The sequence below is a fragment of the Oncorhynchus nerka genome, linkage group LG23 (genome assembly GCF_034236695.1).
Source record: "Oncorhynchus nerka isolate Pitt River linkage group LG23, Oner_Uvic_2.0, whole genome shotgun sequence".
Classification (NCBI taxonomy): Eukaryota; Metazoa; Chordata; class Actinopteri; order Salmoniformes; family Salmonidae; genus Oncorhynchus; species Oncorhynchus nerka.
This window is the reverse complement of record NC_088418.1, coordinates 58826656-58948551: the sequence shown is the minus strand read 5'-3', so window position 1 is coordinate 58948551 and position 121896 is coordinate 58826656. Positions and strand designations below refer to the sequence as shown.

The following is a 121896-nucleotide window of genomic DNA, read 5'->3' as shown; positions in this document are numbered from 1 at the left end:
CTAGACCTCTCCTGTTAATCTGTTAACATTGTAGTATCTAGACCTCTCCTGTTAATCTGTTAACATTGTAGTATCTAGACCTCTCCTGTTAACCTGTTAACATTGTAGTATCTAGACCTCTCCTGTTAATCTGTTAACATTGTAGTATCTAGACCTCTCCTGTTAATCTGTTAACATTGTAGTATCTAGACCTCTCCTGTTAATCTGTTAACATTGTAGTATCTAGACCTCTCCTGTATCTAGACCTCTCCTGTTAATCTGTTAACATTGTAGTATCTAGACCTCTCCTGTTAATCTGTTAACATTGTAGTATCTAGACCTCTCCTGTTAATCTGTTAACATTGTAGTATCTAGACCTCTCCTGTTAATCTGTTAACCTCTCCTGTTAATCTGTTAACATCTAGACCTCTCCTGTTAATCTGTTAACATTGTAGTATCTAGACCTCTCCTGTTAATCTGTTAACATTGTAGTATCTAGACCTCTCCTGTTAATCTGTTAACATTGTAGTATCTAGACCTCTCCTGTTAATCTGTTAACATTGTAGTATCTAGACCTCTCCTGTTAATCTGTTAACATTGTAGTATCTAGACCTCTCCTGTTAATCTGTTAACTGTTAACCTCTCCTGTTCTGTTAACATTGTAGTATCTAGACCTCTCCTGTTAATCTGTTAACATTGTAGTATCTAGACCTCTCCTGTTAATCTGTTAACTGTTAACTGTTAATTGTTAACATTGTATCTAGACCTCCTGTTAATCTGTTAACATTGTAGTATCTAGACCTCTCCTGTTAATCTGTTAACATTGTAGTATCTAGACCTCTCCTGTTAATCTGTTAACATTGTAGTATCTAGACCTCTCCTGTTAATCTGTTAACATTGTGTTAACATTGTTAACATTGTAGTATCTAGACCTCTCCTGTTAATCTGTTAACATTGTAGTATCTAGACCTCTCCTGTTAATCTGTTAACATTGTAGTATCTAGACCTCTCCTGTTAATCTGTTAACATTGTAGTCTAGACCTCTCCTGTTAATCTGTTAACATTGTAGTATCTAGACCTCTCCTGTTAACCTGTTAACATTGTAGTATCTAGACCTCTCCTGTTAACTGTTAACTGTTAACTGTTAATCTGTTAACATTGTATCTAGACCTCCTGTTAATCTGTTAACATTGTGTCTAGACCTCTCCTGTTAATCTGTTAACATTGTAGTATCTAGACCTCTCCTGTTAACCTGTTAACATTGTAGTATCTAGACCTCTCCTGTTAACCTGTTAACATTGTAGTATCTAGACCTCTCCTGTTAATCTGTTAACATTGTAGTATCTAGACCTCTGTTAATCCTGTATCTAATCTGTTAACATTGTAGTATCTAGACCTCTCCTGTTAATCTGTTAACATTGTAGTATCTAGACCTCTCCTGTTAATCTGTTAACATTGTAGTATCTAGACCTCTCCTGTTAATCTGTTAACATTGTAGTATCTAGACCTCTCCTGTTAATCTGTTAACATTGTAGTATCTAGACCTCTCCTGTAATCTGTTAACATTGTAGTATCTAGACCTCTCCTGTTAATCTGTTAACATTGTAGTATCTAGACCTCTCCTGTTAATCTGTTAACATTGTAGTATCTAGACCTCTCCTGTAATCTGTTAACTATCTAGACCTCTCCTGGTAATCTGTTAACATTGTAGTATCTAGACCTCTCCTGTTAATCTGTTAACATTGTAGTATCTAGACCTCTCCTGTTAATCTGTTAACATTGTAACAGTATCTAGACCTCTCCTGTTAATCTGTTAACATTGTAGTATCTAGACCTCTCCTGTTAATCTGTTAACATTGTAGTATCTAGACCTCTCCTGTTAATCTGTTAACATTGTAGTATCTAGACCTCTCCTGTTAATCTGTTAACATTGTAGTATCTAGACCTCTCCTGTTAATCTGTTAACATTGTTAACATTGTTAATCTGTTAACATTGTAGATCTAGACCTCTCCTGTTAATCTGTTAACATTGTAGTATCTAGACCTCTCCTGTTAATCTGTTAACATTGTAGTATCTAGACCTCTCCTGTTAATCTGTTAACATTGTAGTATCTAGACCTCTCCTGTTAATCTGTTAACATTGTAGTATCTAGACCTCTCCTGTTAATCTGTTAACATTGTAGTCTCTAGACCTCTCCTGTTAATCTGTTAACATTGTAGTATCTAGACCTCTCCTGTTAATCTGTTAACATTGTAGTATCTACCTCTCCTGTTAATCTGTTAACTCTCCTGTTAATCTGTTAACATTGTAGTATCTAGACCTCTCCTGTTAATCTGTTAACATTGTAGTATCTAGACCTCTCCTGTTAATCTGTTAACATTGTAGTATCTAGACCTCTCCTGTTAATCTGTTAACCTGTTAACATTGTAGTATCTAGACCTCTCCTGTTAACCTGTTAACATTGTAGTATCTAGACCTCTCCTGTTAATCTGTTAACATTGTAGTATCTAGACCTCTCCTGTTAACCTGTTAACATTGTAGTATCTAGACCTCTCCTGTTAATCTGTTAACATTGTAGTATCTAGACCTCTCCTGTTAACCTGTTAACATTGTAGTATCTAGACCTCTCCTGTTAATCTGTTAACATTGTAGTCTCTAGACCTCTCCTGTTAATCTGTTAACATTGTAGTCTCTAGACCTCTCCTGGTAATCTGTTAACATTGTAGTATCTAGACCTCTCCTGTTAATCTGTTAACATTGTAGTATCTAGACCTCTCCTGTTAACCTGTTAACATTGTAGTATCTAGACCTGTTCCTGTTAATCTGTTAACATTGTAGTCTCTAGACCTCTCCTGTTAATCTGTTAACATTGTAGTATCTAGACCTCTCCTGTTAATCTGTTAACATTGTAGTCTCTAGACCTCTCCTGTTAATCTGTTAACATTGTAGTATCTAGACCTCTCCTGTTAATCTGTTAACATTGTAGTATCTAGACCTCTCCTGTTAATCTGTTAACATTGTAGTATCTAGACCTCTCCTGTTAACCTGTTAACATTGTAGTATCTAGACCTCTCCTGTTAATCTGTTAACATTGTAGTCTCTAGACCTCTCCTGTTAATCTGTTAACATTGTAGTATCTAGACCTCTCCTGTTAATCTGTTAACATTGTAGTCTCTAGACCTCTCCTGTTAATCTGTTAACATTGTAGTATCTAGACCTCTCCTGTTAATCTGTTAACATTGTAGTCTCTAGACCTCTCCTGTTAATCTGTTAACATTGTAGTCTCTAGACCTCTCCTGTTAATCTGTTAACATTGTAGTATCTAGACCTCTCCTGTTAACCTGTTAACATTGTAGTCTCTAGACCTCTCCTGTTAACCTGTTAACATTGTAGTATCTAGACCTCTCCTGTTAATCTGTTAACATTGTAGTATCTAGACCTCTCCTGTTAATCTGTTAACATTGTAGTATCTAGACCTCTCCTGTTAATCTGTTAACATTGTAGTATCTAGACCTCTCCTGTTAATCTGTTAACATTGTAGTCTCTAGACCTCTCCTGTTAATCTGTTAACATTGTAGTATCTAGACCTCTCCTGTTAATCTGTTAACATTGTAGTATCTAGACCTCTCCTGTTAATCTGTTAACATTGTAGTATCTAGACCTCTCCTGTTAATCTGTTAACATTGTAGTCTCTAGACCTCTCCTGTTAATCTGTTAACATTGTAGTATCTAGACCTCTCCTGTTAATCTGTTAACATTGTAGTCTCTAGACCTCTCCTGTTAATCTGTTAACATTGTAGTATCTAGACCTAGACCTCTCCTGTTAATCTGTTAACATTGTAGTCTCTAGACCTCTCCTGTTAATCTGTTAACATTGTAGTATCTAGACCTCTCCTGTTAACATTTAATCTGTTAACATTGTAGTATCTAGACCTCTCCTGGTAATCTGTTAACATTGTAGTATCTAGACCTCTCCTGGTAATCTGTTAACATTGTAGTCTCTAGACCTCTCCTGTTAATCTGTTAACATTGTAGTATCTAGACCTCTCCTGTTAATCTGTTAACATTGTAGTATCTAGACCTCTCCTGTTAATCTGTTAACATTGTAGTATCTAGACCTCTCCTGTTAATCTGTTAACATTGTAGTATCTAGACCTCTCCTGTTAATCTGTTAACATTGTAGTATCTAGACCTCTCCTGTTCCTAGTATCTAGACCTCTCCTGTTAATCTGTTAACATTGTAGTATCTAGACCTCTCCTGTTAATCTTAACATTGTAGTTAGACCTCTCCTGTTAACATTGTAGTATCTAGACCTCTCCTGTTAATCTGTTAACATTGTAGTCTCTAGACCTCTCCTGTTAATCTGTTAACATTGTAGTATCTAGACCTCTCCTGGTAATCTGTTAACATTGTAGTATCTAGACCTCTCCTGTTAACCTGTTAACATTGTAGTCTCTAGACCTCTCCTGTTAATCTGTTAACATTGTAGTATCTAGACCTCTCCTGGTAATCTGTTAACATTGTAGTATCTAGACCTCTCCTGTTAATCTGTTAACATTGTAGTATCTAGACCTCTCCTGTTAATCTGTTAACATTGTAGTCTCTAGACCTCTCCTGTTAATCTGTTAACATTGTAGTATCTAGCCCTCTCCTATTAATCTGTTAACATTGTAGTATCTAGACCTCTCCTGTTAATCTGTTAACATTGTAGTATCTAGATCTCTCCTGTTAATCTGTTAACATTGTAGTATCTAGACCTCTCCTGTTAATCTGTTAACATTGTAGTATCTAGACCTCTCCTGTTAATCTGTTAACATTGTAGTATCTAGACCTCTCCTGTTAACCTGTTAATCTGTTAACATTGTAGTATCTAGACCTCTCCTGTTAACCTGTTAACATTGTAGTATCTAGACCTCTCCTGTTAACCTGTTAACATTGTAGTATCTAGACCTCTCCTGTTAATCTGTTAACATTGTAGTATCTAGACCTCTCCTGTTAATCTGTTAACATTGTAGTATCTAGACCTCTCCTGTTAATCTGTTAACATTGTAGTATCTAGACCTCTCCTGTTAACCTGTTAACATTGTAGTATCTAGACCTCTCCTGTTAACCTGTTAACATTGTAGTATCTAGACCTCTCCTGTTAACCTGTTAACATTGTAGTATCTAGACCTCTCCTGTTAACCTGTTAACATTGTAGTATCTAGACCTCTCCTGTTAACCTGTTAACATTGTAGTATCTAGACCTCTCCTGTTAACCTGTTAACATTGTAGTCTCTAGACCTCTCCTGTTAATCTGTTAACATTGTAGTATCTAGACCTCTCCTGGTAATCTGTTAACATTGTAGTATCTAGACCTCTCCTGTTAATCTGTTAACATTGTAGTATCTAGACCTCTCCTGTTAATCTGTTAACATTGTAGTATCTAGACCTCGCCTGTTAATCTGTTAACATTGTAGTATCTAGACCTCTCCTGGTAATCTGTTAACATTGTAGTATCTAGACCTCTCCTGTTAATCTGTTAACATTGTAGTATCTAGACCTCTCCTGTTAATCTGTTAACATTGTAGTATCTAGACCTCTCCTGTTAATCTGTTAACATTGTAGTATCTAGACCTCTCCTGTTAATCTGTTAACATTGTAGTATCTAGACCTCTCCTGTTAACCTGTTAACATTGTAGTCTCTAGACCTCTCCTGTTAATCTGTTAACATTGTAGTATCTAGACCTCTCCTGGTAATCTGTTAACATTGTAGTATCTAGACCTCTCCTGGTAATCTGTTAACATTGTAGTATCTAGACCTCTCCTGGTAATCTGTTAACATTGTAGTATCTAGATCTCTCCTGGTAATCTGTTAACATTGTAGTATCTAGACCTCTCCTGGTAATCTGTTAACATTGTAGTATCTAGATCTCTCCTGTTAATCTGTTAACATTGTAGTCTCTAGACCTCTCCTGGTAATCTGTTAACATTGTAGTATCTAGACCTCTCCTGGTAATCTGTTAACATTGTAGTATCTAGACCTCTCCTGTTAATCTGTTAACATTGTAGTATCTAGACCTCTCCTGTTAATCTGTTAACATTGTAGTATCTAGACCTCTCCTGTTAATCTGTTAACATCGTAGTATCTAGACCTCTCCTGGTAATCTGTTAACATTGTAGCATCGTGTTAATATGAACTACTGGTTGATGACAATGCAGTGAGAACATAAATAACTAAGCATTGACCTTTAGGTCTGATAGTTTTAAAGAAACTGTCCACCAGGCATTATGAATATATTTCTATATCATTCAACATTTAAGATTGAAACAACATTTTTAAAAGCAAACGTTCCTACACTATCTAATAGTAATTAAGCAGAGCACATCTTACACTGATACAACCTCAGTCTATAGACAGGATTGTGTAATGCAGCCTAGTTTTATTTACACCATCTCAGCTGCTATCTTAGAAATATAACTTTGCTCTGTGCTTCTCTGAGCATGCACTTTGTAGCCTATAACCTCTAGGCTATGGATCATTTGATTGAGACCACACTAAATAGCCTATAGGCACACTTGATTATGAGGGGCGGCATCCTGACACACATCGATATACTGTATAGCCTAATAAGCAACTCATTCTAAAACACTGAGACATACACACATTCCATGAAATGCAAATTACATGACACTCCCCTGGACTACATTGAGTCTGGGATTTCTACTGGGCTTCAGAGGTCACCTCTCCTGCCTTGGTCCACTCCTGGGCAGTGAGAGTCAGAGTGCTGTTCCAGCTGTACAGGCCATGCTTCTCCAGGACCCCGGTGTGGCTGGAGGGGGCAGGACAGTGAGGGTGGACACAGAGGACTGACAACAAAGGACAGAATACAAAGGACCGGCAACACTACCAGAGGAATCATACCAGCTTTAGTTTAGAGAAGTGTTCACTAACTGATTAGAGGAACTCACATGAGAGACCAACCATGAGTGAACAGACAGTTAATTATATCTGATCATCATCAGAATAACAATACAATGGTGGTGTGTCAATAAAACGTCATACATGAATGATATGAGTAAAAATGTGTGGTTTGATGTTATGCAGGATAAATAAAATAAAATAAAATGTATTTATATAGCCCTTCTTACATCAGCTGATATCTCAAAGTGCTGTACAGAAACCCAGCCTAAAACCCCAAACAGCAAGCAATGCAGGTGTAGAAGCACGGTGGCTAGGAAAAACTCCCTAGAAAGGCCAAAACCTAGGAAGAAACCAAGAGAGGAACCAGGCTATGAGGGGTGGCCAGTCCTCTTCTGGCTGTGCCGGGTGGAGATTATAACAGAACATGGCCAAGATGTTCAAATGTTCATAAATGACCAGCATGGTCAAATAATAATAATCACAGTAGTTGTCGAGGGTGTTGCAAGTCAGCACCTCAGGAGTAAATGTCAGTTGGCTTTTCATAGCTGATCATTAAGAGTATCTTTACCGCTCCTGCTGTCTCTAGAGAGTTGAAAACAGCAGGTCTGGGACAGGTAGCACGTCCGGTGAACAGGTCAGGGTTCCATAGCCACAGGCAAAACAGTTGAAACTGAAGCAGCAGCACGGCCAGGTGGACTGGGGACAGCAAGGAGTCATCATGCCAGGTAGTCCTGAGGCATGGTCCTAGGGCTCAGGTCCTCCAAGAGAGAGAAAGAAAGAAAGAATTAGAGAGAGCATACTTAAATTCACACAGGACACCAGATAAGACAGGAGAAGTACTCCAGATATAACAGACTGACCCAAGCCCCCCGACACATAAACTACTGCAGCATAAAAACTGCAGGATAAAATAAATTCTAAAGATGTGAGCCTTCTTGGAAACTGAAATAGATTTGAAACATAATTTGCATAATGCATCTCCCTGCTGCTCTAAGAGCATTTATATCCCTGTGAGTTGAACACTTCATGACTGAGAGCTGTCCTTCATGACAACAGAACCCACAACAACCATGACTTTTATCACCATCTTCATCTGGACACTTGTCTTCTACATCAAGGGTAAAACAAACAAAGAAGAGTTATGTGTTTGTATAATGAAAAGTAATACATTTGAGTGAACCGAATGATTGTTTTATTAATTCCTGGTGATGTACAATTATTAGTGTTTTCTATGTTTCAGAATCAAGAGGACAGATCACTATGACTCAGACTCCTACAATGAAAGCTGTTCTCTCAGGACAGCCAGTCTCTCTGAACTGTAGAATCAGTAGTAATGTGTATGGTAATTGTTACAATGGTCAGTCATGGAACCATCAGTGTCTATCCTGGTACCAACAGAAACCAGGAGAAAAACCCAAACTCATAATGCTTCCAGGGAACACACTCCATTCTGGGACTCCATCTAGATTCAGTGGTAGTGGATCAGGGAGTGACTTCACTCTGACCATCAGTGGAGTCCAGGCTGAAGATGCAGGAGATTACTACTGTCAGAGTTTACACTACCCCAACAGTGTCTGGGTGTTCACACAGTGATACAGAGCCGTACAAAAACCTCCCTCAGTCAGACTGCACAGTGACTGTACTGCTACAGCTGGGACCTACTGCAGGTGCTGAGGGGAGGAGAGGATCCAGTATAACGACACATGGTGTAGTAGAGCTGAACAACAATAGAGTCAAACTAGAGCTACTGTATGTCTAGAAGACCTTAAATCATAACTGATCACCTAATATTTCTCCTGACCATTAACTACATGTTGACTCTGCTGAGTAACTCAAGGAAAACCATCAACCAAACTCAAATCAAACTAGAGATGATGTGCAATGATCCAAACCCCCAAAGATGACCTGTGTTTTGAATAGCTCAAATTTAATCAACATGAATCAAACACATAAAATAAAGCCTCCAAACACTCCTGGACAGTGAGAGTCAAGATGCTGCTCGAGCTGCAGGATGGTCAGGGTAGGGGAACTGTTACCTGGAAGAAACACATCAACTACATCAAAACAAAGCACTTTGGAAATGACTTCTTTAACTGTAAATTAATATCAAAGTTAGATTGCTAAAAGATGTGAAGAAAACTCAAACAGTAATATGATATAAAGCAGATTACAAGTATAAAGTACACAAGCAAGAAGGATACAAGTATGACGTGTTTAACTTTAGCATTACTTTGTCATACAGATATATTTTTAGGAACGTATCTGATCAGAATACTCATATTTATAATATTTGCAGAATCCAAGTGGTTTGATACAAACATAACAGAAACCCTTTATTTTCACATTAACAATGTGGCTATCATAAACTCAATGCAATGATAACTATGGTATCTGTTATTGTAGTCATCTCGTTAAATAAAGATGTGGAACTCTACACACGCTGCGCCTTGGTCTGACCTTCATCAGCAACGTGACAGGTTGGGTGATTGTGGAGGCCAGGTCATCTGATGAAACAACACTCCAGGTTGCCTGGGATGCAATTTCTGAGGTTTGTAGTTCTAATGAACTTATCCTCTGCAGCAGAGGGGACTCTGGGTCTTCCATTCCTGTGGCGGTCCTCATGAGAGCCAGTTTCATCATAGCGCTTGATGATTTTTGCACTTGAAGAAACACTTGAAGAAACCTTACATTTTCCCTATTGACTGACCTTCATGTCTTAAAGTAATGACGGACTGTTGTTTCTCTCTGCTTATTTGAGCTGTTCTTGCCATAATATGGACTTGGTCTTTTAACAAATAGGGCTATCTTCTGTATACCCCCCTACATTGTCACAACACAACTGATTGATTCAAGCGCATTAAGAAATAAATAAATTCCACAAATTAACTATCAACAAGGCATACCTGTTAATTGAAATGCATTCCAGGTGACTGCCTCATGAAGCTGGACGAGAGAATGCCAAGAGTGTGCAAAGCTGTTGTCAAGGCAAAGGGTGGCTATTTGAATAATCTCAAATATAAAATATATTTTGATTTATTTAACACTTTTTTGGTTACTACATGGTTCCATATGTATTATTTCATAGTTTTGACGTCTTCAATGTTATTCTATAAAGTAGAAAATAAGTGAAAAAAATAAAGAAAAACCCTTGAATGAGTAGGTGTTCTAAACCTTTTGTGTATATATACAGTACCAGTCAAAAGATTGGACACACCTACTCATTCAATGTTTTTTTTCTTCTTTTCTACATTGTAGAATAATAGTGAAGACATCAAAACTATGATATAACACATATGGAATCATGTAGTTACCAAAAAAGTGTGGCATTCAGATGGTTATCCACCAGGGGGAGACTCATTGAGGCCTGGTGACAGGTGAATGTGCCAGGTCCCGACTGGCTCTCTAGCCAGGACTAATTGGGTCTGATTGTGGTTCGTGAGTAATCAATGGGCTGATTGCTCACCAGCTGGACTAGTCCCATAAAGCTGCCAGAAGGGCAGCACACAAGAGAGGGGACTGGGGGAAGGGAGGTTACTCTCTTTATAGTCGTGCTCAGTCCCAGGGATATAACGGAGGGAGCTCAGTTTTGTTCCCCCCAGGATACAGCAAGACCCGGGACCCAGAAGACGGTGTCCCGGAGAAAGTCTCCTGGGGGAGACCTATTATGCTAGTATGCTGATTCAATTACAGATTATTATCCCTATATTGTCATGACACCTAAGTGCAAATATAAAAAGTAAGTCAAAACATTACCAAATTAAAATGAGAAACATTTCAGCCCCCACTTCCCCTGTATGAAAATAAAAATATGTGGAGCTCAGACATTAGACACGTCAGTAACTGTCAATACCCGTCTTTAGTAATACCCATCTGATATGTCATCTATTACATGCTGGTTTATTCATTGTAAGAAAGTCCCCCTACTTGAACCCACCATAGAGGTTACAGTAAAACTAGCCCACCCACTCACATCTGGCCCAGACCAGGCAGTGAAACTGTGACACTAGACTTGTAACAGTGGAGTGAAATAGATTTGCATAGACAGGGCTGGGTGGTTCTGCTTGTCCCAGAATAGAGCAACACTGTCACCAGATGTTCACTCTGTTCCCAGGAGGTTGGAGGTAGAGAAGACCAGGGTAAATGTAATGAAGAAGTGTAGACTACACAGTTGAAAACCATTACTAAAACATCTAATTTAATAACATAATATTAGGAATGAAACATTATAAATATATATGTTATGGGAAGCAGTGTGAGATCTGAGAGCAGTTTTTAGAGGTTTATTATCAAATATCATAAATTATTATCACTGGTATTGATGCTACAGTATAACAGGATCATACAGTTGTAGAAATGATTACAGAGTATTTGTTGGATCAGATGCCCCTTTAATTCTGTTTGAAAACATGAGATTAGCTATAAGCTACAATGCTAAATAATGAAAGAAGCTGATTGATACAAATGATTAGGAAATGTTCTGCCTATTCATGTCATAGTGATCACTGGAATCATGATTAAATCAACTGCTCGTCAAACGTCTTGTACCAAAATCATAGGCATTAATATGGAGTTGGTTCCCCTTTTGCTAATATTACAGCCTCCACTCTTCTGGGAAGGCTGCCCACTAGATGTTGGAACATTGCTGTGGGGACTTGCTTCCATTCAGCCACAGAGCATTAGTGAGGTCGGGCACAAATGTTTGGCGGTTAGGACTGGCTCACAGTCATTATTCCAATGAATCCCAAAGCTGTTCGATAGGGTTGAGGTGAGGGCTCTGTGCAGGCCAGTCAAGTTCTTCCACACTGATCTTGACAAGCCATTTCTGTATGGACCTCATGTCACGCCCTGATCTGTTTCACCTGTCTTTGTGATTGTCTCCACCCAACATCAGGTGTCACCCGTTTTCCCCATTAGTCCCCGGGTATTTTTTCCGGTGTTCCCTCTTTGTCTGTTGCCAGTTCGTCTTGTCAAGTCAACCAGCATGTTTTCTAGTTCGCCTGCTTTTTCTTATCTCTCTTTTGCTAGTCCTCCCGGTTTTGACCATTGCATGCCTTGACTCTGAACCCGACTGCCTGACCATGCTGATCACCCTGACCTCGAGTCTGCCTGCCACTCTGTACCTCCTGGACTCTGACTGTATTTATGATATTTTGCCTGTCCACGACTATTCTCTTGCCTACCTCTTTGACTATAATACATTTCAGAGACTCAAACCATCTTCCTCCTGTGTCTGCATCTGAGTCTCTCCCTGTTCCCTTATACCTCCCTTTGTGCATGGGGGCATTTGTGGCAACAGTTTTGCCTTCTAGAACGTCATTGTATTCTGTAGCGTGAAGATTTCCCTTCACACTAAATGGGCCTAGTCCGAACATGAGAGTGCTCGGGCGGTGCTCGGCGGTCGTCGTCGCCGGTCTACTAGCCGCCACCGATCCCTTTTTCCTGTTCTGTTAGTTTAGTCTTATTAGTTGCACCTGTTCCTTTTGTGTTTCTTGATTTTTGGTCTATTTAAGCCTGTTAGGCCCGCTTAGGTTTGTGCGGGATTATTTGTGTTCTCTGTCGGTTGTGGATGTGTTTTCATTGTTCTCCAGATCGTTTGCCCTGTGTTTGGGCTGGTCAGTGTTTATGCGCCCTCTATTTGGCATGACCGTTTTGTGCCGGGGAAATAAATCTACAAATCACTGAACCCTCTGCTCGCTGCGCCTGTCTCCTACCCACCACTCCAAGTAACCTGTGACACTACAATGCTAAATTATGAAAGAAGCTGGTTGATATAAATTATTATGAAATGATCTGCCTATTCATGAGACGGTGGTCACTGAAATCAATATTAAATGAACTCTAATGGTTATTTTCTCATCAAAACAAGATGTATTTCAACTCAGAGGCAAGAAGACATGGACGACTTAATCTCAAAATAGTTAATTTAGCACACAGCACTACTGATATTATAGACTACTATACTGTAACAAAATACTAATGTTACCAGAACTAGCACCATGTAGAGACTCTCTAGACCCCTGCAATGGCTTCTCCTGTCTCTAGATGCTACACTGACTTTTCCGGAAGGTGGCCGAATCACCTGTCTTGTCGTGGGTGACCCTGCAGGTGTACACCTCCCCCTCTTCCCAGCATGCCTTGCTCAGGGTCAGGGTGCTGCTGCGGCTGTAGCGGCCGTCCTTCTCTTCTTCTGTGGTGGTCAGGACCCCCTCCTTCTCCTCCTCCCCGTCTACCTCCCCGCTCACCATCGCCCCCTGAGGGGAGTAGCAGCTCAGCAGGCAGGCCAGTCTGGCCGAGCCCCCAGAGAGCAGCTCAGAGGACGGGGGGAGCAGAGACACTGTGGGCCTGACAGAGGGACCAGCTGGAGAGGAGGTTCAGCTGCCACTACTCTATAATGGAATATATTAGGAGAGGGTCAGCTACTACGACTACTACTACTACTACTACTACTACTACTACTACTACTACTACTCTATATTTTTAGGAGAGGGTCAGCTAATCTACTGCTACTACTAATCTATAACATTAGGAGAGGAGAGGGTCAGTTACTACTACTACTATTACTCTAACATGAGGAGAGGGGAGAAAAACTGCCCAGAGGAGCAGGGAGAAAAGACACTGGCCATGTCTGAATCCCCATACTACCTCACTAAATAGTATGCAAAAAATAGTGTTTTATAGTTTATGAAATGTCATACACTGTACTTTGAATGCTCCATCTAATGCACAATTGTGTTGACGCCAGATATTTGGTACAGCCTCTCAATCTATCTGATTATCAGCTGTTCTCAAACACGTGAGTCAGAAAAGATTAATGAAATCTACTACATCGAAGGCCAAAATGATTATGCAGTTTAAGCATATAGTAGGCTAATATGAGTATTCGGACATGGCCACTATGTTATCAGTGAACAAAAATATTTCAGATCAACAGTACACAGTATAAACAACTAGCTACAGTACAGAGAACAACCAAGAACACTTCATCTATAAATAAATAGGCAAACGAAAAAAGTCTAGACAGTTTTTTTTATAAATGTAAGGTACAATTATGCTGTACAGTTTAGCCCATGAAGAACAACAAAACTTTGAGGGGTGGTTTTGCGGACACAGGTTAAGCCTAGTCCTAAACTCAAAAGCACTTTCAATAGAGATTCTCCATTGACTTGGTGCCGAAGAACATGGCTGACGTATTACATTCTCCCAATCAATTGTGCTTTTTTGTTAGTTCTTTTGTGTTTTGTGTAACTTATTTTTTAACTTATTGTGTACGGAATGTTGCTGCTATCATCTCTTATGACCGAAAATAATTTCTGGACATCAGAAAAGCGATTACTCACTGTGGACTGGAAGAAACGTTTTACTTTAACCTCTTGAAGCTAGGGGGCACTATTTTTATGTTTGGAAAAATAACGTTCCCAAAGTAAATGGCCTATTTCTCAGGACCAGATGCTAGAATATGCATATAATTGACAGATTAGGATAGAAAACACTCTAAAGTTTCAAAAACTGTCAACATTTTGTCTGTGAGTTAAACAGAACTGATATTGCAGGCTAAAACCTGAGGAAAATCCAATCAGGAAGTGCCCCTGTTTTTGAAAGCTCTCTGTTTTTATGCATCCCTATTGCCCATTTAAAGGGATATCAAGCAGATTCCTTTTTCTGTGGCTTCCTAAGGTGTCAACAGTCTTTAGACATAGTTTCAGGCTTTTATTTTGAAAAATGAGCATGAAGGATCACATTGTGTAAGTGGATAGGTGGGGGCTCTTAGAGTGAGTTGGTGCGCAATTGAGTAAAATGGCCATTGTTCCTCCCGCTGTTATGGAAAAAGCTACACACTCGGTTGATATATTATCGAATATATATTTTAACAACTACCTGAGGAAGGATTATAAAAACGTTTGACATGTTTCTGTGGACATTATGAAGACTATTTGGAATTTCTGTCTGCATTGTCGTGACTGCTCTTTCCTGTGGATTTCTGAACATAATGCGACAAACAAACGTTGGTATTTTGGGTATAAAAATATTCTTTATGGAACAAAAGGAACATTTGCTGTGTAACTGGGAGTCTCGTGAGTGAAAACATCCGAAGATCATCAAAGGTAAACGGTTAATTTGATTGCTTTTCTGATTTTTGTGACCAAGCTTCCTGATGCTAAGTGTACATAATGCTATGCTAGGCTATCGATAAACTTACACAAACGCTTGGATTGCTTTCGCTGTAAAGCATAATTTCAGAATCTGAGACAACAGGGTGATTAACAAAAGGCTAAGCTGTGTTTCAAAATATTGCACTTGTGATTTCATGAATATTAATATTTTCTAGTAATATTATTTGACTGTTGCGCTATGCTATTCAACATTGCTGATGACAATTATCCCGGATCCGGGATGGGTGGTTCAGAAGTTAAGAACAAATTCTTACTTTCAATAACAGCCTAGGAACAGTCGGTTAACTGCCTTGTTCAGGGAAAGAACATCAGATTTATACCTTGTCAGCTCAGGGATTGGAACTTGCAACCATTCGGTTACTAGCCCAACGCTCTAACCACAAGGCTACCCTACCCCGCCTCTTACTTTCTTACTGTTATTATACTTAATCTCGCTTACTTTTGACTATCTATGTGTGTGTTCTCACATTTACTATACTTACTGACATTAGTCCTAGACTAACGTAACATACTTTACTTTATTTCGCCTTCTATATTACGTTTTCCGGCTACTGTATATCAACCAGTTTTGCTTTTAGGTCTTACTGTTAGATAGTTTACATTGGTAGTGGCCACAGATACCTTGGGTCATTACAGACCCAAACTTACTTACTTCGAAATGTCTTACTGCGATCTGTGACCCTTGTGCCGCCAACACTAAAATAGATATTTTTGTCTTAAACTTTCTCTACATTAGATTATATGGACGGTATACCCAATACAAATCTTACTTACTGTTAGTTTAACAGTTGAAATCCTCCCTCACATTTATCTTGACCAATGCTTTTTAGGAATTTAATCCAGTCCATTCTAAGTAAATTTTTAGTAAATTTAGAATTTATCCCCAAACTAATGAATACAGATTACTGGCCTTACCTTGCAGCTGATAATTCAATGTAGGTTGGATCTCGTCACCGTTTCTGTCACGTACCAGTTCGCCACCGGCCTGTAAAGAACCCTCAGAATGGGGCCAGGTCTTTAATCTACTGATATTTCATCAGCCCGTGCACAGTTTCGGTGTCCCATGGCACGACAGAAAAAGGTATTGAGATCCGGCTCAAAAGGACCAAGCTGTCACGAGAATTTTCAATCCCAATGATGATAACAGTCACAATAGCTTTGACCAATTCCCCCTAGGTTGTAAAGCTAGGGTTAATAAGATTTAGGCAAAGAGTCTGCAAAAGGTCCATTGTAGTTAATTCATGAGAGCTTTAAAGTCCAAAATGCAAACACAGACATTTTATAACTCTCACTCTCACTCCCACCTACGCACACACCCACGCACACACAGACACAGTAGGTGGGCTGTATCTTTCCCCACGGTCCACATTCCTCGTTTATCAATATTCGACCAAGCTGGCAGTTCCCTGCCTTTCCCTGCCTCCCTAGATTAGAGGGACCTTGACAGGCCCTTCTTCCTGTCGTACATTTTTCAGAGTTCCAACCAGGTCAGGTCATGTATAGTTAAATTGTTCTCTGTGTTTTCTGTTCTCACACCACTACACAGCAACACAATGATTTCAGGCTACTAACACATTTCATACAATTATATGATTTCAGGGTGGAATCCTTCAGTCATTACTTTAAACATATAAATTCCCTTATCACTTACCTTTGATGATCTTCATATTGGTGCACTCACAAGTCTCCCATTTACTCAATAAATGTTTGTTTTGTTCGATAAAGTCCCTGTTTATATCCAAAAACCTCCGTTTTGTTCAGTAATCCACAGGCTCAAACGCAGTCACAACAGGCAGACGAAAAATCCAAATAGTATCCAAAAAGTTCATAGAAACATGTCAAACAATGTTTATAATCAATCATATGGTTGATTTTAGCCTAAATAATCGATAATATTTCAACCGGACAATAACGTCGTCGATATAGAAGGTAAACAATAAAGGCATGCTCTCAGTCTCGCGCATGAAAAATCTCTAGGCCACTTCGGTGTCCACTCATTCAGAGTGCTCTTACTCCCTCATTTTTCAGAATACAAGCCTGAAACAATTTCTAAAGACTGTTGACATCTAGTGGAAGGCATACGATGTGCCATTTGAGTGCTAAGTCAATAGATACTGTAAAGGCATTGAATAGAAAACTACAACAACAACAAAAATCCTACTTCCTGGATGGATTTTTCTCAATTTTTCACCTGGCAAATCAGTTCTGTTATACTCACAGACATTATTGTAACAGTTTTGGAAACTTCAGAGTGTTTTCTATCCAAATCTATTCATTATATGCATATCCTAGCTTCTGGGCCTGAGTAGCAGGCAGTTTACTTTGGGCATGCTTTTCATCAGGAGGTGAAAATAGTGCCCCCTACCCTAGAGAAGTTAAAGATTTTGTTCCCATCTCCTACCGAGAGCGGTATCACACAGTCGTTCCGAACAGCTGGTGCATGCTTCAGTGTTAAAAGGCATTTATCTCGTCTGGTAGGCTCGCGACTCACTGGGCAGTTCGCATCTGGGTTTCCCTTTGTACTACGTAATAGTTTTCAAGCCCTGCCACAACCGACGAGTGTCAGAGCCAGTGTAGTAGGATTCAATCTTAATCATGTATTAATGCTTTGCTTGTTTGAGGGTTTGTCTGAGGACATAGCGGGGATTTCTTTTAAGTGTCCGGATTAGTCAGCTCTAGCCTTTAGCTCGATGCGGATGTTGCCTGTAATCCATGGCTTCTGGTTGGGATATGTACGTACAGTCACTGTGGGGACGATGTTGTCAATGAACTTATTGATGATGCCGATGACTGACATGGTGTACTCCTCAATGCCATTGTATGAATCCCGGAACATATTCCAGTCTGTGCTAGCAAAACAATCCTTTAGTGTAGCATCCGAGTCACTGGTACTTCCTGCTTTAGTTTTTGCTTGAAAGCAGGAATCAGGAGGATAGACTTATGGTCAGATTTGCCAAATGGAGGGCGGGGTAGAGCTTTGTATGCATCTCTGTCTGTGGAGTAAAGGTGGTCTAGGATTTGTGACATGCTGGTAAAAATTTGGTAAAACTGATTTAAGTTTGCCTGCATTAAAGTCCCAGGCCACTAGGAGCGCCGCTTCTGGGTGAGCATTTTCTTCTTTGCTTATGGCCTTACAGAGTTGGTTGAGAGCGGTCTTAGTGCCAGCTTCGTTCTGTGGTGGTAAATAGACGGCTATAAAGAATATAGATGAGAACTCTTGGTTCACCTTCCAGCAGGACAATGACCTTGAGCATACTGCTAAAGCAACACTCAAGTGGTTTAACGGGAACATTTACATGTCTTGGAATGGCCTAGTCAAAGACCAGACCTCAATCCAATTGAGAATCTGTGGTATGACTTAAAGACTGCTGTACATCAGTGGAACCCATCCAACTTGAAGGAGCTGGAGCACGTTTTGTCTTGAAGAATGGGCAAAAATCCCAGTGGATAGATGTGCCAAGTTTATAGAGACATTCACCAAGAGACTTGCAGCTGTAATTGCTGCAAAAGGTGGCTCTACAAGTATTGACATTGGGGTGGTGAATAGTTACGCACGCTCAAGTTTTAAACTAAACATTATAGTATCTACACCTCTCCTGTTAATATGTTAACATTGTAGTATCTAGGCCTCTCCTGTTAATCTGTTAACATTGTAGTATCTAAACCTCTCCTGTTCATCTGTTAACATTGTAAACTCAGCAAAAAAAGAAACCTCCCTTTTTCAGGACCCTGTCTTTCAAAGATAATTCATAAAAATCCAAATAACTTCACAGATCATTGTTGTAAACGGTTTAAACACTTTTTTCCCATGCTTGTTCAATGAACCATAAACAATTAATGAACATGCACCTGTGGAACACTTACGGCTTACAGACGGTAGGCAATTAAGGTCACTGTTATGAAAACTTAGGACTCTAAAGAGGCCTTTCTACTGACTCTGAAAAACACCAAAAGAAAGATGCCCAGGGTCCCTGCTCATCTGCGTTAACGTATCTTAGGCATGCTGCAAGGTGGCATGAGGACTGCAGATATGGCCAGGGCAATAAATTGCAATGTCCATACTTTGAGATGCCTAAGACAGCACTACAGGGAGACAGGATGGACAGCTGATCATCCTCGCAGTGGCAGACCATGTGTAACAACACCTGCAAAGGATCGGTACATCCGAACATCACACCTGCGGGACAGGTACAGGATGGCAACAACAACTGCCCGAGTTACACCAGGAACGCCCAATCCCTCCATCAGTGCTCAGACTGTCCGCAATAGGCTGAGAGAGGCTGGACTGAGGGCTTGTAGGCCTGTTGTAAGGCAGGTCCTCACCAGACATCACCGGCAACATTGTAGCCTATGGGCGCAAACCCACCTCGCTGGACCATACAAGCCTGGCAAAAAGTTATCTTCACTGATGAGTCGCGGTTTTGTCTCACCAGGGGTGATGTTCAGATTCGCGTTTATCATCGAAGGAATGAGCGTTACTCCGAGGCCTGTGCACTGGAGGGGGATCGATTTGGAGGTGGAGGTTCCATCATGGTCTGGGGCGGTGTGTCACAGCATCATCGGACTGAGCTTGTTGTCATTGCAGGCAATCTCAACGCTGTGCGTTACAGGGAAGACATCCTCTTCCCTCATGTGGTACCCTTCCTGCAGGCTCATCCTGACATGACCCTCACGCATGACAATGCCAACAGACATACTGATCGTTCTGTACGTGATTTCCTGCAAGACAGGAATGTCAGTGTTCTGCCATGGCCAGTGAAGAGCCCGGACCTCAATCCCATTGAGCACATCTGGGACCTGTTGGATCAAAAGGTGAGGGCTAGGGCAGGTGCCTTGGTGGAAGAGTGGGGTAACATCTCACAGCAAATCTGGTGCAGTCCACGAGGAGGAGATGCACTGCAGTACTTAATGCAGCTGGTGGCCACAACAGATACTGAATGTAACTTTTGATTTTGACCCCCACCTTTGTTCAGGGACACATTATTCCGTTTCTGTTAGTCACAAGTCTGTGGAACTTGCTCAGTTTATGTCTCAGTTGTTGAATTGTGTTATGTTCATACTAATATTTACACATGTTATGTTTGCTGAAAATAAACGCAGTTGACAGTGAGAGGATGAGTTTAGTATCCAGACCTCTGCTGTTAATCAATTAACATTGTAGTAACTACACCACTCCTGTTAATCTGTTAACGTTGTAGGATCTAGACCTCTCTTGTTAATCTGTTAACATTGTAGCATCTTGTGTTAATATGAACTGTGTTTTTTTGTGTGTGTGTTGTTTGTAACCTGTATTTTTACTTATGTAATGTACATAATGTTGCCACTACCGTCTCTTAAAACCGAAAATAACTGTGATTACCACGGACTAGCAGAATCCTTCATTTCCTTTCACGACTCTGACGAATCCGACTGTTTCCTCGGGAACAGGCCCCGATCCCCGGGATCTGCGTGAAGAGGAGGCAGAGAAAGAGGGGCCGAAAGGGCGGGCTGGCTTCTGAGAATTCGTAGGCGATCGAATAAACCCCCACTTCCCTCCATTCTGATAGCAAACGTGCAATCTTTGGAGAATAAAATTGATGAGTTACGCGGAAGATTAAACTACCAACGGGACATTAAAAACTATAACATCTTATGCTTCTCAGAGTCGTGGCTGAGCAACGACAATATCAACATACAGCTGGCTGGTTATATGATGTACCGGGAGGATAGAACAGCAGCGTCTGGTAAGACAAGGTGCGGCGGACTATATATTTTTGTAAATAACAGCTGGTGCACGATATCTAAGGAAGTCTCGAGCTATTGCTCACCTGCGGTAGAGTATCTCATGATAAACTGTAGACCACACTACTTACCTAGAGAGTTCCCATCTGTATTCTTTGTAGCTGTTTACATACCACCACAGTCAGAGGCTGGCACTAAGACAGCATTGAATGAGCTCTATTCCGCCATAAGCAAACAAGAAAACGTTCACCCAGAGGCGACGCTCCTAGTGCAGGGAAACTTAAATTTGTTTTACCAAATTTCTATCAGCATGTTAAATGTGCAACCAGAGGAAAAATAACTCTGGACCACCTATACTCCACACACAGAGACGCATACAAAGCTCTCCCTCACCCTCAATTTGGCAAATCTGACCATAATTCTATCCTCCTGATTCCTGCCTACAAGCTAAAATTAAAGCAGGAAGCACCCGTGACTAGATCAATAAAAAAAGTGGTCAGATGAAGCAGATGCTAAACTACAGGACTGTTTTGCTAGCATAGACTGGAATATGTTCCAGAATTCCTCCGATGGCATTGAGGAGTACACCACATCAGTCATTGGCTTCATCAATAAGTGTATTGATGATTTTGTCCCCACAGTGACCGTATGTACATACCCCAACCAGAAGCCATGGATTACAGGCAGCATCCGCACTAAGCTAAAGGCTAGAGCTGCCGCTTTCAAGGAGTGGGCCTCTAACCCGGAAGCTTATAATAAATCCCACTATGCCCTCCAACGAATCGTCAAACAGGCAAAGCATCAATACAGGATTAAGATCGAATCACACTACACCAGCTTTGACGCTAGTTGGATGTGGCAGGTCTTGCAAACCATTACAGACTAGAAAGGGAAGCACAGCCAAGAGCTGCACAGTGACACGAGCCTATCAGACGAGCTAAACTACTTCAATGCTAGCTTCGAGGCAAATAACATTTAAACATGCATGAGAGCACCAACTGTCATGGAAGACGGAGTGATCACGCTCTCCGCAGCCAATGTGAGCAAGACCTTTAAACAGGTCAACATTCGCAAGGCCGCAGGGCCAGACGGATTACAAGAATGTGTACTCCGAGCATGGGCTGATCAACTGGCAAGTGTCTTCAATTACATTTTCAATCTCTCCCTGTCCGAGTCTGTAATACCAACACATTTCAAGCAGACCACCATAGTGCCTGTGCCCAAGAATACTAAAGTAACCTGCCTAAATTACTACCTGTAGACATGAAGTGCTTTGAAAGGCTGGTCATGGCTCACATCTCCACCATCATCCCAGCAATTCTAGACCCACTCCAATTTGCATACTGCCCCAACAGATCCACAGATGATGCAATCTCTATTGCACTCCACACTGCCCTTTCCCACCTGGACAAAAGGAACACCTATGTGAGAATGCTATTCGTTGACTACAGCTAAGATTTCAACACCATAGTATCCTCAAAGCTCATCAATAATGTAAGGACCCTGGGACTAAACACCTCCCTTTGCAACTGGATCCTGGACTTCCTGACGGGCAGCCCCAGGTGGTAAGGGTAGGTTTCAACACGTCTGCCACGCTGATCCTCAACACGGGGGCCCTTCAGGGGTGCGTGCTAAAACCCCTCCTGTACTCCCTGTTCACCCATGATTGCATGGCCAAGCATGACTCCAACACCATAAATTAAGTTTGTCGATGACACAACAGTGGTAGGCTTGATCACCGACAACGACGAGACAGCCTATAGGGAGGAGGTCAGAGACCTGGCCATGTGTTGCCAGCAACAACCTCTCCCTCAATGTGATCAAGACAAAGGAGATGATTGTGGACTACAGGAAAAAGAGGACCGAGCACGCCCCCATTCTCATCAACGGGGCTGCAGTGGAGCAGGTTGAGAGCTTCAAGTTCCTTGGTGTCCCCATCAACAAACTAACATAGTCCAAGCACACCAAGACAGTCGTGAAGAGGGCCCGACAAAACCTATTTCTCTTCAGGAGACTGAAAAGATTTAGTATGGGTCCTCAGATCCTCAAAATGTTCTACAACTGAACCATCGAGAGCTGGTTGCTTCACTGACTGGTATGGCAACTGCTCGGCCTCCAACCGCAAGGCACTATAGATGGTAGTGCGAACGGCCCAGTACATCACTGGGGCAAGCTTCATGCCATCCAGGACCTCTATACCAGGCGGTGTCAGAGGAAGGCCCTAAAAATGGTCAAAGACTCCAGCCACCCTAGTCATAGACTGTTCTCTCTGCTCCCGCATGGCAAGCGGTACCAGAGCGCCATGTCTAGTTCAAAGAGGCTTCTAATCAGCTTCCTTCCCCATGCCATAAGACTCCTGAACATCTAATCAAATGGCTACCCAGACTATTTGCATTGCCCCCCCTCCCCTCTTTACACCACTTCTACTCTCTGTTGTCATCTATGCATAGTCACTTTAATAACACTACCTACATGTACATACTACCTCAACTAACTGGTGGCCCCGCACATTGACTTTGTATCAGTATTGTCTTGCTACTGTTATTTTACTGCTGCTCATTAATTACTTGTCACTTTAATCTCTTCTTCTTATCCATATTTTTTTTCTAACTGTGTTGTTGGTTAGGGGCTCGTAAGTAAGCATTTCTCAGTAAGGTCTACATCTGATGTATTCAGCACATGTGACTAGTAACATTTGATTTGATTTGCTGGTTGAAGATGTGGTTTGTGAGAACATACATAACTAAGCAATGACATTTAGGTCTGAAACTGTGAACCAGGCTTTTTTGATATACTGTATGTCTACACCATTCAACAACATTTAAGACTGCAGTCTAATTATTAAAAGAGACAACAGAAATATGTGTTCCAAAGGAAATCTTTATTTTCATCTATTCATTAAAGCATCAAAGCAAACATTCCTACAGTATCTAGTAGTAATAAAACAGAACACATCAAATCTAACACTGATTCAACCTCAGTCTACAGAGAGGTTTGACACATGAACTCAAGCAAAGCCCTCTGTTAGTCTACATGTCAGTGATCAATAAGGCAGAGAAAATCTGATCTCAGAACAGAGTCAAAGCAGAGGAACCAGCAACCTCTCTGAACAGGGGTGTGTGTCTGAGGGGTCCTATCCAGAACAGTCAGCCTTCCTCAAGGTCTTGGTCACTGGATTCTGGGATTTCTGCTGGGCTTCACAGGTCACCTCTCCTGCCTTGGTCCACTCCTGGGCAGTGAGAGTCAGGGTGCTGCTCCAGCTGTACAGACCATCCTTCTCCAGGACCCCGGGATTGGCCTCCTGGTTCCTGTTGGTCCCGTCCACTTTCCATCTTATGGTCCAGTCTGAGGGGAAGCCCTTGTTGGCCAGACACGTCAGTGTGGCTGTTGTTGTACTGGACAGCTCCTCACTAGAGGGGGGCAGGACGGTGAGGGTGGGGGCACTGTTACCTGGATCAAACAGAACACATCAACTAAGTAACTACATCAAGTACAGCTACAGTAAGATATTATCTTCAGCAAAGGACACAACAAAATAAAGTAAAATAGAAATGCCCTCTAAATATGAATGTAGGAGTCAGATTGATTAGAAGATGTGGAGAAAACACTAAAGTAATATGATACAAAGCAGATTTATGAACCAAACAAGTATAAATTGGTTAACTATAGTTACTAGTCATACGGTGTCAGATATACATGTCATACAGATATTGTTTAGTATTGGATCTGATCAGAATAGCCTAGTCATATTCATAGTATTTTCATAACATATCATCCATGTTAGATTATGAAATCAGTTACAACCATAACTGAGACCCTTTGTCTTCTCCCTATCAGTGAAGTCTACCATGAACACAATGCAACAATGATGAAAACTATATACAGTACTATTAGTTATTATACCAGAATTAGGAATGATATACTGCAATTATATGAATCAGACATACAAATAAACCTACAAATTATCTTTTTGATTTAATAAATATTTACTTGAAAGAAGGCTCAGTCAAAAGCTACATTTAACCAAAATATTTGAGATAAAGATTTTTTTTTAAATCACACACAAACAGTAATACACAATGCAACAGCTATATTCCATATTATTAAATAGTTATCATACTGGAACTATCCTCTGAAATTCATCAAATCACACATTTAACTAAACACCTACATTTGAACATGTTGGTTGTTAGTCAAAAGAAATATAAAAAGTTATTTTTTTAGAAAGTAAAGTATGTAGAATCACAATATTTTCATGGAGACAGAGTTTCACAGAGTAAAATACCCCCCAAAATAATCAGAAAGAAATATCAAAGAGCGTGTTACTTACTTCCAACATCAAGTCTGGTGCCGCTACCAAAAGTCCACCACAGTGATACAATCACTATTACTGCTGGTACAAAAACCTCTGTGTGTTGTGATGCTGCAGCTGTTACAGTGAAGATCACTTATACAGAATCATAATCAACACAGATACACTTTAACATCTTCCAGGTAGAACAAACACTTCATATTAGCTGTTTCTGGGTAATATAAATATGAATTGTATCTTAAATCCAGATATGAGTATTTGTTCCTTCCTCTGTGTATCAGGTTCTCCTAGTCTGTAGATACAGTCCAGCATTAGATCAGTGTTGCTAGTATTCCTCCATATTGTCCATATGAAAGACAACAGCAGCAGCAGTAGTGATAGTGATCCATGTTGTATATTCCTTTATTAAACATGTTGATCTCACATTTAACAGTGGAGGTAAAGTCACAGAGGACAGACAACACTACCAGAGGAATCCTACCAGCTTTAGTTTAGAGAAGTGTTCACTAACTGATTAGAGGAACTTACATGAGAGACCAAGCATGAGCGAACAGACAGTTCATTATATCTGATCATCATCAGAATAACAATATGAAGCTGGTGTGACATAAAAGGTACCATATATTAGTTATCTGAGTAAACAGTTGCTGTTTGATGTTATAAAAGGGGCAGCAGGTAGCTAGCGGTTAGAGTGTTGTGCTAGTAAATGAAAGGTCATGATTTCAAATATCCGGGTCGACAAGGTGAGAAATATGTTGATGTACCTTTGAGCAAGGCCCGGCAGACCCTGTTCTTGACCCTACTCTACAAGGATGACTCAAGGGGAGTTGGGAAATGAAAAAAAAAAACGTTTACAATTCACACATGGGCATAAAACACACGTGTACATGTGTGAAATAGGACACATTTAATCACCCACCTAATTATTATAAAAGAAAGCTCAACCAGGACAAAATATATTCTGATGGGAGCCTACTTGGAAACTGAAATAGATTTGAAACATTCATTTGCATAATGCATCTGCTCCACTGCTCTAAGAGCATTTATATCCCTGTGAGGTGAACACTTCATGACTGAGAGCTGTTCTTCATGACAACAGAACTACAACTATGACTTTTATCGTGAGCTTTTTGTGGATATTGGTTTTCTTAATTCAGAGTAAGATTTTACAATTTATTGCTCCTAAAATGACTTCCTTACAAGTAATATGTAATATAAATATGTAATATTTCATTGAAATATGTGAACTGAATAATACGTCTGCCTAAAATGAGACAAAACAAACACAGATCAATTAAAAGTTATTGAATGTCTCTGTTTCAGAATCCAGAGGACAGGTCACTGTGACTCAGACTCCTGCAGTGAAAACTGTTCTCCCAGAACAGACAGTTATTATAAACTGTAAAACCAGTGCAGATGTAGCAGATGCTTGTTCTGGGGATCACACCTGTATGGCCTGGTACCAACAGAAACCTGGAGGAGCTCCTAAACTCCTTATTTATTATGCTGAAGAACTTGAGTCTGGGACTCCATCTAGATTCAGTGGCAGTGGGTCTCATAGTGACTTCACTCTGACCATCAGTGGAGTCCAGGCTGAAGATGCAGGAGATTACTACTGTCAGAGTTTACACATCCCCAATAGTAAATATGTGTTCACACAGTGATACAGAGCCGTACAAAAACCTCCCTCAGTCAGACTGCACAGTGACTGTACTGCTACAGTTGGGACCTACTGCAGGTGCTGAGGGGGAAGAGACAGAGACATGGAACACTGACTGAACTAAAATACACTGAGATAAATATATCAGTGATGCCGACTATAATGTAAACTTATCCACCTTCATGTTAAATCATTCCTGAACTGACAACACCCGTAGGTCCAGACTACATAAATATGCCTTCCCTTTTGCTGTGGCTAACAAACCTTTTATTAACATTTCAGACAATAAGTTGAATGGACTCTATCTATGTGAAATAATAATGTCTCCCATGAGTTCAGAATAAATATCCCCGTCTCTGTTATGTCCCTCTATTGGGTAACGGGTTTCAAGCTAAGATTGAACCATATTTACTCAGATCATATAACATGATTTATAACCCACTTAAACAACCTGAGGTACTCTCATACTAGAGACAGTGACATGGAACACTGGTTTGTGAAGTCAACTTTGAATATGTTTAGAACGCATCATTCAGATCTTATGTTGCCCATCATCATCATCATCATCATTGTGCTGGACCTCCAAAAGTTATTTGAAGTTCTGAAAAACCCACAATACCAGTCCAACATGTAAAATAAGATGTAGAGAAGTAAAGAAAAAGAAGGTGATGTGACATCAGCATCAGCCCCCCTAGATACAATCCCTGTCAGAGTTACCACAGTGGTACCACAGTGGTGATGTGTTCACACAGTGACACACAGAGCCGTACAAAAACCTCCCTTAGTCAGATTGCACAGTAACTGCACTAGTCGGCTATGACTGCAGGTGCTGAGGAGGAAGAGACAGTGACATGGAACACTCACGGAACTAAAATACACTGAGCTAAATATATCAGGTGACGGTGACTGTAATGTAAACTTATCCCCGCTCGTGTTAAATCACTCCTTAAGCGATAACAACCGTGTGTCTGGATTGCATTAGTATTCCTCCCATGTTGCTGTAGTTCATATGTAAACATTGCCTTTACATGTGACATAATACGTTGAACGGACTCTGTGCAACAATAGTAATGTCTCACATCATTTCAGAATAAAAACCCTCGGTCTCTGTAAGATCGCTCTGGCCGGTAGTGAATTTCAAACAAAGATTCAACCACATTTACAGCTGGGACCTACTGCAGATGCTCAGGGGGAAGAGACAGTGACATGGAACACTAGGAGAATGAAGTCAGCTTTGAATATTTTTAGAAAGCATCACTAAGATCACACGTTCCCCATCATCATCATCATTGTAGTGCACCTACAAAAGTTATTTGAAGTTCTGAAATACCCACAATACCAGTCCAACATGTAAAATAAGATGAAGTAAAGAAAAAGAAGGTGATGTTACATCAGCATCAGCCTCCCTAGATACAATCCCCATATGAACCTCACAACCAGATATTCATCATCTAGCATTATATGAACTATTTTGATGAGCAGGTTACTGACTGTTACATCTGTGAAGGAGACATGATGCTGGGATCAAACATTTGACACATTCGTGTAGAGACCTACACTATCTACATAAAGTATAATAGAAATGTCATCTGTCATTATTTATATGATGGTATATGTGTTATGTCTCCTTCACTGAATCCACCATAAAGGTTCAAACCAGTCACTACCTCACATCTGGCCTAGTCCAGGGTATTTCAGGCAGTGAAACTGTTCAACTTCTAGACTGGTAGCTGTGGGAGTGAAATTGAGATTTACATAGACAGGGCTGGGTGGTTCTGCTTGTCCCAGAATAGAGCAACACTGTCACCAGATGTTCACTCTGTTCCCAGAGTGTTGGAGGTAGAGAAGACCAGGGTAAATATAATGAAGTGTAGACTACACTTTGAAGAAAACCATTGCTAAAACATCTCATTTAATAAAATCATATTTGGAATTAAACATGATAAATATATCCAGTATGTCATGGAAAGTAACGGTTTAGCAGTGTGATTTCTGAGAGCAAACCTTCAAAGTTTATTATCAAATTAGCAGTTGTAGAAATTATTGCAGAGTATTTGTTGGATCAGATGCCCTTTTAATTCTGTTTGAAAACATGAGAGTAAATTTACAGTTGAAGTCGGAAGTTTACATACACTTAGGTTGGAGTCATTAAAACTCGTTTTTGAACCACTCCACACATTTCTTGTTAACAAACTATAGTTTGGCAAGTCGGTTATGACATCTACTTTGTGCATGACACAAGTAATTTTTCCAACAATTGTTTACAGACAGATTATTTAACTTATAATTCACTGTGTCACAATTCCAGTGGGTCAGAAGTTTACATACACTAAGTTGACTGTGACATTAAACAGCTTGGAAAATTCTAGAAAACGATGTCATAGCTTTAAAAGAATATGATAGGCTAATTGACATGATTTGAGTCAATTGGAGGTGCACCTGTGGATGTATTTCAAGGCCTTCTGCCAAACTCAGTGCCTTTTTGCTTGACATCATGGGAAAATCAAAAGAAATCAGCCAAAACCTCAGAAAAAATTGTAGACCTCCACAAGTCTGGTTCATCTTTGGGAGCAATTTCCAAACGCCTGAAGGTTCCACGTTCATGTACAAACAATAGTATGCAAGGATAAACACCATGGGACCACGCAGCCGTCAAACCGCTCAGGAAGGAGACGTGTTCTGTCTCCTAGAGATGAGCGCTCTTTGGTGCGAAAAGTGCATATCAATCCCAGAACAACAGAAAAGGACCTTGTGAATATGCTGGAGGAAACAGGTACGAAAGTATCTATATATACAGTAAAACGAGTCCTATATCGACATAACCTGAAAAGAAGAGATTTTGGAGAAGACTGCTCCAAAAAAAACGCCATAAAAAAGCCAGACTACGGTTTGCAACTGCACAATGGGACAAAGATCATACTTTTTGGAGAAATGTCCTCTGGTCTGATGAAAGAAAAATAGAACTGCGTCCAGAGCCAGAGCCGGAGCCGCCACCGAGGGTTTTGTTATTTTGTTAGTTTGTTCAGTGTTCATTCTTTAAATAAAAAATAATGTACACATACCAAGCTGCGCCTTGGTCCTACCCTTATAATGAACGTGACAAACCACAACTAAATCTTTTATACAATCTCAAGGTTCAATCCCTATACTCATCATTTAACCTTGTACCTTGTATACTAAAGGTTGAGTGCTCTCAACAACAACAAAAATCCTACTAATAACATATTACCATTCACATACTGTCAACACTCATTAAGTTTACATCAATTCTCCTTATCAATGTCTTCTTCACTGTCACCCATCGTAAGGTTAAGAAAATAAGATACCAAATCATGATTATTCCCTCCTTACTAGAAAAATTAAATGTTTACATGTAGTCTACCCTAACAATATTACTCTATATGTTTAATACCAATACATTTGTGACAAATACATTTGATTTGATTTCTATTAGTGTCTTTATGGCTTTGCTATATTTTATTTCTATGAATTTATTTCCACCACTCTCTCCTCGCGGTTTTAATATATGCCAATCTCCCAGATCCTGTAGACAGTCATATAATGTTTTAACCTTATCTCTAACAAATGACCCATGAAGAGACCGCTCTGAACCTACGTACGTCTACGTAGGGGTTGTTTAAGTTGCATCTCATTATATTCCCAGTATTACTTTATCAAATCTCAAATCTTATCAATTATCAAATTTGCCGGACGCTACCCGATTGGAATAATACTCCACATGTATCCTCAACAATCAATTAGACTTCCAGAAAGTACAGACTTGCCATTATTGTTATAAAATAACATCCCACACTCAATACCACCCGTGGTATTCTATGATGGGTAATGTTGAACGGAACCCCAAGATAACGCTACATTTCAAACCTTATTATCCAAATGTCAATCTTCTTATTTAGCAAAGAACTATATCGTATTATCCAAATGTAAGATTAACACTTATTTCAACCCTCACACACTCTTGTATCACATTCACATAAAACACAAACAAAAGACACAGAGGGGAATGAGACAGACAAAATGAAAAACCGGTTAGCGCTGTTGTTGTTACGTCTGCTCCTGCCACACCCTCACTGCTCATCCTGTGTCTCCTTGACCTGCCGCCACTCCCCCAGTACTCTCTCCCTCTTGGTGTGTGTGATTGCATGGGCGGAGACAGGTGTGCTGGAGTCAGAGCAGATCCCCACCAGCTGCAACCTGTTCCATAATCAAGACCTCTACAAATACTCAGCCCTGCCACTTCCACTCTGCTAGATTGTAATCTCTGCTCAGTGAGTCTACGCTTCTAGCCGTTTGTTACTGTTAGAGCCTGTTAAACTGGCACAACAGGTTTCCTTGCCTGACGCTGTTTTCCTCTCCGCTACAGTTCCTCCAGTTCCACGTCTTGTCATCCTGCTACTCTGTCCTCGATTCCCCACTCTACTACTCCATTGGATTACCTTCCGGACCTGCTTACCCTGTCCCAATCCCTCTCGTTCCAGCCTCAGCCTCCGCATCTGGTTTCCTGCAACCCACCCGAGCTTCCCCTGGCCTGCAATCCATCTTCCCCCTGTGTTTCAATAAATACCTTGGTTACTTCATCCCAGTCTCCTCGTCTGAGTCTGCTCTTGGGTTCCCCTGTTCCACTCCGCGTAACAGTTGTTTAACTTAAAACCTTGTCTATATGAACAGGGAAACTCATACCATTATCAAAATATTGCCTAATCAGTGGTCCCAAAACCGGACGTTGTATCCACACTGGGATATCGCTACTGCGTTTACTATGGTATAGATGATCCTCTCTGAGGTAAGTGGGATGCTAATGTCCCACCTGGCCAACATCCGGGGAAATTGCGGAGCGCCATAGTCATAATGAACTTTCATAAAAATACAAGTGTTATACATCGGCTTAAAGATTAACTTCGTTAACCTCTTCAGTCGACCCTCTACTTTTTTGAACATTTTGTTAAAAATCGCGCAACATTTCAGCGCCCTGCTACTCATGCCAGGAATATAGTACGTTCATATGGTTAGAATGTGTGTATAGGAAACCCTCAGACGTTTTTTAAAACTGGTTAAATCACGACTGTGGCTATTACATAACGTGCGTTACATCGGAAAGCGCAGGAAAACCTGATCACAGAAAATGGAAATAAATATCCTTGCGAAACTACCGCAATTGTTAACAGTGAGCCGAATTAGATAAGACCGAGCATTCAACTCCCACAGCATCCCCATGTTGTCGAGTATCTTGTGAATTTAATCATCTTTGATTCTTGGTTGAACCGAAAGAGGGGCACCGCTTACCTCCGGTCTCCGCCCAGATCATTCCGGAAGAGCTCTCTCCTGAAATTTTTTCCAAGACGACAGCTAATGATATCTACATCGCCTACGGATGATTTTTATCGCTTATTAACGTTTACTAATACCTAAAGTAGCATTACAAACGTATTTCGAAGTGTTTTGTGAAAGTTTATCGTCTACTTTTTGAATTTTAAAAAATGACGTTACGTTGTGAAATCGCTGTTTTTTTCGTTTATCACACAGTCTACATATAACGATATCTTGGCTTTATATGGCCCGATTTAATCGAAATAAAGACCCAATAGTGTTATGGGACATCTAGGAGTGCCAACAAAGAAGATGGTGAAAGGTAATGACTGTTTTCTATTTTATTGTGCGGTTTGTGTAACGCCGAAATGCTAATTATTTTGTTTACGTCCCCTGCTGTGCTTTTCTGTTGTAGTGTATTGGTGCATGCTATCAGATAATAGCTTCTCATGCTGTCGCCGAAAAGCATTTTAAAAATCTGACTTGGATTCACAACGAGTGTAGCTTTAATTTGATACCCTGCATGTGTATTTTAATGAACTTTTGAGTTTTAACTAATACTATTAGCATTTAGCGTAGCGCATTTGCATTTCCAGAGCTCTAGTTGGGACGCAAGCGTCCCAGGTAGAGGTAAGAGGTTAATCCAGTCGCTTTGTCAGATTTCAAAAAGACTTTCCCGCGAAAGCATACCATGTGATTATCTGAGGACAGCACCCCGCTTACAAAGCATACAAACATTTTACAACCAAGTAAAGGAATTACAAAAATCAGAAATATCGATAAAATGAATCACTTACTGTAACGATTGTCGTCGGGAGAAGGAGAAGAGGACCAAGTTGCAGCGTGGTAAGTATTCATAATGTGTTTAATAAATACGAACACTTGAACAAAAACAACAAATGAACAGTTCTGCGAGGTGCAATACACAAAACAGAAAACAACTACCCACAAACACAGGTGGAAACAGGCTACCTAAGTATGGTTCTCAATCAGAGACAACGATAGACAGCTGCTCTGATTGGGAACCATACCAGGCCAAACACAGAAATACAAAACATAGAACAAAACAGAATGCCCACCCCAACTCACGCCCTGACAAAACCAAAATAGAGACATAAAAAAGGAACAAAGGTCAGGACGTGACACTTACCTTTGAAGATCTTCTTCTGGTTGTAGTCACAAGAGTCCCAGCTACACAATAAATGTTAGTTTTGTTCAATAAAGTCCCTCTTTATATCCATGAAACTCTGTTGTGTTGGCGCGTTTTGTTCAGTAATCCACTGGCTCAAAGGCGGTCAAAACATGCAGACGGAATACATCCTAATAGTACCGGTAAAGTTCGTCGAAACATGTCAAACGATGTTTATAATTAATCCTCAGGTTGTCTATTGTCTAAATAATCAATATTTCAACCGGACAATAGTGGCTTCATTAAAAAGGAAAAACAACGAAGGGTGCGCAATCGGTCACGCGTGCAAACCAGCTCTGCTTGATTCTACAGTCCACTTACAAAATGGTCTCATTCTTCTTAATTTTTCAGAAAACAAGCCTGAAACAATGTCTAAATACTGTTGACATCTGGTGGAAGCCATAGGAATTGCATTCTGGGTCCTAACCATTTAGATACTCTATTGGCATTCAATTGAAAACTCCCAACATTAAAAAATCCCACTTCCTGGATGGATTTTCCTCAGGTTTTCGCCTGCCATATCAGTTCTGTTATACTCACAGACATTATTTTAACAGTTTTTAAAAACTTTAGAGTGTTTTCTATCCAATACTACCATGCATATGCATATCCTAGCTTCTGGGCCTGAGTAACATACAGTTTCCTTTGAGAACGTTTGTCATCCAAACGTCAAAATACTGCCCCCTACCCAAGAGAGATTAAGTTACATCTATCCAAACGGGCAAAACTACCTACAGAGTACCCATGTCTCCTACCTAACTTTGTAACACGGTCCCAAAAATCCAATCTTACTTCATATTTTCTAAGTACCAGGAATATCAAAACACCCTATCAAAACCCCGTTCCACTAGCGGAAGCCCTTGCCAACAGCCAATGAAATTGCAGGGCGCCAAATACAAATCACCAGAAATATCATAAATCAAATTTCTCAAAATTACAAGTATTAGGCACCATTTTAAAGATATAATTCTTGTTAATCCAGCCACAGTGTCTGATTTCAAAAATGCTTTACAGCGAAAGCTCCACAAACGATTATGTTAGGTCACCACCAACTCACAGAAAAACCCAGCCATTTTTCCAGCCAAAGAGAGGAGTGACAAAAAGCACAAATAGAGATAACATTAATCACTAACCTTTGATGATCTTCATCAGATGACACTCATAGGACTTCATGTTACACAATACATGTATGTTTTGTTTGGTAAAGTTCATATTTATATCCAAAAATCTTATTTTACATTGGCGTGTTATGTTCAGTAGTTCCAAAACATGCAGTGATATTGCTGAGAGCCACATTAATTTACAGAAATACTCATTATAAATGTTGATGAAAATACAAATAGCTTCTTTTGTTGGGGCGTTAGGTAAACAAATCCAAACGCGCGTTCAGGTCCAGTCAGACGAAAAGTTCAAAAGGTTGTATTACAGGTTGTATTACAGGTCAAAGAAATAAGTATATAATCAATCTTTAGGATGTTTTTATCATAAATGTTCAATAATGTTCCAACCGGAGAATTCCATTGTCTGTAGAAAAGCAATGGAACGAGAGATACCTCTCATGTGATTGCGCATGACTGAGAAAGAGGCTGCTGCCAGAACCCTTAGTCAAACAGCTCTCATTCGCTCCCACTTCTAGTGGAAGCCTTAGGAAGTGCAAAATAACCCATATCCCACTGTGAATTCGATAGGGCTGAGTTCAAAAACTACAAACCTCAGATTTCCTACTTCCTGTTTGGATTTTTTCTCAGGTTTTTGCCTGCCATATGAGTTCTGTTATACTCACAGACATCATTCAAACAGTTTTAGAAACTTCAGAGTGTTTTCTATCCAATACCAATAATAACATGCATATATTAGCATCTGGGTCTAAGTAGGAGGCAGTTTACTCTGGGCACGCTATTCATCCAAAAGTGAAAATGCTGCCCCCTATCTCAAAGAAGTTCAAGGAAGACCTCGCTCTGAGTGTACCCTCAACAGAGGCTTTTATTTTTTTGACATTTTTTTCCTTCATAATTTCATACATGTATTGATAGATTGTCCAAGCCTACCTCTCTCAGTACTATGTCCGAGCTCTGGTATTCACTCATGCCCGCACCTCTCAGATCATAGGAGGGTCCAGCTGCTCAATAATGAGTGTGGTTTTTCCCTTAGACCCCAATTCCTGATCCCCTGTGCACAGTTTACCCAGATCTTCAGGAGTGGTCAACAGGTGAAGTTGCAGAGATCCCCCTCGTTATCAAAAATGTTGTGGAAATTCAGTACTGAGAGAGACTTGGTAATTTCTTCAAACAATCATCTTAATTCAATATTGATTCATTATTGCAATAGTGAAACCGTCGACCCAACAGTCTTGACTGTTGGTCCGAGTGCCTAACTGATAATGATAAAAGAGACCTTATATAGGACTTAAAAATGCTAAGTCAGACTGGGTCCAACTTCCATAAGCCATCTTGTTTATCTACACAGGATGGTGTTTTACCCCCAACTCAGCTTAGTTTCCCAGATGCCAGGAAGATGAGACAATGAGGCATTGTTCTAAACTCTTCCAGGCTATCTCTATCTTGGGTCACACACACCACATCTTGTCTATATAATGACAGATTTAAGTAATTATCACCAAGCCATTGTCAGCCCAAGCTATCTAGCAAAACCCATTTCCTTGACCCTACGCCCAGACTAACTGCAGGAAGCTAGAGTGGAAACCATCTCTTTACACAAACACAGAATTAAACAGGACAGAAATATCCTCCTTTTTGTTAAGTATTAATTAATTAATTAATTGCTAACTATTAATATCAAACAAACCAGGTAAATATGTCATTTTTCTATCACATGACTCTGTTGAGTAACTCAAGGAAAACCATCAACCAATCTGAATAGAGATGATGTGCAATGATCAAAACCCCTAAAGTTGACCTCAATCAATCAATCAATTAATTAATCAATCAATCAATCAAATATATTTATAAAGCCCTTCTTACATCAGCCAATGTCACAAAGTACTATACAGAAACACAGCCTAAAACCCCAAACAGCAAGCAATGCAGATGTAAAAGCACGGTGGCTGGGCATAACTCCCTAGATATGCCGGAACCTAGGAAGAAACCTAGAGAGGAACCAGGCTCTGAGGGGTGGCCAGTCCTCTTCTGGCTGTGCCGGGTGGAGATTATAACAGAACATGGCCGAGATGTTCAAACGTTAATAAATGACCAGCAGGGGCAAATAATAATAATCACAGTGGTTGTAGAGGGTGCAGCAGGTCAGCACCTCAGGAGTAAATGTCAGTTGGCTTTTCATAGCCGAGCATTCAGAGTTAGAGACAGCAGGTGCGGTAAAGAGAGAGTCGAAAACAGAAAGTCTGGGGCAAGGTAGTACGTCCGGTGAACAGGTCAGAGTTCCATAGCCGCAGGCAGAACAGTTGAAACTGGAGCAGTAGCACGACCAGGGGACAGGATAGAGTTATCAGGCCAGGTAATCCTGAGGCATGGACCCAGGGCTCAGATCCTCCGGGAGTGGAGGGAGAATGAGAGAGAGAAAATTAGAGGGAGCATTCACACAGGACACCGGATAAGAACGGAGAAATACTCAAGATATAACAGACTGACCTTAGCCGCCCAACACAAACTATTGCAGCATAAATACTAGAGGCTGAGACAGGAGAGGTCTGGAGACACAATGGCCCTGTCTGACGATACCCTCGGACAGGCCCAACCAGGCAGGATATAACCCCACCCACTTTGACAAAGCACAGCCCCCACACCACTAGAGGGATATCTTCAAACCACCAACTTACTATCTTGAGACAATGCTGAGTATAGCCCACGAAGATCTTCCCCATGGCACGAACCCGAGGGGGGGCGCCAAACCGGACAGGAAGATCACATCAGTGACTCAAACCCATTCAAGTGACGCACCCATGCTAGGGACTTCATGGAAGAGCACCAGTAAGCCAGTGACTCAGCCCCCGTAATAAGTTTAGAGGCAGAGAATCCCAGTGGAGAGAGGGGAACCGGCCAGAGAGAGACAGCAAGGGCGGTTCAACTCTCCGTTGTCTTTCCGTCACCTTCACTTCCCTGTCCAGACTACACTCAATCATAGGACCTACTGAAGAGATGAGTCTTCAATAAAGATATAAAGGTCGAGAACTGAGTCTGCGTCTCTCACATGGATAAAATGGAGTACTATAGGAGAAAGCCCCGCCTCCAGCTGTTTGCTTAGAAATTCGAGTGTCAATAAGTCTTGTGACCGTAGCGTACTTCTAGGTATGTAGGCAGGACCAAATCGGAGAGATAGGTAGGAGCAAGCCCATGCAATGCTTTGTAGGTTAGCAGTAAAACCTTGAAATTACCCCTAGCCTTAACAGGAAGCCAGTGTAGAGGCTAGCATTGTTTGGTTCTAGTTAAGATTCTAGCAGCCGTGTTTAGCACTAACTGAAGTTTGTTTAGTGCTTTATCCGGGTAGCCAGAAAGTAGAGCATTGCAGTATTCTAATCTAGAAGTGAAAAAGCATGGATTTTCTGCATCATTTTTGGACAGAAAGTTCTTGATTTTTGCAATGTTACGTAGATGGAAAAAACTTGTCCTTGAAACAGTCTTGATATGTTCGTCAAAAGAGAGATCAGCGTCCAGAGTAACGCCGAGGTCCTTCAGAGTTTTATTTGAGATGACTGTACAACCATCAAGAATAATTGTCAGATCCAACAGAAGATCTCTTTGTTTCTTGGTACCTAGAACTAGCATCTCTGTTTTGTCCGAGTTTAAAAGTAAAACTATTTGCCGCCATCCTCTTAAATTAGAAACACAGGTTTCCAGGGAGGGCAATTTTGGGGCTTTGCTTTGTGTCATCGAAATGTACAGCTGTGTATGGTCCGCATAGCAGTGAAAGTTAGCATTATGTTTCCGAATGACATCACCAAGAGGTAAAATATAAAATATATAGTGACCTGCACTTTGAATAGCTAGAATTTCATCAACATGATTCAAACACATACAATAAAGCCCCTAAACATTACCCAGACATCCTCCCTCACACCACTGTGGTAGTTCCAGAGAGCAGCAGGTGAAGCAGGAGACTGGAGACGTCAGAGCTCTGGAGATCTCCCTTTCAGATCAATCACACAGTCCACACTAAGACTGCAGTTACTAATCCTGACCCCTGGAGGGAGACAGAAATAAGATACTGTCTGATCTAATACACAGTAGTAACAACATGCTTCAATTGTAGATGTCTAAAATCAATATATCACTCCCAATTCAGGAGTTCTCTCAGAAACCATGTCAGTGATTAAATAGTTACCATGTTTCTACATCACATCACACAACATGTACTGATAAAATTTGACTGTCCAGGAAGACTATTTACATACAGTATAAGACAATTTGCATTGGCGGCACACGCTTCAGTGGTCTGGGAGTGTTTATATCCCTGTGAGTTGAACACTTTATGACTGAGAGCTGTCCTGACAATAGAATTTCAACAATGACTTTTATAATGAGCTGTGTGTGGATATTGATGTTCCTAATTCAAGGTATGATTTATACTTTGTTGGTCTAAAATGACTTTCTTCAAATATTGTATCTTCATTTTGCCTCAAATTGAGAAAATGAGACATTAGAGATTTAGACAACATGGTCAAATGTTATCACATATATAATGAGTTCTTAAATGTCTCTTTTTCAGAATCCAGAGGTCAGTACACTGTGTCTCAGACTCCTACAGTGGAAACTGTTCTTCTAGGAAAAGCAGTCTCTCTGAACTGTAAAACCAGCAGTAATGTGTATAGAGCAGGTTACTCTGATGCCCGTCTTGCCTGGTATCAACAGACAGCTGGAGGAACTCATAAACTCCTTATTTACCATGCTAAAACGCTTCAGTCTGGGACTCCATCTAGATTCAGTGGTAGTGGATCTCATAGTGACTTCACTCTGACCATCAGTGGAGTCCAGGCTGAAGATGCAGGATATTACTACTGTCAGAGTTACAACAGTGGTCCAGTGTTCACACAGTGATACAGAGCCGTACAAAAACCTCTCAGTCAGATTGCACAGTGACTGTACTGCTACAGCTGGGACCTACTGCAGCTGCTGAGGGGAGGAGATGATCCAGTACAATGACACAGTGTGTAGTAGAGCTGAACAACAATATCTGTCTGATAACTCTAAGCTGTTAGATCATATTCAGTCACTATCCCATGTGTTCCTTACTGCATTTTAACTCATTATTATTGAGTATCTCATGGAGAACCATGAACCCACCTATCTACAAAAAGGTTCAAATCTGGTATCTTCCAAAACAGACTTCCTTACTTCAGACCATTTGGATATTGTATTCTTAAGTTGTAGAAGAGATTCTAGGTTTCACGTACTGTAATTATTGTCTACAAAGTCCCAGTGTGTCTGATCAGAGACACAGGAAAGGAGGGAGGAGCTGAACTCAGTCAGGAACAGAGTAGCAGTCCTGCACAGTGGAGCCCCTCCTCAGTCTACACAGTTCACTGTCCTAACACTACTCTGCCTGCAGGGGTGACACATGACCAATGATCACTGGGAGGTGATCCATAGATATCAATACAGTATGTTCCCATACCATATTAAATAATTAGGTGGGTGCTTAAATGTGTCATATTTCACACATGTAGAAGTGTGGATTATACACAGGCTTCCAGGGAGGGCAATTTTGGGGCTTTGCTTTGTATCTCATACCAGGCCAAGGAGAAAGAGATGAGGTATCGGGGACGGAGGTCTGGGTGTCATGTCAGGATCCGTCGCCGAGAAGGTAATCGACCTTTACCATTGGTCCTATTAGCCAACGTACAATCAATCGAAAATAGAATAGACAAACCACGATCACGTATGTATCTTATGTTTCACCGAGTCGTGGCTGAACGACGACATGAATAACATACAGCTGGTGGGTATTAAGCTTTTTCGGCAGGATAGAACAGTGGTCTGGTGGTACAAGGGGTGGCGGTCTATGTATATTTGTAAACAACAGCTGGTGCACGAAATCTAAGGAAGTCTCAAGGTTTTGCTCGCCTGAGGTAGAGTGTCTCATAATAAGCTGTAGATCACATTATTTACCAAGATAATTTTCATCTGTATTTTTCATAGCTGTCTATATATCACCACAAACCAATGCTGGCACTAAGACCGCACTCAATGAGCTGTATACGGCCATAAGCAAACATGAATCAAATCAAATGTTATTTGTCACATACACATGGTTAGCAGATGTTAATGCGAGTGTAGCGAAATGCTTGTGCTTCTAGTTCCGACAATGCAGTAATAACCAACAAGTAATCTAACTAACAATTCCAAAACTACTGTCTTATACACAGTGTAAGGGGATAAAGAATATGTACATAAAGATATATGAATGAGTGATGGTACAGATCAGCATAGGCAAGATACAGTAGATGGTATCGAGTACAGTATATACATATGAGATGAGTATGTAAACAAAGTGGCATAGTTAAAGTGGCTAGTGATACATGTATTACGTAAGGATGCAGTAGATGATATAGAGTACAGTATATACGTATGCATATGAGATGAATAATGTAGGGTATGTAACACTATATTAGGTAGCATTGTTTAAAGTGGCTAGTGATATATTTTACATCATTTCCCATCAATTCCCATTATTGAAGTTGCTGGAGTTGAGTCAGTGTCAGTGTGTTGGCAGCAGCCACTCAATGTTAGTGGTGGCTGTTTAACAGTCTGATGGCCTTGAGATAGAAGCTGTTTTTCAGTCTCTCGGTCCCAGCTTTGATGCACCTGTACTGACCTCGCCTTGTGGATGATAGCGGGGTGAACAGGCAGTGGCTCGGGTGGTTGTTGTCCTTGATGATCTTTATGGCCTTCCTGTAACATCGGGTGGTGTAGGTGTCCTGGAGGGCAGGTAGTTTGCCCCCGGTGATGCGTTGTGCAGACCTCACTACCCTCTGGAGAGCCTTACGGTTGTGGGCGGAGCAGTTTCCGTACCAGGCGGTGATACAGCCCGCCAGGATGCTCTCGATTGTGCATCTGTAGAAGTTTGTGAGTGCTTTTGGTGACAAGCCGAATTTCTTCAGCCTCCTGAGGTTGAAGAGGCGCTGCTGCGCCTTCTTCACGATGCTGTCTGTGTGAGTGGACCAATTCAGTTTGTCTGTGATGTGTATGCCGAGGAACTTAAAACTTACTACCCTCTCCACTACTGTTCCATCGATGTGGATAGGGGGGTGTTCCCTCTGCTGTTTCCTGAAGTCCACAATCATTTCCTTAGTTTTGTTGACGTTGAGTGTGAGGTTATTTTCCTGACACCACACTCCGAGGGCCCTCACCTCCTCCCTGTAGGCCGTCTCGTCGTTGTTGGTAATCAAGCCTACCACTGTTGCGTCGTCCGCAAACTTGATGATTGAGTTGGAGGCGTGCGTGGCCACGCAGTCGTGGGTGAACAGGGAGTACAGGAGAGGGCTCAGAACGCACCCTTGTGGGGCCCCAGTGTTGAGGATCAGCGGGGTGGAAATGTTGTTGCCTACCCTCACCACCTGGGGGCGGCCCGTCAGGAAGTCCAGTACCCAGTGGCACAGGGCGGGGTCGAGACCCAGGGTCTTGAGCTTGATGACGAGCTTGGAGGGTACTATGGTGTTGAATGAGCCGAGCTGTAGTCGATGAACAGCATTCTCACATAGGTATTCCTCTTGTCCAGATGGGTTAGGGCAGTGTGCAGTGTGGTTGAGAATGCATCGTCTGTGGACCTATTTGGGCGGTAAGCAAATTGGAGTGGGTCTACGGTGTCAGGTAGGGTGGAGGTGATATGGTCCTTGACTAGTCTCTCAAAGCATTTCATAATGACGGAAGTGAGTGCTACGGGGCGGTAGTCGTTTAGCTCAGTTACTTTAGCTTTCTTGGGAACAGGAACAATGGTGGCCCTCTTGAAGCATGTGGGAACAGCAGACTGGTATAGGGATTGATTGAATATGTCCGTAAACACACCGGCCAGCTGGTCTGCGCATGCTCTGAGGGCGCGGCTGGGGATGCCGTCTGGGCCTGCAGCCTTGCGAGGGTTAACACGTTTAAATGTCTTACTCACCTCGGCTGCAGTGAAGGAGAGTCCGCATGTTTTCGTTGCATGCCGTGTCAGTGGCACTGTATTGTCCTCAAAGCGGGCAAAAAAGTGATTTAGTCTGCCTGGGAGCAAGACATCCTGTTCCGGAAAACGCTCATCCAGAGGTGGTGCTCCTAGTGGCCGGTGACTTTAATGCAGGGATACTTAAATCCATTTTACCTCATTTTACCTCATTTCTACCAGCATGTTAAATGTGCAACCAAAGGGAAAAAACACTCTGGACCACCTTTACTCCAAACACAGAGACGCGTACAAAGTTCTCCCCTGCCCTCCATTTGGTTTTCAAGCAAAAACTTAAGGAGGAAGCACCAGTGAACTGTTTTGCGAGCACAGACTGGAATATGTTCCAGGATTCTTCCGATGACATTGAGGAGTACACCACATCAGTCACTGCAGTCAGATGTGAGGGAGTTGGTTGATCACCACAGTAGTGGCCCTCTAGGATTATTGCTGGGCTGGTGTTAACCATTCCAGCTTGCTCGTGGGGGAGTGTCAATTGTATCCAGAAATATACCTTCTGCGCCTTGTAGTCCATTGTATCACGTTCAAACTTTTTCCACTTGTTTGTCTTTGTCTCCTCCGCAAGTTTATCACAAATGTTTTCCACATTGGTCAGAATGTTCTCTCTTTTGTCCTTATCAGTGATCTTGGTTTTTAGATCAACATTTAACTGTGTCACTTGATCTCTGGTTGCTCCCAATTGTTCTGTCACTTATTGTATGGTAAGCGCCATTAAATCAAAAGAAAGTATTTATTAAGAATCTCGCACCATCGGTCACAAAAAGAGGGATTGTTCGAACTAAGAGCAGGTGCTTTCTGTATCTGTAATCCTCGTGGAATGATTTTATTCCTTAGATAATCACTTAAGGTGACTGCATGATAATATTGTTTTGTCTCACGGATCCGTAGATTCTTGAGAGACGTGATAACTAAGTCTGCATTGCAGTCTGTCGTTGGGCCAGTTTCATCAAAAAGCGAGTCCTTCATTATGATCCGGGAATAATCATCCTCTGAGAACTCAAATGACCTACTTGGCCTGCCATTTGAGAGTCTGCTATTTCAGCCATAACGTCAAAAGACAGCTAGACTTGTGAAAAGAGAGTCTCAAAAAGGAGTGCTGTATGGTAGAGAGTTCATGTTCAAAAGCTGAAGAACATACGCACATCCAGCTACTTTCCGCAGGTGCTGGATTGGTAGCAAACTGCTGCTCATGCTCCCAGCTGATATTTATTTACAACAAAGTTTGGATCCTTAGGTATCCATATCCCAGGTGGAGGTGGAAGGTCCTAAATAGGGGCAGTACTCAGTGACATCACTTCCTGAAAAAGGTAAAAATGTATAACATAGTTTCACAATATTATCATTCAATGTATCAAAATATATGATCATACACAGAGAATGTGTTCAATATTTACAGTAATACACATAAAATATTCAATTAGGATTTTTTTTTTTAACAATTTAGAATTTATAAAAACAGTTTCAAGCCAAGATGACGCAGTGTGTTGAGCCTGTGGATCCAGAAAGATTCCCTTTGAAGAATAATGAGTTGGCTGGACATGCCAAGAGATGAGTTTCAGATTGGTCTGGGGTGTAGCATCTTGTGTCTATAAAATGAGCTGCTCGTTATGCGTAGATGTTGGGAAAATTATGATTAAATGACTGAACAAATCATTTTAAGTGGAACTGTAATGAAGTAAAACTTATACTCTGTTTTATTATATCTGATTAACAATATGAGTTCATAAGAAGGGATTGTGAGACATGGACAAGGAGTAATTAAAGTTAATGAACACCATTCCAACTAGGAAGAAACAAATGGGTTGTGGACTGTGTAAATACATAAGGTCGTTAACCTATGGTTGAACCTACAGAACGGGGCTCTGGGGGTTTTAGATAAGACAGTGAGTGCATTCTTAGGTTTTCTGTTAATTAGAACTGTCAGCTCAATGTTGATCGATAATGTTTAGGGGTCAAAAGTTACCTGGGAGTGTGTTAGTAAGTTAGAATTAACTTTTCACCTCACTTTGTCCCGGTCGAGAGGAGGGGATTCTGTTAACTCTTGGGGATAGTGAGACGCTAGCGTCTCAAGTGGCCAATAGCCTCGGGAAATGCAGAGCGCCAAATTCAAATAAAACGCTATAAAACTCAAACTTTCATTAAATCACACATGCAGGATATTCAATTAAAGCTACACTCGTTGTGAATCCAGCCAACATGTCAGATTTTAAAAATGCTTTTCGGCGAAAGCATGAGAAGCTATTATCTGATAGCATGCACCCACCTGAACCAGTTGTAAACAAAAGAACTATAGCGTAGCAGGCGCTAGACAAAACGCTGAAATAAAATATAAAACATGCATTACCTTTTGACGAGCTTCTTTGTTGGCACTACAATATGTCCCATAAACATCACAATTGGTCCTTTTTTTCCATTAATTCCGTCCATGTATACCCAAAATGTCCATTTATAAAGCAGGTTTGATCCGGAAAAAAACAGCTTGCCAAAACACAACGTCACTACAAAACATTTCAAAAGTTGCCTACAAACTTTGCCAAAATATTTCAAACTACTTTTGTAATACAACTTTAGGTATTTTTAAACGTTAATAATTGATCAAATTGTAGACGGGGCAATCTGTATTCAATAGAGCAAGTAAACAAAACATGCACCATTTTCCCTCTTGCGTAACTCTCAACAGTGTAACGTTGTTCCAGGATGTGCCTCTTCTTCGTTGCACCAATGATTAACTTAAACCCAATTCCAAAGACTAGTGACATCCTATGGAAGTCACAGGAACTGTAAAATGGTCGCTATCAAATATCCCTTGGCAAAGACAACTGAGGGAACCGTCAGAGGAAAAAAAAAAAAAAAATTCTGAACAGTTTTTCCTCTGGGTTTTGCCTGCTACATAAGTTATGTTATAGTCACAGACATGATTGAACCAGTTTTAGAAACTTCAGAGTGTTTTCTATCCACACCTACTAATCATATGCCTATAATATATTCCTGGCATTAGTAGCAGGAAGTTGAAATTGTGCACGCTATTTATCCAAAAGTGGAAATGCTGCCCCCTATCCTTAAAAGGTTAAAGCAATGAAATGACGTCATGATTTCTATATAAACTGTTGCTCGTGGTGAAATGGGAGCGCGCTCCAAGAATAAATTCTGTTACCTATTATTAAAAAGACTGGTCTCCGTTTTCAATTAATGAAAGCACATTGGCATAATTAAATTACAGTAACAGTAGATGTTAAAGGAATTTAACAATTCCTATATGTGTTCATTAACCAAATCAATTTAAATCACTCTGTCTGTTTCTAAGAATTTGTAAGATCCTTATTTGCATAAAATAGACAAAGACCAGTCTACCAAAATGAGCCAATTGCGTTTAGTCTCGAGAGCGCTGGTCATAATACCATGTACATTGGTTTATATACCTCACATTTCGTCATAGCGTTTTAGATGTCCCTCCTCTTCTCCGACAAAGACAAAGCAGAAAAAAAGTCAATTCCAACCCACTAACTCACATACATTACACACTATATCTGGATTATCTCCTGAAGTCTCACCACAGTTTATTACCACTTAGCTGACAGTTCCAGTCCCCCCCCAGATACGGAAAACCTGGAGGGGCTCTCGCTGTCTTATAATATGTCCACAGTTATAGCCGGGTCGGTTCAAACATAGGTTAAGGATCCTCTTTGTTTTCGTTAAGCACACACATGCATTCCTCTCTTCCCCCCTCCAACCTAGTTGGAGCTGTGTTTATTATTTTTAATTACTCCTTGTTCATGCTACATAACCTCCAATTCTAATGGTTAAGTTTCTGGGTAGAATTATTTAATCATTTATCTTAAACCTTGATAAAATATCTTAACAGTAGATAATCCTTTCTACTGCAGTTTTTTTCTGAAAGATATAACGTTAGCCACAGAGAACTACAAATATGTTGCTACTGCTCTCAATAACATTGCTGCCCTGAATTTAACAGGAGCTATTGACAAAGGCCAGTGGTAAAATGTTGTGATGGACTACTGATAGGTGAGAATTGTCTGTTAATTGAATGATTAGAATATTCCGTCCTGAAACATATAATTGTATGGAATTGATTAGAATGTATAAAATCATAATCAATAAATGTGTAGTCCTAGTCAGAATTAGGGTAAAACAATATGTCTTTATGGTATTTTAAACACAGACTGTCTGAGCTCGGTGCCGACCTGACTAGAGATTTGGGAGAGAACGGGGAGTATGTCTCAAGGACAAGGTCACTATCTCTGTCGGCTGGATAGTGAGAAAGACAGTGTGTGTGTAGCAGGACATATGTGTGCGTCTGTTTGTGTGTGCGTGTGTGCGTGTGTGCGTGTGTGCGTGTGTGTGTGTGTGTGTGTGTGTGTGTGTGTGTGTGCGTATGGCTGTGTATGTGTGGACGTGAGAAGTCAGTATAAAATGAATTGATTTGTATTCGTTCTTGACTTCAGAACGTTCCTGTGAATAAACATTTAACTGTGGTAGACTAGGCCTCTGTCTGTTTTCATTCGACCAGGAACTAGTGTTACTACTTCCGGGTTGGAGCGAGCCGGTCGCATCCGCGCTTCGGTCTGCAGGTTGTATAACTTTTTCATTACATTTCATTACATTTCATTATAGTACAACGGTCTGATTTGTCTAATCTTAGCAATTTCTTCTTAGCTAGCTACATAGTCGTCGTTGTATCAAAGATAATTGCGTAATTATCGTATTTCGTCGTCTCCTATCTGCCCAACACGTTCACCGTCTACCGTAGCACTGTAGTAACTATCACACTCAACTGAACGACTTGATTAGTGTAGTGTTAGCTAGCTACATAGTTGTCTTTGCTGTCTTCGTATCCAAGATAATTGTGTAGTTTAGAGTGTGGAGTCTTAGAGTGATAATTGCGTTATTATCGTATTTCGTCGTCCTCCTATCTGCCTAGCAGCTAGCCAGCTAGCATACGTTCACCGGCTACCGTAGCACTGTAGTAACTATCACACTCAACTGAACGACTTGATTAGTGTAGTATTAGCTAGCTACATAGTTGTCTTTGCTGTCTTCGTATCCAAGATAATTGTGTAGTTAGAGTGTGTAGTCTTAGAGTGATTATCTTAATTTACCGAGGTTAGCTAGCCAGCTATTTTGTCGTCCTTAACGTAGGAGACACTCCTAGCTAGCCAATAGCCAGCCAACGTCTACTGAATAGAACTTTCGCATTCCGGTCGCATTCCGCTTCGCTCCACAGGTAGTATCACATTTTCATTTCATTTCATTACAGTCCCAACGGTGTGATTTGTTTGATCGTAGCTAGCTACATAGCTAGCTACATAGCCGTCTTTGTTTCAAAGATAATTGTGTAGTCTAGAGCGATTTTCTAGGTTAGCTAGCCAGCTATTGTCGTTCTCCTAACGCAACGTAACGTAACCAACACTGCTAGCTAGCCAGCTAGCCCCGAAAAGCAGCATTGTAGAAACTTCACACTCAACGGAACGACTTGATTAGGGTAGTGTCAACAACGCAGCTAGCCTACCTCAGCAGTACTGTATCATTTTAATCATTTTAGTCAATTAGATTCTTGCTACGTAAGCTTAACTTTCTGAACATTCGAGACGTGTAGTCCACTTGTCATTCCAATCTCCTCTGCATTAGCGTAGCCTCTTCTCTAGCCTGTCAACTATGTGTCTGTCTATCCCTGTTCTCTCTCTCCTCTCTGCACAGACCATACAAACGCTCCACACCGCATGGCAGCGGCCACCCTAATCTGGTGGTCCCAGCGCGCACGACCCACGTGGAGTTCCAGGTCTCCGGTAGCCTCTGGAACTGCCGATCTGCGGCCAACAAGGCAGAGTTCATCTCAGCCTATGCCTCCCTCCAGTCCCTCGACTTCTTGGCTCTGACGGAAACATGGATCACCACAGACAACACCGCTACTCCTACTGCTCTCTCTTCGTCCGCCCACGTGCTCTCGCACACCCCGAGAGCTTCTGGTCAGCGGGGTGGTGGCACCGGGATCCTCATCTCTCCCAAGTGGTCATTCTCTCTTTCTCCCCTTACCCATCTGTCTATCGCCTCCTTTGAATTCCATGCTGTCACAGTTACCAGCCCTTTCAAGCTTAACATCCTTATCATTTATCGCCCTCCAGGTTCCCTCGGAGAGTTCATCAATGAGCTTGATGCCTTGATAAGCTCCTTTCCTGAGGACGGCTCACCTCTCACAGTTCTGGGCGACTTTAACCTCCCCACGTCTACCTTTGACTCATTCCTCTCTGCCTCCTTCTTTCCACTCCTCTCCTCTTTTGACCTCACCCTCTCACCTTCCCCCTACTCACAAGGCAGGCAATACGCTCGACCTCATCTTTACTAGATGCTGTTCTTCCACTAACCTCACTGCAACTCCCCTCCAAGTCTCCGACCACTACCTTGTATCCTTTTCCCTCTCGCTCTCATCCAACACTTCCCACACTGCCCCTACTCGGATGGTATCGCGCCGTCCCAACCTTCGCTCTCTCTCCCCGCTACTCTCTCCTCTTCCATCCTATCATCTCTTCCCTCTGCTCAAACCTTCTCCAACCTATCTCCTGATTCTGCCTCCTCAACCCTCCTCTCCTCCCTTTCTGCATCCTTTGACTCTCTATGTCCCCTATCCTCCAGGCCGGCTCGGTCCTCCCCTCCCGCTCCGTGGCTCGACGACTCATTGCGAGCTCACAGAACAGGGCTCCGGGCAGCCGAGCGGAAATGGAGGAAAACTCGCCTCCCTGCGGACCTGGCATCCTTTCACTCCCTCCTCTCTACATTTTCCTCCTCTGTCTCTGCTGCTAAAGCCACTTTCTACCACTCTAAATTCCAAGCATCTGCCTCTAACCCTAGGAAGCTCTTTGCCACCTTCTCCTCCCTCTTGAATCCTCCTCCCCCCCCCCCCCCTCCTCCCTCTCTGCAGATGACTTCGTCAACCATTTTGAAAAGAAGGTCGACGACATCCGATCCTCGTTTGCTAAGTCAAACGACACCGCTGGTTCTGCTCACACTGCCCTACCCTGTGCTCTGACCTCTTTCTCCCCTCTCTCCAGATGACATCTCGCGTCTTGTGACGGCCGGCCGCCCAACAACCTGCCCGCTTGACCCTATCCCCTCCTCTCTTCTCCAGACCATCTCCGGTGACCTTCTCCCTTACCTCACCTCGCTCATCAACTCATCCCTGACCGCTGGCTACGTCCCTCCCGTCTTCAAGAGAGCGAGAGTTGCACCCCTTCTGAAAAAACCTACACTCGATCCCTCCGATGTCAACAACTACAGACCAGTATCCCTTCTTTCTTTTCTCTCCAAAACTCTTGAACGTGCCGTTCCTGGCCAGCTCTCCCGCTATCTCTCTCAGAATGACCTTCTTGATCCAAATCAGTCAGGTTTCAAGACTAGTCATTCAACTGAGACTGCTCTTCTCTGTATCACGGAGGCGCTCCGCACTGCTAAAGCTAACTCTCTCTCCTCTGCTCTCATCCTTCTAGACCTATCGGCTGCCTTCGATACTGTGAACCATCAGATCCTCCTCTCCACCCTCTCCGAGTTGGGCATCTCCGGCGCGGCCCACGCTTGGATTGCGTCCTACCTGACAGGTCGCTCCTACCAGGTGGCGTGGCGAGAATCCGTCTCCTCACCACGTGCTCTCACCACTGGTGTCCCCCAGGGCTCTGTTCTAGGCCCTCTCCTATTCTCGCTATACACCAAGTCACTTGGCTCTGTCATAACCTCACATGGTCTCTCCTATCATTGCTATGCAGACGACACACAATTAATCTTCTCCTTTCCCCTTCTGACGACCAGGTGGCGAATCGCATCTCTGCATGTCTGGCAGACATATCAGTGTGGATGACGGATCATCACCTCAAGCTGAACCTCGGCAAGACGGAGCTGCTCTTCCTCCCGGGGAAGGACTGCCCGTTCCATGATCTCGCCATCACGGTTGACAACTCCATTGTGTCCTCGTCCCAGAGCGCTAAGAACCTTGGCGTGATCCTGGACAACACCCTGTCATTCTCAAATAACATCAAGGCGGTGGCCCGTTCCTGTAGGTTCATGCTCTACAACATCCGCAGAGTACGACCCTGCCTCACACAGGAAGCGGCGCAGGTCCTAATCCAGGCACTTGTCATCTCCCGTCTGGATTACTGCAACTCGCTGTTGGCTGGGCTCCCTGCCTGTGCCATTAAACCCCTACAACTCATCCAGAACGCCGCAGCCCGTCTGGTGTTCAACCTTCCCAAGTTCTCTCACGTCACCCCGCTCCTCCGCTCTCTCCACTGGCTTCCAGTTGAAGCTCGCATCCTCTACAAGACCATGGTGCTTGCCTACGGAGCTGTGAGGGGAACGGCACCTCAGTACCTCCAGGCTCTGATCAGGCCCTACACCCAAACAAGGGCACTGCGTTCATCCACCTCTGGCCTGCTCGCCTCCCTACCACTGAGGAAGTACAGTTCCCGCTCAGCCCAGTCAAAACTGTTCGCTGCTCTGGCCCCCCAATGGTGGAACAAACTCCCTCACGACGCCAGGACAGCGGAGTCAATCACCACCTTCCGGAGACACCTGAAACCCCACCTCTTTAAGGAATACCTAGGATAGGATAAAGTAATCCTTCTCACCCCCCCCCCCCTTAAAAGACCTAGATGCACTATTGTAAAGTGGCTGTTCCACTGGATGTCATAAGGTGAAAGCACCAATTTGTAAGTCGCTCTGGATAAGAGCGTCTGCTAAATGACTTAAATGTAATGTAAAATGTCTTAAATGTTACAAATTCTGGTTTGCAGACTGAGAGTAATATAATTCAATTGGGTGATGTACCTGGAGAACATAATTCTCTTATCAACTACTTCCTGGAGGACATTCCTGCCATGCTGACTTTCTCTGACTCTGAAAATGAATCAGACGATGAGGAAATCCCTGATTTAGGTCAAAACATTTTCATTGAAGACATTGTAGATTCATTTACATGTATGAAGTGTGTGTAACGTTAGTGATGTTTTTTCAGAGTGTCATTTCGCATTGCTAGTTATTACATTATTACGTGTATGAACTGTGTGTAATGATATCTCAGAATGCCATTTTGCATCTATTGTATAATAATGTTTAAATATTAGTATCTGGAACTTGTCGTTCAGCATCAGTAGAACATGCCTGACTCTCCTCCACCAGTCATACAAGGAGAATGGTCTAATGTCTCCCATCAAAAAGAGAGCTGGCCCAAGCAAGCACAGACTACACCTGAAGCATGAGGACTTGCAGCGAGTGGTGAACTTCATCAACAACAACGCAGAGGATAATGCAATAGTGTTACCAGGATGCCACCCAGGACACAAACTCTTTAGTGGAAAGTTGCTGCCATCCCATGTGACAAAAGCAGCAGTGTGGCGTCTCTACAAGGAATTGATGGCAACACTTGGTATGTAAAACCTAAACACGTGTTGATTATTTAATTGACCTCCAACATGATTGGTACTACTTTTATTGATCTCACATCATACAGCTGGTTGGACTGGAGGATGGTATGGTGCTGGTGGAAAGCTATGTGTAACGGGTTCGTCTGTTGAAAGAAGAGAGTCGGACCGAAATGCAGCGTGTAGGTTACTCATGACTTTAATGAATGAAAACGTACATGAAATAACTATGAATACAAAACAACAAACGGAACGTGAAACTAATTACAGCCTATCTGGTAAACACTACACAGAGACAGGGACAAACACCCACGAAATACAAAGCGAACTCAAGCTGCCTAAATACGGTTCCCAATCAGAGACAACGATAAGCACCTGACTAATTGAGAATCGCCTCAGGCAGCCAAACCTAACAACACCCCTAATCAGCCGCGATCCCAAAATATTACAAACCCCAATACGAAACATAACATATAAACCCATGTCACACCCTGGCCTACCCAAACATATAACAAAAACACAAAACATATTGACCAAGGTGTGACACTATGGTTGGCAGCAACACCCTACTCAGTACTTCAGGTCATTGCCACAGATCAAGCAGTACAATCACTTCAGGTGAATATCATTTTCATTGCATGATATTATTTTTATCTAAACTTAGTGGAATGGGGTTTGTCATTATGGGGTATTTAATCAATTTTAGAATAAGACTGTAACCTAACAAAAGGTCAAAGGGACTGACTACTTTCCGAAGGCATTGTATTTACCACTATTTCATAAAATAAAAATCACCACCCTATTAACTCGTCTGCAGTAAAATCTAGTACTCCCAGGTACTTCTCTTCAGCTACCACCTACACATTAAAACCCACTACCCGGGACTCGCTGCCACTAATTGTGAAAGGAGATGAAACTGGCGTCATTAAGGGCCGTGAAGTCATGCAACAATGTCAGGCGGCTTCTTAATGTAATTCAAGCCTACCAACAAAGTGCTATGGATGGTCTTGTGCTCTCCCTAGATGCTGAGAAAGCATTTGATCGTGTGGAGTGGTCTCTCCTATTATTTGCTCTAAGTAAATTCAGTCTAGGGGACAACTTTATAAAATAGGTGAAAGTTTTATATGATGATCCTCAGGCTGCTGTCCTTACTAATGGGCTACGGTCAAATAGCTTCTCTTTATACAGAGGTACCAGACAGGGCTGTCCTTACTAATGGGCTACGGTCAAATAGCTTCTCTATACACAGAGGTACCAGACAGGGCTGTCCTTACTAATGGGCTACGGTCAAATAGCTTCTCTATACACAGAGGTACCAGACAGGGCTGTCCTTACTAATGGGCTACGGTCAAATAGCTTCTCTATACACAGAGGTACCAGACAGGGCTGTCCTTACTAATGGGCTACGGTCAAATAGCTTCTCTATACACAGAGGTACCAGACAGGGCTGTCCTTACTAATGGGCTACGGTCAAATAGCTTCTCTATACACAGAGGTACCAGACAGGGCTGTCCTTACTAATGGGCTACGGTCAAATAGCTTCTCTATACACAGAGGTACCAGACAGGGCTGTCCTTACTAATGGGCTACGGTCAAATAGCTTCTCTATATACAGAGGTACCAGACAGGGCTGTCCTTACTAATGGGCTACGGTCAAATAGCTTCTCTATACACAGAGGTACCAGACAGGGCTGTCCTTACTAATGGGCTACGGTCAAATAGCTTCTCTATACACAGAGGTACCATACAGGGCTGTCCTTACTAATGGGCTACGGTCAAATAGCTTCTCTATACACAGAGGTACCAGACAGGGCTGTCCTTACTAATGGGCTACGGTCAAATAGCTTCTCTTTATACAGAGGTACCAGACAGGGCTGTCCTTACTAATGGGCTACGGTCAAATAGCTTCTCTATACACAGAGGTACCAGACAGGGCTGTCCTTACTAATGGGCTACGGTCAAATAGCTTCTCTATACACAGAGGTACCAGACAGGGCTGTCCTTACTAATGGGCTACGGTCAAATAGCTTCTCTTTATACAGAGGTACCAGACAGGGCTGTCCTTACTAATGGGCTACGGTCAAATAGCTTCTCTATACACAGAGGTACCAGACAGGGCTGTCCTTACTAATGGGCTACGGTCAAATAGCTTCTCTATACACAGAGGTACCAGACAGGGCTGTCCTTACTAATGGGCTACGGTCAAATAGCTTCTCTATACACAGAGGTACCAGACAGGGCTGTCCTTACTAATGGGCTACGGTCAAATAGCTTCTCTTTATACAGAGGTACCAGACAGGGCTGTCCTTACTAATGGGCTACGGTCAAATAGCTTCTCTATACACAGAGGTACCAGACAGGGCTGGCCTTACTAATGGGCTACGGTCAAATAGCTTCTCTATACACAGAGGTACCAGACAGGGCTGGCCTTTGTCCCCTCTCCTCTTTGCACTCGTTATGGAACCAATGGCCGAGGCCATCAGGGCAACGCCTGCTATACAGGGGCTGCTCATTGGTGATGTTCACCATAAAATAAGCTTGTATGCTGATGATGTCCTGATATTTATCTCTAGTCCCGAGACTTCAATTACATCTCTTATAAATATTATTGAATTATTCAGCGAATTCTCAGGCTACAAGTTTAACCTAACTAAGTCAGAGGCTATGCCACTTGGTAGCCTACACTCTGTACCTAATACTTCTCCCCCCTTCCCTTTTAAATGGTCTCCCTCAGGTTTCATGTATCTGGGTATATTTGTAATTCCTAAAGTCCAGCAAATGTACAAAGCCAATTTTGTTCCCTTGTTTGATACAATAAGACAGGATCTGGAGCGCTGGAACTCTCTCCCGATTTCTTGGTTGGGTAGAATATCCCTCTTGAAAATTAACATTTTACCTAGACTACTTTACCCAATCCAAATGATCCCAGTATTACTCTCCAATAAGGTAATAAAGGATGTAAATGGATGGTTAAGTTCCTTTATATGGAGTAAACACAAGCCAAGACTTAAGATGGCAATATTGCAGCTGCCAAGTTCTATGGGCGGCTTGGACCTGCCCAATATCAGGTTCTACCAATGGTGTGGCCACCTTTGTTATATTTCTGACTGGATCATAAATGATGACTCCTCTATTTGGTTAGACATTGCGACTTCTCTTTCAAAATACCCCTTACAGGATCTTTTATTTTTCAGAAGTTTCAAGTCTGTAGAAGATCACTGCAATAATCCAGTTACACTTAACACACTCAAAGTATGGAGGTCAGTTCAACGCTTCCTGGGAAGGTCCAAACTAACCTCTGCTCTTACCCCAATTCTTAACAACCCAGATTTCAGTCCAGGATTGCTGGATGCTGGCTTTAACTTTTGGCTTAATAAGGGCATACGCAGACTAAATGACTTATTTGCTGATACGATTTTATTGTCATTTGAGCAGATGGTCGAGAAATATCGACTCACAAAGCAGGACTTTTTCCGCTTCCTACAAGTAAGACATTATATTCTGAAGAGCACCACCTTAATTGGTAACCCTGATGTGTCTGTCATCGAAAGAATGCTTTATGATACTTATGATACTTTAAGGTCCTTTTCTGCTGTCAACACACAGAGGGTGAAACAAGTGTGGGACAAAGAATTGTCTGTTACTATTGACGAAGAGATGTGGGAGGACATTTGGAGATATGCAAAAACAATATCTATATGTAATCGTACTAGAGCAATCCAATTAAGAATAATTCACAGATTGCATATATCCCCAAATCGCAGACATGATTTTAGCCCCACTTCCTCTTCCCCTCAGTGTCTTAAATGCAAAACTGATACAGGCACCCTAACACATTGTTTATGGTCATGTACCAAAAGATACTGGTCTGGTGTTCTGCAAGAAATTGAAAAGATCCTAGGGGTTGATCTAGAATTGGACCCAGTTTCTTTACTGTTAGGTCTCCCTAGTAGGCATGTTACATCTGTGGGTAAAAGGAGGCTTTACAACATCCTTACCTTCGCAGCGAGGAAAAACATCCTTTTACAGTGGATTAGTGATAAGGTTCCTTCTATTAAAGATTGGCATAAGATACTATTTGAATGGGTGCCTCTGGAATATCTGACATGTACATTGCATTCTAAAACAGACCAGTTCTACAAAGTATGGGAACCTTAACTAAATTACCTAGAACCTGAGGTATCAGCTATTATGCTGCAAGGATTCTCTTAGAATGGCGGAGATCTATGTATTTCAGAACTACACTGTACGTTCCATGTGTGGAACCTAACTTCTTGGTTTAAACTGAGGTTTTTGGTTAATTTCTGTTTGTAAGTTTGTTTAAAATGTATGTATTGAGAGACGCAATGATGGGGATGGGGTGAGAGAAGCACCGAGCGGGAAGAGGAAAATGGTGTACGTATGTGTGTGTATGTGTGTATGTATGTATGAGTGTATATATATATATGTGTATATGCATGTATATATGTATACGTAGGTATGTGTAAGTGAGTGCTGTTTTTGTTCTGTGTGCTTTGTCTCTGTTGTTGTATCTCTTAATATGGGTGAAAATGGTGAAATTCCAATAAAAAATACTGTTACAAAAAAAAAAACACTCCCCCATTCCACTACTTTGACCCTATCTGCTCCTGCACCATGCCAACGACCTGGGAGGACGGGACACCTCCCCTAAACACACCCTGTAACTCTTCTGAAGTCAAATCTCCTTTACTTAAATACTTCTCTGCAGCTGCCGCCACTACAGCCATTCTCTGTAGTTTATATTCCATTTCTGTGGTACAGTTGATAACCATTGCTATGATCGCTAAGAAGACAACCTTACTGAAGCATAACTCACTCGCTGGCCTATCCCTCTGTGCTGGCACAAATCTACTACTCACTGGGATCCTCTCAGTATCACTCACCCTTCACCCATCCTCCTCCTCTTTCTTTGCTGCCGCAGCATGTGACAGACACCCTCTGCGCTACTCTGACCACTTCAACCTGCCTCTCTCACACCGGACACCGCTGATCTCCAGCAATAGGAGAACCCCTACTGTTTACACAACTTTATCCAGCCAAACTACACAAACCTCTGTCCCATGCCCTCCTGCACACTTCCCACATCTTGGAATTTCCCTCCTACACACTGCTGAAACATGACCATGAACGTTGCACCTGAAACAGAGCAGTGGATTCTGCACAAAAGCTCTAACAGGATAACTAATACATCATAACATGACTTTGTCAGGCTCAAAACTCAAAAGGACTGACAATGACTCCTCTGTTTCACCGCTGGTTGGAAAAGGAGTTGCGGGTAGCTGAATCAGTGTGTAGTAGAGCTGAACAACAAGAGTCAAACTAGAGCTACTGTATGTCTAGAAGAACTTAAATCATAACTGATCACCTAATATTTCTCCTGACTATTAACTACATGTTGACTCTGTTGGTTAACTCAAGGAAAACCATCAACCAATCTGAATTAGAGATATACAATGATCAAAACCCTAAAGATCACTTGTGTTTTGAATAGTTAGAATTTAATCAAGATGATTAAAACATATACAATAAAGCCCCTAAACATTACCAATATATCCTCCCTCACACCACTGTGGTAGTTCCAGAGAGCAGCAGGTGAAGCAGGAGACTGGAGACGTCAGAGCTCTGGAGATCTCCCCTTTAGATCAGTCAGTCAGCAGTGTCAGTCCACACACAGACTGCAGTTATTAACCCTGACCACTGGAGAGACACAGAAAGATACTATCTGTTATAATAACACAGTAATAACAATATGCTCCATTTGTAGATGTCTATAATTAATATATCAGTCCCCATTCAGCACTTATATCAGAAACCAGTAACATAGTTATCATGTGTCTACATCTCACAACAGGTATTAATAAAATTGGACTGTCCAGGAAGACAATTTACATATAAGATACTTTGCATAGACAGCACATGCTTCAGTGCTCTGGGAGTGTTTATAGCCCTGTGAGTTAACACTCCAAGACAGAGAGCTGTCCTTCATGACAACAGAACTTCAACAATGACTTTGATTATGAGCTTCTTGTTGATATTTATGTTCTTAATTCAGGGTAAGACTATTGAATATCATGATCTGCAAATGATTTTTCTTATCGAAATATTAAATGTAAATTGCCTCTGTCTCAAAAAAGATTGAGATTCATGAACATGTAGACAAAACAAACACAGTTTAATGAACAATTCTTAAATGTCTCTGTTTCAGAATCCAGAGGACAGGTCACTGTGACCCAGACTCCTGCAGTGGAAACTGTTCTCTCAGGACAGAAAGTCTCTATGATCTGTAAAGCCAGCAGTAATGTGCATAGTAATTGTTACAATGGTCAGTCATGGGGCCATCAGTGTCTTTCCTGGTACCAACAGAAACAAGGAGAAAAACCCAAACTCATGATACTTCCGGGAAACAAACTCCATTCTGGGACTCCATCTAGATTCAGTGGCAGTGGATCTGGGAGTGACGTCACTCTGACCATCAGTGGAGTCCAGGCTGAAGATGCAGGAGATTACTACTGTCAGAGTTTACACCTCCCCAATAATAAACATGTGTTCACACAGTGATACAGAGCCGTACAAAAACCTCCCTCAGTCAGACTGCACAGTGACTGTACTGATACAGCTGGGACCTACTGCAGGTGCTGAGGGGGAAGAGACAGTGACATGGAACACTGATCAGTAGAGGAGGTCAACTTTGAATATGTTTACAAAGCATCATTCAAATCACATGTTCCCCATCATCATCATCATCCTCACGCTTGTGAAAAATTATTGTCATGGTTGAAAAGTTCCCTCAAATGAAGTTTTAAAACACACACTATCTGTTCATATGCAGAGTCAGATCTCCAGATGTAAAAAAATATATATAATGGTGAATTTACACCAGCATCAGCCCCCTAAATCAAATCCCCATGTGTACCTCACAACCAGATATGAATGTGATCATCTAGCATTATATGAACTTTCTTGATAAGCAGGTTACTGACTGTAACATCTGTGAATGAGACATGATGAAACATGTTTGAATAATATATATATTGTCTGTCATTAATTATGTAATATCTCTTATTGTAACTTCCCTGAATACACCATAGAGGTTCAAACCAGTCACTTCCTCACATCTGTCCCAGTCCAGGGTATTTCAGGCAGTGAAACATTTCAACTTCTAGACTGGTAGCTGTGGGAGTGAAACTGAGATTTACATAGACAGGGCTGGGTGGTTCTGCTTGTCCCAGAATAGAGCAGCAATGTCACCAGATGTTCACTCTGTCCCCAGAGGGTTGGAGGAAGAGAAGACTCTATGACTATCGTGAAGCTATGATACTGGCTATATTATGAGGATCATGTCAAATAAATGTAGTTTAATGTAGGTGTGAGCACATTGGTGAGAGTCCAAGATATTGATCAAATGTTCAATAACATTAGTTTACTCTCTTTATGAGTCTATAAATCAAGACGTTAAACAACTGTCCAAGAAAAATGAATACCATCTACTGCATGTGTCAAGACCTCTCCTGTTAACATTGCAGTACTATTATTATTTTACTGTTATTCAACTAGTCAAGTCAGTTACAAGTCCAATGCTCTAACCACTACGCTACCTGCCGCCCCATGTAGCTTGACCTCTCCTGTTAATCTGTTAGCATTGTAGTATCTAGACCTCTCCTGGTAATCTGTTAACATTGTAGTATCTTGACCTCTCCTGTTAATCTGTTAGCATTGTAGTATCTAGACCTCTCCTGTTAATCTGTTAACATTGTAGTATCTAGACCTCTCCTGGTAATCTGTTAACATTGTAGTATCTAGACCTCTCCTGTTAATCTGTTAGCATTGTAGTATCTAGACCTCTCCTGTTAATCTGTTAACATCGTAGTACCTAGACCTCTCCTGTTAATCTGTTAACATTGTAGTATCTAGACCTCTGCTGTTAATCTGTTAACATTGTAGTATCTAGACCTCTCCTGTTAATCTGTTAACATTGTAGTATCTAGACCTCTCCTGTTAATCTGTTAACATTGTAGTACCTAGACCTCTCCTGTTAATCTGTTAACATTGTAGTATCTAGACCTCTCCTGGTAATCTGTTAGCATTGTAGTATCTAGACCTCTCCTGTTAATCTGTTAGCATTGTAGTATCTAGACCTCTCCTGGTAATCTGTTAACATTGTAGTATCTAGACCTCTGCTGTTAATCTGTTAACATTGTAGTATCTAGACCTCTCCTGTTAATCTGTTAACATTGTAGTATCTAGACCTCTGCTGTTAATCTGTTAACATTGTAGTATCTAGACCTCTCCTGTTAATCTGTTAACATTGTAGTATCTAGACCTCTCCTGTTAATCTGTTAACATTGTAGTATCTAGACTTATCCTGTTAATCTGTTAACATTGTAGTATCTAGACCTCTCCTGTTAATATGTTAACATTGTAGTATCTAGACCTCTCCTGTTAATCTGTTAACATTGTAGTATCTAGATCTCTCCTGTTAATCTGTTAACATTGTAGTATCTAGACCTCTCCTGTTAATCTGTTAACATTGTAGTATCTAGACCTCTGCTGTTAATCTGTTAACATTGTAGTATCTAGACCTCTCCTGTTAATCTGTTAACATTGTAGTATCTAGACCTCTCCTGTTAATCTGTTAACATTGTAGTATCTAGACCTCTCCTGTTAATCTGTTAACATTGTAGTATCTAGACCTCTCCTGTTAACCTGTTAACATTGTAGTATCTAGACCTCTCCTGTTAACCTGTTAACATTGTAGTATCTAGACCTCTCCTGTTAATCTGTTAACATTGTAGTATCTAGATCTCTCCTGTTAATCTGTTAACATTGTAGTATCTAGACCTCTCCTGTTAATCTGTTAACATTGTAGTATCTAGACCTCTCCTGTTAATCTGTTAACATTGTAGTATCTAGAACTCTCCTGTTAATCTGTTAACATTGTAGTATCTAGACCTCTCCTGTTAATCTGTTAACATTGTAGTATCTAGACCTCTCCTGTTAATCTGTTAACATTGTAGTATCTAGACCTCTCCTGTTAACCTGTTAACATTGTAGTATCTAGACCTCTCCTGTTAACCTGTTAACATTGTAGTATCTAGACCTCTCCTGTTAATCTGTTAACATTGTAGTATCTAGATCTCTCCTGTTAATCTGTTAACATTGTAGTATCTAGACCTCTCCTGTTAATCTGTTAACATTGTAGTATCTAGACCTCTCCTGTTAATCTGTTAACATTGTAGTATCTAGAACTCTCCTGTTAACCTGTTAACATTGTAGTATCTAGACCTCTCCTGTTAATCTGTTAACATTGTAGTATCTAGACCTCTCCTGTTAATCTGTTAACATTGTAGTATCTAGACCTCTCCTGTTAATCTGTTAACATTGTAGTCTCTAGACCTCTCCTGTTAATCTGTTAACATTGTAGTATCTAGACGTCTCCTGGTAATCTGTTAACATCGTAGTATCTTGTGTTAATATGAACTACTGGTTGATGACACTGTGGTTTCAAGTGAGAACATAAATAACTAAGCAATGACATTTAGGTCTGATCAACAACATTTAAGACCAAAGTCTAATTATTGAAAGTGAAAATAGAAATATTTGTCCAAAGGGAAATCTTTATTTTAATCTATTCATTAAAGCATCAAAGCAAACATTCCTACAGTATCTAATAGTAATTGAACAGAACACATCAAATCTAACACTGATACAACCTTAGTCTACAGAGAGGTTTGACACATGAACTCAAGCAAAGCCCTCTGTTAGTCTACATGTCAGAGATCAATAAGACAGAGAACATCTGATCTCAAAACACAGTCAAAGCAGAGGAACCAGCAACCTCTCTCCACAGGGGTGTGTGACTGAGGGGTCCTATCCAGAACAGTCAGCCTTCCTCAGGGTCTTGGTGACTGGAGTCTGGGATTTCTGCTGGGCTTCACAGGTCACCTCTCCTGCCTTGGTCCACTCCTCGGCAGTGAGAGTCAGGGTGCTGCTCCAGCTGTACAGACCATCCTTCTCCAGGACCCTAGAACTGATCTCCTGGTTCTTGTTGGTCCCGTCTACTTTCCATCTTATGGTCCAGTCTGAGGGGAAGCCCTTGTTGGCCAGACATGTCAGTGTGGCTGTTGTTGTACTGGACAGCTCCTCACTAGAGGGGGTCAGGACGGTGAGGGTGGGGGCACTGTTACCTGGATCAAACAGAACACATCAACTAAGTAACTACATCAAGTACAGCTACACTTAAAGATGATCTTCAATCAAGTACACATCCAAATAAAGTGAATTGGAAATGCCCTCTAAATACGAATGTAACAGTTAGATTGTTTAAAAGCTGTAGAGAAAACACTAAAGTAATTATACAAAGCATATTTATGAACCAAACAAGTATAAATTGGTTAACTAGAGTTACTAGTCATACGGTGTCAGATATACATGTCATACAGATATTGTTTAGTATTGGATCTGATCAGAATAGCCTACTCATATTCATAGTATTTTCATAACATATCATCCATGTTAGATTATGAAGTCAGTTACAACCATAACTGAGATCCTTTGTCTTCACACTAACAGTGAAGTCTACCATGAACACAATGCAACAATGATGAATATTATATACAATACTATTAAATAGTTATTTTCCAGATTTACGTTAAGGTCCGCAATCATACAAACCAGACATAAATAAACTTACAATTCATCATTATAATTCAATAAAATGTTATTTGAAAGAAGGCTCAGTCAAAAGTAATAGAAAATATATTTTCATGGAGACAGAGTTTAAGAAAGTGAAATACAAATAAAATGTAATCAGAAAGAAATATCAAGAGAGGTTGTTACTTACTTCCAACATCAAGTCTGGTGCCGCTACCAAAAGTCCACCACAGTGATACAATCACTATTACTGCTGGTACAAATACCTCCTGACCATTGGGGAAGCTGAATTTCTTCAGACTGTGGTTGAATAATTAACTATGCTGTTATTTGTAAGTCGCTCTGGATAGGAGCGTCTGCTAAATGACTTAAATGTAAATGTAAATGAATACTTGCCAAAGATGATTTTATCTTGTTCATTTGAAATAAAGTGTGTTCTGTTTAGTTTTCCCAAAATTTTTGCAAAACATGCTGTTTACTGTACATTTCCTACAAGGCTTTTTTCATACACCTAATATAAAATGTAGATCATTCACTCTCATTGTTGAAGGGCAGGTCAAATTTGATTAGATGTAATAACATACTTATTAAAATATTAATATTCTAACTGGCCATAATTTGTGTCGGCCTTGTGTATTTATTCCCAAAATCATGTAAAAAGTTTTCTATTTTTTATTTAAAAATTCCTCAGTATCGAGGCTAAATTTATAGAGAAATTTAAACAAGACATCAAAGGGTGAATAAAACAGTTAATTTGGTGTTTACTTACTTCCAACATCAAGTCTGGTGCCGCTACCAAAAGTCCACCACAGTGATACAATCACTATTACTGCTGGTACAAAACCTCTGTGTGTTGTGATGCTGCAGCTGTTACAGTGAAGATCACTTATACAGAATCATAATCAACACTAATACACTTTAACATCTTCCAGGTAGAACAAACACTTCATATTAGCTGTTTCTAGATAATAAAAATATGAATTGTATCTTAAATCCAGATATGAGTATTTGTTCCTTCCTCTGTGTATCAGGTTCTCCTAGTCTGTAGATACAGTCCAGCATTAGATCAGTGTTGCTAGTATTCCTCCATATTGTCCATATGAAAGACAACAGCAGCAGCAGTAGTGATAGTGATCCATGTTGTATATTCCTTTATTAAACATGTTGATCTCACATTTAACAGTGGAGGTAAAGTCACAGAGGACAGACAACACTACCAGAGGAATCCTACCAGCTTTAGTTTAGAGAAGTGTTCACTAACTGATTAGAGGAACTTACATGAGAGACCAAGCATGAGCGAACAGACAGTTCATTATATCTGATCATCATCAGAATAACAATATGAAGCTGGTGTGACATAAAAGGTACCATATATTAGTGATCTGAGTAAACAGTTGCTGTTTGATGTTATTAAAGATAGCACAATCAGTATAAAATACATTCTAATTCATTGAGCCTACTTGGAAACTGAAAAAAATAGATTTGAAACATAATTTGCATAATGCATCCGCCCCGCTACTCTAAGAGCATTTATATCCCTGTGAGTTGAACACTTCATGACTGAGAGTTGTCCTTCATGGCAACAGAACCCACAACAACCATGACTTTTATCACCATCTTCATCTGGACACTTGTCTTCTACATTGAAGGTACAAAATATATAGGAGTTTTACATTTGAATAATGAAAAGTAAACCATTTGAGTGAACTGAAATATTTTTAAGATTGTTATATTAATTCCTGGTACAATTATACGTTTTCTCTCTGTTTCAGAATCCAGAGGACAGATCACAGTGACTCAGACTCCTACAGTGAAAACGGTTTTCTCAGGAGAGATAGTCTCTATGAACTGTAAAGCCAGCATTGATGTGCAAACTAACTGTTGGAGTTCAGGTAAACCATGTTTAGCCTGGTATCAACAGAAACCTGGAGGAGCTCCTAAACTCCTTATTTACTATGCTACAACACTTCAGCCTGGGATTCCATCTAGATTCAGTGGCAGTGGATCTGGGAGTGACTTCAGTCTGACCATCAGTGGAGTCCAGGCTGAAGATGCAGGAGATTACTACTGTCAGAGTTATAAACATATCAATAGTAAACATTTGTTCACACAGTGATACAGAGCCATACAAAAACCTTCCTCATTCAGACTGCTCAGTGATTGTGTTGCTACAGCTGGGACCTGCTGCAGGTGCTTAGGGTGGAGAGAGTGAAATGGAACACTGGTAACTAGATGAGGTCAACAACTGTGATGTGACAATATGGTTTGAAATCATTCAGATCACATGACCATCATCATCTTCATAATCATCATGGTTGGTACCATAGAATGAACAAAAATATCAATGCAACATATGAAGTGTTGGTCCCATGTTTTATGAGCTGAAATAAAAGATCCCAGAAATGTTCCATACGCTCAACAAGCACAATTCTCTCAAATGTTGTGCACAAATTAGTACATCCCTGTTAGTGAGCATTTCTCTTTTGCCAATATAATCCATCCACGTGACAGGTGTGACAAATCAAGAAGCTGATTAAACAGCATGATCATTACATAGATGTACCTTGTGTTGGGGATAATTAAAGGCCACTCTAAAATGTGCAGTTTTGTCAGACAAAGCCACAGATATCTCAAATTTTGAGGGCGTGTGCAATTTGCATGCTGACTACAGTAATGTCCACCAGAGTTGTTGACAGATATGTTACTGTTAATTTCTCTACCATAAGCCACCTCCAATGCCAGACCAGGACCTCCACATCCGGCCTCTTCACCTGCAGGATGGTCTGACATCAGCCACCCAGACAGTTGATGAAACTGAAGACTTTTTCTGTCTGTAATAAAGCCACTTTTGTGCAGGTAAACTCAGTCTGATTGGCTGGGCCTGGCTCCCCAGTGGGTGGGCCTATGCCCTCCCAATCCCACCCATGGCTGCTCCCCTGCCCAGTCATGTGAAATCCATAGATTAGGGACTAATGAATTAATTTCAATTTGACTGATTTCCTTATATGAACTGTAACTCAGTAAAATATATGAACTGTAACTCATGTTGCACTTATATTTTTGTTCAAAATAATATAATCTTTGTGGTTGTGACTGGTTATATTTGTCATGGGGTGAAAGTTCATGTAAATGTTATTTGGGGATTTGAAAACAAGAACAGTCCTGAGTCCACAATATCAGTAGTCCATAAGATGTCCCAAAAAGGGTCATATTACGAAAACATTTCTTAATTTCAGCCTCGTATAACAAGTTCCCATATGCACCTCACAACAAACTATTGATATGATCATCAAGCACTATATTAACTATTTTAATGAGCACATTACTGACTGTTAGATCTGTGAATGAGACACTTGTATGTCAAAACCCAAATATCTTACAATCACAAAACCACAGACAGTGTTAACAGCTCTTTAATATATTTTCGCTGTATTCAAAAGGGGTTTACAGGATAAAAGCAACACAGTACAAAACACAAGGACAGGACCGGCCACCACATAGGCCTACAAACTAGAGTCCATAGTTGTTTGTCATGGAGCGTTTGGAGCTTCGGGGTTGGCATCATGGGATTCCGATGTGGTAGTCGTGGCCTCAGCGGTCTTGTCGTAGAAGGCAACAAGTCCAGAATCAGCTCCTTTGTTTTCCTGAGGGAGAGGTTGTTTACCTGGCACCACACCGTCAGTGTCTTCCTTCTCCCTGTAGGCCGTCTCGTTGTTGTTGTTAATCAGGGTTACTACTGTTGTGCCGTTAGTGAACTTGATGATGGAGTTGGAACTATGTGAGGCCACGTAGTCCTGGGTATACAGGGAGTACCGGAGGGGACTGACTACGCACCCTTGTGGGGCCCCCGTTTTGAGAAACAGTCGAGAAGGAAGTGTTATCTACCTTCACCACTTGGGGGCAGCACATCAGGAAGTCCAGCACGCAGTTGCATAGGGAGGAGTTCAGACCCAGGGCTGTGAGGTTTGTGGTGAGCTTATAGGACACTGTGGAATTGAAGGCCGTAGTCAATGAATAGCTGTAGCTGTAGTCAAACAGAATCCTCACATGTTCATTCCTCTTGTCCAGGTGGGTGAGGGAAGTGTGCAGTGCAATAGTGATTGCGTCGTCCGTGGATCTGTCAGGGCGGCAGGGAAATTGGAGGGGATTGAGTGTGCCAGGGAGGAAGGAGGTGGTGTGGTCTTTAACTAGCGTCTCAAAGCACTTCATGATGACAGAAGTGAGTGCTACGGGTCGGAAGTCCTTCAGTTCAGTTACTTTCCCTGGTGTTGTGTCTCATGTGTACAGTATACTGTATGGATGCTACTCTCTTGCCAGGGCTCACTTGAAATCTCAATGTGACTTCTCTCGTTAAATAGAGGGTAAATAAATCAAATGAAATCTTAAGATGTTGAGGAGATGCTGGGTTTCATGTAATTGTAATGGTGGTCTACAGAGTCTCAGTGTGTCTGATCAGAGACAGAGGAGAGGAGGCAGGGAGCTGAACTCAGTCAGGAACAGAGTAGCAGTCCTGCATAGCCCCTCTTCTCTCAGTGGCAGTCCAATAGTCCAGCAGTCCAGTATTCAGTCCACACAGCTCACTGCACTAACAGGAATCTCCCAGCGGGGGGGTAATATGACCAATGATCACTGGATGGTGGAACATGACTGGTATTCCTCTTTTCCATAGACATCGTTATGTTACCATACCATATTACCATAACACAAATGAACAGACAAAGTGATGTATGTTACATGATAACATGATGTATTACTTGTATTTTATTCTCTCCAGCATTGATCATATGTGATAGCCCTTAAACCAATTATAGCATTGTATTTATACCCTTTTTATTCCATTTATTTATTTACATATTATTATCGAATTCTATGATTATTAGGCGACAAGATCATCAGATTATAATGGACTCTCAATTCTAATCTGATGGAATTAGTTCTAATCCGATTGATGGAATCAATTCTAATCCGACTGATGGAATCTGTCATTCTGCCCATGAACAAGGCTGTTAACCCACTGTTCCTAGGCTGTCATTGAAAATATGAATTTGTTCTTAACTGTTCTAAACTGACTTGCCAAGTTAAATAAAGGTTAAAAAAAATAAAAATAATGAATCTTTAGTGTTCTAAGTATACTGAATAATGGTGTATGGAGAGAAGACCAGAAGATGATTTGCATATTGATGATGCTCTGCACAGACAGCACATGCTTCAGTGGTCTGGGAGTGTTTATATCCCTGTGAGTTGAACACTTCATGACTGAGAGCCATCCTTCATGACAACAGAACCCACAACAACCATGACTTTTATCACCATCTTCATCTGGACACTTGTTTTCTGCTTTCAAGGTTACAATTTTCAGAATCCATTGTTGAAGATTATTTTAATCTACAGTGTATACATGTACAGTATATCAATGTAACTATTTATATTCAGAATGATTCATTACAACATGTAATATTTCATTTATATAAATGTTTATTTTTTGTTTTTCAGAAGCCAGAGGACAGGTCACTGTGACACAGACTCCTGCAGTGAAAGCTGTTCTCCCAGGACAGACAGTCTCTCTGAACTGTAAAACCAGCAGTAATGTGTATGACAATATCTACCTAGCCTGGTACCAACAGAAACCTGGAGGAGCTCCTAAACTCCTTATTTACTATGCTACAACACTTCAGTCTGGGATTCCATCTAGATTCAGTGGTAGTGGATCAGGGAGTGACTTCACTCTGACCATCAGTGGAGTCCAGGCTGAAGATGCAGGAGATTACTACTGTCAGAGTTTACACTACCCCAACAGTGTCTGGTTGTTCACACAGTGATACAGAGCCGTACAAAAACCTCCCTCAGTCAGACTGCACAGTGACTGTACTGCTACAGCTGGGACCTACTGCAGATGCTGAGGATAGGAGATGATCCAGTACAATGACACAGTGTGTAGTAGAGCTGAACAACAATATCTGTCTGATAACTCTAAGCTGTTAGATCATATTCAGTCACTATCCCATGTGTTCCTTACCACATTTTAACTCATTATTATTGAGTATCTCATGGAGAACCATGAAACCATCTATCTACAAAAAGTTTCAAATCTGGTATCTTCTTAAACAGAGGATAGCAGCAATGACTTTGTACATTTAACAGCTCACTAAAAAGCTTACCTGCACACACATCTTACCTGCACACACTAGACACTCTACCATGATGCTGTTAGATTAGTAACCAACACAATACCTCTAACACATCACTGTATCTTGTCTCAGTTAGCAGGATGGCCAATATGTTAGGTCACATATTCACTGATACATGTTTGTCTATGAGAACATCTTAGGGCAGCTGCCAATATATGTAAGACCTTTACTCACCCTACAGAGTCATGGACATTACTGTCTGAGATCACAGAACTGTATTTTATATCATGTTTGTCGTGGAAATTTCCTTAATTACCAAATGATGAGAGAGCAAATCACACACCAGTCAGAGTTATACTTAATCTTCACCTTTAATAATAATTAAGCTTTGGCAATAGCATTTTGACTTTCAACAGTTCAGTATCTCTAATGAAAAGTTGAGAGTGCTCAACGTAATGGCAACTGGGATCCTTTATAGCAAAGATCCACCCCCCTAGTTGACATGACAAACCACAGGTCTTAGGAACTTACACAAAGAAAGACTTTACTTCAGAGAGGAATATCCCCTAGCCAGACAGAATTGGCTATAACCTATCGTTCAGTTTGGTCTCCTAAACAAAGCTCTTATCTCGTCCTTGGTACAAAATGGTACCAAGACATTACCCCCACCCAATGATATATATCAATTTGACATTTTAGATACCCCATCCTAAATACAACCAATTCTGGACAAGCTCACGGAGAGGAAAGTGAGCCTTTAGGTCAAGATAGGGGCAACGAGAGAGGGAACATAGAATGGTTCCAGACACTGCCATTCTCCTCTCCCCGATGGGAAAAGTAGGGAGTGACTGGCACACAGACATTGTGGAGCCAAGAGATAATTGGTTCCCCATCAATCATCCCTTCACATGGTTTAAAAGATATGTTTACACATGATGACACCTTGACCTCTCCCCTCTCTGCGGCCCAAGCAACTTAGTCCTGACAGAGAACAGATCATTGCAAATGGCCACCACTATAGTACAACAAAATACATTATTATGAGAAATAACTCATAAGCATATCATGAAAATAAAACATCTTATCTATGTTACCCAACTAATTCTGATTAATCCCCAACATGTTCTCAACACAAAAACTGAGTTTGGAAAGAGGGCTTTTAGCCTCGCTGCCCCATTATATTGGAACACCTTGCAAAAGGACTTGAAATTACATCATCTTATTCTGATTGATGATTTAAAATCCCGGATTGGAGGACTGCTGACCACAGACAGCAGGTTTTTAAACCTGCTCTTTTAGTGTTTTAACTTCCATTCATTGTTATGTTTTATGTGGTGTTGTGTCTCATGTGTATACTGTATGGATGCTGCTGCCTTGACCAGGGCTCACTTGAACAATATGTCAATCTCAATGGGAATTTTCATGTTAAATAAAGGATAAATAAATACAATGAAATCTTAATATAAAGAGAACATACTGGGTTTCATGTATTGTAATGATGGTGTACAGAGCCTCAATGTGTCTGGTCAGAGACAGAGGAGAGGAGGCAGGGAGCTGAACTCAGTCAGGAACAGAGTAGCAGTCCTGCACAGTGGAGCCCCTCTTCTCTCAATGGCAGTCCAATAGTCCAGTAGTCCGCATTCAGTCGACACAGTTCACTGCACTAACACTACTTTGCCTGCAGGGGACAAAACAGGACAAATTAGTATTCCTCTTTTCCATAAATATCAATATGTTACCATACCATATTACCATAACACTATAACACTAATCAACAGACAAAGTCATATATGTTCTTTAGATACATTAATATGAGTTTTTTCTTCATATTTTCTTCACTATTAATTATGGTTTTGTCTTGCTAAACAACATTGATAGTGATCATATGTTATGGTACTTAAACCAATAATAGTATTGTATTTAATACATTTGTATTCGCTTCATTTCTTTACATATTAATCGGACTTCTATGACTATTTGGTGACGACTGTAGGAGCAAGATCAGATTGTAATGGACTCTCAGTTGTAATCTGATGGATCCTTAGTAGTATAAGTTTACTGACTAATGGTGATGTGGAGAAGACCAGAAGATGATTTCCAGTGATGATGCTCTGCATCGACAGCACATGCTTCAGTAGTCTGGGAGTGTTTATATCCCTGTGAGTTGAACACTTCATGACTGAGAGCTGTCCTTCATGACAACAGAACCCACAACAACCATTACTTTTATTAACATCTTCATCTGGACACTTGCTCTCTGCTTCAAGGGTAAAGAAAATTCCATGTTTGTTTAATTTTTTTTTTTTTTTTTCATTTGACCTTTATTTAACCAGGTAGGCTAGTTGAGAACAAGTTCTCATTTGCAACTGCGACCTGGCCAAGTTAAAGCATATCAGTGTGAACAGACAACACAGAGTTACACATGGAGTAAACAATTAACAAGTCAATAACACAGTAGAAAAAAACAAAGAAAAAAAACAAGTCTATATACATTGTGTGCAAAAGGCATGAGGAGGTAGGCGAATAATTACAATATTGCAGATTAACATTGGAGTGGTAAATGATCAGATGGTCATGTACAGGTAGAGATATTGGTGTGCAAAAGAGCAGAAAAGTAAATAAATATAAACAGTATGGGGATGAGGTAGGTAAAATTGGGTGGGCTATTGGGTGGGCTAATGAATTGGGTGGGCTAAATGAATTAGGTGGGCTAATGAATCGTAATCAATTTGAGTGAACTAAAAGGTTGTTAAAAATGTGTTATTACATAAAGTATAATACCCATGTTATCTGTCATTAATTGCATGGTGGCATATCTGTTATGTCTTCCTCCCTGAGTCCACCATAAAGGTTAAAACCAGTCCACTCCCTCATCTGGCCCAGTCCAGGGTATTTCAGATAGTGGTCAACTGCTAGACTGGTAGCTGTGGGAGTGAAACTGAGATTTCCATAGACAGGGCTGGGTGGTTCTGCTTGTCCCAGAATAGAGCAGCACTGTCACCAGATGTTCACTCTGTTCACAGGGGGTTGGAGGTAGAGAAGACCAGGGTAAATGTAATGAAGAAGTGTAGACTACACATAGTTGAAAACCATTACTAAAAAATGTAATTTAATAACATCATATTAAGAATTTAACATAGTAAATACACATATGTTATGAAAAGTAACTATTTAGAAGTGAGAGTTCTGAGAGCAGATCTTAGAGGTTTATTATCAAATATCACTAATTATTATCACTGGTATTGATGCTACAGTATAACTGGATCAACTTCAATGATTACTTTTATCGTGAGCTTTGTGTGGATATTGATGTCTATAGTTCAAGTTACGACTTACAATCTGTTAGTCTAAAATCAGTTTATTATTGAAATGTTTCATCTTACTTTTGTCTCCAATATAGAAAATGAGACTTCTGAGATTTAGTCAACATGACTAAATGTTATCACATAAATAATGATGAGTTCTTAAATGTCTCTGTTTCAGAATCCAGAGGACAGGTCACTGTGACACAGACTCCTTCAGTGAAAGCTTTTCTCCCAGGACAGACGGTCTCTCTGAAGTGTAAAACCAGCAGTAATGTGTATTCTAATATCAACATAGCCTGGTATCAACAGAAACCTGGAGGAGCTCCTAAACTCCTTATTTACTATGCTACAACACTTCAGTCTGGGATTCCATCTAGATTCGTTGGCAGTGGATCTGGGAGTGACTTCACTCTGACCATCAGTGGAGTCCAGGCTGAAGATGCAGGAGATTACTACTGTCAGAGTTACCACAGTGGTGATGTGTTCACACAGTGATACAGAGTCGTACAAAAACCTCCCTCAGTCAGACTGCACAGTGACTGTACTGATACAGCTGGGACCTACTGCAGGTGCTGAGGGGGAAGAGACAGTGACAGAGAGTGAAACAAAAGTCATTGTCAGTCCTTTTGAGTTTTGAGTCTATATTAGTTATCCTTTTGTGCAGAATCCACTGTACATGTTGCAGCAGTGTGTGGGAGGGAGATTCCAAGATGTGGGAAGTGTGCATGAGGGCATGGGATAGAGGATTGTGCAGTTTCGGGGATAAAGTTGTGTCAACTGTAGGGGTGCTGATGTTGCTAGAGATCGTGTCAGGTGCGCGAGAGGCAGGTTGACGTGACCAGAGTCAGAGTAGTGCAGAGGGTGTCATATGCTGAGGCAATGAAGTGGAAGAGGATGGGTCAAGGGTGAGGGATCCCAGTGAGTAGTAGATCTGTGCAGCACAGAGGGATAGGGCAGCGAGTGAGTTATGCTTCAGTAAGGTTGTCGTCTTAGCGTTCATAGCAATGGTTATCAACTGTACTATAGAAATGGAACATAAATGACAGAGAATGGCTGTAGTGGCGGCAGCTGCAGAGAAGTATTTAGGTATACGAGATTTGACTTCAGACGAGTTGTAGGGTGTGTTTAGGGGAGGTGTCCCATCCTCCCAGGTCGTTGGCATGGTGCAGAAGCAGATAGGGTCAAAGTAGTGGAATGGGGTAGTGGGTTTTCATGTGTAGGTGGTAGCTGAAGAGAAGTACCTGGTGTACGAGGTTTTATTCTAGAAGAGTTAATGGGGAGGTGATTTTATTTTTATGAAGTAGTGGTATGTGGGTGTAGGGTCAGTTGGTGGGGCAAGTTTTTGGAACAGGAATAATAAAGATAATTTAATGTACATAGAACATGACTGGCCTCACAATTTAGTACAGTAGTTGGTGGTATATTCACCTTTCAAATCAAATCAAATCAAATGTATTTTATATAGCCCGTCGTACATCAGCTGATATCTCAAAGTGCTGTACAGAAACCCAGCCTAAAACCCCAAACAGCAAGCAATGCAGGTGTAGAAGCACGGTGGCTAGGAAAAACTCCCTAGAAAGGCCAAAACCTAGGAAGAAATCTAGAGAGGAACCAGGCTATGTGGGGTGGCCAGTCCTCTTCTGGCTGTGCCGGGTGGAGATTATAACAGAACATGGCCATGATGTTCAAATGTTCATAAATGACCAGCATGGTCGAATAATAATAAGGCAGAACAGTTGAAACTGGAGCAGCAGCACGGCCAGGTGGACTGGGGGCAGCAAGGAGTCATCATGTCAGGTAGACCTGGGGCATGGTCCTAGGGCTCAGGTCCTCCGAGAGAGAGAAATAAAGAGAGAAAGAGAGAATTAGAGAAAGCACACTTAAATTCACACAGGACACCGGATAGGACAGGAGAAGTACTCCAGATATAACAAACTGACCCTAGCCCCCCGACACATAAACTACTGCAGCATAAATACTGGAGGCTGAGACAGGAGGGGCCGAGGACACCCCCGGACAGGGCCAAACAGGAAGGATATAACCCCACCCACTTTGCCAAAGCACAGCCCCCCATTTTTGTCCTCTGGCGTCCTTGGGTAGACAGAGGGAATCTGGAAGGACATCAAGGAATCTTTGTGTTGTCAATTTCTGTGAATTTATAGCACGACTTTTGATGTTCCTTGGTTGGGGTCTGAGCAGATTATTTGTTGCAATTGCAAACGTAATAAAATGGTGGTCCGATAGTCTAGGATTATGAGGAAAAACATTAAGATCCACAACAGTTATTCTATGGGACAAAACTAGTGAGTGGGTCCAGAGACATGTTGGACAAAACCCACTGAGTCGATGATGGCTCCGAAAGCCTTTTGGAGTGGGTCTGTGGACTTTTCCATGTGAATATTAAAGTCACCAAAGATTAGAATATTATCTGCTATGACTACAAGGTCCGATAGGAATTCAGTGAACTCAATGAGGAACGCTGTATATGGCCCAGGAGGCCTGTGAACAGTAGCTATAAAAAGTGATTGAGTAGGCTGCATAGATTTCATGACTAGAAGCTCAAAAGACGAAAACATTTTTTTTTTTTTGTAAATTGAAATTTGCTATCGTAAATGTTAGCAACACCTCCGCCTTTGCGGGATGCACGGGGGATATGGTCACTAGTGTAGCCAGGAGGTGAGGCCTCATTTAACACAGTAAATTAATCAGGCTTAAGCCATGTTTCAGTCAGGCCACTCACATCAAGATTATGATCAGTGATTAGTTCATTGACTATAACTGCCTTTGAAGTAAGGGATCTAACATTAAGTAGCCCTATTTTGAGATGTGAGGTATCATGATCTCTTTCAATAATGACAGGAATGGAGGTGGTCTTTATCCTAGTGAGATTGCTAAGGCGAACACCGCCATGTTTAGTTTTGCCCAACCTAGGTCGAGGCACAGACACGGTCTCAATGGTGATAGCTGAGCTGACTACACTGACTGTGCTAGTGGCAGACTCCACTATGCTGGCAGGCTGGCTAACAGCCTGCTGCCTGGCCTGCACCCTATTTCATTGTGGAGCTAGAGGAGTTGGAGCCCTGTCTATGTTGGTAGATAAGATGAGAGCACCCCTCCAGGATGGAGTCCATCACTCCTCAGCAGGTCAGGCTTGGTCCTGTTTGTGGGTGAGTCCCAGAAAGAGGGCCAATTATCTACAAATTCTATCTTTTGGGAGGGGCAGAAAACAGTTTTCAACCAGCGATTGAGTTGTGAGACTCTGCTGTAGAGCTCATCACTCCCCCTAACTGGGAGGGGGCCAGAGACAATTACTCGATGCCGACACATCTTTCTAGCTGATTTACACGCAGAAGCTATGTTGCGCTTGGTAATCTCTGACTGTTTCAGCCTAACATCGTTGGTGCCGACGTGGATAACAATATCTCTATACTCTACACTCGCCAGTTTTAGCTTTAGCCAGCACCATCTTCAGATTAGCCTTAACGTCGGTAGCCCTGCCCCCTGGTAAACAGTGTATGATCGCTGGATGATTCGTTTTAAGTCTAATACTGCGGGTAATGGAGTCGCCAATGACTAGAGTTTTGTTAGAGGAAATTATAGTTTAGATGATTAATTATGTATACATTATTGATTAGAACCATTTATTCTAATACTATTATGTTATGGTATGAAAAGTAAAAGTTATTGGTTAAGCTGTTACTGAAAATGTAAGCAGAACGAATTAATTGTCTGGGCCTCTTGGGAAGTTAACGGAGAAGCGAGGCTATGGCTTGTCAGACAGATAAGAAATGTCTGGGAGACGTTCCAGGCCTAATGAACAATGGGCTCTTGTGAGAATCGGAGAGAGGGGGGATAAACTGATGATGTCATGTTCAGTTTATAACCTGTGGAAAAATGTGTATGCTTCAGTACTCTCTGGAATTAAACGCTCTTTACCTGGCTTTTAAGACTGGTCTCGATCTACTTCATGCATAATTAACTAGTTGCTCCTACCCTCTACTTTTTTGAACATTTTGTTAAAAATCGCGCAACATTTCAGCGCCCTGCTACTCATGCCAGGAATATAGTACGTTCATGTGGTTAGAATGTGTGGATAGGAAACCCTCGGACGTTTTTAAAACTGGTTAAATCACGACTGTGGCTATTACATAACGTGCGTTACATCGGAAAGCGCAGGAAAACCTGATCACAGAAAATGGAAATAAATATCCTTGCGCCACTTCCAGCAATTGTTAACAGTGAGCCGAATTAGATAAGACCGAGCATTCAACTCCCACAGCATCCCCATGTTGTCTAGAGTCTTGTGAATTGAATCCTCTTTGATTCTTGGTTGAACCGAAAGAGGGGCACGACTTACCTCCGGTCTCCGCCCAGATCATTCCGGAAGAGCTCTCTCCTGAAATTTTTTCCAAGACGACAGCTAATGATATTTACATCGCCTACGGATGATTTTTATCGCTTATTAACGTTTACTAATACCTAAAGTAGCATTACAAACGTATTTCGAAGTGTTTTGTGAAAGTTTATCGTCTACTTTTTTGAATTTTAAAAAATGACGTTACGTTGTGAAATCGCTGTTTTTTTTGTTTATCACACAGTCTACATATAACGATATCTTGGCTTTATATGGCCCGATTTAATCGAAATAAAGACCCAATAGTGTTTATGGGACATCTAGGAGTGCCAACAAAGAAGATGGTGAAAGGTAATGACTGTTTTCTATTTTATTGTGCGGTTTGTGTAACGCCGAAATGCTAATTATTTTGTTTACGTCCCCTGCTGTGCTTTTCTGTTGTAGTGTATTGGTGCATGCTATCAGATAATAGCTTCTCATGCTGTCGCCGAAAAGCATTTTAAAAATCTGACTTGTTGCCTGGATTCACAACGAGTGTAGCTTTAATTTGATACCCTGCATGTGTATTTTAATGAACTTTTGAGTTTTAACTAATACTATTAGCATTTAGCGTAGCGCATTTGCATTTCCAGAGCTCTAGTTGGGACGCAAGCGTCCCAAGTAGAGGCAAGAGGTTAATGAACTTACACCTCATTAATGAATAGAAACGAGTGCGAAATTGGTTTTGGCAATTAAAACATAAAGGAATTTAGAATTCCTCTATCAATTCGGTCCTTCGAGGTGCCGGATCTAAATATCTAAATAATATAATACGCTGAAAATTGTGCACGGACGAGTTTTTGACTCGTTTTACTAAAGACCTGACCTCTGAATTGAGGTTAAAATTGAAACAGGCCTGCGTATTATCACAGAGGACAGAGAGGGTGACTAGATTCAAACGAACAATGCTTATCCCAGTCGGCAACAGGTAAAGTAGCTTTTATTCTCGAATTTGGGAGGGATTATTTAGGATATTTATTGATTAAAATGTTATGAAGGAGTTGAATTTGATCAATAATAGGTGCTTGAATATTCCGAACAAATAAAATGATATCGATAAAAAGGAAGCAGGCCCAAAATTGACCTGAGGTAAGGTGCGCTACCAACAAATAAACTAGAGCTTAATAAAGCCTGGTCTTGCAAACCAGAAGGATTATTAAGGAGTGATATAGTACGCATTGGAGAATTAGGACGCTTGTTCCGTACAAATAGGGTGGCCAATAATTCAATAAACATACCTAAATAAAGTTTTTACCTAATAGTCTATCTGTATATGGGAAGCTGACTGTGTAAAGTAGCAGATAGATATGTTAAAACAGGTGAGGATAAATTAGGATTGATGAGAAGGCAGGGTAATTCTAGGCGAACAGAATAAATGAACCTGTACAATGCTGAAAGAAATTAATATCAAATGATAAGTGATTAGTCTAGAGTAGTGAGATTTGAGACATTTTACGTTGAAAGTCCCAAAAGGAATATCCTATGGGTGAAATGGGATGTCCGATCAAAAGTCTTCTATAGACGTGGTTCACAGGAGAGGTCAACTTAGTCTAGAGTAGTGAGATTCGAGACATTTAACGTTGAAAGTCCCAAAAGGAATATCCTACGGGTGAAATGTGATGTCCGATCAAAAGTCTTCTATGGACGCGGTTCACAGGATGGAAAATACATACTGATTATTTTTAAAGGAACACACACATAGGCAGACAGAATAGTAACTAGAAGTAACTAAATAACGGTAAATTACACATTTATAGAACTGCACGCACATAGAATTTAAAATTATATAGAAAGGCATAGATAAGTGTTTAAAGACATTGCTACTAGTAACGGTAAGGATTAAGAATGGGGAGAAATGCCTCAAAAGAAGCCCCAGAACTGACGGGAGACGAGCGTTACATGGCACAGAAAGACAAGAGAAACATCGATTTCTGTCTAAGATGGGGGAAAAAATACGATTCTGATGGCCGTCTAAATGTAGAAAAGCTGGAATCCCTTATAAAACAGATACATAAGGAATGTCGTAATAATGTGAAAAAGCAGAATAAACAGGGGTTATACACAGCCGGAGTTTGGCTTTCGGAAGCAAAAAAGAGAATGGGACGCGCCGAAAAAGAGATTAAATTTAACAAGGTTCGAGAGACACTACCCACCGTTCCCGCAGATAGAGAAGTTAACCAATTGGGTGGGCGTGAGGGTAACAAACTATATCTTCCTCGATTATACCAACAATGCAGAGATAATCCAGTCGACGAATTTGTGATTACAAGAATACGGCTGCTGGAGCAACCGGTGAAATTACCACCCAAGTATGTGGATCCCGCGGTAACTAAGAGAGGTATAATGAAGTTAGAGAAGGAAATAAAGTCGAGAAAAACGAATAAGGTGAGTCAAAAGAAAAATACAAGATGTTTTAATTGTAACAAAATTGGACATTTCGCACGGGGAGTGTAACACTCCACGAAAAAATCGTCAACAGGTTGTAATTTAACTGTGGGGAAGTCAGAGGCGACAATCGAGTAAAGAAAGGGAACTGAGGGAAAACTTTGGGCGTTTAAATTTGGGCTATTTTCTGTTGTCTAGATGTCGGAGTAACAAATACAGATAACTGTGAAAATGGGTATATTTGCGGAGAGTCTCAGTCAATACCATTGTACTAGTAGGGGAGTGGTGAGCGCAACAGTCTCACCAACAGTAATCCACGGTTCGGTTCCCGGCCGAGGTATTTAACTAAAATTGATTTTAGATCGTAATTGACCTATTTGCATGTTTTGCCTGAAAAATACGGTCGCCAGTGTTTGCAAAAGATATAACTGAACGGATATTATGTGTTCTAGATAGAATTGATAAAAGAAGTCATTAAAAATAATGGCGAGACAATTTCGATGTAAAACGCTATTTCGCCCAAAATGATCTGGTGGAATAATGTATTGAGATGGGAGTCGTAATTAAATAGATGTATCATAGAAGAGAGAGAGTTACCTAAAGTTAAATGGAGGGGATAACGGAGAGATACAATACAATTCCAGCCTGCCTGGACGTTATGGCTATTTATGAATCAATTGACATTAGAAGTTTAACACAAAAACATGGTACGTTTAATGTTAGGGTATAGTAAATTGAGAAGTTCGGTTGGGTTTACTCTGATGATTAGAATTTAAAACTGAACTCAATCTGAATAGGGAATATATATTTTACAAAGGCGGGCAGATTTGTGTCTATAGCCAAGCAACGGAATTGCTAGACACTCAAATGGGGCTATATAGTGCAACGCTTTGGACTATAAATTAGGTAAGAATAGTTTAATCGTAAAAAGTTGTGATTGTTTTTCCGAGTATTGATTTTTGGTTAAGGTAACGCCAGTGAAATTGAACAAAAAGTAACGTATTCTAAAAATGATCTGAATTCCGTCCTCATTGCGGGGAACAAATAAATGTCTTATCTTAAAGGGACAGTGCACGGTAATCACAGTGGTTTGAGTGTATGACAGTGGAAAAAATATTGTGGGACGACAATTCGAAGATAGAAAAATAAGTTACATGATACATCAAGAGATTTAAAACGAACGATGTGAAGGGATCATCAGAATTATTGGGTGTCGTTGTAGGAGTGAAAGTTTGGGTTAAGGGGATTTCCCTGTTCCCAGAGACAAGGCATTTTTGAGGCGTGCACTCACTAAGGCTGGTCTGAGTTTGTAATTAGACAAGTGAATAACGTATTGGGAATAGAGTTGTAATTAAAATACTAAGTCAAAGACGAGACAGGTATTTAGAGCAAAATGGATTCTAAATGATAACAAAGAGACAATTATGATTTATGCCCATCGAAAAGCTTTTATAAAATTGGCGAATTTAGAGATGTTGGTTGGGGTGATAAATTATAATTCAGGATTTGAACAGATGTGATAAATTAGGTTTGGTTAATCGAACAAGAATTATTTACAATTCATTTGAAGTCGCTATGAATTGGCAGGTTGAGCGCTTGATGATGACGTCACTAGCGAGACACTTTTGTCACCAGGGACTGGGGATAACGGAGCAAAATGTATGGCTGTTAGTGAGTGTATCGGGGTTTCGAATAACCTTTCAGAAGTTGAGATAAAACTGTTTTGTTTATTTGTTTATTGGTTATAGTCAATTTTAGGGTTTGATTTAACTTAGTTGAACAGTGTGTTCTGGCGGGTTTTAGATAGAACTCTTTGTTCCGGAACGGATGAGAGTTAACCAAAATAAGTAAATTAAAGGAGCCATGAGAGAATGCGAATGCATATTTATTAAATATCGGGGATTAAATTACGGATTCCTTACACTGCGAAATGTACGACATTTGCGGCAGAGAGAAAAAGTAATGCATTGAATATTAATGTTATCGGGTTAATTGTATCTAAAGGTAGCATGGTCATTTAAGTAAACATATCCGTAGACGATGTTTAAAACTTATGATTATTGATTTGAGTCAAAGGGGAATTGTCATTAGGTTTTAGAGGCACGCTCACACAGGTGACTATTTCTATTGTAAGGATTAAGGGATCTTTATGTCTAATATGGTATGACCTTTTGACCTTATCATGACTGGCTTCTGAGGTCTGATCAGCCTCGGGGGAGAGTCATTTGTATAATGAATGGGGTCATATTGAGTTACTAGTTTTAAGGTAAATTCATTAGAAATGAAGCAGTTTTGGTTGAAAGGTTAAAATTACTGTTTGAACCGCAAATGAGAAAGTGGTTCAGGATTCCGTCTTATAACAATTAGCTGTGAAGTTTTTTGAATGGGCTATTAGGGAGTTGGTATTGTAACAGAGAGAAAGTCATATTCATCATTGAGAATAAATAGGGGAAGATAACATATTTTGAGCCAACAGGGCAGGGAAGAAATTGAGGTATTTTTGTTTGATTTTAACACCCGTGTACAGGAGTGTCAAAAGACGGGGGACATTACCTGTGTAATGGGGGAGGGTGTCCGTATGGGGATTACATGATAACCAACTTGGGACAGTTCTGGGACTGGAGAAGAGGATATCCTTATAGCATAGGGAATCCCACAAAGGTGGATAGGTTTTCCATGATATGGGGGAAACCTGGGAGCACTGTTGAACTTTGCAAAGGTGATGAAATCCTACTAACCATCAAAACTATTAAGCTCTCTGATGCAGGCACTTACACCCCCGGACTACAAAGGACCGGGACAGACACGGTGGGTGTGTTTTCTATTAAGGTACTGCCAAAACCAGAGGTCCCAGACTAACCAGGGCCAGACACACTCCTCTACCACCCCTGGACCGAACCTGCCACCACTGTGTTAAAAATCCCATTCAGGTAATTAATGTTAGACTATTCAGCTATTGATCAATTAGGCACGGAGACTGGTTTTGATGGTAGGGACAAATTGTGGCTGTCTTATACAGAATAGACTTGCTTAGGATATACTTCTTGCTAGTCAGGGGGGAGTCTGCAAGATGTTCGGTGAACAATGTTGTACGTATATCCCTAATAACACCAGTCCAGATGGTAGTATATCTAAGGGCCTTAATGGGCTTGATGCACTATCTGCTGAGATGAGGACCATGGCGGGGGTAGAGGAGTCTGACTGTCCACCTGGTTGGGAGCCTGGTTTGGTAAGTATACTGGTATGGTGGTTACTGGATTTCTGACCCTAATTCTTGTATTATTTGTTATTGATGTGATGTGCTGCTTGCATCATACCGTGTTTTAAGAAGTCTGTTACAGATGTGGTGAAGGCTTCAGGCATGATGCCTTTGCTTGATGCTCCAGTTGGAGAGGCTGAGGTGAAGCATGCTTTCAGGGGCGGATAAGACTGACTGAGGATGACCCATGTATGTTTGTTCTCCCTGTCGTGAAGGGTGGCATGGTGCCCACCTGGTGCTGGATAAGAATAGCTGAGAGGACCAGATGGGTTATAAGAATGCTTTGTTCTGCTTTACTCTGTTTTCCAGGACCAAAGTTTTATTCCACACTTTGCAAACACATATTAAATCCATGTTATTGTCAGATAGAATACTGAGGGTCCCCAAGGAGAGGGCTTGTTAGTGTAGGAAGGATTTTTAATATGGTTAGCATTTATTAGATTATACGTTTTTAAATAGTATTATATTTAACAGGAATATAGGACATCTATGATGAGTTAGGATTATTGTTAGGATTAAGATAGATTGATCAAGGACTTTAGAGAAAAGCCGCTCATAGACATGTCCTTTCTAAAATAAAAACCATGAGTTTAGAAAGACAAACAGTGAGGCATGTAGTTCAAATTTGGGAATGTGAAAAACAGCCACGGGCAGGCAGAAGAGCCCTCCCCCGCACTGCAGAGACCTTGAAGGTTGGAGAGCAGAGAAGTTTTAGAAGGGGGGCCAGGACGAGCAAAGATAACATAGTGTGTAGATAAGTTACTGAGTGGAGACAAAAGCGAGAATTGGACATGTGGAAAAGGAAAGGGACACTCCTAAATGATAATGTCAGACATAAGGATAATTCACTAAATCTTATCTAAGTCATTGTATAAGAATAAGGCAAGGTTGTTACCTGGGCAGAGCCAGGTAACAAAAGGGGGATGGGTAAATAGTGTTCTAGAATAGGATGTGACCTACGGGATAATTAACTAATAAAAAATATATATATATATTTTTTTTTAGCTAATTGGTTTGACGAATAAGAAACTGTTTTATTAACCAAACCTGTATGGCCAAGAGTTTATGCACTACAGGTGAACTACAGGTGAAGACACTCAATCCAGTCCCGTGGGCCACCCGGATTCATATCGCACTGCGGGAGGGTAAGATACAATACACTGTCGAACAAATAAACAGTGTTCGAGAGGAGAACTGGAATTAACAGAATTCCGGGGGCCATCTCTCGAATGAAGTAACCCTCCCTGTCCTGTCACCCCTGTTTTTGTTCATAGAAGTGAAGATGTGTCTGGCTCTTGCTAAGTGATGTGTTCTCGGGGAAAGGGTGGGGCTTCACATGGAAGCTGTTCGTCTGAGCTGTCTTATCGTGGGTGACATATTCCTGATACAGCACGTCCTACTAGATATGCGGAGAGTGGTAATTTGACCCATTGTTTAGACGGTGAGGATTTTGTTCCAAAATAGAAGAGATATCAGTGCAGGTTCCCATATTGATCGTGGACACAGGTCATAGCTCACACTGAAAGGGATGGCTACGTAAACCCATACACTCAATTTGGGACCAGGTGGAGTATAGTAAGGGTTGGCGTTTTGGACTGTGTTCCCGAGCAGAGGAAGTATTGTATAAAGGTGCGAATTAACATTAAGGCGGTCAATACTCAGGACCTCGGGTTAGTAAGATTCCTTCTGCCTTACTCTATATATGTGCTTGCTATTGTTTGTAAAATATGTAAATATGTAAAATATGCACCAATTTGTAAGTCGCTCTGGATAAGAGCGTCTGCTAAATGACTTAAATGTTATGGTATGTGGGCTTCGACCAGTTTTCAACTGATACTATGGTACCGTTCCAGGTGGCAGAAGTTAGAGTCGATAAGGAGAATATGATTGGCCGAAGTTCAACCAATCCCTCTAACACAACGGCTATTCCTAGTGTAATCATCCAGGGTAAAGGACCAGTACGAATAGTTCAGACCAAAGACCTTAAAGAAGTTATAGAGGTGGAGACTGGGTTTCCAGTTATAGAAGTTATAGAGGTGGAGCCAGATCAGTGGCTAAAGAAGAATGTTATGCCTGTGCGAACGCTAAACCCCAGTTAACAACTATCCCTTTCCCACTGAACGGAATTAATTCCCCTAAGGGAATGGCATGTATGGTAAAGCTGTTCAGGAAAGCAGGAATGCCAGATAATGACAGTTGTATTGATTTGCACTATTTATATCCCCAGGAACCAAGTTAGTACAGAGAATATGACCACTGACGAGACCGTGTTTGAATTGACAGGCTGGTTGAACTCTGGGGATTTCAATAAAATAAAATGGGCCAGTGTCGCCATCTTGTGGTTGTGCGGGGGAATGAGTTTGTGGCCAGTATTGCCGACTGATTGGACTGGTTAGGAATGCCTTTTACACTCATACAACACCAAGACATGAAGTTAGCCAAACGAGAGAGAAGAGATGCTCCATCTGGGTCTTTTGGCGACAGAGTATATATTGATAACATTGGGGTTCCACGAGGTGTGCCGGATGAGTTCAAGGCAAGAAATCAGATACTAACAGGATTAGAGTCAAGCATTTTCTGGTGATCTACTCTCAATAAGAATGTAGACTGGATTAACTAGTTGCTCCTACCCTCTACTTTTTTGAACATTTTGTTAAAAATCGCGCAACATTTCAGCGCCCTGCTACTCATGCCAGGAATATAGTACGTTCATATGGTTAGAATGTGTGGATAGGAAACCCTCGGACGTTTTTAAAACTGGTTAAATCACGACTGTGGCTATTACATAACGTGCGTTACATCGGAAAGCGCAGGAAAACCTGATCACAGAAAATGGAAATAAATATCCTTGCGCCACTTCCAGCAATTGTTAACAGTGAGCCGAATTAGATAAGACCGAGCATTCAACTCCCACAGCATCCCCATGCAGTCGAGTATCTTGTGAATTTAATCCTCTTTGATTCTTGGTTGAACCGAAAGAGGGGCACGACGTACCTCCGGTCTCCGCCCCAGATCATTCCGGAAGAGCTCTCTCCTGAAATTTTTCCAAGACGACAGCTAATGATATGTACATCGCCTACGGATGATTTTTATCGCTTATTAACGTTTACTAATACCTAAAGTAGCATTACAAACGTATTTCGAAGTGTTTTGTGAAAGTTTATCGTCTACTTTTTGAATTTTAAAAAATGACGTTACGTTGTGAAATCGCTGTTTTTTCGTTTATCACACAGTCTACATATAACGATATCTTGGCTTTATATGGCCCGATTTAATCGAAATAAAGACCCAATAGTGTTTATGGGACATCTAGGAGTGCCAACAAAGAAGATGGTGAAAGGTAATGACTGTTTTCTATTTTATTGTGCGGTTTGTGTAACGCCGAAATGCTAATTATTTTGTTTACGTCCCCTGCTGTGCTTTTCTGTTGTAGTGTATTGGTGCATGCTATCAGATAATAGCTTCTCATGCTGTCGCCGAAAAGCATTTTAAAAATCTGACTTGTTGCCTGGATTCACAACGAGTGTAGCTTTAATTTGATACCCTGCATGTGTATTTTAATGAACTTTTGAGTTTTAACTAATACTATTAGCATTTAGCGTAGCGCATTTGCATTTCCAGAGCTCTAGTTGGGACGCAAGCGTCCCAGGTAGAGGTAAGAGGTTAATTATAGTTACCAGAAGTGTTATTAAAGGTTTTGTAGAACAGACTGAAGCAACCAGCTGGAAGACCTGACAGAATAGAATTGCATTAGATAAAAGGAGGAAGTGGGCGTGGTAATCAGGACCATGTCTTACATCCCAGGTAGCACAGCTCCGGACGAATCAGTGCCCGAAGCCTCAGCTGTTTTGACCACCCTGGCTCACGGGTTGGCAGAAAACTCTGGGGTGGATACTTCCCTGACTATTGGTTTGATAGTACATTTGGAAAATGGAAAAGTGTTATAATCACGGTGTTTTGGGCTGTATCCACCTGACTGTTTTAATTTTATGCGGCTGTTGTCTAATTCCCTGTGTGTGAGGCCTTGTTTCCAGGACTATGGAGAGATCAATGACACTACAGATGGTGCGTTATGGGCCGATTCCAGGTTCTGACCTGTGGAGGACTGGAGGCATGTCTACAGAGGAAGTGGACGAATCTGGATCTGTCATTTGTGGGGAATTTATGTTTGATGAGGCTAGTGTTGAGATGAAGGGGAATTAGATTGTAATTGGTTTCCATGATTAAACTGTTTTTTTAATGAAGGTCTGACGAAAATCCGGAAGGAAGAGTTATGATTCTGATGTAGGTTTAAAAACAGTTGGAGTTAAGGTTAGATTTGATTAATGAGATGTGAAGAGTTGGATAAACATTTATAATTGATTTGTTGATTATGTGTCTATTCATATGATAATCTGATAAACCTCTATAAAAAGGTTAGTTAAGTTCGTTTATACTTTCATTTTTTATGATTAAAATAAACTAGATGTAGAATTGAATGTATAATATTTGATCAAAGGGAGGATTGTTAGAGGAAATTATAGTTTAGATGATTAATTATGTATACATTATTGATTAGAACCATTTATTCTAATACTATTATGTTATGGTATGAAAAGTAAAAGTTATTGGTTAAGCTGTTACTGAAAATGTAAGCAGAACGAATTAATTGTCTGGGCCTCTTGGGCAGTTAACGGAGAAGCGAGGCTATGGCTTGTCAGACAGATAAGAAATGTCTGGGAGACGTTCCAGGCCTAATGAACAATGGGCTCTTGTGAGAATCGGAGAGAGGGGGGATAAACTGATGATGTCATGTTCAGTTTATAACCTGTGGAAAAATGTGTATGCTTTAGTACTCTCTGGAATTAAACGCTCTTTACCTGGCTTTTAAGACTGGTCTCGATCTACTTCATGCATAATTAATGAACTTACACCTCATTAATGAATAGAAACGAGTGCGAAATTGGTTTTGGCAATTAAAACATAAAGGAATTTAGAATTCCTCTATCAGTTTTCAATTTGTCAGAGCTAATGGTGGGAAGCTTCGGCGTCTCAGACCCCGTAACAGGAGGAGTAGAGACCAGAGAAGACTCAGCCTCTGACTCCGACTCGCTGCTTAATGGGGAAAACCGGTTGAAAGTTTCTGTCGGCTGAATGAGCGACACCGGTTGAGCATTCCTACAGCATTTCCTTCCAGAAACCGTGAGAAAGTTGTCCGGCTGCGGGGACTGTGCCAGGGGATTTATATTACTATCTGTACTTACTGGTGGCACAGACGCTGTTTCATCCTTTCCTACACTGAAATTACCCTTGCCTAACGATTCCGTCTGAAGCTGGGCTTGTAGCACGGCTATCCTCGACGTAAGGCGATCGTTCTCCTGTATATTATGAGTACAGCGACTGCAATTAGAAGGCATCATGTTAATGTTACTACTTAGCTTCGGCTGTTGGAGATCCTGACGAACCGTGTCCAGATAAAGCGTCCGGAGTGAAAAAGTTGAGGGAAAAAACAAAAATATGAACGGTAATTAAAAAGTAAAAACCGTAAAGTTGTCAGGTAGCAAAATAGGTTGGCAACAAAACGCACAGCAACTCGTAAACAAATCTGCAAGTTGTGACCGGAAATGACGTCCAAAGAACTTGGACTCGACGACTTCAAGAGAGAACAGATCCGCCAACCCAATCCCAAAGAAGAGCTCTTCAACTTCAGTTCCCTGGGGGATCATAACGTCTGTTTGCATAGAAAGAATACTTTGCATTCGCAGCAAATGCTTCAGTGGTCTGGTAGGGTTAATATGCCTGTGAGTTTAACACTTCATGACTGAGAGCTGTCCTTCAGGACAACAGAATCATCTGGACACTTGCTTTCTGCTTTCAAGGTTACAGTTCTTGGAATTTATTGTTGAAAATTAATTAAATCTACAGTGTATTAATTTACCTTTAGTTAACTAGGCAAGTCAGTTAAGAACAAATTCTTATTTTCAATGAAGGCCTAGGAACAGTGGGTTAACTGCCTGTTCAGGGGCAGAACAACAGATTTGTACCTTTGCAGCTCTGGGGTTTGAACTTGCAAACTTCTGGTTACTAGTCCAACACTCTAACCACTAGGCTACCCTGCCGCCCCAGGAGATAAAGTTGTGTCAACTGTAGGGGTGCTGATGTTGCTAGAGATCGTGTCAGGTGCGCGAGAGGCAGGTTGACGTGACCAGAGTCAGAGTAGTGCAGAGGGTGTCGTATGCTGAGGCAATGAAGTGGAAGAGGATGGGTCAAGGGTGAGGGATCCCAGTGAGTAGTAGATCTGTGCAGCACAGAGGGATAGGGCAGCGAGTGAGTTATGCTTCAGTAAGGTTGTCGTCTTAGCGTTCATAGCAATGGTTATCAACTGTACCATAGAAATGTAACTATTTATATTCAGAACTATTCATTACTATATGTAATATTTCATTCATATAAAACAATGTATTATATTTTTCAGAATCCAGAGGACAGTACGTTGTGACACAGACTCCTGCAGTGAAAGCTGTAGCCTGGTACCTGGTACCAACAGAAACCTGGAGGAGCTCCTAAACTCCTTATTTACTATGCTAAAACACTTCAGTCTATTGACTGTACTGCTACAGATGTGACCTACTGCAGGCGTTGAGGGGGAAGAGACAGTGACATGGAACACTGATCAGTAGAGGAGGTCAACTTTGAATATGTTTACAAAGCATCATTCAGATCACATGTTCCCCATCATCATACTTGTGAATAATTATTGTCATGGTTGTGAAGTTCACTTATAAAAGTTACACGAAGTTTTAAAACACACATTACCTGTTCATAATCAGAGTCAAATCCACAGATGTAAAAAAAAAAAATTATGATGTTACATCAGCATCAGCCACATAAATCGCATCCCAATATGAACCTCACAAACAATTATTGATGTGATCATCTAGCATTATATTAACTATCTTGATAAGCCGGTTACTGACTGTTACATCTGTGAATGAGACATGATGCTGGATCTGTGAATGAGACATGATGCTGGGCTCAAACATGAAACATATTTGAAGAATATATGTTTTATCTGTCATTAATTATATGATGGAATATCTGTTATTGTAACTTTCCCTGAATCCACCAAAGAGGTTAGGACCAGTCACTCCCTCATATCTGTCCCAGTCCAGGTTATTTCAGGCAGTGAAACTGTTCACCTTCTAGACTGGTAGCTGTGGGAGAGTTAGAGGAAATTATGGTTGAAATGACTAATTATGTATACATTCCAATCAGAACTGACTAGTCCAAATGCTATAATGTACTGTACATGTGAATTTTCTCTCTTGCTCCCTTTCCCAATTGTATATAATGTAGTCAGGAGTTTAGTAACAATGAAGGTCTGTTCCTTAGTTCATTCATTTGTACAATCTCCAGGTGGCAGAAACGGCCCATCTCCAGACTGTCTAGAATGTTGATTTATACTGACTGGCCTTGACTTCGTGCAGATAACGCGAAGGCTCGAGAGCTAGAGGGCCCCTCTACTTGTGAAATAGACAGAACGTTTAGAAAACGCTGACGTCATTTTCAGTTTATAACCTGTGGAAATATCTGTATGTGGGGAGTACTCTCTGGAATTAAACACTGTTACCTGGCTTTTAAGACTGGTCTCGATCTACTTCATGCATAATTAATGAACTTACACCTCATTAATGAACTAGAGAGAGTGCGAAATTGATTTTGGCTATAAAACATATAGGAATTTAGAAATTCCACTAACAGGGAGTGAAACTGAGATTTACATAGACAGGGCTGGGTGGTTCTGCTTGTCCCAGAATAGAGCAGCAATGTCACCAGATGTTCACTCTGTCCCCAGAGGGTTGGAGGAAGAGAAGACTCTATGACTATCGTGAAGCTGTGATACTGGATTTTATTATGTGGATCTTGTAAAACATATTTAGCTTAATGTAGGTGTGAGCACATTGGTGAGAGTCCAAGATATCGATCAAATGTTCAATAACATTATCTTTATGAGTCTATAAGTCAAACAGGTAAAAAAACTGTTAATATTAATACCATCTACTACATGTGGCTAGACCTCTCCTGTTAATCTGTTAACATTGTAGTATCTAGACCTCTCCTGTTAATCTGTTAACATTGTAGTATCTAGACCTCTCCTGTTAATATGTTAACATTGTAGTATCTAGACCTCTCCTGGTAATCTGTTAACATTGTAGTATCTAGACCTCTCCTGTTAATATGTTAACATTGTAGTATCTAGACCTCTCCTGGTAATCTGTTAACATTGTAGTATCTAGACCTCTCCTGTTAATCTGTTAACATTGTAGTATCTAGACCTCTCCTGGTAATCTGTTAACATTGTAGCATCTTGTGTTAATATGAACTACTGGTTGATGACAATGCAGTGAGAACATAAATAACTAAGCAATGACATTTAGGTCTGAGTTTTAAAAGAAACTGTGAATCAGGCATTATGAATATATGACTACAACATTGAAAGAGAAAATAAAAATATTTGTTCCAAAGGGAAATCTTTATTTTCATATATTTATCATCAAAGCAAACATTCCTACAGTATCTAATAGTAATAAAACAGAACACATCACATCTAACACGGATACAACCTCAGTCTACAGAGATGATTGACACATGAACTTAAGCAAAGCCTTCTGTTTGTCTACATGTCAGTGATCAATAAGACAGAGAACATCTGATCTCAGAACAGAGTCAAAGCAGAGGAACCAGCAGCCTCTCTCCACAGGGGTGTGTGTCTGAGGGGTCCTACCCAGAACAGTCAGCCTTCCTCAGGGTCTTGGTGACTGGAGTCTGGGATTTCTGCTGGGCTTCACAGGTCACCTCTCCTGCCTTGGTCCACTCCTGGGCAGTGAGAGTCAGGGTGCTGCTCCAGCTGTACAGGCCATCCTTCTCCAGGACCCCGGGACTGATCTCCTGGTTCTTGTTGGTCCCGTCCACATTCCAGCTCATGGTCCAGTCTGAGGGGAAGCCCTTGTTGGCCAGACACGTCAGTGTGGCTGTTGTTGTACTGGACAGCTCCTCACTAGAGGGGGGCAGGACAGTGAGGGTGGGGGCACTGTTACCTGGAACAAACAGAACACATCAACTAAGTAACTACATCAAGTACAGCTACAGTAAGATATTATCTTCAATAAAGTACACATCCAAATAAAGTGAATTGGAAATGCCCTCTAAATACGAATGTAACAGTTAGACTGTTTAAAAGCTGTAGAGAAAACACTAAAGGAATTATACAAAGCAGATTTATCAACCAAACAAGTATAAAGTGGTTAAATAACTAGAGTTACTAGTCATACGGTGTCAGATATACATGTTATACAGATATTGTTAAGGAATGAATCTGATCAGAATAGCCTACTCATATTCATAGTATTTACAGAATTTGAACATAAATTATTTTTAATTACATATCAAACATGTTAGGTCATGAAGTCAGTTACAAACTGAGACCCTTTGTCTTCACAGTAACAGGGAAGGCTACCATGAACACAATGCAACAGTGATGCCTACTTGATCCTATACTATATAATAGTTACCATACCAGAATTAAGAGTTCTAGTCTGCAATCTTACAAATCAGACAGACAAATAAACCTACACTTTAACGTACTGATGATATACAATATTATTTGAAAGAAGGCTCAGTCAAAAGACATTTCAAAAGCATCTAAAACATCTCAAATGTTAGTATTTTAATAGAGAGTTTAGGAAAGTAAATACCAAAAAATGTAGTCTGAAAGGCATATCAAAAAAACGTGTTACTTACTTCCAACATCTAGTCTGGTGCCGCTACCAAAAGTCCACCACAGTGATACAATCACTATTACTGCTGGTACAAAAACCTCTCTGTGTTGTGATGCTGCAGATGTTACAGTGAAGATCACTTATAACTTATACAGAATCATAATCAACACAGATACACTTTAACATCTTCCAGGTAGAACAAACACTTCATATTAGCTGTTTCTGGGTAATATAAATATGAATTGTATCTTACATCCAGATATGAGTATTTGTTCCTTCCTCTGTGTATCAGGTTCTCCTAGTCTGTAGATACAGTCCAGCATTAGATCAGTGTTGCTAGTATTCCTCCATATTGTCCATATGAAAGACAACAGCAGCAGCAGTAGTGATAGTGATCCATGTTGTATATTCCTTTATTAAACATGTTGATCTCACATTTAACAGTGGAGGTAAAGTCACAGAGGACAGACAACACTACCAGAGGAATCCTACCAGCTTTAGTTTAGAGAAGTGTTCACTAACTGATTAGAGGAACTTACATGAGAGACCAAGCATGAGCGAACAGACCGTTCATTATATCTGATCATCATCAGAATAACAATATGAAGCTGGTGTGACATAAAAGGTACCATACATCAGTTATCAGAGTTAACAGTTGCTGTTTGATGTTACTGAAGGGGTGGCATGTAGCTAGTGGTTAGAGTGTTGGGCCAGTAACTGAAAGGTTGCTAGTTCAAATCCCCAGGCGGACACGGTGAAACACCTGTCGATGTTTCCTTTAGCAAGGCACTTAACCCTAATTGCTCCAGGGTCGCAGTTGATAATGGCAGATCCTGGCCGTGACCCCACTCTCTGAGGCTGTCTCAGGGGGAGTAGGGATATTAATTCACATATGCGTGAAATATGAAAAATATTAGCACCACCTAGTTGTTATAAAGGAAAGCTCATGCAGGACAAAATATATTCTGATGGGAGCCGACTTGGAAACTGAAATAGATTTGAAACATTCATTTGCATAATGCATCTCCCTGCTGCTCTAAGAGCATTTATATCCCTGTGAGTTGAACACTTCATGACTGAGAGTTGTCCTTCATGACAACAGAACCCACAACAACCATGACTTTTATCACCATCTTCATCTGGATATTTGTCTTCTATATACAAGGTATAAGAATTATGAATATCTAAGTAACAATAACTGTGTAAGTAATGCATGATTATCTCAGAATAATATATTAATTGCATAATTTCAGATATTATAAAGTGTTTTGTTTGTTTCTCTCACTATTCAATATTCAGAATCCAGAGGACAGTACACTCTGACTCAGACACCTGCAGTGAAAGCTGTTCACACTGAAGAGATGGTCAACATTGGCTGTAAACTCAGCAGTGGTGTATATGGTAATTACCTAGCCTGGTACCTACAGAGATCTGGAGAAGCTCCTAAACTCCTCATTTATCAGATAAACAACAAGTTCACTGGGACTCCATCTAGATTCAGTGGCAGTGGATCTGGGAGTGACTTCACTCTGACCATCAGTGGAGTCCAGGCTGTAGATGCAGGAGATTACTACTGTCAGAGTTACCACCGTGGTAATGTGTTCACACAGTGATACAGAGCCGTACAAAAACCTCCCTCAGTCAGACTGTACAGTGACTGTACTGATACAGCTGGGACCTACTGCAGGTGCTGAGGTGGAAGAGACAGTGACATGGAACACTGGTCACTAGATGACGCCAACTGTGACATGTGACAATATGGTTAGAGAGCAATCACTCAGATCACATGACCATCATTGTCACAATCGTCATGGTTGTGACAATAGAATGACATATATACACTGAAGAAAAATATAAAGGCAACATGTAAAGTGTTACTCTGCATATCAGGAAGCAGATTATACAGCATGATCACTACACAGGTGCACCTCATGCTGGGGACAATAGAAGGCCAGTTATGTGCAGTTATGTCGCACAATGCCAAAGATATCAAGTTTTGAGGGAGCGTGCAAATGGGAAAGGGAAAGTGAAAGAGAAATACCTAGTCAGTTGTGCAACTGAATGCCTTCAACTGAAATGTAATATTATGAGAGGAGAGCGTCAGTTACTACTACTACTCTATAATATTATGAGAGGAGAGGGTCAGTTACGACTACTACTCTATAACATTATGAGAGGAGAGGGTCAGTTACTACTACTACTCTATAACATTATGAGAGGAGAGGGTCAGTTACTACTACTACTCTATAATATTATGAGAGGAGAGGGTCAGTTAATACTACTACTCTATAACATTATGAGAGGAGAGGGTCAGTTACTACTACTACTCTATAACATTATGAGAGGAGAGGGTCAGTTACTACTACTACTCTATAACATTAGGAGAGGAGAGGGTCAGTTACTACTACTACTCTATAACATTATGAGAGGAGAGGGTCAGTTACTACTACTTATCTATAACATTAGGAGAGGAGAGGGTCAGTTACTACTACTAATCTAAAACATTAGGAGAGGAGAGGGTCAGTTACTACTACTACTCTAAAGCATTAGGAGAGGAGAGGGTCAGTTACTACTACTACTACTCTATAACATTAGGAGAGGAGAGGGTCAGTTACTACTACTACTACTCTATAACATTATGAGAGGAGAGGGTCAGTTACTACTACTACTACTCTATAACATTATGAGAGGAGAGGGTCAGTTTACTACTACTACTCTATAACATTATGAGAGGAGAGGGTCAGTTACTACTACTACTCTATAACATTAGGAGAAGAGAGGGTCAGTAACTACTACTACTCTATAACATTAGGAGAGGAGAGGGTCAGTTACTACTACTACTCTATAACATTAGAGAGGAGAGGGTCAGTTACTACTACTACTCTATAACATTATGAGAGGAGAGGGTCAGTTACTACTACTACTCTATAACATTATGAGAGGAGAGGGTCAGTTACTACTACTACTCTAAAACATTATGAGAGGAGAGTGTCAGTTACTACTACTACTCTATAACATTAGGAGAGGAGAGGGTCAGTTAGGGTCAGTTACTACTACTACTCTATAACATTAGGAGAGGAGAGGAGAGGGTCAGTTACTACTACTACTCTATAACATTATGAAAGGAGAGGGTCAGTTACTACTTATTACTCTATAACATTAGGAGAGGAGAGGGTCAGTTACTACTACTACTCTATAACATTAGGAGAGGAGAGGGTCAGTTACTACTACTACTACTCTATAACATTATGAGAGGAGAGGGTCAGTTCTACTAGTTACTACTACTACTACTCTATAACATTAGGAGAGGAGAGGGTCAGTTACTACTACTACTACTCTATAACATTAGGAGAGGAGAGGGTCAGTTACTACTACTACTACTCTATAACATTATGAGAGGAGAGGGTCAGTTACTACTACTACTCTATAACATTATGAGAGGAGAGGGTCAGTTACTACTACTCTATAACATTATGAGAGGAGAGGGTCAGTTACTACTACTACTACTCTATAACATTAGGAGAGTAGAGGGTCAGTTACTACTACTACTACTCTATAACATTAGAAGAGGAGAGGAGAGGGTCAGTTACTATTACTACTCTATAACATTATGAGAGGAGAGGGTCAGTTACTACTACTACTACTCTATAACATTAGGAGAGTAGAGGGTCAGTTACTACTACTACTACTCTATAACATTAGGAGAGGAGAGGGTCAGTTACTACTACTACTACTCTATAACATTATGAGAGGAGAGGGTCAGTTACTACTACTACTACTCTACTCTATAACATTAGGAGAGGAGAGGGTCAGTTACTACTACTACTACTCTATAACATTATGAGAGGAGAGGGTCAGTTACTACTACTACTACTCTATAACATTAGGAGAGGAGAGGGTCAGTTACTACTACTACTACTCTATACATTATGAGAGGAGAGGTCAGTTACTTACTACTACTACTATATAACATTATGAGAGGAGAGGGTCAGTTACTACTACTTACTCTATAACATTATGAGAGGAGAGGGTCAGTTACTACTACTACTCTATAACATTAGGAGAGTAGAGGGTCAGTTACTACTACTACTACTCTATAACATTAGGAGAGGAGAGGAGAGGGTCAGTTACTATTACTACTCTATAGCATTATGAGAGGAGAGGGTCAGTTACTACTACTACTATATAACATTATGAGAGGAGAGGGTCAGTTACTACTACTTATCTATAACATTAGGAGAGGAGAGGGTCAGTTACTACTACTACTACTCTATAACATTAGGAGAGGAAGGGTCATACTCTATAACATTACTATACTACTACTCTATAACATTATGAGAGGAGAGGGTCAGTTACTACTACTACTACTCTATAACATTAGGAGAGTAGAGGGTCAGTTACTACTACTACTACTCTATAACATTAGGAGAGGAGAGGGTCAGTTACTACTACTACTACTCTATAACATTAGGAGAGGAGAGGGTCACTATTACTACTACTACTCTATAACATTAGGAGAGAGAGAGGAGTTACTACTACTACTCTATAACATTATGAGAGGAGAGGTCTACTACTACTACTCTATAACATTAGGAGAGGAGAGGGTCAGTTACTACTACTACTCTATAACATTATGAGAGGAGAGGGTCAGTTACTACTACTACTACTCTATAACATTATGAGAGGAGAGGGTCAGTTACTACTACTACTGTATAACATTATGAGAGGAGAGGTCAGTTACTATTACTACTACTCTATAACATTACGAGAGGAGAGGGTCAGTTACTACTACTACTCTATACTACTACTCTCTATAACATTATGAGAGGAGAGGGTCAGTACTACTACTACTACTTATTATTAGGAGACATTAGGAGAGGAGAGGGTCAGTTACTACTACTACTCTATAACATTATGAGAGGAGAGGGTCAGTTACTACTACTACTCTATAACATTAGGAGAGGAGAGGGTCAGTTACTACTACTACTCTATAACATTAGAGGAGAGGAGAGGGTCAGTTACTACTACTACTACTCTATAACATTATGAGAGGAGAGGGTCAGTTACTACTACTACTCTATAACATTATGAGAGGAGAGGGTATTTAGTTACTACTCTAGTTACTACTACTACTCTATAACATTATGAGAGGAGAGGGTCAGTTACTACTACTACTACTACTCTATAACATTATTAGAGAGAGGGTCAGTTACTACTACTACTACTCTATAACATTTGAGAGGAGAGGGTCAGTTACTATTACTACTACTACTCTATAACATTAGGAGAGGAGAGGGTCAGTTACTACTACTACTACTACTCTATAACATTAGGAGAGGAGAGGGTCAGTTACTACTACTACTACTCTATAATAACATTATGAGAGGAGAGGGATCAGTTACTATTACTACTACTACTCTATAACATTATGAGAGGAGAGGGTCAGTTACTATTACTACTACTACTCTATAACATTATGAGAGGAGAGGTCAGTTACTACTACTACTACTCTATAACATTAGGAGAGGGAGAGGTCAGTTACTATTACTACTATTACTCTATAACATTAGGAGAGGAGAGGGTCAGTTACTACTACTACTACTCTATAACATTAGGAGAGTAGAGGGTCAGTTACTACTACTACTACTCTATAACATTAGGAGAGGAGAGGGTCAGTTACTACTACTACTCTATAACATTATGAGAGGAGAGGGTCAGTTACTACTACTACTACTCTATAACATTAGGAGAGGGTCAGTTACTACTACTCTATAACATTAGGAGAGGAGAGGGTCAGTTACTACTACTACTCTATAACATTATGAGAGGACGGGGGGGCAGAGACACTTTGGGCCTGACAGAGGACCCAGCTGGAAAAGGAGAGGGTCAGTTACTACTACTACTACTCTATAACATTGAGAGGAGAGGGATCAGTTACTATTACTACTACTCTATAACATTATGAGAGGAGAGGGTCAGTTACTACTACTACTCTATAACATTATGAGAGGAGAGGGTCAGTTACTACTACTACTCTATAACATTATGAGAGGAGAGGGTCAGTTACTACTACTACTACTACTCTATAACATTATGAGAGGAGAGGGTCAGTTACTATTACTACCACTCTATAACATTATGAGAGGAGAGGGTCAGTTACTACTACTACTACTCTATAACATTAGGAGAGGAGAGGGTCAGTTACTATTACTACTACTCTATAACATTATGAGAGGAGAGGGTCAGTTACTACTACTACTACTCTATAACATTAGGAGAGGAGAGGGTTAACTATTACTACTATTACTCTATAACATTATGAGAGGAGAGGGTCAGTTACTATTACTACTATTACTCTATAACATTAGGAGAGGAGAGGGTTACTATTACTACTACTACTCTATAACATTAGGAGAGGAGAGGGTCAGTTACTATTACTACACTCTATAACATTATGAGAGGAGAGGTCAGTTACTATTACTACTACTCTATAACATTATGAGAGGAGAGGGTCAGTTACTATTACTACTACTCTATAACATTATGAGAGGAGAGGGTCAGTTACTATTACTACTACTACTCTATAACATTAGGAGAGGAGAGGATCAGTTACTACTACTACTCTATAACATTATGAGAGGAGAGGGTCAGTTACTACTACTACTATTACTCTATAACATTAGGAGAGGAGAGGGTCAGTTACTATTACTACTCTCTATAACATTATGAGAGGAGAGGGTCAGTTACTACTACTATTACTCTATAACATTATGAGAGGAGAGGGTCAGTTACTATTACTACTACTACTCTATAATATTATGAGAGGAGAGGATCAGTTACTATTACTACTACTACTCTATAACATTATGAGAGGAGAGGGTCAGTTACTACTACTACTCTATAACATTAGGAGAGGAGAGGTCAGTTACTACTACTACTACTCTATAACATTATGAGAGGAGAGGGTCAGTTACTATTACTACTACTACTCTATAACATTATGAGAGGAGAGGGTCAGTTACTACTACTACTATTATTAACATTTACTACTCTATAACATTATGAGAGGAGAGGATCAGTTACTACTACTACTACTCTATAACATTATGAGAGGAGAGGGTCAGTTACTACTACTCTATAACATTATGAGAGGAGAGGGTCTACTACTACTACTCTCAGTTACTACTACTACTACTCTATAACATTATGAGAGGAGAGGGTCAGTTACTATTACTACTAAAACTACTATATAATATTATGAGAGGAGAGGTCAGTTACTACTACTACTACTACTACTCTATAACATTATGAGAGGAGAGGGTCAGTTACTACTACTACTACTCTATAACATTATGAGAGGAGAGGTCAGTTACTATTACTACTACTATAACTACTACTCTATACTCTATAACATTATGAGAGGAGAGGGTCAGTTACTACTACTATTACTCTATAACATTAGGAGAGGAGAGGGTCAGTTACTACTACTACTACTCTATAACATTATGAGAGGAGAGGATCAGTTACTACTACTACTCTATAACATTATGAGAGGAGAGGGTCAGTTACTACTACTACTATTACTCTATAACATTATGAGAGGAGAGGGTCATTTACTACTACTACTACTCTATAACATTATGAGAGGAGAGGGTCAGTTACTATTACTACTACTACTCTATAACATTATGAGAGGAGAGGTCAGTTACTACTACTACTACTATAACATTAGGAGAGGAGAGGGTCAGTTACTATTACTACTCTATAACATTATGAGAGGAGAGGGTCAGTTACTACTACTACTACTCTATAACATTAGGAGAGGAGAGGGTCAGTTACTACTACTACTCTATAACATTAGGAGAGGAGAGGGTCAGTTACTACTACTACTACTCTATAACATTAGGAGAGGAGAGGGTCAGTTACTACTACTACTACTCTATAACATTATGAGAGGAGAGGGTCAGTTACTATTACTACTCTACTCTATAACATTAGGAGAGGAGAGGTCAGTTAGTTACTACTACTACTCTATAACATTATGAGAGGAGAGGATCAGTTACTATTACTACTAATACTCTATAACATTATGAGAGGAGAGGGTCAGTTACTATTACTACTACTACTCTATAACATTATGAGAGGAGAGGGTCAGTTACTATTACTACCACTCTATAACATTATGAGAGGAGAGGTCAGTTACTATTACTACTCTATAACATTATGAGAGGAGAGGTCAGTTACTACTACTACTCTATAACATTAGGAGAGGAGAGGGTCAGTTACTATTACTACTATTACTCTATAACATTATGAGAGGAGAGGGTCAGTTACTACTACTACTACTCTATAACATTATGAGAGGAGAGGATCAGTTACTATTATTACTACTCTATAACATTATGAGAGGAGAGGGTCAGTTACTACTACTATTACTCTATAACATTAGGAGAGGAGAGGGTCAGTTACTATTACTACTACTCTATAACATTATGAGAGGAGAGGATCAGTTACTACTAATACTACTCTATAACATTAGGAGAGGAGAGGGTCAGTTTACTACTACTATTACTCTATAACATTATGAGAGGAGAGGGTTACTAGTTACTACTACTACTCTATAACATTAGGAGAGGAGAGGGTCAGTTACTATTACTACTACTACTCTATAACATTATGAGAGAGAGGTCAGTTACTATTACTACTCTATAACATTATGAGAGGAGAGGGTCAGTTACTATTACTACTACTCTATAACATTAGAGAGGAGAGGATCAGTTACTATTACTACTCTATAACAACATTATGAGAGGAGAGGGTCAGTTACTATTACTACTACTACTCTATAACATTAGGAGAGGAGAGGATCAGTTACTACTACTACCACTCTATAACATTATGAGAGGAGAGGGTCAGTTACTACTACTACTATTACTCTATAACATTAGGAGAGGAGAGGGTCAGTTACTATTACTACTACTCTATAATATTATGAGAGGAGAGGTCAGTTACTACTACTACTATTACTCTATAATATTACTCTGAGAGGAGAGGGTCAGTTACTATTACTACTACTACTCTATAATATTATGAGAGGAGAGGGTCAGTTACTATTACTACTACTCTATAACATTATGAGAGGAGAGGGTCAGTTACTACTACTACTATTACTCTATAACATTAGGAGAGGAGAGGTCAGTTAGTTACTACTACTACTCTATAACATTATGAGAGGAGAGGGTCAGTTACTATTACTACTACTACTCTATAATATTATGAGAGGAGAGGATCAGTTACTATTATTACTGCTACTACTCTATAATATTATGAGAGGAGAGGATCAGTTACTACTACTACTACTCTATAATATTATGAGAGGAGAGGATCAGTTACTACTACTACTGCTACTACTCTATAATATTATGAGAGGAGAGGATCAGTTACTACTACTACTACTCTATAACATTATGAGAGGAGAGGATCAGTTACTATTACTACTGCTACTATATAATATTATGAGAGGAGAGGATCAGTTACTACTACTACTGCTACTACTCTATAATATTATGAGAGGAGAGGATCAGTTACTACTACTACTACTCTATAACATTATGAGAGGAGAGGATCAGTTACTATTACTACTGCTACTACTCTATAATATTATGAGAGTAGAGGGTCAGTTACTACTATTACTCTATAACATTAGGAGAGGAGAGGATCAGTTACTATTACTACCACTCTATAACATTATGAGAGGAGAGGATCAGTTACTATTACTTCTACTACTCTATAATATTATGATAGGAGAGGATCAGTTACTACTACTACTATTACTCTATATTATTATGAGAGGAGAGGGTCATTTATTACTACTACTACTCTATAATATTATGAGAGGAGAGGATCAGTTACTATTACTACTGCTACTACTCTATAATATTATGAGAGGAGAGGATCAGTTACTACTACTACTACTCTATAACATTAGGAGAGGAGAGGATCAGTTACTATTACTACTATTACTCTATAACATTAGGAGAGGAGAGGATCAGTTACTATTACTACTATTACTCTATAACATTATGAGAGGAGAGGTCAGTTACTATTACTACTATTACTCTATAACATTAGGAGAGGAGAGGATCAGTTACTATTACTACTATTACTCTATAACATTAGGAGAGGAGAGGGTCAGTTACTACTACTACTATTACTCTATAACATTAGGAGAGGAGAGGTCAGTTACTACTACTACTATTACTCTATAACATTATGAGAGGAGAGGATCAGTTACTATTACTACTACTCTATAACATTATGAGAGGAGAGGATCAGTTACTATTACTACTACTCTATAACATTATGAGAGGAGAGGTCAGTTACTACTACTACTTCTAACTACTCTATAACATTATGAGAGGAGAGGATCAGTTACTATTACTACTACTACTCTATAACATTATGAGAGGAGAGGATCAGTTACTATTACTACTACTACTCTATAACATTATGAGAGGAGAGGATCAGTTACTATTACTACTACTACTCTATAACATTATGAGAGGAGAGGATCAGTTACTACTACTACTACTCTATAACATTATGAGAGGAGAGGATCAGTTACTATTACTACTACTACTCTATAACATTTGAGAGGAGAGGATCAGTTACTATTACTACACTCTATAACATTATATCAGTTACTACTACTACTACTCTATAACATTATGAGAGGAGAGGATCAGTTACTATTACTACTACTCTATAACATTATGAGAGGAGAGGATCAGTTACTACTACTATTACTCTATAACATTATGAGAGGAGAGGATCAGTTACTATTACTACTATAACTACTCTATACTATTATGAGAGGAGAGGAGAGTTACTATTACTACTACTACTCTATAACATTATGAGAGGAGAGGATCAGTTACTATTACTACTACTACTCTATAATATTATGAGAGGAGAGGATCAGTTACTATTACTACTATTACTCTATAACATTAGGAGAGGAGAGGATCAGTTACTATTACTACTACTACTCTATAACATTATGAGAGGAGAGGATCAGTTACTACTACTACTCTATAACATTATGAGAGGAGAGGGTCAGTTACTACTACTACTACTACTATAACATTATGAGAGGAGAGGGTCAGTTACTATTACTACTACTACTCTATAACATTATGAGAGGAGAGGGTCAGTTACTACTACTACTATTACTCTATAACATTATGAGAGGAGAGGGTCAGTTACTACTACTACTACTCTATAACATTATGAGAGGAGAGGTCAGTTACTACTACTATTACTACTCTATAACATTTGAGAGGAGAGGATCAGTTACTATTACTACTACTACTCTATAACATTAGGAGAGAGAGGAGAGAGGATCAGTTACTATTACTACTACTACTCTATAACATTATGAGAGGAGAGGGATCAGTTACTACTACTACTACTTTATAATATTATGAGAGGAGAGGATCAGTTACTATTACTACTACTACTCTATAACATTATGAGAGGAGAGGATCAGTTACTATTACTACTACTACTCTATAACATTATGAGAGGAGAGGATCAGTTACTATTACTACTACTACTCTATAACATTATGAGAGGAGAGGATCAGTTACTACTACTATTACTCTATAACATTATGAGAGGAGAGGGTCAGTTACTACTACTACTACTCTATAACATTATGAGAGGAGAGGGTCAGTTACTATTACTATGCTACTACTCTATAACATTATGAGAGGAGAGGATCAGTTACTACTACTACTATTACTCTATAACATTAGGAGAGGAGAGGATCAGTTACTATTACTACTATTACTCTATAACATTAGAGAGAGAGGATCAGTTACTATTACTACTATTACTCTATAACATTATGAGAGGAGAGGATCAGTTACTACTACTACTATTACTCTATAACATTAGGAGAGGAGAGGATCAGTTACTATTACTACTATTACTCTATAACATTAGGAGAGGAGAGGATCAGTTACTATTACTACTACTACTCTATAACATTATGAGAGGAGAGGATCAGTTACTATTACTACTACTACTCTATAACATTAGGAGAGGAGAGGATCAGTTACTACTACTACTATTACTCTATAACATTAGGAGAGGAGAGGATCAGTTACTATTACTACTACTCTATAACATTAGGAGAGGAGAGGATCAGTTACTATTACTACTACTCTATAACATTATGAGAGGAGAGGATCAGTTACTATTACTACTACTACTCTATAACATTATGAGAGGAGAGGATCAGTTACTACTACTACTATTACTCTATAACATTATGAGAGGAGAGGATCAGTTACTACTACTACTACTCTATAACATTAGGAGAGGAGAGGATCAGTTACTATTACTACTATATTACTCTATAATATTATGAGAGGAGAGGATCAGTTACTATTACTACTACTACTCTATAACATTATGAGAGGAGAGGATCAGTTACTATTACTACCACTCTATAACATTATGAGAGGAGAGGATCAGTTACTATTACTACCACTCTATAATATTATGAGAGGAGTGGATCAGTTACTATTACTACTATTACTCTATAACATTAGGAGAGGAGAGGATCAGTTACTATTACTACTACTACTCTATAATATTATGAGAGGAGAGGATCAGTTACTACTACTACTATTACTCTATAACATTAGGAGAGGAGAGGATCCGTTACTATTACTACTACTACTCTATAACATTATGAGAGGAGAGGATCAGTTACTATTACTACTACTACTCTATAACATTATGAGAGGAGAGGATCAGTTACTATTACTACTACTACTCTATAATATTATGAGAGGAGAGGATCAGTTACTACTACTACTACTACTCTATAATATTATGAGAGGAGAGGATCAGTTACTATTACTACTACTACTCTATAATATTATGAGAGGAGAGGATCAGTTACTACTACTACTATAACATTATGAGAGGAGAGGGTCATTTACTACTACTACTACTCTATAACATTATGAGAGGAGAGGATCAGTTACTATTACTACTACTACTCTATAACATTATGAGAGGAGAGGATCAGTTACTACTACTACTATTACTCTATAACATTAGGAGAGGAGAGGATCAGTTACTATTACTACTACTCTATAACATTAGGAGAGGAGAGGATCAGTTACTATTACTACTATTACTCTATAACATTATGAGAGGAGAGGATCAGTTACTACTACTACTATTACTCTATAACATTAGGAGAGGAGAGGTCAGTTACTATTACTACTATTACTCTATAACATTAGGAGAGGAGAGGATCAGTTACTACTACTACTCTATAACATTAGGAGAGGAGAGGATCAGTTACTATTACTACTATTACTCTATAACATTATGAGAGGAGAGGATCAGTTACTATTACTACTACTCTATAACATTAGGAGAGGAGAGGATCAGTTACTATTACTACACTCTATAACATTATGAGGAGAGGGATCAGTTACTATTACTACTATTACTCTATAACATTAGGAGAGGAGAGGTCAGTTACTATTACTACTATTACTACTCTATAACATTAGGAGAGGAGAGGATCAGTTACTATTACTACTACTCTATAACATTAGGAGAGGAGAGGATCAGTTACTATTACTACTATTACTCTATAACATTAGGAGAGGAGAGGATCAGTTACTATTACTACTATTACTCTATAACATTAGGAGAGGAGAGGATCAGTTACTATTACTACTACTCTATAACATTATCAGTTACTATTACTACTATTACTCTATAACATTAGGAGAGGAGAGGATCAGTTACTATTACCACTACTACTCTATAACATTATGAGAGGAGAGGATCAGTTACTATTACTACTACTACTCTATAATATTAGGAGAGGAGAGGATCAGTTACTACTACTACTATTACTCTATAACATTATGAGAGGAGAGGATCAGTTACTACTACTACTATTACTCTATAACATTATGAGAGGAGAGGATCAGTTACTACTACTACTACTCTATAACATTAGGAGAGGAGAGGATCAGTTACTATTACTACTATATTACTCTATAATATTATGAGAGGAGAGGATCAGTTACTACTACTACTACTACTACTCTATAACATTATGAGAGGAGAGGATCAGTTACTACTACTACTATTACTCTATAACATTATGAGAGGAGAGGGTCAGTTACTATTACTACTACTCTATAACATTATGAGAGAGAGGGTCAGTTACTATTACTACTACTCTATAACATTATGAGAGGAGAGGATCAGTTACTATTACTACCACTCTATAACATTAGGAGAGGAGAGGATCAGTTACTATTACTACTACTACTCTATAATATTATGAGAGGAGAGGATCAGTTACTACTACTACTATTACTCTATAACATTATGAGAGGAGAGGATCAGTTACTATTACTACTACTACTCTATAACATTATGAGAGGAGAGGGTCAGTTACTATTACTACTACTACTCTATAACATTATGAGAGGAGAGGATCAGTACTATTACTACTACTACTCTATAACATTAGGAGAGGAGAGGATCAGTTACTACTACTACTACTACTACTCTATAATATTATGAGAGGAGAGGGTCAGTTACTACTACTACTACTCTATAACATTATGAGAGGAGAGGATCAGTTACTATTACTACTACTACTCTATAACATTATGAGAGGAGAGGATCAGTTACTACTACTACTACTCTATAATATTATGAGAGGAGAGGATCAGTTACTACTACTACTATTACTCTATAACATTATGAGAGGAGAGGATCAGTTACTATTACTACTACTACTCTATAACATTATGAGAGGAGAGGGTCAGTTACTATTACTACTACTACTCTATAACATTATGAGAGGAGAGGATCAGTTACTATTACTACTACTACTCTATAACATTATGAGAGGAGAGGTCAGTTACTACTACTACTACTACTACTACTCTATAACATTATGAGAGGAGAGGATCAGTTACTATTACTACTACTACTACTCTATAACATTATGAGAGGAGAGGATCAGTTACTATACTACTACTACTACTCTATAACATTATGAGAGGAGAGGATCAGTTACATTACTACTACTACTCTATAACATTATGAGAGGAGAGGATCAGTTACTATTACTACTACTACTCTATAACATTAGGAGAGGAGAGGATCAGTTACTATTACTACTACTACTCTATAACATTATGAGAGGAGAGGATCAGTTACTACTACTACTACTACTCTATAACATTATGAGAGGAGAGGATCAGTTACTATTACTACTACTACTCTATAACATTAGGAGAGGAGAGGATCAGTTACTATTACTACTACTACTCTATAATATTATGAGAGGAGAGGATCAGTTACTACTACTACTATTACTCTATAACATTATGAGAGGAGAGGAGGGTCAGTTACTACTACTACTACTCTATAACATTATGAGAGGAGAGGATCAGTTACTATTACTACTGCTACTACTCTATAACATTATGAGAGGAGAGGATCAGTTACTACTACTACTATTACTCTATAACATTAGGAGAGGAGAGGATCAGTTACTATTACTACTATTACTCTATAACATTAGGAGAGGAGAGGATCAGTTACTATTACTACTACTACTCTATAACATTATGAGAGGAGAGGGATCAGTTACTACTACTACTATTACTCTATAACATTAGGAGAGGAGAGGGTCAGTTACTATTACTACTATTACTCTATAACATTAGGAGAGGAGAGGATCAGTTACTACTACTACTATTACTCTATAACATTAGAGAGGAGAGGATCAGTTACTACTACTACTATTACTCTATAACATTATGAGAGGAGAGGATCAGTTACTATTACTACTACTCTATAACATTAGGAGAGGAGAGGATCAGTTACTATTACTACTACTACTCTATAACATTATGAGAGGAGAGGATCAGTTACTATTACTACTATTACTCTATAACATTAGGAGAGGAGAGGATCAGTTACTATTACTACTATTACTCTATAACATTATGAGAGGAGAAGGATCAGTTACTATTACTACTACTACTCTATAACATTATGAGAGGAGAGGATCAGTTACTATTACTACCACTCTATAACATTAGGAGAGGAGAGGATCAGTTACTATTACTACCACTCTATAACATTAGGAGAGGAGAGGATCAGTTACTACTACTACTCTATAACATTATGAGAGGAGAGGGTCAGTTACTACTACTACTCTATAATATTAGGAGAGGAGAGGATCAGTTACTTACTACTACTACTCTATAACATTAGGAGAGGAGAGGATCAGTTACTATTACTACTACTCTATAACATTATGAGAGGAGAGGATCAGTTACTATTACTACTACTACTCTATAACATTATGAGAGGAGAGGATCAGTTACTATTACTACCACTCTATAACATTATGAGAGGAGAGGATCAGTTACTATTACTACTACTCTATAACATTATGAGAGGAGAGGATCAGTTACTACTAATACTATTACTCTATAACATTATGAGAGGAGAGGATCAGTTACTATTACTACTATTACTCTATAACATTAGGAGAGGAGAGGATCAGTTACTATTACTACCACTCTATAATATTATGAGAGGAGAGGATCAGTTACTACTAATACTATTACTCTATAACATTAGGAGCTGAGAGGATCAGTTACTATTACTACCACTCTATAATATTATGAGAGGAGAGGATCAGTTACTACTAATACTATTACTCTATAACATTAGGAGAGGAGAGGATCCGTTACTATTACTACCACTCTATATAATATTATGAGAGGAGAGGATCAGTTACTACTAGTACTATTACTCTATAATATTATGAGAGGAGAGGATCAGTTACTATTACCACTACTACTCTATAATATTATGAGAGGAGAGGATCAGTTACTATTACCACTACTACTCTATAACATTAGGAGAGGAGAGGATCAGTTACTACTACTACTACTACTCTATAATATTATGAGAGGAGAGGATCAGTTACTATTACTACTACTACTCTATAACATTATGAGAGGAGAGGATCAGTTACTACTACTACTATTACTCTATAACATTAGGAGAGGAGAGGATTCAGTTACTATTACTACTACTCTATAACATTATGAGAGGAGAGGGTCAGTTACTATTACTACTACTACTCTATAATATTATGAGAGGAGAGGATCAGTTACTACTACTACTACTCTATAATATTATGAGAGGAGAGGATCAGTTACTACTACTACTACTACTACTCTATAATATTATGAGAGGAGAGGATCAGTTACTATTACTACTACTACTCTATAATATTATGAGAGGAGAGGATCAGTTACTACTACTACTATTACTCTATAACATTAGGAGAGGAGAAGATCCGTTACTATTACTACTACTACTCTATAATATTATGAGAGGAGAGGGTCATTTACTACTACTACTACTCTATAATATTATGAGAGGAGAGGATCAGTTACTACTACTACTATTACTCTATAACATTAGGAGAGGAGAGGGTTACTATTACTACTACTACTCTATAATATTATGAGAGGAGAGGGTCAGTTACTACTACTACTACTCTATAATATTATCAGAGGAGAGGATCAGTTACTACTACTACTATTACTCTATAATATTATGAGAGGAGAGGGTCAGTTACTACTACTACTACTCTATAATATTATCAGAGGAGAGGATCAGTTACTATTACTACCACTCTATAATATTATGAGAGGAGAGGATCAGTTACTACTACTACTACTCTATAACATTATGAGAGGAGAGGATCAGTTACTACTACTACTATTACTCTATAACATTATGAGAGGAGAGGATCAGTTACTACTACTACTACTCTATAACATTAGGAGAGGAGAGGATCAGTTACTATTACTACTATATTACTCTATAATATTATGAGAGGAGAGGATCAGTTACTATTACTACTACTACTCTATAACATTATGAGAGGAGAGGATCAGTTACTATTACTACCACTCTATAACATTATGAGAGGAGAGGATCAGTTACTATTACTACCACTCTATAACATTATGAGAGGAGAGGATCAGTTACTATTACTACCACTCTATAATATTATGAGAGGAGTGGATCAGTTACTATTACTACTATTACTCTATAACATTAGGAGAGGAGAGGATCAGTTACTATTACTACTACTACTCTATAATATTATGAGAGGAGAGGATCAGTTACTACTAATACTATTACTCTATAATATTATGAGAGGAGAGGATCCGTTACTATTACTACTACTACTCTATAATATTATGAGAGGAGAGGATCAGTTACTATTACCACTACTACTCTATAATATTATGAGAGGAGAGGATCAGTTACTATTACCACTACTACTCTATAACATTAGGAGAGGAGAGGATCAGTTACTACTACTACTACTACTCTATAATATTATGAGAGGAGAGGATCAGTTACTACTACTACTATTACTCTATAACATTAGGAGAGGAGAGGATCCGTTACTATTACTACTACTACTCTATAATATTATGAGAGGAGAGGGTCAGTTACTATTACTACTACTACTTTATAATATTATGAGAGGAGAGGATCAGTTACTATTACTACTGCTACTACTCTATAATATTATGAGAGGAGAGGATCAGTTACTACTACTACTACTACTACTCTATAATATTATGAGAGGAGAGGATCAGTTACTATTACTACTACTACTACTCTATAATATTATGAGAGGAGAGGATCAGTTACTATTACTACTACTACTACTCTATAATATTATGAGAGGAGAGGATCAGTTACTACTACTACTACTACTCTATAATATTATGAGAGGAGAGGATCAGTTACTATTACTACTACTACTACTCTATAATATTATGAGAGGAGAGGATCAGTTACTATTACTACTACTACTACTCTATAATATTATGAGAGGAGAGGATCAGTTAATACTACTACTACTACTACTCTATAATATTATGAGAGGAGAGGATCAGTTACTATTATTACTACTACTACTCTATAATATTATGAGAGGAGAGGATCAGTTACTATTACTACTACTACTCTATAATATTATGAGAGGAGAGGATCAGTTACTACTACTACTATTACTCTATATTATTATGAGAGGAGAGGGTCATTTACTACTACTACTACTCTATAATATTATGAGAGGAGAGGATCAGTTACTATTACTACTGCTACTACTCTATAATATTATGAGAGGAGAGGATCAGTTACTACTACTACTATTACTCTATAACATTAGGAGAGGAGAGGATCAGTTACTATTACTACTATTACTCTATAACATTAGGAGAGGAGAGGATCAGTTACTATTACTACTATTACTCTATAACATTATGAGAGGAGAGGATCAGTTACTACTACTACTATTACTCTATAACATTAGGAGAGGAGAGGATCAGTTACTATTACTACTATTACTCTATAACATTAGGAGAGGAGAGGATCAGTTACTACTACTACTATTACTCTATAACATTAGGAGAGGAGAGGATCAGTTACTACTACTACTATTACTCTATAACATTATGAGAGGAGAGGATCAGTTACTATTACTACCACTCTATAACATTAGGAGAGGAGAGGATCAGTTACTATTACTACTACTACTCTATAACATTATGAGAGGAGAGGATCAGTTACTATTACTACTATTACTCTATAACATTAGGAGAGGAGAGGATCAGTTACTATTACTACTACTACTCTATAATATTATGAGAGGAGAGGATCAGTTACTATTACTACTACTACTCTATAACATTATGAGAGGAGAGGATCAGTTACTATTACTACTATTACTCTATAACATTAGGAGAGGAGAGGATCAGTTACTATTACTACCACTCTATAACATTAGGAGAGGAGAGGATCAGTTACTATTACTACCACTCTATAACATTATGAGAGGAGAGGATCAGTTACTATTACTACTACTACTCTATAATATTAGGAGAGGAGAGGATCAGTTACTACTACTACTACTACTCTATAACATTAGGAGAGGAGAGGATCAGTTACTATTACTACTACTCTATAATATTATGAGAGGAGAGGATCAGTTACTATTACTACTACTACTCTATAACATTATGAGAGGAGAGGATCAGTTACTATTACTACCACTCTATAACATTATGAGAGGAGAGGATCAGTTACTACTAATACTATTACTCTATAACATTATGAGAGGAGAGGATCAGTTACTATTACTACTATTACTCTATAACATTAGGAGAGGAGAGGATCAGTTACTATTACTACTATTACTCTATAACATTAGGAGCTGAGAGGATCAGTTACTATTACTACCACTCTATAATATTATGAGAGGAGAGGATCAGTTACTACTAATACTATTACTCTATAACATTAGGAGAGGAGAGGATCCGTTACTATTACTACCACTCTATATAATATTATGAGAGGAGAGGATCAGTTACTACTAGTACTATTACTCTATAATATTATGAGAGGAGAGGATCAGTTACTATTACCACTACTACTCTATAATATTATGAGAGGAGAGGATCAGTTACTATTACCACTACTACTCTATAACATTAGGAGAGGAGAGGATCAGTTACTACTACTACTACTACTCTATAATATTATGAGAGGAGAGGATCAGTTACTATTACTACTACTACTCTATAACATTATGAGAGGAGAGGATCAGTTACTACTACTACTATTACTCTATAACATTAGGAGAGGAGAGGATTCGTTACTATTACTACTACTACTCTATAATATTATGAGAGGAGAGGGTCAGTTACTATTACTACTACTACTACTTTATAATATTATGAGAGGAGAGGATCAGTTACTATTACTACTGCTACTACTCTATAATATTATGAGAGGAGAGGATCAGTTACTACTACTACTACTACTACTCTATAATATTATGAGAGGAGAGGATCAGTTACTATTACTACTACTACTCTATAATATTATGAGAGGAGAGGATCAGTTACTACTACTACTATTACTCTATAATATTATGAGAGGAGAGGGTCATTTACTACTACTACTACTCTATAATATTATGAGAGGAGAGGATCAGTTACTACTACTACTATTACTCTATAACATTAGGAGAGGAGAAGATCCGTTACTATTACTACTACTACTCTATAATATTATGAGAGGAGAGGGTCAGTTACTACTACTACTACTCTATAATATTATCAGAGGAGAGGATCAGTTACTACTACTACTATTACTCTATAATATTATGAGAGGAGAGGGTCAGTTACTACTACTACTACTCTATAATATTATCAGAGGAGAGGATCAGTTACTATTACTACTACTCTATAATATTATGAGAGGAGAGGATCAGTTACTACTACTACTACTCTATAACATTATGAGAGGAGAGGATCAGTTACTACTACTACTATTACTCTATAACATTATGAGAGGAGAGGATCAGTTACTATTACCAATATATAACATTATGAGAGGAGAGGGTCAGTTACTACTACTACTCTATAACATTAGGAGAGTAGAGGGTCAGTTACTACTACTACTACTCTATAACATTATGAGAGGAGAGGATCAGTTACTACTACTACTACTCTATAATATTAGGAGAGGGGAGGATCATTTACTATTACTACTACTACTCTATAATATTATGAGAGGAGAGGATCAGTTACTATTACCACTACTACTCTATAATATTATGAGAGGAGAGGCTCCGTTACTATTACTACTACTAATCTATAACATTATGAGAGGAGAGGGTCAGTTACTACTACTACTACTACTCTATAACATTACGAGAGCAGAGGATCAGTTACTACTACTAATACTACTCTATAATATTATGAGAGGAGAGGATCAGGTACTACTACTACTATTACTCTATAACATTAGGAGAGGAGAGGATCAGTTACTACTACTACTACTACTCTGTAATATTATGAGAGTAGAGGATCAGTTACTACTACTACTATTACTCTATAACATTAGGAGAGGAGAGGATCCGTTACTATTACTACTACTACTCTATAATATTATGAGAGGAGAGGGTCAGTTACTATTACTACTACTACTTTATAATATTATGAGAGGAGAGGATCAGTTACTATTACTACTACTACTCTATAATATTATGAGAGGAGAGGATCAGTTACTACTACTACTACTACTACTCTATAATATTATGAGAGGAGAGGATCAGTTACTACTACTACTACTCTATAATATTATGAGAGGAGAGGATCAGTTACTATTACTACTACTACTACTCTATAATATTATGAGAGGAGAGGATCAGTTACTACTACTACTATTACTCTATATTATTATGAGAGGAGAGGGTCATTTACTACTACTACTACTCTATAATATTATGAGAGGAGAGGATCAGTTACTATTACTACTGCTACTACTCTATAATATTATGAGAGGAGAGGATCAGTTACTACTACTACTATTACTCTATAACATTAGGAGAGGAGAGGATCAGTTACTATTACTACTATTACTCTATAACATTAGGAGAGGAGAGGATCAGTTACTATTACTACTATTACTCTATAACATTATGAGAGGAGAGGATCAGTTACTACTACTACTATTACTCTATAACATTAGGAGAGGAGAGGATCAGTTACTATTACTACTATTACTCTATAACATTAGGAGAGGAGAGGATCAGTTACTACTACTACTATTACTCTATAACATTAGGAGAGGAGAGGATCAGTTACTACTACTACTATTACTTTATAACATTATGAGAGGAGAGGATCAGTTACTATTACTACCACTCTATAACATTAGGAGAGGAGAGGATCAGTTACTATTACTACCACTCTATAACATTATGAGAGGAGAGGATCAGTTACTATTACTACTACTACTCTATAATATTATGAGAGGAGAGGATCAGTTACTACTACTACTACTACTCTATAACATTAGGAGAGGAGAGGATCAGTTATTACTACTACTACTCTATAATATTATGAGAGGAGAGGATCAGTTACTATTACTACTACTACTCTATAACATTATGAGAGGAGAGGATCAGTTACTATTACTACCACTCTATAACATTATGAGAGGAGAGGATCAGTTACTATTACTACTATTACTCTATAACATTAGGAGAGGAGAGGATCAGTTACTATTACTACCACTCTATAATATTATGAGAGGAGAGGATCAGTTACTACTAATACTATTACTCTATAACATTAGGAGAGGAGAGGATCCTTTACTATTACTACCACTCTATATAATATTATGAGAGGAGAGGATCAGTTACTACTAGTACTATTACTCTATAATATTATGAGAGGAGAGGATCCGTTACTACTACTACTATTACTACTCTATAATATTATGAGAGGAGAGGGTCAGTTACTATTACTACTACTACTTTATAATATTATGAGAGGAGAGGATCCGTTACTATTACTACTACTACTCTATAATATTATGAGAGGAGAGGGTCAGTTACTATTACTACTACTACTTTATAATATTATGAGAGGAGAGGATCAGTTACTATTACTACTACTACTCTATAATATTATGAGAGGAGAGGATCAGTTACTACTACTACTACTACTACTCTATAATATTATGAGAGGAGAGGATCAGTTACTTTTACTACTACTACTCTATAATATTATGAGAGGAGAGGATCAGTTACTACTACTTCTATTACTCTATAATATTATGAGAGGAGAGGATCAGTTACTACTACTACTATTACTCTATAACATTAGGAGAGGAGAAGATCCGTTACTATTACTACTACTACTCTATAATATTTTGAGAGGAGAGGGTCAGTTACTACTACTACTACTCTATAATATTATGAGAGGAGAGAGATCAGTTACTATTACTACTACTACTCTATAATATTATGAGAGGAGAGGATCAGTTACTATTACTACTACTACTCTATAATATTATGAGAGGAGAGGATCAGTTACTATTACTACTGCTACTACTCTATAACATTAGGAGAGGAGAGGATCCGTTACTATTACTACTACTACTCTATAATATTATGAGAGGAGAGGATCAGTTTCTACTACTACTCTATAACATTATGAGAGGAGAGGATCAGTTACTATTACTACTACTACTCTATAATATTGTGAGAGGAGAGGATCAGTTACTATTACTACTACTACTCTATAATATTAGGAGAGGAGAGGATCGGTTACTATTTCTACTACTACTCTATAATATTATGAGAGGAGAATATCAGTTACTATTACCACTACTACTCTATAATATTATGAGAGGAGTGGATCAGTTACTATTACTACTACTACTCTAAAATATTATGAGAGGAGAGTATCAGTTACTATTACCAATATATAACATTATGAGAGGAGAGGGTCAGTTACTACTACTACTCTATAACATTATGAGAGGAGAGGATCAGTTAATATTACCAATATATAACATTATGAGAGGAGAGGATCAGTTACTATTACTACTGCTACTACTCTATAATATTATGAGAGGAGAGGATCAGTTACTACTACTACTACTACTTTATAATATTATGAGAGGAGAGGATCAGTTACTATTACTACTGCTACTACTCTATAATATTATGAGAGGAGAGGATCAGTTACTACTACTACTACTACTACTCTATAATATTATGAGAGGAGAGGATCAGTTACTTTTACTACTACTACTCTATAATATTATGAGAGGAGAGGATCAGTTACTACTACTTCTATTACTCTATAATATTATGAGAGGAGAGGATCAGTTACTACTACTACTATTACTCTATAACATTAGGAGAGGAGAAGATCCGTTACTATTACTACTACTACTCTATAATATTTTGAGAGGAGAGGGTCAGTTACTACTACTACTACTCTATAATATTATGAGAGGAGAGGATCAGTTACTATTACTACTGCTACTACTCTATAATATTATGAGAGGAGAGGATCAGTTACTATTACTACTGCTACTACTCTATAATATTATGAGAGGAGAGGATCAGTTACTATTACTACTGCTACTACTCTATAACATTAGGAGAGGAGAGGATCCGTTACTATTACTACTACTACTCTATAATATTATGAGAGGAGAGGATCAGTTTCTACTACTACTCTATAACATTATGAGAGGAGAGGATCAGTTACTATTACTACTACTACTCTATAATATTGTGAGAGGAGAGGATCAGTTACTATTACTACTACTACTCTATAATATTAGGAGAGGAGAGGATCGGTTACTATTTCTACTACTACTCTATAATATTATGAGAGGAGAATATCAGTTACTATTACCACTACTACTCTATAATATTATGAGAGGAGTGGATCAGTTACTATTACTACTACTACTCTAAAATATTATGAGAGGAGAGTATCAGTTACTATTACCAATATATAACATTATGAGAGGAGAGGGTCAGTTACTACTACTACTCTATAACATTATGAGAGGAGAGGATCAGTTAATATTACCAATATATAACATTATGAGAGGAGAGGATCAGTTACTATTACTACTGCTACTACTCTATAATATTATGAGAGGAGAGGATCAGTTACTACTACTACTACTATTACTCTATAATATTATGAGAGGAGAGGATCAGTTACTATTACTACTGCTACTACTCTATAATATTATGAGAGGAGAGGGTCAGTTACTATTACTACTACTATTACTCTATAACATTATGAGAGGAGAGGATCAGTTAATATTACCAATATATAACATTATGAGAGGAGAGGGTCAGTTACTACTACTACTCTATAACATTAGGAGAGGAGAGGATCCGTTACTATTACTACTACTACTCTATAATATTATGAGAGGAGAGGGTCAGTTACTATTACTACTACTACTACTCTATAATATTATGAGAGGAGAGGATCAGTTACTACTACTACTACTACTCTATAACATTATGAGAGGAGAGGATCAGTTACTATTACTACTATTACTCTATAACATTATGAGAGGAGAGGATCAGTTACTACTACTACTATTACTCTATAACATTATGAGAGGAGAGGATCAGTTACTATTACTACTATTACTCTATAACATTATGAGAGGAGAGGATCAGTTACTACTACTACTATTACTCTATAACATTAGGAGAGGAGAGGATCAGTTACTATTACTACTACTACTACTCTATAACATTATGAGAGGAGAGGATCAGTTACTACTACTACTATTACTCTATAACATTATGAGAGGAGAGGATCAGTTACTACTACTACTACTACTCTATAACATGATGAGAGGAGAGGATCAGTTACTATTACTACTACTACTCTATAATATTATGAGAGGAGAGGATCAATTACTATTACTACTACTCTATAATATTAGGAGAGGATAGTATCAGTTACTATTACTACTACTACTCTATAATATTATGAGAGGAGAGGATCAGTTACTTCTATTACTACTCTATAATATTATGAGAGGAGAGGATCAATTACTATTACTACTACTACTCTATAATATTATGAGAGGAGAGGATCAGTTGCTATTACTACTATTACTCTATAATATTATGAGAGGAGAGGATCAGTTACTACTACTACTACTACTCTATAATATTATGAGAGGAGAGGATCAGTTGCTATTACTACTATTACTCTATAATATTAGGAGAGGAGAGGATCAGTTACTACTACTACTATTACTCTATAACATTATGAGAGGAGAGGATCAGTTACTACTACTACTACTACTCTATAATATTATGAGAGGAGAGGATCAGTTACTATTACTACTACTACTCTATAATATTATGAGAGGAGAGGATCAATTACTATTACTACTACTCTATAATATTAGGAGATGATAGTATCAGTTACTATTACTACTATTACTCTATAATATTATGAGAGGAGAGGATCAGTTACTTCTATTACTACTACTACTACTCTATAATATTATGAGAGGATAGTATCAGTTACTATTACTACTACTACTCTATAATATTATGAGAGGAGAGGATCAGTTACTTCTATTACTACTATATAATATTATGAGAGGAGAGGATCAATTACTATTACTACTACTCTATAATATTATGAGAGGAGAGGATCAGTTACTACTACTACTACTACTCTATAATATTATGAGAGGAGAGGATCAGTTGCTATTACTACTATTACTCTATAATATTAGGAGAGGAGAGGATCAGTTACTACTACTACTATTACTCTATAATATTATGAGAGGAGAGGATCAGTTACTATTACTACTACTACTACTCTATAATATTATGAGAGGAGAGGATCAGTTACTATTACTACTACTACTCTATAATATTATGAGAGGAGAGGATCAATTACTATTACTACTACTCTATAATATTAGGAGAGGAGAGGATCAATTACTATTACTACTACTCTATAATATTATGAGAGGAGAGGATCAGTTACTACTACTACTACTACTCTATAATATTATGAGAGGAGAGGATCAGTTGCTATTACTACTACTACTACTACTCTATAATATTATGAGAGTAGAGGGTCAGTTACTACTACTACTACTCTATAACATTATGAGAGGAGAGGATCAGTTACTATTACTACTACTACTACTACTCTATAATATTAGGAGAGGATAGGATCAGTTACTATTACTACTACTACTCTATAATATTATGAGAGGAGAGGATCAGTTACTATTACTACTACTACTCTATAACATTATGAGAGGAGAGGATCAGTTACTATTACTACTATTACTCTATAATATTATGAGAGGAGAGGATCAGTTACTATTACTACTACTACTCTATAACATTATGAGAGGAGAGGATCAGTTACTATTACTACTATTACTCTATAACATTAGGAGAGGAGAGGATCAGTTACTATTATGACTACTACTACTACTCTATAATATTATGAGAGGAGAGGATCAGTTACTACTACTACTATTACTCTATAACATTAGGAGAGGAGAGGATCAGTTACTATTACGACTACTACTACTACTCTATAACATTAGGAGAGGAGAGGGTCAGTTACTACTACTACAAGAACTCTATAACATTAGGATAGGATAGGATTAGATTCTACAACTACTCTATAACATTATGAGAGGAGAGGATCAATTACTACTACTACTACTACTCTATAATATTAGGAGAGGAGAGGATCAGTTACTACTACTACTATTACTCTATAATATTATGAGAGGAGAGGATCAGTTACCATTACTACTACTACTACTCTATAATATTATGAGAGGAGAGGATCAGTTACTACTACTACTATTACTCTATAATATTATGAGAGGAGAGGATCAGTTACCATTACTACTACTACTACTCTATAATATTATGAGAGGAGAGGATCAGTTACTATTACTACTACTACTCTATAATATTATGAGAGGAGAGGATCAGTTACTACTACTACTACTACTCTATAATATTATGAGAGGAGAGGATCAGTTACTAATACTACTATTACTCTATAATATTATGAGAGGAGAGGATCAGTTACTACTACACTATTACTCTATAATATTATGAGAGGAGAGGATCAGTTACTATTACTACTACTACTCTATAATATTATGAGAGGAGAGGATCAGTTACTAATACTACTATTACTCTATAATATTATGAGAGGAGAGGATCAGTTACCATTACTACTACTACTACTACTATATAATATTATGAGAGGAGAGGATCAGTTACTACTACTACTACTCTATAATATTATGAGAGGAGAGGATCAGTTACTATTACTACTATTACTCTATAATATTATGAGAGGAGAGGATCAGTTACCATTACTACTACTACTACTACTATATAATATTATGAGAGGAGAGGATCAGTTACTACTACACTATTACTCTATAATATTATGAGAGGAGAGGATCAGTTACTATTACTACTACTACTACTCTATAATATTATGAGAGGAGAGGATCAGTTACTACTACACTATTACTCTATAATATTATGAGAGGAGAGGATCAGTTACTATTACTACTACTACTCTATAACATTATGAGAGGAGAGGATCAGTTACTATTACTACTACTCTATAACATTAGGAGAGGAGAGGATCAGTTACTACTACCACTACTACTCTATAATATTATGAGAGGAGAGGATCAGTTACTATTACTACTACTACTCTATAATATTATGAGAGGAGAGGATCAGTTACTAATACTACTATTACTCTATAATATTATGAGAGGAGAGGATCAGTTACCATTACTACTACTACTACTACTATATAATATTATGAGAGGAGAGGATCAGTTACTACTACACTATTACTCTATAATATTATGAGAGGAGAGGATCAGTTACTATTACTACTACTACTACTACTCTATAATATTATGAGAGGAGAGGATCAGTTACTACTACACTATTACTCTATAATATTATGAGAGGAGAGGATCAGTTACTATTACTACTACTACTCTATAACATTATGAGAGGAGAGGATCAGTTACTATTACTACTACTCTATAACATTAGGAGAGGAGAGGATCAGTTACTACTACACTACTACTCTATAATATTATGAGAGGAGAGGATCAGTTACTATTACTACTACTCTATAACATTAGGAGAGGAGAGGATCAGTTACTACTACCACTATTAGTCTATAATATTATGAGAGGAGAGGATCAGTTACTACTACTACTACTACTCTATAATATTATGAGAGGAGAGGATCAGTTACTACTACTACTACTACTCTATAATATTATGAGAGGAGAGGATCAGTTACTACTACTACTATTACTCTATAACATTATGAGAGTAGAGGATCAGTTACTACTACTACTATTACTCTATAATATTATGAGAGGAGAGGATCAGTTACTACTACTACTATTACTCTATAACATTATGAGAGGAGAGGATCAGTTACTACTACTACTACTACTACTCTATAACATTATGAGAGGAGAGGATCAGTTACTATTACTACTACTACTCTATAACATTATGAGAGGAGAGGATCAGTTACTATTACTACTACTACTCTATAACATTATGAGAGGAGAGGATCAGTTACTATTACTACTACTACTCTATAATAT

At 39.4% G+C, this 121896-nt stretch overlaps 2 long non-coding RNA genes and 3 gene segments (V, D, J or C); 2 read left to right on the top strand and 3 right to left on the bottom strand.

Moving 5' to 3' along the window:
- Positions 1-23639: 23639 nt before the first annotated feature.
- LOC115106136 (Ig kappa-b4 chain C region-like) lies at positions 23640-25633 on the bottom strand. The segment is given in 3 exon segments: positions 23640-24227; positions 25108-25224; positions 25618-25633. Coding segments are annotated over 3 exon segments (450 nt in total).
- Positions 25634-26751: 1118 nt separating this feature from the next.
- LOC135563985 (uncharacterized) lies at positions 26752-31347 on the top strand. Its single transcript, XR_010460753.1, has 2 exons — positions 26752-31038; positions 31134-31347. It is a non-coding gene; the product is annotated as an uncharacterized LOC135563985 (long non-coding RNA).
- Positions 31348-56327: 24980 nt separating this feature from the next.
- Positions 56328-60476, bottom strand: LOC135563986 (uncharacterized). Its single transcript, XR_010460754.1, has 2 exons — positions 59715-60476; positions 56328-59677 (listed from the first exon to the last, which is right to left on the bottom strand). It is a non-coding gene; the product is annotated as an uncharacterized LOC135563986 (long non-coding RNA).
- A 7249-nt stretch (positions 60477-67725) lies between these two features.
- On the top strand, positions 67726-72528 carry LOC135563984 (Ig kappa chain V region K29-213-like). The segment is given in 4 exon segments: positions 67726-67833; positions 67982-68102; positions 71936-71961; positions 72217-72528. Coding segments are annotated over 4 exon segments (420 nt in total).
- A 17923-nt stretch (positions 72529-90451) lies between these two features.
- Positions 90452-92257, bottom strand: LOC115115639 (Ig kappa-b4 chain C region-like). The segment is given in 2 exon segments: positions 90452-91035; positions 91970-92257. Coding segments are annotated over 2 exon segments (387 nt in total).
- Positions 92258-121896: the final 29639 nt, after the last annotated feature.